This window comes from Chiloscyllium punctatum, chromosome 12 (assembly GCF_047496795.1).
Source record: "Chiloscyllium punctatum isolate Juve2018m chromosome 12, sChiPun1.3, whole genome shotgun sequence".
Classification (NCBI taxonomy): domain Eukaryota; kingdom Metazoa; phylum Chordata; class Chondrichthyes; order Orectolobiformes; family Hemiscylliidae; genus Chiloscyllium; species Chiloscyllium punctatum.
The window spans coordinates 28,142,032-28,286,210 of NC_092750.1; the positions used below are offsets into that span (position 1 = coordinate 28,142,032).

General features: G+C 40.8%; 3 protein-coding genes across 4 annotated transcripts; 1 reads left to right on the forward strand and 2 right to left on the reverse strand.

Annotated features, from left to right (window-relative positions):
- Positions 1-224: 224 nt before the first annotated feature.
- LOC140483732 (haloacid dehalogenase-like hydrolase domain-containing 5) lies at positions 225-53,827 on the forward strand. Its single transcript, XM_072582203.1, has 8 exons — positions 225-474; positions 21,902-22,099; positions 27,373-27,485; positions 36,699-36,792; positions 41,517-41,550; positions 43,088-43,262; positions 49,989-50,177; positions 51,981-53,827. Exons 1-8 carry the CDS (start codon positions 367-369, stop codon positions 52,369-52,371), a joined length of 1,302 nt encoding a protein of 433 aa, XP_072438304.1. The 5' UTR covers positions 225-366; the 3' UTR covers positions 52,372-53,827.
- Positions 53,828-57,902: 4,075 nt separating this feature from the next.
- On the reverse strand, positions 57,903-75,879 carry rab43 (RAB43, member RAS oncogene family). Its single transcript, XM_072582204.1, has 3 exons — positions 75,493-75,879; positions 73,149-73,332; positions 57,903-65,144 (listed from the first exon to the last, which is right to left on the reverse strand). Exons 1-3 carry the CDS (start codon positions 75,682-75,684, stop codon positions 64,894-64,896), a joined length of 627 nt encoding a protein of 208 aa, XP_072438305.1. The 5' UTR covers positions 75,685-75,879; the 3' UTR covers positions 57,903-64,893.
- Positions 75,880-116,592: 40,713 nt separating this feature from the next.
- gp9 (glycoprotein IX platelet) lies at positions 116,593-129,469 on the reverse strand. Of its 2 annotated transcripts, XM_072582205.1 has the most exons (3): positions 129,395-129,469; positions 128,542-128,676; positions 116,593-118,044 (listed from the first exon to the last, which is right to left on the reverse strand). In XM_072582205.1, the coding sequence occupies exons 2-3, from the start codon at positions 128,612-128,614 to the stop codon at positions 117,455-117,457; spliced, it is 663 nt and encodes a 220-aa protein (XP_072438306.1). In that variant the 5' UTR covers positions 128,615-128,676; positions 129,395-129,469; the 3' UTR covers positions 116,593-117,454. The 2 variants fall into 2 exon arrangements, with proteins under 2 accessions (XP_072438306.1, XP_072438307.1); XM_072582206.1 differs by lacking the exons at positions 128,542-128,676; positions 129,395-129,469 and adding an exon at positions 122,104-122,161.
- Between the last annotated feature and the right edge of the window lie 14,710 nt (positions 129,470-144,179).

Here is a 144,179-nt window from a genome sequence, read left to right on the forward strand (position 1 = left end):
GCGTTGTTGCTGTTGTGATGTTGAAAGAGGCTTTGTGTCCTCACTCGCCACATGGATGGGAAGGGGTTGCGCTACTGTGTGATGCTGCTGCTGCACCGTGCTGCGCCTGGCCCACATGAGGCGCTGCAAAGTTGGCGGGGCCAGGGAGGGGTTGGGGGGGGGGGGGGGTGGTGTGGACGAACTGGGGTAAGGTGGGGGAGTGGGCGAAAGGGGAACTGTCCATCAGCGGGGGCGGGCGGTGACGTCTGCGGGTAGCATTGATAGCTGGGGCCCCCCGCTCTCCCAGAGCACAATGAGCCGGCGAGCGGTAGCGGCTGGGAGACGGGGGAGCTCCGCGGCTGCAGCGCACAAAGCGGCGCAAGGACAATGAAGGCGTTGCTGTCTCTCAGCCGGGTCGCTCGCACGGCACTCAGGAGGCTGACAAAGGAGGCGCCGGCCAACTACAGACTGGCAGCAAGCAGAGCGGAATCTCAGGTAACGCTTGGGGGGGGGGGGTGGGAATAGAGGGAGAGAGAGCTGTTAGGGCCACCAGACCAGACCCTCATCCGAACCAGAGAGTGAGGAAATCCAGTGGGGCAGCCTGCACTCATCCCCCATGCAGACCACTTGGTCAATACTGCAGAGACTGCTCATCAAACAATGCAGCACGTTCAGGACAAATATATGCTTAACGTGATACCTTTGACTATCTTTGCTGTTAATTTGCGAACTTCAAATGATCACAATTAGGTTTTGTTTAGAAGAGAACTTCGTGTCCCGGACAGTAGTCAAATGCCTCCAGTCCACTCCAGTTAACCCTTAGGGTATAATTGGGTAAGCAACTTGTAGGAACCTAAATGCTACCTCTAAAGCCGAACTTATTTAACGGTTTGTACCTTACTGTGAATTATTTGCAGAATTATTTCTGGACTATAATAGGATCCCCTTTCCGAGTCTTGTGTGTTCTCCTTTCAAGTAGCTGATTAAAACCTGGCTCATTGGCCAGCGTTTGGTCATTAATTTCGTGGTTCACTGTCAGTTTTTGGCTGAATACCCTGTGAAGCGCGCTCGAATGTTTGCCTACACATTACAACGGGTTGTTAGTTTAGGATTTGTTGTGTTTTTAGTGATTATAGATTTGTATCATCGATTGCCTTAAATAACTGGAAAATGAAATTATGACCCTGGATTCAGAAAGGAAAAACAATAGCATTGCTTTCTTTCTATTCCTTGTAGATGTAAGTAACACATGTCAAATGTTCTTAATATTACCACTTAATATGTTCTTAATATTCCAGCCATATTGCTTTTTTTGATAATTAGAAAGAGCAAATATGGTTGAAATTCGTTATCAAATCAATCTGCCTATTATGGTTTCCACATTGGCCAAATCTAGAGTAAATTCTGGTGTACCTAGGGTCCAATTTCAGTACAACAGTAGTTTTATTTCAAGACTGTGTGCTATTGAATGATATACTGACTGATGCATGTGATATATTGCATTCTGCAGTGATTTTCTAAAAGCTGTAAACATTTCATTTTGTGGAAATTGTGTAACTTACCTATGCACTGAAGAAATATGTGCCTCGTTGGACTAGATCTGCTGTGCTCCTTTATAAAAGGAGCCTTTGTCCATTCTCCGGCCTATAAACTCTAAAATATGCAATTTTAAAATTGCAAGTAATATGCAATTACTTACCATATAATATTAGTTAGTACATTATTATGGTGATCTCTTATAACGTTATTCATGAGTTTAATTTTTGCCTATGAAGATTAGATATCCATTTTACACCCTGGGAAAATTGACCTTTCATGTTAATTAAAACTGATCCCATCGGTTTACTATTGGGTGGATTAGCTTATTGTTCCCTGTCCCTACTCTCTGTTTCTTTCGTATGAATTATTTTTTCCCCTTTTGTACTCCTTCCTCTTCCTCTCTTTACCCTTGCTCTTGCCTCATACTCTCATGACAGTGTCTGTAACATTGACTCTTTTTCTCATTGTTTTACTTTCATGTTTTTGTGTCTTTTCAAATTTCAGTTTCCCTCTGTTGCCACTTTAAATCTAATTTTAAAGAAGCTCTCACATTTGATCATCTACTCTATTTTCCTACTGTTTTGAAACTTAGGTAGGGGTGTCAGAGAAGGAGGGGGCCAATGCAGACAAATGAGACTCATTTATTTTGCAAATGCTGGCCAGCATGGACTAGAGTCATAGAGATGTACAGCATGGAAGCAGACCCTTCAGTCCAAGCCGTCCGTGCCGACCAGATATCCCAACCCAATCTAGACCCACCTGCCAGCATCTGGCCCATATCCCTGCAAACTCTTCCTATTCAAATACCCATCCAAATGCCTCTTAAATGTCACAATTGTACCAGCGACCACCACATCCTCTGGCAGCTCATTCTATACACGTATCACCCTTTGCATGAAAAAGTTGCCTGTAGGTCTCTTTTATATCTTTCCCCACTCACCCTAAACCTATGCCCTCTAGTTCTGGACTCCCCAACCCCAGGGAAAATACTTTGACTATTTATCCTATCCATGCCCCTCATAATTTTGTAAACCTCTATAAGGTCACCCCTTAGCCTCTGAAGCTCCAGGGAAAGCAGCCCCAGCCTGTTCAGCCTCTCTCTATAGCTCAAATCCTCCAACCCTGGCAACATCCTTGTAAATCTTTTCTGAACCCTTTCAAGTTTCACAACATCTTTTCAATAGGAAGGAGACCAGAATTGCATGCAATATTCCAACAGTGGCCTAACCAATGTCCTGTACAGCCGTAACATGACCTCCCAACTCCTGTACTCAATACTCTGACCAATAAAGGAAAGCATACCAAATGCCTTTTTCACTATCCAGCTACCTACGACTCCACTTTTAAGGAGCTATGAACCTGCACTCCAAGGTCTCTTTGTTCAGCAACACTCGCTAGGACCTTACCATTAAGTGTATAAATCCTGCTAGGATTCGCTTTCCCAAAATGCAGTACCTCGCATTTATCTGAATTAAACTCCATCTGCCACCTCTTAGCCCATTGGCCCATCTGGTCCAGATCCTGTTGTAATCTGAGGTAACCCTCTTCGCAGTCCACTATACCTCTAATTTTGGTGTCATCTGCAAACTTACTAACTATACCTCTTATGCTTGCATCCAAATCATTTATATAAATGACAAAAAGTAGAGAACCCAGCATCGATCCTTGTGGCACTCCACTGGTCACAGGCCTCCAGTCTGAAAAACAACCCTCCTCCACCATTCTCTGTTTTCTACCTTTAAGCCAGTTCTGTATCCAAATGGCTAGTTCTCCCTGTATTCCATGAGATCTAACCTTGCTAATCAGTCTCCCATGGGGAACCTTGTCGAACGCCTTACTTAAGTCCATATAGATCACATCTACTGTTCTGCCCTCATCAATCTTCTTTGTTCCTTCTTCAAAAAACTCAATCAAGTTTGTGAGACATGATTTCCCACGCACAAAGCCATGTTGACTGTCCCTAATCAGTCCTTGCCTTTCCAAATACATGTACATCCTGTCCCTCAGGATTCCCTCCAACAACTTGCCCACCACTGAGGTCAGGTTCACCAGTCTATAGTTCCCTGGCTTGTCTTTACCACCCTTCTTAAACAGTAACACCATGTTTGCCAACCTCTAGTCTTCCGGCATCTCACCTGTGACTATCGATGATACAAATATCTCAGCAAGAGGTCCTGCGATCACTTTTCTAGCTTTGCACAGAGTTCTAGGGTACACCTGATCAGATCCTGGGGATTTATTCACCTTTGACCATCTCAAGACATCCAGCACTTGCTCCTCTGTAATCTGGACATTTTGCAAGATGTCACCATATATTTCCCTACAGTCTATATCTTCCATATCCTTTTCCACAGTAAATACTGATGCAAAATATTCATTTAATATCTCTCCCATTTTCTGTGGCTTCACACAAAGGCTGCCTTGCTGATCTTTGAGGGGCCCTATTCTCTCCCTAGTTACCCTTTTTTCCTTAATATATTTGTAAAAACCCTTTGGATTCTCCTTAACTCTATTTGCCAAAGCTATCTCATGTCCCCCTAGTTGGTCCTATGTGTCTGTTTCCATGCTGTATGACTCTGTGACTTACTTGGAATGGATTACCACTGGTGCTTTACATGTAGGAGCACAACTATGTAAGTGGATAAAAATGTGATTGACATATTTTGAAACCTGAGGACTAGTAATTACATGGATTAGCAAGCCAGAGACGAATGCAACTTAATGACCTTGCTATGATCAAGGCTAAGATAATTTTAGCTTCAAAATATGCCTCGTTGCTGTTCGTGAATTGTGCAGTTGCAAACTTTAATGATACAATCACCAAAATGTTAATTGTTTACTTGATTTCTAGTTGTGAAGTGAAACCAGAGAAATATTTTAAAAACTGAATTCTTTCCAGATTTCTGCTGCTTTGGTACGATGTTCTTCAAATAAGCTTTGAAAGGAAGAGTTGGCAGATGAGGTGAAATTGTGTAGTTGCTACGTACAGGCTTCAGTGGTGGCATCAAGCTGAAATCTATTTATTATGTAGTTTGACCTAAGGTAGCCAAGTGACTGTTTTAAAATGTTGGTGGTGAGCAGTCTTCATGGAATCTATTGTTCAGGATATCTGCTTTTTCCTTTGTACAGCCAAGTTGAGAAAAGGTAGAAAATACAACAATTGAGTTCTGATTAGACTCAATGGTGCAACACGTAACATTTAGCTGTCTTGTGATAAACTTTGTAGCCTACAACTGACTGAAAAAAATGCCACTAAGATCTTAGGAGGAAGACACAATATAAGGCTAAATATTTCTCAGCTTTATCAGGGTTGGAGTTTGTCTCTTTGTGCAATGGGCTTTCTTTTGTCATGACAATTTACCAGTTTGTTATCCTTTCAATCTAATTTCTGTCCTAACCCTGAGACTTTGTAAAATGTTTTAATTTTTGCTTTGTTAATTTAGGCCATGGAAAAGCTTGCAGTAAATTTTCTAAACATGCTGAGATAGCTTTCAGCTGTGTGAACATTGCCCATTAGAAATCACACTCTATGAGTGACCTAGTGCAAATCCTAATTCGATGTTCAGGTAACAACAATCTCTTCCCATCCCTACCCCCAACACATACACACACACACGTAGTGATAATATAAAACAATGGTGAAGGTACAGTGTAGGTTTTTTAACATGTTACCAAAGGTGAGAAGGTTACAATTGTGAAGATAGACTAGAGAAATTGAGCCTTATTCAATGGAGCTGAAATGACTGAGTTGAATAGATTTTTACAATCTTCCAGATTATGTTGGGATCAGTAGTGACCAATTAATCTCTAATGTATGACAAGTTGTAATAAGAGACCATGAATTTAAGATTAAAAATGTATTAAAGGAAAGTCGAGAAAAAATCTTCACAGAAGGTTGTTAGCTTCATGAGTTTTTTGCCATATACTACTGTTGAAGTGTAATTGATAAACACCTCTACAAAGATAAATAATTGAATGACACAGAGGACATATTGAATTGTACTATTAAATATTGAGGTGGGAATATTGAGCAAGTGATCATTTTCTCAAATTTATCTGCTATCCAGCACCTGAATTTGAATTATATCATGAAGATTGTTTTCAAACTTTCATAGGATCTCTACAGTGTGGAAACGGGCCATTTGACCTAACAAGTCTACACTGACCCTACAAAGAGTATCCCACCCAGACCCATTCCCCTACCCTATTATTCTACATTTCCACTGACTAATGCACCTAATCTACACATCCCTGAACACTATGGACAATTTAGCATGGACAACTCACCTAACCTGTACATCTTTGGACTGTGGGAGGAGACCGGAGCACCCAGAGGAAACTAAAGCAGGCGTGAGAATGTGCAAATGCAACCCAGACAGTCACCTGAGGCTGGAATCTAACCTGGGTCCCTGGAGCTGTGAGACAGCAGTTTTAACCACTCAGCCACCATGCCACCTTGAGGAAAATTCCAGAGCCAGGGCCCTGCAGACAGTTTGTTGTTATCTACAACCTCGTTCTGGCAGCTCCTGCGACAGCGTTGGTACCAAACCATAATGGCTTTGCTGTTCCTTTGGATTAGCCAGTTTCGTGGATAGGGGGGACATGCTTCATGGGCAACAACTTGTTCCCCATACCATACCACCTAGGCTTGCATCCTACCACTACTGCGCCTGGAGAGGACACTCCAGCTTCGCCTGCAGGGTTGACACAACAAGGGGGGGGACAGCAGATACTGGTATTAAGTCATCACTAGATTGGCATAGAGTGCAACACCAGGGGTTGCTCCTGATGGTGGGAGAGATTTTTGAATCCCACTGGACAGCTATTGCCCGCCTCAAGCTGGGCAGCCCCCAGCCAGTAAGGTGCTGTTCCACCACAGTCTGCTATCCTTATTGGGTGCATAGAGATTAGGAATTGTCCAATCAGCAGATTGCAATCACCGCACTAAGCAACAAAAGAAAACCGCAAAAGAGTCCAGCTCTAAAACTGGGAAGTTAGAACATCTGGCCAATGATGACTGGCCTCTAGAGAACCTCCAGGACATCAGCGACTCTAGGAAATTAGCTGACATAAATACCAATCTCAAGAGACTCAACATGGAGATAGCTGCCCTTCAGGAAGCAAGGCTGGCAGAGGCAGGCTCACAGAAGGAGAAGGACTGAACATTTTACTAGCTGGGAAAGGGCTCTGAAGAGCCCAGAGAGCACAGGCTCATCTTTACAGTAAACACCACCCTGATGAACACAGTCGAACCAGGTAGCAATGGCTCAGAGCATGTAATGACTCTTCGCCTCAACACCACCACAGGCCCAGTTACCCTTGTCAGTGTGTATGTCCTGACACTGTCCTCCATGGCAGACACAAAGGACGAGTTCTACGACAATCTTGCACTCCTCATTAGCAGCATCCCTAGGAAGGAGCAACTTGTTCTTCTGGGTGACTTCACCTCCAGAGTTGGTGCATACCACAAGTTGTGGCCCTCCTTCCTTGGGCATTTTGATGTGGGCAAAATGAATGAGAATGGACAGCGACTGCTCAAGCTGTGCACTTACCACAATTTGTGCATCACCCAACTCCTACTATGAGACAAAGCCTCAGCCCAAAGTTTCCTAGAGACACCCGCACTCAAAGCATTGGCACCAACTCGATCTGATCCTAGTTCGGTGCATCGCCATCAAACACGTTCTCATGCACACTCTTACTAAAGTGCGGACTGTGACACAGACTACTCATTAGTGTGTTGCAAGATCAGGCTGCAACCTAAGAGATTCCATTGCACTAAGCAACAGGGGAACCCTTGAATCAACGTCAGCAAGATGTCCCAGTCAGACCGTGTGCAACAGTTCTCAGAGGCTTTCGAGAGAGAACCCAGCACCTCACAACACTGAGATTCTGCCACAGAGAAGTGGGAACCTTGTGGGATACCGTGCACTGCACATTCCTGGCTATCTTTGGAAAGCAGACCTGCAAGACACACAACTGGTTTGAGGCTAAGGCATCTGAGATGACCCCTGGCGTTGAAGCCAAGCATGTTGCCCTAGCTGAATACAACCGGTCAGCTAGTGGGAAGAACCTGCAGATTCTCAGGGCTGCCAGGAACAAGATTCAGCAGACTGCAAGGCATTGTGCTAACGAGTACTGGACACTGCTAAGTGAGGAAATTCAGATGGCCACTATAATGGGGAACATTAGGGGAATGTAAGAAGGCATCAAGAAGGCAGTAGGACCAGGTCAGAGCAAGGCAGCCCTCCTCAAATCCTGTACTGGGGAAGTAATCAAAGATAAGGGCCAGCAGATAGAGAGATGAGTTGAACTCTTCTCTAATCTGTACTCCAGAGAGTATACCGTGTCTGCTTCAGCACTTGATGCCATCATGTGCTTGCCGACCATGGACGAGCTAGATGCAGAGCCATCAGTAGAAGAGCTCAGCAAGGCCATTGACAGCCTGGCCTAAGATAATGCCTCAGGTAGCGACGGGATTCCTCCTGATCTGATCAAGTGCTGCAAGACCAGCTTACTGCTCCCAATGTATGAAGTTCTCTGCTAATGCTGGCAAGGAGGAGCTGTACTGCAGGCCATGAGGTATGCCAAGATCATTGCCCTCTACAAGAACAAGGGTGAGAGAAGTGACTGCAACAACTACAGAGGCATCTCTCTCCTCAACACTGTCAACATAGCCTTTGCTCGAGTCAACTTGACTCACCTGCAGAAACTGGCAGAACGTGTATACCCAGAGTCACAGTGTCGCTTCTGAGTTAAAAGATCAACAGCAGACATGACCTTCTCCCTTCACCAACTGCAGAAGAAGTGCAGAGAACAGAAAATGCCCCTGTATATCACTTTCATTGACCTTACCAAGGTGTTTGACCTGGTCAACGTTTTCAAGGTTCCCCTGAAGATTAATTGCCCACCAAAACTGATCGAATCCTTCCATGGGAACATGAAGGGGACAGTGCAGTTCCACAGCAGCTCTTCTGAGCTCTTCGACATCATCCACAGCGGTGTCAAACAACGCTGCGTTCTTGCTCCCACACTCTTTGGAATTTTGATTTTTGCTGTGCTCTTGAAACATGCCTTTGGCACCGCAATGGAAGGGATTTACTTACACACTAGATCAAATGGCAGGCTCTTCAACCTGGCCCGCCTTACAGCCAAGACAAAAGGAAGTGCAGCACTCATCAGGGACATGCTGTTTGCCGATGATGCTGCAGTTGTAACACACACCAATCCGGAACTCCAGTCACTGATAGGTTGCCTCGCTCATGCTTGCAAAGAGTCTGGGCTGACTATCAGTCTAAAGAAGACAGGCATCCTGGGACAGGACATAGAGTCATCACCATCGATGACTATGAACTCAGTGCCGTTCGTCAGTTTACATACCTTGGTTGTACCATCACTGACAACCTCTCCTTGGACACAGATCTATAAGAGGATCGGCAAAGCAGCCTCAACTCTTACTCATGACTCGAGTATGGACAAATCTCAAGCTGACCGTGAAGTCAAAAATGTCAGTCTACAATGCCTGCATCATAAGCACACTGCTGTATGGCAGTGAAATGTGGAATACATATGCCAGACAAGAGAGAAGACTGACCACCTTCCACCTGAAGAGTATCTGCTGTATCCTAGCAAAACCGAGTGTCCAGCGCAGTGGTCCTATCTCTCGCTGGCCTTCCCAGCATGTACACTCTGCTCAGGCAGCGAAGTCTGCACTGGCTGGGCCAAGCCCACCGCATGGAGAATAACTGCATTCCAAAGGACATCCTCTATGGAGTGCTCATATCTGGGAAGAGATCCACAGGGCATCCCCAGCTGCCCTGCAAGGTCATCTGCATGAAGGACATGAAAGTGCTTGATATCGTTATGGAGTCCTGGGAACGGCCTGGAGCTGACTGCATGAGATGGAGAAGCACCCTGAACCAACACCTCAGAACAGGGTAAAAGAAGCTGATGAGTGCTGCAGCAGGCAAGCAAGCATGCAGGAAGGAGTGCAGCAGCTCGAGCAGATCAACAACCACATACAGATGTGACCTCTGCGACCAGGACTGTCACTCCAGCATTAGTCTCTTCAGTCACAAGTGACGTTGCTTCAGGGAAGCAGAAAGCTAGAACAACGAAGATACAACCCACGGTCAGCCATGACCGAAAGAGGCCTCCGTCACCATGCCACCAAGGTATTGAATTATAGCCAATTCAGAGGTCTGAGGAGTTAGTGAAGAAGTCTTCCTTTTGTAAATGGTGTTAAACTTTGCAAATGCTGAATTACTGGAAGAAAACCAATTTTTATTTTGATTTGGTCAATCCTGTGGCAGTATTGTCAGAATAAAATTCTCTGAATTGTTGGGCTCCTGAAGGGATTTGGATTTGACCTTTCCCAGCAATGAATTTGCTGAATGGCAAAACTAGATTTGCGAAGAAAGATTAAAATGTTGCTTAAACTTACATGATGTGTGTTTGCATCCAATTATCCAAGAAGTAACTAATTATCAAAAACGTAGCTCTGTCTGGTTCTTGTATTCTGTGTTCGTTGTATGTCACAATCAATTTCTCTGATCATCAGCATGTAAAATCAGAGGTTAATCCATTCTGACTGGTGTCACAATACACAACCGTAAGAAAACAGTAAGCATGTCAAGTCACATCAATTCATGTGCCTGACTGCCTCTTTTGCAATGCAGACAGTTTTCTACATTAGAATATTGTGCATGGCGGTATTGTTATGCTTCATTATTTATCACATTATTCATTTCTGTTGAAATTATTTAATATTTTGCAACTAAATAACTGTCAACGAAAACTAATTAGATTTATAATCATTCAGTTCTCCTGAGCAAAGATAATGTGCTGAATATTATGCTAAAAATATCAACATTGTAAATTTTAAATCAAGGCATTTCTATTGTGATGGAGTGCCATGGTATTGCTGCTCATTGCTTTCCAGATGGCAGCAGCAACTTGCTGGGAATAAAAGCACTGAGGGCAAATGATTAAGATGTGGCTTACTGAAAGGGTAGTTGTTGGCTTAGAAGCATCGATTACGGGATTGAAAATGGGCACACACCACTGTGCCTCTGAAATACATCCAGAATTGCTAGATCAAGGAATGGGGTATTGGTGCAACTGAACAAAATAGAGGTATCTTATCAAAATTTAAGATGAAAGGAACTTGCAAGGAATGCAGCTAATCACAAATAGTGCTTTTGTAGAAGAGTCAACCAATACCAACTCAATAATTATATCTCCAGCTGGGCACTCCAAGTGTACTCCCAGGCTCCTAACAGAGAGACTCTGAGAAAATATTTTCCAGGGGCTTACAGTATTGTAAGCATTAGCATCTTATTCTCTATTGTTTTATTTTTCATGTGCTTTTGTGTTATAAATGTGACCAATTAAATTCAGTCAGATTCTGTTATCTGCTAGGTTGGGATGATCATTTTCATTTTTCCTCTCTGAACTGTTTGAGATGTTTTTACTGCTGAAGATGTATAAGTCCAAGTAGCTGTTGGCTGTTTATTATTTTAAAAAAAAGACACAGAATTTCCATTAGTGACTGGTAGGTGTAAGTGATGTATTAAACAGCTGCTGACTAATTTTTAAATTATAGATATGTCATGCCTTGAAAAAGCATAATGTTACAGTTAAGTATTGGGAATAATAGTTTTACTTTTATAGTGTCATGGACAGATCATAAGGGCTGAACTTTACTAAAAATAAGCAGTGTCAATTTTTGGAAGTTTCAAGGAGCATTTCTCTGTGATCTCTGGTGAGTTATCTCCCATAATTCTCCACTGCTGACCTCATTACATATGCTTCACATTTTTGTGAAACTGCTGCTGTGCTATCTTGCGCTCACCAGTGGCAGGACTTTCTGGGTGTGCCAATGCTGGTGCTGTATTTAAAGCATACCTGTGCACCAAGTCATTGCTGCCAGTCATGAAACATTGATCACAGTACACGTAGTGGCAGGGAAACAAAACAGAATTGCTTCTGAGGGCACAAGCTGGCATGAGTGTCACTTCACTATAAACAGAATGCCACATGCATAAATATGTTAGCACTTTAAAATCACTACCGCTCTGATTTTTATTGTCGCTGCAGCTACAAGAATGAAGCTTCAGAAGCTACCCAACTTTGCATCACTACTCTTTCCCTTATGCGCATTGCAATTAAACATCCTGTCATACTTAGAGTCATAGAGATGTACAGCATGGAAACAGATCCTTCGGTCCAACCTGTCCATGCCAACCAGATATCCCAACCCAATCTAGTCCCAACTGCTAGTACCTGGCCCATATCCTTCCAAACCTTTCCTATTCATATACCCATCCAAATTGTACCAGCCTCCACCACATCCTCTGGCAGCTCATTCCATACCCGTACCACACTCTGTGTGAAAAAAATGCCACTTAGGTCTATTTTATATCTTTCCCCTCTTATGCTAAACCTATGCCCCCTAGTTTTGGACTCCCCATCCCCAGGGAAAAGACGTTGTCTATTTATCCTATCCATGCCCCTCATAATTTTGTAAACCTCTAGTAGGTCACCCCTCAGCCTCCAACGCTCCAGGGAAAACAGCCCCAGCCTGTTCAGCCTCTCTCTATAGCTCAAATCCTCCATCCCTGGCAACATCCTTGTAAACCTTTTCTGAACCCTTTCAAGTTTCACAATATCTTTCCGATAGCAAGGAGACCAGAATTGCACGCAATATTGCAATAGTGGCCTAACCGATGTCCTGTACAGCCGTAACATGACCTCCCAACTCGTACTCAATACTCTGACTAATAAAGGAAAGCATACCAAACGCCTTCTTTACTATCCTATCTACTTGCAACTTCACTTTCAAGGAGCTATGAACCTGCACTCCAAGGACACTTTGTTCAGCAACACTCCCTAGGACCTTACCATTAAGTGTATAAGTCCTGCTAGGATTCACTTTCCCAAAATGCAGTACCTCGCATTTATCTGAATTAAACTCCATCTGCCACTTCTTAGCCCATTGGCCCATCTTGTCCAGATCCTGTTGTAATCTGAGGTAACCCTCTTCGCAGTCCACTATACCTCTAATTTTGGTGTCATCTGCAAACTTACTAACTGTACCTCTTATGCTCGCATCCAAATCATTTATGTAAATGACAAAAAGTAGAGGACCCAGCATCGGTCCTTGTGGCACTCCACTGGTCACAGGCCTCCAGTCTGAAAAACAACCTTCCACCACCTTTGAGCCAGTTCTGTATCCAAATGGCTAGTTCTCCCTGTCTTCCGTGAGATCTAACCTTGCTAATCAGTCTCCCATGGGGAACCTTATCGAGCGCCTTACTGAAGTCCATATAGATCACATCTACTGTTCTGCCCTCATCAATCTTCTTTGTTCCTTCTTCAAAAAACTCAATCAAGTTTGTGAGACATGATTTCCCACGCACAAAGCCATGTTGACTGTCCCTAATCAGTCCTTGCCTTTCCAAATACATGTACATCCTGTCCCTCAGGATTCCCTCCAACAACTTGCCCACCACTGAGGTTAGGCTCACCGGTCTATAGTTCCCTGGCTTGTCTTTACCGCCCTTCTTAAACAGTGGCACCACATTACCCAACCTCCAGTCTTCCGGCACCTCACCTGTGACTATCGATTGTACAAATATCTCAGCAAGAGGCCCAACGATCACTTCTCTAGCTCGCAGAGTTCTAGGGTACACCTGATCAGGTCCTGGGGTTTCAAGACATCCAGCACTTCCTCCTCTGTAATCTAGACATTTTGCAAGATGTCACCATCTATTTCCTTACAGTCTATATCTTCCATATCCTTTTCCACAGTAAATACTGATGCAAAATATTCATTTAGTATCTCCCCCATTTTCTGTGGCTCCACACATAGGCCGCCCTGCTGATCTTTGAGGGGCCCTATTCTCTCCCTAGTTACCCTTTTGTCCTTAATATATTTGTAAAAACCCTTTGGATTCCCCTTAATTCTATTTGCCAAAGCTATCTCATGTCCCCGTTTTGCCCTCCTGATTTCCCTCTTAAGTATACTCCTACTTTCTTTATACTCTTCTAAGGATTCACTCAATCTATCCTGTCTATACCTGATATAAGCTTCCTTCTTTTTCTTAACCAAACCCTCAATTTCTTTAGTCATCCAGCATTCCCTCTACCTACCAGCCTTCCCTTTCACCCTGACAGGAATATACTTTCTCTGGATTCTTGTTATCTCATTTCTGAAGGCTTCCCATTTTCCAGCCGTCCCTTTACCTGCGAACATCTGCCTCCAATCAGCTTTCGAAAGTTCTTGCCTCATACCATCAAAATTGGCCTTTCTGCAATTTAGAACTTCAACTTTTAGATCTGGTCTATCCTTTTCCATCACTATTTTAAAATGAATAGAATTATGGACGCTGGCCCCAAAGTGCTCCCCTACTGACACCTCAATCACCTGCCCTGCCTTATTTCCCAAGAGTAGGTCAAGTTTTGCACCTTCTCTAGTAGGTACATCCACATACTGACTCAGAAAATTGTCTTGTATGCACTTAAGAAATTTCTCTCCTTCTAAACCTTTAACACTATGGCAGTCCCAGTTGATGTTTGGAAAGTTAAAATCCCCTACCATAACTACCCTATTATTCATACAGATAGCTGAGACCTCCTTACAAGTTTGTTTCTCAATTTCCCTCTGACTATTAGAGGGTCTATAATACAATCCCAATAAGGTGATCATCCCTTTCTTATTTCTCAGTTCCACCCAAATAACTTCCCTGGACGTATTTCTGGGAATATCCTCCCTCAGCACAGCTGTAATGCCACTTATCAAAAATGCCACTCCCCCTCCTCTCTTGCCTCCCTTTCTATCCTTCCTGTGGCATTTGTATCCTGGAACATTATGCTGCCAGTCCTGTCCATCCCTGAGCCATGTTTCTGTAATTGCTATGATATCCTAGTCCCATGTTCCTAACCATGCCCTGAGTTCATCTGCCTTTCCTGTTAGGCCCCTTGCATTGAAATAAATGCAGTTTAATTTATTAGTCCCTGCCTGCCTGCCTGCCTCAACCCCCACGCCCAACTCTGCCCCCGCATCCAACTCCGCCCCCACACCTAACTCCACCCACACACCTGACTCCGCCCCCCATACCTAACCCCACCCCCACTCCCAGCTCCAGCCCCACACCAGGTCCTAGGTCCTAGCTCCCAGCCCTGTTGTATTTTCACCTTCCCTCCAGACCTCCCCCTCTCTGAGGATGAAAGATCAGTCCTCAGCAGAAGCCTCACCTTCATCCCCCTACGCTCCCGGATTAACGAGTTCAACACGCGGCGAGACATCGAACAATTCTTCCGCTGCCTTCGCCTCCGTGCCTACTTCTTCAACCAGGATTCTCTCCCACTCTCTGACAACCCCTTCTCCCGCCTCCAACACACTCCATCCACCTGGACACCCGTGCTGGCCTCTTACCACCCTCGATCTCTTCATAGCCAACTGCTGCCGCGACATTAACCACCTCAACCTGTCCACCCCTCTTACCCACTCCAACCTCTCACCCTCGCAACATGCAGCCCTCCACTCCCTCCGCTCTAACCCCAACTCACTATCAAACTGGCAGACAAGGGAGGTGCGGTGGTAGTTTGGCGCACCGATCTTTACATTGCTGAGGCTAAATGCCAGCTCGCGGACACATGCCCCCTTGACCATGACTCCACCTCCCTTCACCAAACCATCATCTTCCAGACCATCCATAACCTCATCACCTCAGGGGATTCCCCCATCCACTGCCTCCAACCTCATAATCCCACAACCCCGCACCGCCCGTTTCTACCTCCTGCCCAAAATCCACAAACCTGACTGCCCCGGCCGACCCATTGTCTCAGCCATTCCTGATGAAGGGCTTATGCCCGAAATGTCGATTCTCCTGCTCCTTGGATGCTGCCTGACCTGCTGCGCTTTTCCAGCAACACATTTTTCTGCCTTGACTGTTTGACTCACTTCTGGTTCTCAACTGTATCAGTCTCAAATTGATCTCTTTCCTCACTATCTCCCTGGGTCCCACCCCCCCACCGTACTTGTTTAAATCCTCCCAAGCAGTTCTAGCAAATTTCCCTGCCAGTATATTAGTCCCCTTCCAATTTAGTGCAATCCATCCTTCTTGTACAGGTCACTTCTACCCCAAAAGAGATTCTAATGATCCAAAAATGTGAATCCTTCTCCCATACACCAGCTCCTCAGCCATGCATTCATCTGCTCTATCCTCCTATTCCTGCCCTCACTAGCTCGTAGCACTGGGAGTAATCCAGATATTACTACCCTTGAGGACCTCCTTTTTAAATTTCTGCCTAACTCTCGTAATCTCCCTTCAGTATCTCAACCTTTTCCCTTCCTATATTAAATATGAGCTTCACATATTACATACAAGTTGTTGAATTATGAACATGTGTCTTCAAAAGACATATTGGGCATACTAGTTTTAATTTTATAGTGTCACAGACAGAATTTAAGGGCTGAGTTTACCTAAAATTTGACTAATTGTAATTTTTGGGGAGTTTTGTTGAGGATTACTTTCCTTGATCTTTAGCTTCACACATTGTCAACCTTTCAGTAGTTGTTGACATTAGTTTTCCTGTTGTTTAATCAAAGTCAAAAGAAAGCACAAGTAGGAAAAACTGTAAATGTCTCTTGAGAACAGACAGGGATAGCTGACAGTTTAAGCAATAAACAAATGTACAGTCAATGAATGATGACTGTACCCAACTCACAACTATTGGATCTGGGTGTCAACTAAGTCCTGTTTGGCTTTTTGTGCCTAATGCTGTGTTTTTCCATCATGGAGAAGATGATGTTCCTACTGCACAATGTCCTTATCCTTCTTTTCAGAAGGCTGTTGCTGCTCTCCCAGCAGTTCAATGACCACCACATCCCCTCCATTGCCAGCTTTTAGAATAACTGTGTAAAGTTCTGGTCACCACATTACCTAAAGGATGTAGACGCTTTGGAGAGGGTGCGGAGAAGGTTTGCGAGGATGTTGCCTGGTATGAAGAGAGATGGACTAGGTTAGGATTGTTTTCATTAGAAAAAGGGAGATTGAGGGTGGACCTGATTAAGGTCTACAAAATCATGAAGGGTATAGACAGGGTGGATAGAGATAAGCTTTTTCCTAGGGCGAGGGATTGAATGAATGTGTGACCTCTTGTTAAGGTGAGAGGTGAAAGTTTAAAGTGGATACACGCGGAAAGTACTTTTCACAGAGGGTGGTAGGTGCCTGGAATGTGTTGCCAGCAAAGGTAATAGAGGCGGGCACGGTAGATTCATTTAAGGTGCATCTGGACAGATGCATGAGTAGGTGGGGAGCAGAGGGATACAGATGCTTAGGAAGTGGACGATAGGTTTATACAGTGGATTTGGATCAGCTAGGTTTGGAGGGTCGAAGGGCCCGTTACTGTCCTGTAAATTTTCTTTGTTTCTTGTTCTTTGCTCCAGTTATGCAGAGCACATCATGTAAGAACATGGAAGTACATTCTGTACTGTATGGGATGTCTTTAACCTGGTACTGCTGCATGATTAATACAATTGCATCCTGAAAAACCTCACATCACTCACGTAGAATCTGCTCCTTCAGACAGAAAAACACACTCCACCCACTGAGGGTGTTGTGGCAACCATTTTTCATTTCTGTGCACATTTGCAGAGTGGGGGAGGGGATGAAGGTGATAGATCAGGGAGGAGAAGGTGGAATGGATAGGTGGAAAAGGAGATAGGCAGGTAAGACAAGTCCAGACATGTCATGGAGACAGTGCTGAGCTGCAAGTTTGGAACTAGGGTGAGGTGGGGAAGGGGAAATGAGGAAACTGTTGAAGTCCACATTGATGCCCTGGCATTGAAGTGTTCCGAGGCGGAAGATGAGACGTTCTTCCTCCAGGCGTCTGGTGGTGAGGGAACAGCGGTGAAGGAGGTCCAGGACCTCCATGTCCTTGGCAGAGTGGGAGGGGGAGTTGAAATGTTGGGCCACGGGGCGGTGTGGTTGATTGGTGCGGGTGTCCCAGAGATGTTCCCTAAAGCGCTCTGCTAGAAGGCGTCCAGTCTCCCCAATGTAGAGGAGACCGCATCGGGAGCAACAGATACAATAAATGATATTAGTGGACGTGCAGGTAAGACTTTGATGGATGTGGAAGGCTCCTTTAGGGCCTTGAATGTAGGTGAGGGAGGAGGTGTGGACGCAGGTTTTGCAGTTCCTGCGGTGGCAGGAGTAAGTGCCAGGATGGAGGGTTGGTTGTAAGGCGGTGTGGACCTGACCAGGTAGTCACGGAGGGAACGTTACCTCGAGCCTATGTTGATGTCTAGGAATGCCCGAAATTCCCTAGAGAAATACTGCACAAACTTACTGTCCATGAGAATAAAGGGGTCCATTTGCCAGTACTTTGAATCCACTGTACCATCCTTAATCTTAACCATGAGGTACACTGGAGCATGATCAGAGATGGCAATATTACCAATCGCACAGGATGCCACCAGATCCAGGGTTACTGTAGGGGTCAGAAAAAAAATCAATCCTCGTGTGATATCTATGTGGATTGGGGAAAAAATGTGAAATCCCTACCTATAGGGTGGAGACACCTCCAGATGTCCACCAACCCTAATTCCCCACACAAATCCAATAACTGTTTAGTTTGTGCAGAGAGTATCGAGGGACCTTTAGGCGACCTGACTACTGTGGGGTCCATGAGGCAGTTAAAATCTCCCCCTATAATGATGTGCCAAGTCTTGAGACTTATCAGTTTAGAAAAAGCATCTACCAAGAATTTAAGAGGATGAGCTGGGGGACAATAAACATTTAAAATACCATATTCTTCCCCATTTATCAAGGCTTTAAGAATTACAAACCTCCTGTATGTGTCTTTAACACATTCCAACAATTTAAATGAGAGATTTTTCCTAACCAATATAGCTACTTTTGGTATTAAATGATGAAAAATAAACTCGGTCAAAGCCATTCTGCTGTAATTTCAGATGCTCCTTGTCATCCAAATGTGTCTCCTGTACACAGCAATATCCACCTTCTCCTTTCTAAGACTCAAGAATACCTTCTTCCTCTTAATTGGTGAGTGACTTCCCTTGATATTCCAGGTACACCATTTAATCAAATCATTAGCCATAATCTTCTGCAATTACATTTAGATTCCAGAGAGGAGGAACCTGAACCTCAAATGGCTGAGCCTTCGTGTCACATGGTCCACCAAATATAAAAACTACATAAACTAAAACCACTACACTTAACAAACATACAAAATTATTAAAAATAAAAAACAACAAAAACCAGAAAACAAACCAACATATAAAGCGCCAATAGCGCTGAGTAGGGGAACTCACCCCTGCCCGGAGGGGGCAACTACCTGTCCTGAACTGCCCATAAATAGGCATCTAACCATTTCAACCACCTTCACTTCTCCCAGCTAGAGCCGCATCGCAAGCACAAGCTAAAAAGAATAAACACCCCATAGAATATCAATATGAATTTAAAAATTCTTTTATTTAAAAAAAGGGGGAATAAATACACCATCCATCCTTTGGTATGTCCTAACTTAGAAATTTAAAATGTACATCTTAACCACCGCCAGACATAGTTTGAACCAAATTATTATCAATAGAGGTAAAAAAAGGGGGAAAAACAAAGTTCCAACCGTTATTTCCTCCATTTCTTTCACAGAATGATAAATATATACCCAAGCAACAATATTTATACATAATACAATTGTTTAAATTCAGTTAGTATGTCCACAAAGTCTCTTGCCTTCTCCGATGTGTCAAAAAGATGCATGGATCCATCTAGGGTGATCCGAAGCACTGCCGGATATCTCAGGGAGTACTGAATCCCAAGCTCCTTCAGTCTTCTCTTAACACCATCATACGATTTTCTGTTCTGGATCACCGCAGCTGAAAAGTCCTGAAAAATCATGATCTTAGACCCCTCGTACATTAAGGCCTTTGGATCCTTCCCCTGGAATCTGGAAGCCTCCATGACTCTCTCCTTATCCCGGTAATGATGGAACTGCACCAGGAAAGGACGAGGGCCTTGACCCAGACCCGACCTCCGCGCTGCAACCCGGTGAGCCCTCTCTACCTTCAATCCTTTCATGCCAGCCTCCAAGTCAAGGAATTTCAGAAGCCAATCTTCAACAAATTCCGCAGGCCGCTCACCTTCCTCATCCTCAGGCAGACCGATGAACTGAATGTTTTTTTTTCCTGCCCCGGTTTTCAAGATCATCCACTTGGTCACACAAATTACAAACCTGCGTCTTCAGGGCTTGGATCTCATCCTTGAATGAACTGGCATCAGCTTCCACCACTGTGACACTGTGCTCCACCTCATCCATCCTCTTCTCCAGGTCTCCCAGCTGCTGCTCATGCCTCTGCAGCATGAGAGAGACTGGAGCCAGCTTCTCTTCAATCTGTTTCCCCAACATCTCGCGAGATTTCGAGAGCTGGTTCACCAGGTCCTGGAGAGGAATCTTCTCTGAGGCTGCTGCAGGCTGAGCTGCAGACCTGGCCTCGGATGCTCCTCCTCCCTTTTTAGGCATTTCTGAACAGCTGAAAATACAGGCAAGTCAATTTTTAAATGTATCTTGGGGCTCTACAATCTTTCCAATGCCCCAAGAAACTCTGATGACCTGGGTTGGGCAGGTTAAAGGACCGTCCTGCTCCTGCTGCGATGAGAAGTTCTGCAGTGTGATCTTCTCAGATCGCCGCCATCTTAGATCCCCCCACTGCTGGGTAATTATTAAACTGAACATCTGATTCTCCAATAATCCTGTTAACTATCGCCACACACCCCACAACCCCTTCAAAACCTCCTTCCCTTCCCAATGCTGTTGGTCCCAAGATCACCAATTCCTTCCAGTTCCAACACTTATCCTGACTTGACTCTAACTCTCACCATCCCTCCCTCCATCTATCTACTGGACCCTAACACTTCCTTCCCTAAGCATTCCTCCATGTGGCTGGCACTAAACCTGCATAACCACCTGACTCACCTGGCAGCCTACTCCAACACACCTGCCCTGCAGCTACCTGCCACACTAGGTCCTAATATACTCACCTACGATTTCACTAATCTAACAAACATACCTTATCTCAGCCACTGTTAAAGTGGCTTTGGGAGCTTTACACAATTTAACTGCTGATGTACAGCAGCAAGTGCTGTAAAAAGAACATGTCTTCGCCTGTAACACTGCTTCTGCAATGAATGGATTTCTCCCCAGTTTCTTCTAATCACCTCATTTGATTCAGGTCAGAATCTGAATTCTGGCAGAAATAAAAATCACCAGCAGATAAATGGGTAATCTTAAAGAGGATTATTGTTATTGAATCTGTTCTGACAGTAATCAGAAACGCGACTAAAAATACAATGCATCAGTGTTTGGATCTCTCTCAGTAGGCCTGTAGTTTCTTAGATGATGCTGACAGTTGAAATAAAGGTCTTGTAAGCAGATGTTTTTCAGTAAGCTGTGACCTGTCTTGCAGAAGGCTGGTCATCATCTTCTTCTACTATTAAGCCATTTATTCCTGTTTATTACCTTGGCAGCCGGTTCATTGGGTTTTTTGATGGAATTCTGCAAGCAGCTTTGTTATTTTTAAAGTAGACAAGAAAATAGTTTCTTCACCACGTATTTGTGCAAATTCAAAGACCCTTTTGCAAAGGAAGTCGGTGTGCTGATTACACATCTTGCTTTTGTTTGAGGCTTTGAGTCCTTTGTTTTAGACAAGGGACCATCATAATACAATGAAAGATCAGTTATATCTATTTCACATTCATCAACGTGCATTGAGTTTTGATGTACCTTTTTGTCTGTGGTGAAACTGAATGATGAGTCAGCTGATACGCTTTAGTTGTTCATTGACAATTCATCTTTAAACAAAGAATGTATGAATTTTGAGCATGCTGTGAGTGTCCATATATAATTGCGTACTTGTTTGAGAGTTGTGACTGCTGTGAACTCAGAAGCTAAAGGTTATGTGATTTGTAGTGCCCTTGTCTAATAGGTTGTTTAAGTTAAAAATTTTAAAGTATTATTTGAAAGCTGATAATATACTGAGGTGCAACAATGGAAATATGGTTTCTGGTAAATGCATTATGCTTGTAATATTTTATTAATGTAATAAAATAGCATCTCCCAAGGCTCTGTATAAGGACTTGTAAGTTTTAAGCGTTTATATAGACAGTTTTTTTGCTAGGATCAAAAATTGAAGGCATCGACTTGCAGTGACTAATGTGAGTGAATTGTTGTAAAATCTGATGTGGAGAATGGTATCAATTCTGAATAGTAATTAGTTTTTTCACTTGAGCATTTGGTTCTATTGTGTTGCCAAACACATCTAGAAACTAAGTAACTCTTCTTTCTGTTGAATTTTCAGCCTTACTTTGGCCTCCTTGTTGACATTGATGGAGTGTTGGTGCGAGGAAAAACCCCCATACCAGCTGCCAGGAAAGCTTTCAAGAAGCTGGTGAATGTTAAAGGAGAATTTTTAATGCCTGTGGTGTTTGTCACAAATTCAGGAAACTGTGTTCGACAAGTAAAAGCCGACCAATTAACTCGTGTACTGGGAGTGCCTGTGAGTGTCTACATCAGTGTATTTATAACAGTGTTTTATTTGGTGGAATTAACCATTTAAGTTAGAACTTGCAGCACCATTAGTGACCAAGTTGCATATAAACATAAAGGTTGCAGTGCACTAATGCAAGTAGCCTTATTTTCCACACTCAATGTTTGCTGCTTGGCTGTATTGCCCCAGTAACTCTAGTTGTTAACTTGTATCTGGTCCCATAATGCTAAGGTTGTTCCACTTCTATCTGTAATATCGAGAAGTTATAGGACCAGATACGAGTTAACAACCAGAGTTACTGGGGAAATACAGCCAAGCAGCTGCAACCCTAGAGGGAATCAGGAAGTGCAGGAGGGAACTTAAGAAAGCAATTAGAAGAGAAAAAACGGGGCATGAGAAATGACTTGTGATCAGGATTATGGAGATACTTTATAAACACATTAAAGGGAAGAAGTTGACCAGGGTCCATATAGGATCAAGGAGGCAACCTGTGTATGAAGCTGAAGAATATTGGAAGAGTGTTAAATGGATAGTTCTGTTCAGTCTTTACTCCGGAAAAGGAGAATATAGGTATGGAATTCAGGAAAAGGGGCTATGAGGAACTTGCACAGTTTGACATAAGAAATGGGGAGGCACTGGAGGCTCCGTCAGGCTTACAGACAAATTCCCTGGCCTGGATTAGTTACATCACAGGCTACAGTGGGAGGCGAGACAGGAAATTGCAGGGGCTCTAACACAAATTTTTAATTCTTCTCTGGCCACAGGGAAAGTGTCAGAGGACTGGAGGATGGCTAATGTAGTTCCACTTTTTAAGAAGGGTAATAGAGATGAACCAGGAAATTATAGGCCAGTGAGACTCATTGTCAGTGATTGGGAAATTATTGGAGAAAATTCTGAAGGAGCGAATTAAATTCAACTTGGAAAGGTATGGGTTAATTAGGGATAGTTAGTATGGCTTTGTCAGAAGGCTGTCATGTCAAACAAATTTGTTAGAATTTTTTGAAAATATGATCAAGTGTGATGTTGAGGGAAGCTCAGTTGATATAGTTTATATAGATTTCAGCAAAGCTTTTGACAAGGTACCACAAGAGAGGCTGATTGATCGAGAAGGTTAAAGCACATGGAATTGAGAGAAACTTGGCAAGATGGATCAGAAACTGGTTCAGTAATAGAGCACAAAAGGTAGTGGTAGAAAACTGTTTGACTGGAGGCTACTGTTCAGTGGTGTACCACAAGGATCAGAACTGGGAACCCAAATATGAGGGGAATGTTAAGTAAATTTCCTGTCGGCATAAAGATTGGTAGAGAGATTAATAATGAAGGTGGTTATAGGTCACGGGATGACGCAGATGAGTTGGTCATATGGTCAAATCAGTAGCAGATGGAATTTAACTCTGATAAGTGCGAGGTGGTGCATTTTGGAAGAACAAAATGAGGGAGTATTTAATGAATGGCAGGACACCAGGTAACTTAGAGAAATAGAAGGATCTTGGGGTAATTATTGACAGATCCCTGAAGTCAGCAAAGCATGTGAACAAGATAGTTAAGGAGGCAAATGAGACACTTGCCTTCATCAGTCATGGCAGAGCATAACAGCAAGGAAGTAATGCTGGAGTTGTACAGAGCGTTGATCAGGCCACAGCTGGAGTACTGAGTGCAGTTGTGGTCTCCTAACTGCAGGAAGGATGGGATAGCACTAGAGGGATTACAGAGGAGGTTCACCAGGATGTTGCCTGGGATGGAGAAATTGAGCTCTAAGGATAGACTAGGTAGGCTTGGATTGTTTTCTCTAGAACATAGAAAACTGAAGGAGAATATGATTGAGGTGTATAAGATTGTGAGGATGGATAGAGAGCAGCTGCTCCCCATGGTTGAAGGGTCAATCACTAGAGCGCATAGTTTTAGGGTAAGGGGCAGGAGATTCAGAGGGATTTTGAGAGAAAATGTCTTTTTAACTTAGCGGATGATGGGAATCTGGAATGCACTACCTGGGAAGGTAGCGGAGGCCGGAAACCTTACAACCTTTAAACAAACAATATTTGAATGAGTACTTCAGATAATACAATGTTTAAGGATATTGGACAAATGCATGAATGTGGGATTAGCGCACTTTTAATGATAATTATGTTAGCACAGACTCGATGGGCCAAAGGGACTTTGTGCCATGTGAATCAATGAATATAAGAATGGGTGTAGGATATGTGATATAATGTCATAGAGCATGTAGTTGAATATCAGAAGCTAGTTTCCAGTGAGTAAGCTGAGACTAGAGAATGATATTTACAATTTGATGTTCTCAGCAGATTTAAAGTTAACGTGTGATTAAGGGTAATGCCCATTGACTGTATTTCACAAAGCAACAGTGTAATAACATTTGCAGCTGCTATTCAGTTCTACCTGCTAGTTTCATTTGAGATGGTTTAGGGAAGTTGATTATTTATTTAACTTTGTTCCTCACTTTAACAGCAGTGTTCAATACAGCAGTGTGCAGTACAGTACAGAAGTACAGGGACTTCCTTCCAAATAGAAATTGTAAAAATGAGAGCACAACATTTGGACAATAGTCTGGCAAGATATTTGTGACAAATAAATTATAAAGGCAGATTGAAGAATTGAGTTTTGATTTGAAAAGGCAATATTGATAATGTTTTTGATTTTCACAGTCAGAGCTATTTCCTAGTTGGTTGTGACAGCTGGTAGGATGGAGACTTAAGTGAGGAGAAGGTGAATTTCATAGCATGTAAGTCATTAGAAAAGTAACTTGATAGAACATTAAACCTGGTCCTGAGGATAGTCTTCCAATTTGATTCAGTTTCTAGTGCTGGCTACTGTGTATGAACTGGATAAACGTTTTTATTTAGCTAGTGGCTAAAGTTTCTTCAATACTTTATAAACTTTGCACAGGAATATCTCAGTTTTGAGCATAATCCTGAAGAAGGGCTTATGCCCGAAACATCGATTCTCCTGCTCCTTGGATGCTGCCTGACCTGCTGCGTTTTTCCAGCAACACATTTTCAGCTCTGATCTCCAGCATCTGCAGTCCTCACTTTCTCCACAGGAATATCTCCCACCATTTCCATGGATTAAATTAGATTAGATTAAATAGATTCATAGATTAAATTAGTTTCCTTCATGTCTCATTAGAATGATGCTCCTGCTTCTGTTGTCCAACTGAGTAGCTTTTTGTTTTGCTTTTATTACTCTTCTGTCCACTCACACTCTCATTTTTGTTTCTCCCTCTTTCATGTATTTTTGATCCTTCTGCATTTCTTCTGATATTTCTAAATGTGCAGGTATTCTAGAGGTTGAAAGGGACTACAAAAACAAGATTGTGGATTTCAGTAATTAACAAGTTAACATTTTTCAGAGCAGAGGGAAGATGACCATCTATTTGGAAGTTTATGTTTACATTTATGTTGTATTTAGAGCATACAATAATTATCTATTCAGTGTAAGCATCATGCACATCACATTCTACTGAGTCTGCCTATTAGACAAATAGTAGTAAAACCTATGAAGAACTGCAGTGGAAATAAAAGCATAAGAATAACTTAAAGTTCAATTTCAGGGTATTATTTAGACTTACCAAAAGTAAGTAGTAAGGAATGGAGCTGATTTGAATTTTGTTCTTTGTAAAGTATGTGTTTCTTGAATAATGACATGATACACTGTTATATAAAGTAATCCAGAACATTGGGCTACTATTCTGGCGATATGCATGCAAATCCCACCATGAAATAATAATGAAATTTGAACTAAATAAAATTCTGGAATAAAGATAGCCTCATTGTGACTATGTAACCATCGTCAATTATTGTATACACCCAACCGGTTCATTAGTATCCTTTCAGGAAGAAAATCTGCTGTCCTTACCCAGCCTGGCCTATACGTGATTCCAGATCCACAACAATGTTCTTCAGCTTTTAATGCCCTTTGAGTAATTAAGGATGGGCAATAGATGCTGATCTACCAGCAATACCCACATCTCACGAATCAATTTAAAAAGTGGCAGCTCGTTAGGTGCATGTTGCTCTCCTGCAGTGTAGTTCTTCAGGATGGTAATGTGGCTCTCTTTATAGTAAAAAACACTAATTTTCTCTTTTTGAGAGAGTGCATCATACTGTGATCAGAATTAGTATGTTAAAAATAGGGGAAGTAATGGGTCTGGAACTTTATAAACAGGATTAGCATTTATGTAAAATGGGAAGCAGCATGAAGTGCGGTAATGGGCGGCATTGGGGGTGAACATGATGGCAAAACACTCTTCCTGTTCCAATTATGATTTTAGTCAGAAAGATATGATTTGATCTTGTTATTTGGGTTAAGTAAGTTCCATTTGAGAATTTGTATTACCCAGAGGATGTGGGAATGTGAAACTCATTGCCAAGGGTGATAGAGGCAGAAATGTTCATAATATTTAAGAATTATTTGCAAGGCCAAGACGTTTGAAGCTGTGGGCTTAGTGCTGGAAAATGGGATTAAAATAATTAAGTGTTTGCTTTTAATTGGTGCCTACTTGATAGGCTGAAGGGCCTTTTTCTGATCTATAGAACTGCACGACTGATTATTGAGTACATGGAGTAAAACTTTGAAAAGAGTAACTTTTTTTAAGCATGACATCATGTATTCCTGTCCTAAGTACAATGTTTTTGGAGCAGAACTGTTCAGAGATTGCATAAAAATTGTGAACGGCACATGTGTATGTTAAACATTGACTTTATGGAAAATTACAGTGCTAACTGTTTAGTGCACTGTTCAGTAGTCACATTTCTCATATATTTGGAACCCAAAATTAACATCAACAGATCAACTTGGAATTATATTTGAGGCCAAACTGATAAGCTAAAAGAAATTTCCCTAGCCAGCTGCAAAGGAGATGCCCTTTGGAAAATACTTTGGATAGCAGGCTCAAAGCAGAATTCCTTGTGAAATGCCTTAAAATTGGTTAGGTCTCAAGGATATTCAATGCTGAGGGTGAAAGTTATCTCCCTGGTACAATAGAAAGTGTTTTTCTAAGGTTGAGATTAAGATCCATTGTTAGAACAGTGAAGTAAATAGTCCAATAGCAATAGGTAATGATTGTATATCATTCAGAATAAATCTGAGAGGATCTTGATGTTGCATGAATATTTGAAGTCAGGAATGAATTTTATAATTCATTCATGCATGTGAAAGATCATCATAAAATGTTTCTACAAAATAAATGTTTTGTTTCAAATTTGACTGTTAGCCATGAATAAACTACTTGTACTAATATACTACTTTTTAAAATATCTGAACAGATTTCTCAGGATCAAGTTTTGATGTCTCACAGCCCATTGCGAATGTTTAAACGTTACCATGATAAATGTGTACTGGTCTCTGGGCAAGGCCCAGTCATGGAGATTGCTAAAAGGTATCCTTTTAGGTGTTTATACTGGAATTTTATTAAAAAGTATTTATCTATGTCTGTGTGCACTCTATATTTTTAGAGATTTAATGTTTTATCAAACTTTGAGTTCATAAATTTAGTGAACATTTAGAAAGCCATGGGCTAACCATGAGAGGTTAGCTGGATTTGTAATCTGAGATTCTACTGGACTGATTTAATTTGTGTTTTTCTCTTACAAAAGACACTTCATATTGAAACGTCCAGTGGGTCTGACATATGCCATCAATTCGGCTATCACTTAAAAGATGTTGCCCAATGTTGCAGCATTTATTAAATGTAGTCATATTAATAGACAGACAATGCAGTAAGTAGATGTTCGTTTGGATTCAGAGAATGTGGTTTTTAAGGTGCTTGTTTTTAATCGATAATTTAACCTGGATACAAGAGCAGTAATGTTGAAGTTTGTTGTTGCAAATTAGGGGCATGTGCAATTCAATTAAAATCCAGAAAAATCTACAACAATAAAATGGGCAAATATTTATAGCTACATATATTTATATGAATTAAAAACAGGAGTAGGCAAACAAAATCATAGCTGATCTGATGGTATCCTCAATTCCACATTGCCACTTTCCTATGATAGCTATAAATTCTTCACAGATAAATGAGTCCATCCACCCCTACCTCAAAAATCTTCAATAACCCTGCCTCCACCATTCTCTTGGGAATAGAATCCAGAAGATTCTCAACCCTTTCTGAAAAAAAAAATCCTCATCTCAGTCTTAAACTATGGCCATTAGCTATAATGTTTGCAGAAGAGCACCCTGTCATTCCTGTCAGGATCCTATAATCTTTCAATAAAGTCAGCTCTCATTCTTCTATGTTTCAATGGAAAAAGGTCCAACCTGTCTAACTTTACCCTCTACTAGAGATGGGAGGAGTTTGCAGCAAGTCAGGATTACTGTGGAGCTGATTGGGAGAGGAGATCTGTGTTAGAAGTGCAGTGGTGTGGGAGATAAAAACCAACAGCAGACAGAGACCGATCAACCTGTTTCTCCATGTCAGAGTTGAAGTGTGACATGTCAGAAAAACACATAGCTGACTGGTGAGTATTTCTTCCCTGTCTCTTTTGGCCAACTGGTTTAAAGCAGGAGACACTATTACAGCTCAAGAGTACAGTTAAAATACTTAATAATTAAATAGAGAAGAGGTGGCTGGACAGGTGATGAGGAAGAAGGATTCTTGAAGGTTATAAACTAACAACAATTAACCAAGGATATTAAAGATTTTATCAAATCAAAAGAAAAATATACAATGTAGCAAACATTAGTGGTAAACCAGAGGATTGGGAAAGTTTGAAAGCTAACAAAAGATTACTGAAACAATAATAGAGGGAGAAAATAAACATTAGAGCAAACTAGCAAGTAATATAAAAACAGCCAGTAAACTAACTTAAGTATCTGAAAAGAAAGAGAGAGGACAAAGTGCCCTTGGTGAAAGAGGCTGAGGAAATAATAATGTGGAACCAGGAAATAGATGAGGAGTTGGACAAATATGTAGAGGGGGTTAATAGCATTCTGAAAAATACTAAATAACAAAGGGATTAAAAGTGGGGAGAGAAAATTACTTAATAATTATCACAAAGGAAGAACAATACTGAGGAAACCAATAGAGTGATACAACACAGAAACAGACCCTTCGCTCCAACTTGTGCATGCCGACTAAGTTTCCAAAACTAAACGTGTCCCACTTGTCTGTGTTTAGCCCATATCCCTCTAAACCTTTCCTATCCAAATATCTTTGTAAATGTTGTAACTGTACTCATATCTACCACTTCCTCTGGCAGTATATTCCACATATGAACCACTCTCTGTGAAAATGTTGCCCCTCATACCCCTTTTAAATCTTTCTCCTCTACCCTTACAAAATGCCCCCTAGTTTTGAATTCACATACTTTTGAATTTACCCTCACTAGGGAACATATCTTTGCTATTCAGCTTATATATGCTCCTCGTGATTTTAAACCTGTACAAAGTCACACATCAACCTCCTATGCTTTAATGAAAAAAGTCCTAACCTATCCTTGTAATTCAAACCCTCCAATCATGGCAACAACCTGGGAAATCATTTCTAAATTCTCTCCATTTTAATTTGGCGGAGCAACCAGAACTGTACATAGTACTCCAAAAGTAGCCTTACCAATGTCTTGTACAACCTCAACATGACATCCAAACTCCTATATTCAATAGTCTGAGCAATGAAGGCAAGCATGCTAAATGCCACCTTAACCACACTGTCTACCTATGATGCAACTTGAAAAGGACTTTGTACCTAAACACCCAAGTCTCTCTGTTTAACAACATTGCCCAGGACCCTAACATTAACTCGTCCCCTTGTTAGTTTTACCAAAATATAATACCTTGCATTTATCTAAATTAAACTCAATCTGCCACTTCTCAGCCCATCAGCCAAATTGATCAAGATCTCTTTGTAATCTTAGATAACCTTCTTCACTGTTGACTATACCACCAATTTTGGTGTCATTCTCAAACTTACAACCATGTTTGCTAAATACCCATCCAAATCATTTATATAAATTACAAACAAAAGGGGACCCAGCACTGATCGCCGCAGAACAGGTCACAGGTCTTTAGTCTGAAAAACAATCCTCCATTTCATGTGGCTAGAGGAGCTAACAAGTAGGATAGATAAAGTGAACCAGTAGATGTAATAACCTTGGATTTCCAAATGTTGTTTGATAAGGCACCACAGATAAGGCTACTCAATAATGTAAGAGATAACGTGTGAGAGTTAATATTGTAGCATGGATAAAGGATTGGTAAGATACTAGGAGACAGAGTTGAAGTAAAGGGGACATTTCCAACAAGTCAACATGTAATGAGTGGAGTATCACAGGCTTCAGTACTGGGGCCACAATTATTTACAATGTATATTAATAACTTGGATGATGGAGATGAATGTTATTAACACCAAGTTTGCAAATGATGCAAACATATGTGGGAAGGCAAATAGTGAGTATTACACAAGGGGTTTATAAAATTAAAAAAAGTTGCTAAAGCTATACAAGGTACAAGTCAGACCATGCTTGAAATACTGTGCTGAGAGTGTGGTGCTGGAAAAGCACAGCAGGTCAGGCAGCATCCGAGGAGCAGGAGAACCAATATTTTGGGCATAAGCCCTTCATCGTGAATGAGCTTATTCCTGATGAAGGGCTTATGCCTGAAACTTCAGTTCTGTTCCTCCTTGGATGTTGCCTGACCTGCTGTGCTTTTCCAGCACCACACTCTCTACTCTGATCTCTAGCATCAGCAGCCATCACTTTCTCCATGCTTGAAATACTGTAAACCATTGTGGTCCCTTTATCTTAGGAAAGATATACTGGCATTGGAGGCAGTCCAGAGAAGATTCTCTAGGTTGATTCTGTATGTGGAGGATCTTATGAGGAGACATTGAGTAGGTTGGACCTGTAATCATTAGAATTTAGAAGAATGAGGCGAGACGCTGTTGAAACATACACAGTTCATAGGCTTGACAGTGTAGATGCCAAAAGGTAGGTTCTCCTTGACTAATGTCTTCAGGAGGCACAGAATGTAACGTATCCAAATTAGCTGACAATACAAAATTAGGTCAAAGGAATGTGATGAGGACATAAGAAATCTGTAAGGGGATATTGGTGGGTTGGGTGAGTGGAGAAAAACATGGCAGATGGAATTTAATGTAGGAAAGTATGAGGTCATGCACTTTGGAAGAATTGTAAGGTGCACTGTTATGCCCAAAAAAGTGCAGAAGAGAGATCTGGGTGATCTTGTGCATGAAACACAAAATGTTAGTACTCATGTGCCCCGAATAAGAATTTTGGCCTTCACTGCCAGGGTATTTTAGTTTAAATCTGGAAGTCATGTTACAATTGTGCAGGCTGTTGGTGAAGCTGCACTGAACTGTGTATAGTTTTGGTTGTAGTATTTAAGGATGTACTGTCATTGGAAGCAGTTTAAAAGAGATTTACTTGGCTGTTTCCTGGGATGGAGGGGTTGACTTATTGAAATGGCTCAACAGTTAGGCCTTTATTCATTATTGTTTCGAAGAATGAGGGGTGAACTCATTGCAACGTGCAAGATTCTGAGGGTGTCAGCAGGGTAGATGTTTCCCCTATTGGTGGAATCTCAAACCAGGGAATATTATTACTGAATAAAGAGACAATCATTTAAAACCAAGATGCCAAAGAATTAATAGTCCCAGAGAGTAGTGAGTGTCTAGAATTCTCTACCCCAGAGAACTGTGGAGGCTAAATCACCTGAAAGTATTTAAAGAGGAGATTGACAAGATTTTGAAATATTGAAGAAATGAGGGCATGAAAGAGGAATTGAGGCCTTGGCCAGATCAGTCATGATCTTAAGAGATGGCAGGACCAGGCTTAAGAGACTGATTGTCTTAATGCTGCTCCTAATTCTTATGATCTTCTAAGCTCTGCCCAACTTGCATATCAGTTGAGTGAACATCGTTGAACTGTCTCTAATACTTCCTTTCTATAAAGAAACCAAAACTGTAAACAGTTCTCTAGATGTGGTCTATTTTGGCGATACAACTGTACCAAAACTTCCCTATTTTTAGATTCCATTCCTGTGCAATATAAGACAATGTTCCATTTGCCTTCCTAATCCTTTGCTGTACCTGCATACTAACCTTTTGTGATTAGTGTACTAGGACAGCCTCACTAATGCTCCTCTCTCTATTTAAATAATATGCTGCTATTCTATTTCTCCTGTCAGTGTGGAGAAGTTTACGTTTTCCCATATTTTTCTCTATTTGTCAAATGTTTGTTCTCTCACCTCACCTGTTTATTACTTTTGCAGACTCTTTTATGTCGCCTTTACAACATACTTTTCTATTGATTTTTGTATCATCAGCAAATGTAACAACCATAGATTTGGTCCTTTTATTGAAGTCATTTAGTATAAGTTGTAAATAATTTGATACGTCATCACTAATGACTGTGATATGCCACTTCCCCATTTCTGAAACCACCTATTTCTGCACACTCTGCTTCCTTTTAGTGAACCAATTTTTTTACAATATATTTATGTTGCCTCCACACCATGACCTGTTATTTTGTAGTAATCTTTGATATGGCATCTTGTCAAATACCGATCAGTGTAGAGATCCTTTAACAATTGAATGGAACTATCCCTTTCAATGGTAAGATATAGATAAATACAGTTATGATCTATGCCTATCAGTCATTAAATGGAATGAGTGGAAAAGTCTTTCTTCCTCTCCGCCCAAGTATCCCACCTTTCACTCACTGTTTCATAGCTTTCTTCTTCACATAGCTTCAATCCTTGCAGTTACTTCAGTCTTGTACCACATGTCAAAATGGTCAAGAAATGAAAGTGTGTGATACTTTTTACCTAATACCAGGACCAGTAACTCAACAATGCATTGGACGTGAGATGTTTGTGAATTCCCACGACAAGCTGGCAAACTGTTTGCTACTTACAGTCTGGGGAACTAACATTAAAGTTAGCTTATTAGCAGCCTAGCTACCTTGTTTCGTACTCATTTTTGTTAGCTTGCATGAATACATTTCGGTTTTCAATGGAATAATGTGTAAAGTGTTAATTTTACTGATTGGTAAATCAAGTTCCAAGTGAGATGATGGCCCATTTGTATTATCACTGGACTGTTAATCCAGAGTCACCGGTAACATCCAGGGGACCCAGGTTTGAAACCCACCACAGCAGATGGTGAATTTTGAATTCAATAAAAAGATCTGCAATTAAGAGTTGAGTGATGACTACGTGACTAATGATGTCAATTGTCAGGAAAAACCCATCTGGTTCACTAATGTCCTTTAGGGAAAGGAAACTGCTATCCTTAGCTGGTCTGGCCTATATGTGACGCCAGACCCACAGCAACATGTTTTGACTCGTAACTTCCCTCTGGGTTGGGCAATAAATGCTGGCCTAGCCAGCGATGCCATTATCACATGAATAAATTTAGAAAAAACTCTAGGTTATGACTAGAGGAGTGAAAGAGGCAGTTTGATTATTTTATTTGGAATGTTAGAACATAGAACTTAGAAAAGTACAGCACAGAACAGACCCTTTGGCCCACGATGTTGTGCCGAGGTTTAATCCTAATGTAAAATTTAGTAACTTAACCTACGCACCCTCAACTCACTGCTATCCATGTGCATGTCCAGCAGTCACTTAAATGTCCCCAATGATTCTGCTTCCACCACCACAGCTGGCAATGCATTCCATGCATTCACTAATCTCTGCATAAAGAACCTACCTCTGCTGTCTCCTTTATACCTTTCTCCTAATATCTTCAAACTATGACTCCTTGTACCAGTTAATCCTGCCCTGGGGAAAAGTCTCTGGCGATTGACTCTATCTATTCCTCTCATTATTTTGTACACCTCGATCAGGTCTCCTCTCTTCCTCCTTCTCTCCAGAGAGAAAAGTCTGAGCTTATTCAACCTTTCTTCATAAGGTAAGCCCTCCAGTCCAGGCAGCATCCTGGTAAACCTTCTTTGCACCCTCTCCAAAGCCTCTGTATCTTTCCTATAGTAGGGTGACCAGACTGGACACAATATTCCAAATGTGGTCTCACCAGGGACTTGTAGAGCTGCAGAAAAACCTTGCAGCTCTTAAACTCGATCCCCCTGTTAATGAAAGCCAAAACACCATATGCTTTCTTAACAACCCTACGCACTTGGGTGGCAACTTTAAGGGATCTATGTACTTGCATACCCAGGTCCCTCTGTTCCTCCACACTGCCAAGAATCCTGTCTTTAATCCTATAGTCAGCATTTGAGTTCGACCTTCCAAAATGCATCACTTCGCATTTATCCAGGTTGAACTCCATCTGCCATTTCTCAGCCCAGCTTTGCATCCTGTCTATGTCGCGCTGCAGCCTGCAGTAGCCCTCAATGCTATCAACGACACTTCCAATCTTTGTGTCATCTGCAAATTTACTAACCTATCCCTCAACCTCCTCATCCAAGTCATTTATGTTATTAGAACTTTGGTCACTTTTTAAGTATTAAGTATTAATGAAACAGAGGCTATAAAGTAATTTTAAAATGCAGTTGCATCTTTCGTTGAAAAGTAAAGATATTGAAGAATATTAACCAAGGGCAGATTTGAATAAAGGATTTGAATAGCTCACTCTTGTCAAAGTGCTCATACAGATGCTTTGAGCAGAATAATTCAGTCGATTATTTAACTTCTATGCTTCTGTTTAAACACTTATATTCCAAAATAATGTGATCCTTTTTGATTTTGGATTTTTTTTTCTTGATTTTGTTATCACCTTTGTACCTTTCAGATAGTATTTTAACATCTGTGTTGGGAATACATTGTCAGAAATTATATATCAAAATCTAGTTACAAACTTCCTCGTTATCAACATCAAACATTTTTAATGATTGACATTTTCAGTCATTGATCTTAGCGATCCCACATTTCATATCACATCTGTCTAAAATGACACATGCGTTGCACCAATTTCAATTAGTTCTGCTTTTTACTTGGATGCATTTCTGTTGCGGAGTGTATGTTATCTGTACAGTTTCCTCACATTAAGTTCAATTTGCAGACATCTTAGTGTCCAAGCTAGATATTCAGCAAGCAGACCATTCCTGCTTGGCTTCTAGTAGTGTTCTTGAAAGTAGGGAGGGAATGTAACAAGAAAACAATGTCTGCACATTTTCATAACAAGAAGTAGCAAATGATATTGACATGTGAATTCTCTGGCCAGCCCATCACTAACCACATCCCTCCTCTCAGCAACTTGCATTTATATTGATTTTGACATAATAAAACACCCTAAGCTGTCAGAAAAGCTGCTTAAAGAATTGTTAAGATCAAAGTCTAGCAGGGCAAGGTTTAAAGTTTGTGAGAAGATTTGTAGCGCGGGTGCTCGTTGTTGTGGTTCTGTTTGCCGAGCTGGGAATTTGTGTTGCAGATGTTTCGTCCCCTGTCTAGGTGACATCCTCAGTGCTTGGGAGCCTCCTGTGAAGCGCTTCTGTGATCATTCCTCCGGCATTTGTAGTGGTTTAAATCTGCCGCCTCCGGTTGTCAGTTCCAGCTGTCCGCTGCAGTGGTTGGTATATTGGGTCCAGGTCGATGTGCTTATCGACCTGGACCCAATATACCGACCACTGCAGCGGACAGCTGGAACTGACAACCGGAAGCGGCAGATTCAAACCACTATAAGTGCCGGAGGAATGATCACAGAAGCGCTTCACAGGAGGCTCCCAAGCACTGAGGATGTCATCTAGACAGGGGACGAAATGTCTGCAACACAAATTCCCAGCTCAATGAACAGAACCACAACAAGGGCAAAGTTTTTTAGGAACATATTAGATGTGAACAAGGTTGAGAGGTGTGGAGAAGGGAAGAAGATTTAAAGTTGAGGTAGCAGAAGACATGGCCATCAATGGTGGTGCAATAAAGAATTGGAGGAGGGTGAAGATTTCAGAGGCTCATAAGACTGGAAGGGGTAATAGAGAGAGAGAGAATATAAGTTTTCTGCTTTTGTGATTTTTTTATTATTTGTTCAGCACTTGTAATGGATGAACACAGTGACATGATGATTTTGGAACTTTTATTACTTTGTTTTCTTTCAGATCCATAACAGTGTAACTTTTTCCATCTTACCCACATGTGAAGTTCTTGCTCGTTTAAGTTGAGTAATTTAGGATTCTAAACTGTTGTTTGGTGAAAACTAGGATGGGGGTGAGAGTTGCCTCCTGTAATACCTTGTGCTGAACTTCCCTTTACTTCCACCAACCAGTTTCTTCTGATTCAATCCCATAACTTTGTCCCTTCTCATGACTTCGTACTCTTCTCATTGTCTGTTCCTGTGGGATTCACCTGCTACCGAGATCCTCTAAATCTTTTTTCAGTACCTCCTCCCAATTAAATTTAAGTTCTATCTATCTTTGTGAGATAGGCTGACAGTGGTTTTTGATTATCTATTCTTAAAACCATATTTTTCCCCTGTCCATAAAATCAACAAATCCTGACAGGAATTAGTGATATTTTGTTTTGCATTTGTTTTTGCTTAAGTAAAACTTGCTTTGGATTCTTTACTTCTCTCTCTACAGTTGAATTATATTAAAAGTTCTGACATTTTCTATTTAAGAATTCTCTGAGCTATTTATAATTTCCTTTTATTAAAAACTACTGATTCTTAACTTTGTGTCAGCATTGGGTTTACCAAGATTATTACCATAGAAATGTTGCGAGAGGCATTTCCCTTGTTGGACACGATGGATCATGATAGGAAACCTGCATTATCGGTGAGTATTAGCTTTACTTAAATATCTTGGCTTTCATTTTTCTCTTTCTTTCTAATTTCCTTGAATTTCTTTTCCAGTTTTATTGAAAGCAATTTAGTGCACATTCCTCTGTGTTAACCAAATTTGTTAGACTTGCCAATGAATCACTTTTTAATAGTGTTGCCAGAAATGTATTGGTGCCTTTTTCCTTTTGTGTCATCGCTTTCAAGCGGTTAAACACTTGGTAACTGGTAAAAGATTTAGCAGTTTTAGTGTATTATTGTGTAGTAGTTATTCCTTATTGTGCAATTCCTTATACATTTAATCTTCTATGCATCTATCTGCTTGAAGTTACAAAATGGATATGGAGTTGAGTGAATTCCAAAACTGTGTAAATTATAGTGACACTTCTTTTGGTAGGTATTTATCATAAGACATTATAATGTATAAAGCAACACTTAGCTGTTAAAGCTTTATTTCACAGCACAATTTAGAGCCTTTGAATGCAGTGCATATATTTTGATCACAGTAATTTCGTAACTCATTAATCGTAATGGAATAACAAAATGGTCTAAGAATTTAAATTGTAACCAACTCAAAATTTTAGGTTTACTCACAAAAATAGTGTTTAGCAAGATCAGTGGATCAATCACAGACTGAAAATAAGTTGTTTAATTTTTGTATGTGAAGTATTGTAGGAACCAATGCATATACAGATCCGGTGTACATTTTGCAACTAAACTTTCGTTAGCCTTCTTACCAAGTCTTCACAAAATTGCAATTGAAAGAAAAAGCAGTGGGAAGAATAAACCTTTGGTTTTGATGAACAAGATTTCCATATTGTAGCAAAATCTTGAAATTGATACTGAAATTTCTGTTGACTGTAGTCGCTATTATTTTGGTTTTATTATGTTATTATACAGTGGTTTTCTCAGATTCAGATGGAAAATAAGCTGACCAATTGAAACCCCAACATGTGATCTTTGTTGAAATGTGTACATATGATTCCTCAGAGATGTGCTTGCTGTGATCCCCTGTAATCAAATAGTCTTCCATTGTTCACTGGACACTCCAACAGGAATAATTAAACAAGACAGTAAAGATTGATCATTGTCCGTATAGCTATGCTTCTGTATGAGCTAACATGAGCTTTGTTACAAATAACATAGCAAACCAGCTAATATTCAGGTGGATAGAATGGATCCCATGGCACTCACTGGAAAAATATGAGGAAATTCTCCTGACCAGCTTAACAATATTCAATCAACTATGCCAAAATAAAACTGATTAACTATAATTCCCTTACTTGTTGAGAGGGAAGTTGCTAGATCCAAACCGGTCTTTGCATTCACCTGTGAAACAAATGACAATAGTATTTTTTTTAAAAAAAGAATTCATCATTCCTAGCACATTGGTTTGGATCATCTGAAGTATTGAAAGGCACTGAATCAAAGCAAGTTTTATTAGTTTTTCCCTCATTGTGCATCAATAGCCATTGGTAGATTATCTATACTTTACTTATTTCTGGCTAATTTCCTTTTGAGCCAGTAGTGTCATTAGTTACTACAACATTTTTCTCTACATGCTTCCTCGCAAATCTACTGAATAAAAATAATCTGTAAGAACTGTAGGCAATTTTTCTCCTTTTTTCCTCTCTTCAAATATAGGCTCTGTCTCTTTCTCTAATTGTTTGGTGGTGACATAAAAGGTCAGGCAGCCAATTGCTGTCTGTCTGTCTGTGATAGTCACTGATTTGTAGCAAAACCTGTAATCTGGTTACAACACTTTTTTTTTCTCCCCTCTTCCCAATGGCAACATGAAACACATCAGCAAATCTTAATTAATTCTCAATCTTTCACCTTACATGTAAATGGACAGTTTCCAGTACAGCTATAACCTGATTGCTTCAACAGCCTTCTGGAAATATACAGACTTAGAGTTTATTCATTGTAAACACAAAGACTGCAGCCATTGTTTCCAAGCATAAATACCTTGCATATTTTCCCAGTAAAACAATCAAAGCCTTTCTTTGATTTCTAATAATCAATAACCTTATAAATCATTTAGTTGAAATACCAGTCCACTGGTGCCAAATGTCTCTGTACCTTTGTAATTGCCTTTATCTAATTTAAAGCCCTTGTTTTAGATCCAAGGTTCTCCCTGAAACTGAATGTGAAATTAATTCTGCTATGATCACTCTTCCCTAAAGGATCCTTTTGCTATGAGATCCTTAATTATTCGTGTCTCACTATACATTTGCCAGGTGTAAAATAACCTATTCCCTGGTTCATTTCAATATGTATTCTTTTGAGAAATTGTTACGCATATACTCTATTAATTCATCTTCAAGGTCATTATTACCAATTTAATTTGCCTAACCTATAGGAAAACCAAAGACACCCATTGTTATTGCAGTACCTCTCTTTTAAGGCCTGTTATTGATTGATTGATTGATGTTCTATCCTACAGTGTAGTTACTGTTGCAGGGTCCATGTACTCACCAGTTCTTTCCCTTGCTAGTTCTTATTTCTACCCACACCGTTTTGACATCTTGATCTTCTGAGCTTAGGCCAATATTCACAATTGATCATATTCTTTAATAGAACTAAGTGCTTCCTTTTATTTTCTTCCTATCTTTCTAAAGCATTTTAATTTCCACTCCTGGTCACCTTGCAACCATGTCTCTGTAATGGCTAATATTACCATAGCTATTAATTTCAATTTATGCTGTTCATCTTCTTATGAGTGCTGCATTCATCACTGATCCTTCCAAAGTGCACAAGTGTGGCTGTGCAGCTATTTGGAATGTTCCACGCATTCTAATGAACAGGCCAAGCACAACAAAAAGGTTGATGGGGGCAGGGTGAGGCTGAGTATCACGTCCCAACTGTGAAAGTTCAAGAAGCTTGAGAAAGAGCAGAGGAAAATATGTAGTTGTTATCAGAGGAATTTCAAATATACGAGAGAAGGGATCTGATTGGAGGAGAAACAAGCGTGTGAAAAGTGAACCTCTGGACAAGCAAATATTTTCAAATGGAAGGAGGAACAGATATGTCCTGAAGTGAGAAAGCTACGAAGCAAGTGGGAAGACAAGCTCTCTGAAGCCAACAATCAGAAGTAGTAAATCAGAGTGAGTGAATGTGAAAGTAGAGATAGATGGGAAGGTGAGAGGAAAATGAAAAATAGAATCACAGCCCTACAGTAATTTGGAATGAACTATGCATGATATACAAAGGTCATTGAAATTGTTTGGATCTTTCTATAGGTTTTTTGATTCGACTTGTGGTGCACAAGTAGGGAAAAAAAAAGATTGGGAAAAAAAATTAAAGAATCTTTGTCACACATTCAGATAAAGAAACTTTAATTCTGTCCTTTTGCTATTTTACTTACTCTGACCCTGAACCTATTTAGTCTGTCATATTGTTTGTGGCTTTCCAGAGATTATTATCTTTTTTTTAAAGATACTGCATTTTAATTTATCTTCCAACTGCTCATACCCCCTAGACAGAATCTGTCCTGTTTATGTCATTGGCACTAATGTAGACTATGGAAATTGCTCGTTGGATGCTGCCTGAACTGCTGTGCTCTTCCAGCACCACTAATCCAGTATATGGAAATTGGATCCTTCCCCTCCAGTCTGAGGGATGCCCTTACGACAGGCATATGACACAACCATCGGGACTTGCACTCTTATCTCATTAACTCTTGTCTCATTGTTCCCTATTACTTCAACTTTCCTGTTTACTCACCTTATTTGAATTACCTTTCATGATGGTGCTGTGGTCAGTTTGCTAATCCTCCCTGCAGTCCCTGCTCTCATCCCACACAGAGCAAGAAGCTTGAACGTTCTGTGCTACAGGTGCTCCAGAGCTACTTTCTGGGTTTCCATACATGCTTCACTTACAACCGCATTCCTGACCAGTAGCCAAATCTGAAGCATGTAATAAAAGGAATGTGGTAGCGTCCTGAAACAAAGTGCTCAGGCAACTTTCTTTCTTTGTCTCTGATTAGTTGCAATGGCCAAAGCTCAGATTCAAGCTTACTAACTTGGGAGTGAAAGTTTTTCAAGCTGAAGACCTTTATCTCAGATGAGATTTATTTAGATCCTACTGATGTACACTAGTGCCCACCTGCTGCAGTGACAACACATGTGCCTGTCATTTTTATCATGTATTTTATTTCATTAATTAGTTTCACGTTTAGAAATATCACCCAATAATTATTTCTAGCATATCCAATGGTTTGAACAGGTATGCGATAAATTTAATAAAGTACTTATACTGTCAGGGTACTAATTAAACTACTGTCACTGTTTAGAGAAAATTTTAGTAAAACTGACCAACCGATCACCCCCATTTACTTAATTAATGCCTGTATTCCTCAGTTCCAACACCTATTTAGACCACTCCTTTTTCAGACTTCCCAAGTTAAGCCAGCACTGTGTTTAGCAGTATTCCATTGAGCTGGACTTCGTGATTGTAATTCAAAATAATTAATATTGCTTCACAGTTAATGTTTTTGAGGGAATTAAGTCATTTTAACAAAGTTGCTTTGTTGCATAACTAATATCACTCAAAGTTGTTTAATTAAAATTAAGAATGGACTGTCTGTTTTGTAACTGCAATACGTTGTACATTATAATTGACTGCTGAAAATGTCTCCTGAAAAAATTGTTTGTGTTATCTTTGTCCTGAACTAACATGAGATTAATTAACCTCTTGACTCTAGAATGTTTTATTTTTCAGCCATCTCTGCCTGTGAAGTTTCCTAATATTGAAGGTAACTCAAATGTATCTGATGTCTGACATATGCCTTGCTTGCATTAAATGTCTATTCTGACTGCAGCACTATTGTAAAGTTTAACTTTGCTCTGACAATGCAAGTAAAGTCCTAATATGGCATCAGAGCCTAACTTGACACCGAAATGAAACTGAATTCAACTCTCTGGAGAACAGTCAAACTCCTGAATCAGTTTGGGTCTTGGCACTTAATTGATAATCTAAGTTTAGAATTGCTTTGCAGCAATGCTGAACTTGAGTTGAATGCACCCATAAAGTTGCAAGTCTATTGTGTCCATATGGAAGAAGTAATTTAAGAAGCAGTTCTGAAATACAATTGGCTCTTGCTTTTATTAATTTCACCTTTTATTATCATGGGGCGAATTCCACATAACAATACTCAGTCAACGCAGTTGCCACCACATGTGTTAAAAGACTGATTTTTAAATGATATTGTGTTAAAGTTGATGGACAAAAATGTTTTTAAACTTACAAATCTATGGATTTTTCTTGTATTAGTGAGCAGAAGTTATTGGTCATCTGGCATTTTCTGCCAGAAACTTGTGGGAGAAGGGTCAAGGACATACCCTCCATGTTCAATAAATTTAGTATAAATGCCAACTATATCAATGCTAATTCTGCTCTAACAGCAAAGTTAGTGGGAATGTTGATAGTACCATAGAGGTTTTAGTGAATATATAAGTCTTGGAACTCTTCCAAACCACTCACCATTCTGACTTGGAAATATATTTCCATTCCTTCAGTGGTACTGGGTCAAAATTCTGGAACTCTATCCCCTAATGGCATTGTGCATCTATTTGAATAAAATGGACGGCAGTGGTTCAAAAAGGCAACTCACCATCACCTTCTCAAGGGCATCTTGGGATGGGCAATAATTACTGGCCCCAACCAGTGACACCCACATACCATGAATAAATGAAAAACAATTTTTTTGTCTTGCTCCCATGGTTGACTAGTTAATTGGCTGCTTCAGTTTCTGTTCTGAAATTCTTTGGTGGTTCTTTTCAGCTTTCTTACTTTTCATGTTAAGATATAACTAAAAGCTTTTTGTTTTAAAATTATATATTTGTATCTTTGTGCTGATCTTTTAAGGTAAATCATTACAGATTCAAATTTTGATATTAGATGCGGGAGAGAAGGTATTCATTTCACATTCTTGAACTTTAGCTATCTGCCAGTATTCCATTTCATAAGTGTTGCGTCGAGATGTTGGTTCTCCCCCTAGTGGCTAATAGATGAGCATGAGCAACAGTCAGAAATGCACATCTATGTCTTCATAACGTTTTGACTTGTTACCCTCTTCAACGTGTTGCACAGGTGCCTTTGTTTTGTGTGATTATAGCCTGAGTTTGATCTGCAGTGGATAATGATTTTATGTTACTGACATACATTGTTCACAGCAGAAATCTCAAAGAGCTGAGCCCTTTTCTTAAAGCATTTTCTTAAATGTTACTCTGAGTGTTTTCCTGTGCTGCCATATGTCTTAATTAAAGGTATTTTCTTCTTCCTTTCTACAGCCATTATCCTGTTTTGTGAGCCTATCCAGTGGGAAACACATCTTCAGTTGATTATCGATGTTCTCTTGACTGCTGGAAACCCAGAAAACATTCCTCAGAAGTTGCAGTACCCTCACATTCCTGTTGTGGCTTGCAATACCGATTTGCTGTGGGTAGCAGAGAGCAAATCACCAAGGTATGATAAGGCATCCATAGAACATAGAACAGTACAGCACAGTACAGGCCCTTCAGCCCTCGATGTTGTGCCGGCCTTTTATCCTACTCTAAGATCAGACTAACCTACATACCCTTAATTGTACTATTTCCATGTGCCTATCCAAGATTCAATTAAATGTCTCTAATGTATCTGACTCTACTACCACTGCTGGCAGTGCACTCCACGCACACATCACTCTGAGTAAAGAACCTACCTCTGACATTTCCCCTAAACCTTCCTCCAATTACCTTACAATTATGTCCACTCGTGTTAGACATTTCCACCATGGGAACAAGTCTCTGGCTATCCATTCTATCTATGCCTCTCAACATCTTGTACACCCCTAACAAGTCACCTCTCATCCTTCTTCGCTCCAATGAGAAAAGCCCAAGTTCCCTCAACCTTCCTTCATAAGACATGCCCTCCAGTCCAGGCAACAACCTGGTAAATCTCCTCTACACCCTCTCTAAAGCTTCCACATCTTTCCTATAATGAGGCGACCAGAACTGAATACAATATTACAAGTGTGGTCTAACCAGGTGTGGTCTAACAAGTGTGGCTCTATTGAGCTGCAGATTAACCTCGCGGCTCTTAAATTCAATCCCCCTACTAACGAAAGCAAACACACCATATCCCTTCTTAACAACACTATCAACCTGGGTGGCAACTTTGAGGGATCTATAATCCCAAGATCCCTCTATTCCTCCACACTGCCAAGAATTCTGCCTTTAACCCAGTATTCTGCATTCAAATTCGACTTTCCAAAGTGAACAATTTCACATTTTTTCCAGGTTGAATTCCATCTGCCACTTAACAGCCTACTTCTTTATCCTGTAAATAGGCCTCCACACTATCCACAACTCCACCAACATTCATGTCATTGACAAACTTACTAACCCACCCTTCCACTTCCTCATCCAAGTCATTAACAGAGTCATAGAGATGTACAGCATGGAGATAGACCCTTCGGTCCAACCCGTCCATGCCGACGAGTTATCCCAACCCAATCTAGTCCTACCTGCCAGCACCTGGCCCATATCCCTCCAAACCCTTCCTATTCATATACCCGTCCAATGCCTTTTAAATGTTACAATTGTACCAGCCTCCACCACTTCCTCTGGCAGCTCATTCCATACACGTACCACCCTCTGCATGAAAAGTTTGCCTTTTAGGTCTCTTTTATGTCTTTCCCCTCTCATCCTAAACCTATATCCTCTAGTTCTGGACACCCCCAATCCAGGGTAAAAACAATGACTGCCAATGCTGGAAACCATATTCTGGAGTGGTGCTGGAAAAGCACAGCAGTTCAGGCAGCATCTGAGGAGCAGTAAAATCAACGTTTCGGACAAAAGCCCTTCAACAGGAATACCCAGGGAAAAGACTTTGTCTATTTATCCTATCCATGCCTCTCATAATTTTGTAAACCTCTATAAGGTCACCCCTCAGCCTCCGACGCTCCAGGGAAAACAGCCCCAGCTTGTTCAACCTCTCCCTATAACTCAAATCCTCCAACCCTGGCAACATCCTTGTAAATCTTTTCTGAACCCTTTCAAGTTTCACGACATCTTTCCGATAGGAAGGAGACCAGAATTGCATGCAATATTCCAACAGTGGCCTAACCAATGTCTTGTACAGTCACAACATGACCTCCCAACTCCTGTACTCAATACTCTGACCGATAAAGGAAAGCATACCAAACGCCTTCTTCACTATCCTATCTACCTGCGACTCCACTTTCAAGGAGCTAGGAACTTGCACTCCAAGGTCTCTTTGTTCAGTAACACTCCCTTATACCGTTAAGTGTATACGTCCTGCTAAGATTTGTTTTTCCAAAATGCAGCATTGTGCATTTATCTGAATTAAACTCAATCTGCCACTTCTCAGCCCATTGGCCCATCTGATCAAGATCCTGTTGTAATCTGAGATAATTTCTTCGCTGTCCATTACACCTGCAATTTTGGTGTCATCTATTATAAAAATCACAAAGAGTGGAGGTCCCAAAACCGATCCCTGTGGAACACCATTGAATTGAATTGAATTTATTGTCACATGTACTGAGGCACAGTGAAAAGCTTTGTCTTGCGAGCAATGCAGGCAGATCACATAGTTAAGTAGCATAGATAAGTAGCATTGGTCATCGAACTTCATAGAGACATAGAGATGTACAGTACAGAAACAGACCCTTGGGTCCAACTCATTCATACCGACCAGATATCCTAACCTAATCTAGTCCCATTTGCCAGCACTTGGCCCATATCCCTCTAATCTCTTCCTATTCATATACCCATCCAGATTCCTTTCAAATGTTGTAATTTTATCAGCCTCCACCACCATTCTATACACGCATCACTATCTGTGTGAAAAAGTTGCTCCTATACTTTTCATCAACCACCACCCTCTGTCTTCTATGGGCCAGCCAAATCTGTATCCAGACAGACAGGTTTTCCTGTATGCCATGCCTGTTTACTTTCTGAATAAGCCTACCATGGGGAACCTTATCAAACACCATGCTAAAATTCATGTACACCACATCCATAGCTCTACTTTCATCAATGTGTTTTGTCACATCCTCAAAGAATTCAGTAAGTTTTGTGAGGCATGACCTGCCCATCACAAAGCCATGCTAATAATCTCTAATCAAACTATGGTTTTCCAAGTTATCATAAATTCTGACTGTCAGAATCCTCTCCAATACTTTGTAAACCACTGACATAAGACTGACTGGTCTGAAATTCCCAGGATTATCCCTATTCCCTTTCTTGAACAAGGGAATAACATTTGCTACCCTCCAATCATCTGGCACTACTACAGTGGACAGTGAGGATGCAAAGATCATCACCAAAGCTGCAGTAATCTCTTCCCTCATTTCCTGTAGTAACCTAGGCCTAGGGGATTTATCTGTTGTTTGTTTTTCAAGCTTTTTGGCACATTCTCCTTCCTAACATCAGTCTTTCATGCTGTCCTCAGAAATGTCAAGATCCCTCTCAATACTGAAGAAAGTATTCATTAAGGATCTCCCCTACTTCCTCCGACTCCAGGTGTAAGTTCCCTTCACTATCCCTGATTGGCCCTATCCTCACTCTGGCCATCCTCTTGTTCCTCACATAAGTGTAGAACACCTTAGGTCAATTTTAACTGCTTAGTTTAAACCCTAAGGCGTGACACAATTAGACTCAACTACAGGAGGACCTAATTTAGAATAATTCTGAGGTCAAGCCATGACTTGGAAAGCAGATTGCAGAATGGTCTTGCTGTCTAATAGATCAGGGATGGCCAAATTTTTTTGCATGGAGGGGTAAATATCCTATTTCATCTCTTCCTTGTGGGGGCGAGAGTTGTCAGTGAGAAAATTACAGAGATATACAAGTTAATAATGATAACCTACAATTTAAACAAATTCAAAAGAAATAAATTGATCAATTAAATGAGTTATTCATAAATTCATTAAAATGTGTCATGCAACAAAGCTTAATAACAAAGCCAATTTTTGCACTTTTGTTTGAGAAGCTGAGCTCGAGACAGAAACAGAATCAAAGTCCAATTCTGGATGACCGGGGAAAGTGGTGGCAAGTCGAGCCAAGCTAAGGAGTTAGATGTAACTAATGCTAACTTTACGTTGCCTCAAATAGGGCGCACTCCCAGCTCCTCTGCAGAGTTATAGAGACATAGAGATGTACAGCATGGAAACAGACCCTTCGTTCCAACCTGGAAAAACACAGCAGGCCAGGCAGCATCCGAGGAGCAGGAGAATCGACGTTTCGGGCATAAGCCCTTCTTCAGCATTCCTGAAGAAGGGCTTATGCCCGAAACGTCGATTCTCCTGCTCCTCGGATGCTGCCTGGCCTGCTGTGTTTTTCCAGCACTACATTTTTCAACTCTGGTCTCCAGCATCTGCAGTCCTCACTTTCTCCTTCGGTCCAACCTGTCCATGCTGACCAGATATCCCAACCCAATCTAGTCCCACCTGCCAGCACCCGGCCCATATCCCTCCAAACTCTTCCTCTTCATATACCCATCCAAATGCTTCTTAAATGTTGCAATTGTATCAGCCTCCACCACATCCTCTGGCAGCTCATTCCATACACGTACCAACCTCTGCGTGAAAAGGTTGCCCCTTAGGTCTCTTTTATATCTTTCCCCTCTCACCCTAAACCTATGCCCTCTAGTTCTGGACTCACCGACCTCAGGGAAAAGACATTGCCTATTTACCCTATCCATGCCCCTCATAATCTTGTAAACCTCTATAAGATCACCCCTCAGCCTCCGATACTCCAGGGAAGACAGCCCCAGCCTGTTCAGCCTCTCCCTATTGCTCAAATCCTCCAACCCTGGCAATATCCTTGTAAATCTTTTCAGAACCCTTTCAAGTTTCACAACATCTTTCCAAAAGGAAGGAGACCAGAACTGCACGTAATATTCCAACAGTAGCCTAATCAATGTCCTGTACAGCCACAACATGACCTCCTAACTCCTGTACTCAATACCCTGACCAATAAAGGAAAGCATACCAAATGCCTTCTTCACTATCCTGTCTACCTGCGGACTCCACTTTCAAGGAACTATGAACCTGCACTCCAAGGTCCCTTTGTTCAGCAACACTCCCTAGGACCTTACCATTAAGTGTATAAGTCCTGTTAAGATTTGCTTTCCCAAAATGCAGCACCTGGGTGTCAGACTGACTTGGCTTTCAGCCTGGGGTTTCTTCCTCGTACAGCCTGCTTTCATTTGCTCCCTCGCCACACACTTATCTTTTTCCCTCTTTCTCTTTCATTCCTTTCTTTCTCTACCTCCCCTCTATTACCCTTCTCATTGTGTTTCTTTGGCCCCTTTAATTTCAAGAAAATAATCCATGGAGCTTTGCATGCAAAAGTTTCCACTAGCAAAATCCACGTTCAGACTTGTATTGCCTTCTCCAGTGGTGCAACTCTATTTTCCTTCCCCCCCCACCACAAGCCAATGCATTCTCAGACCTGGCCCTCAGACTCACTGCCACAGCTCCAGGTTAGGAATTGTTTACTTTTCCTCCAAGCACAGACTGGTTCTTTCCCACTTTCCCTGCTGGTAAAACTGTTGTAGAGTACACTCGAGAGAAAGGACCTCTTATTGGATGAGCAGCTCCTTGCACCAACTGATACAAATAAAATATAAATAAAACAAAAATAATTTCAAGAACAAACTTTCTCTGTGCACTATTTTGTCTTAATCATTTAAGGTTATGCAATTATTGATTGAGAATCCTATGAATCATGTAAATCCATCTACCAGTGAAACAGACATCAGGCTGTGTCACATCCTCTGGCCAGCTGTATGTTGGAAGCTCATGATATATATTTTTCCCTAACTGTTGTTCCATTCTGGAAAGATCCCATGTTTGGAGCCTCATCTTGCCAAGTATGCCTTTGTTGTGAATTACATCTTTGTAATACACAATGGAACATTGGTTACAACAGCCGAGCTATTGTACAATAGCTACTGCACAGTTACCTGTCAGTGGGTTCATTTTTCAATTCCTAGATTTTAAAAGTTGATTGAGCAGGGAGAGGGGAAAGAACTGAAAAATATTTGATGGCAGTGAAAAAATTCTGAAGAGTAAACTGCATGATGAAACATTTAATTTCTCTATGATAGACTTTCCATAGTAAAAACTATCAGTATTGAAACAGAAGCAGGAGTTGGAAGTATACTTAAGGCCCTGAGCAAGATGCCACGTGTTTTTCTCCTCTTTCTGTTTCTTGCTCCACCTAAAATAGCAGGTACATTAATGTTTCATATAGAACTTAGATAGCTCTAAAGGTGGGATAGGGTTAAGGAGAGGTTAGTTATATTTATAAGGTAAATGCAACGTCCATATAAGTCAGGGCAGTGCACTTTTGGAACTGATGACAAGTATAGTAAATCCTGAATCAGCTGACTCTATACAAGAAAATAAATCTGGCTATAGATTATGGCTATTGCACTGTGAAGGTATTAGAAATGAAGAGAACCCACTACAGGGAGAATTTTACGGATCACCAATAAGAGGGAGAAAGGAGTCACCCACAAAGTAGGCCACGATGCTGTCATTGGCACGGTCTCAACTTAATGGCCTCACCATGTTTTTGAACATTGGATGGTCAATTTGAGGCATTGAGTTGATTAATTGATGTCTTATTAAGTGGCTCTGAAATAAGCACCAACCTTTCCTATTACTGTTTTAATTTAACAAGCCACCTGGACCCCCATGAATAATAACAAGCTTGAAATGAGCAAAGTGGGGCTGTACAGTACCCCCAAGGGGTCAAAGTTCAATGCAGGCAAGACGGGTTGAATGGTATATTTCTGTGGTAAATATTTGACTTTCTCTATAAAATTCTTTGCTTCTTTATCGCTTTCTCCTTATTAAAACACTGGTTAAAATCTGCCTGTTTGATCACATATTTAGTCTTAATATGGCTTACTTGTGTGACTTTGTTTTGTCCTGATTTGTTTACTGATTGTCCTGTGAAGTACTTAAGATAATTTGCAATTTTAAAGGTGCTGCAAAACTGTTGGTTTTTTTTTGTTTCTTTTTTTCCCCCTTCTGCAATAGTTTACTAACAGGGTGACCAAGTGAAGCAAATTTCTCACAGAACAGAAGTTGAACTCACAGTTGTCAAGCTAGTCAGCAATTGGACGAGAAAGCAATTTCTAACGTGTGATTTTTGACTTTTCCCTCTGGCCTAACAGGTTCGGTCATGGAATATTTGTACTGTGTCTTGAAAACATTTACAAGAAAATCACTGGCAAAGATCTTAAATATGAGCTGTTAGTAGGAAAACCAAATGAAATAACCTATCATTATGCAGAATGTCTCATAAGGGCTCAAGCTGCTGGAAGAGGATGGCGGAAACCTATTCACACACTTTATGCCATTGGGTAAGTGGCTACGTTATGAGGGAAACCACAATTTGACTCAAAATTCTAGAGGCTGAGAAAACCTTTGTTTTTGCTAAATATTTTCCTTACTAAAATATCTTGTAATCTATATCAATACTGCCTCAACCCTTCATATATGTTTGAGCAAATCACAACTCTTGCAACTCGCTGTGTTTTAAAATTTGTCATTTTGCAGCAGGAAGTTAAGGAGTTGGGGAGCACAGCCCTGAATTGATTTTGGGTTTTCAGCTATTTTTCTACCATTGTTTCTTGTATATTCTGCTCATGCTAGTGTAGTAATGTATGCCATTTTTAAACAAAATCATTCATGGGAAGTGTGTGTCGTTGGCTGCGTCAGCATTTAATGTCCATTACTAAATGATGCCATTGAGAAGGTGCGAGTGAGTGGCCTTCTTGAATTGAAGTCCATTTTGGTGCAGGTAGACCCATAATGTCACTGGGGAAGGAGTTCCAGGAGTTTGACCTAGTGAGATTGAAGGAGCAGTGATACATTTTCCAAGTTAAGATGGCACGTGGATTGGGGAGAAATTGCAGGTTGTAGTGTTCCTGCTAGTTGGTAGTGGTCATAAGTTGGAAAGTGCTGTCTAAGGAACCTTGATGTGGAAGCCTGGGTAAATAACCAACTTTTAATCCTGATATTTTTGCCATAGTATCCAAATGAATATTTAATGCCACATTTGGAGATGGAGAAAGGACAAGAAGGAAAGTGAAATGGTCTCAAAATAGGTAAATAATATTGATTACAAATTTCATATAGATTCCAGATCATTAAGAATAGACCTGTCTTTGGTGAACTCTGAATCCTTGTCAGTGAGGAATAGGAAGTGGCATTTAAATTAGAGTGCTAAATGTTTGGTAAGAAATTTGTGCTGCATTTGGGAAAGCAAATCTTAGCAGGGCTTATACACTTAAATGATAAGGTCCTAGGGAGTGTTGCTGAACAAAGAGACCTTGGAGTGCAGGTTCATAGCTCCTTGAAAGTACACCTGCAGGTTGATAGGATAGTCAAGTTGTTTGGTATGCTTTCCTTTATTGGTCAGAGTATTGAGTACAGGAGTTGGGAAGTCATGTTGTGGCTGTACAGGACATTGGTTAGGCCACTTGGAATATTGCATGCAATTCTGGTCTCCTTCCTATCGGAAAGATGTTGTGAAACTTGAAAGAGTTCCGAAAAGATTTACAAGGATGTTGCCAGTGTTGGAGGATTTGAGCTATATGGAAAGGTTGAATAGGGTAGGGCTGATTTCCCTGGAGCGTTGGAGGCTGAGGGGTGACCTTAGAGTCTATAAAATCATGAGGGGCATGAATAGGGTAAATAAAGTCTTTTCCCTGGGGTGGCGGAGTCCAGAAATAAAGGACATAGGTTTAGAGTGAGAGGGGAAAAATATAAAAGAGACCTGAAGGGTAACGTTTTCACATAGAGGGTGGTATGTGTATGGAACGGACTGCCAGAGGAAGTGGTGGAGGCTAGTACGATTGCAATATTTAAAATGCATCTGGATGGGTATATGAATAGGAAGGGTTTGGAGGGAAATGGGCCAGGTGCTGGCAGGTGGGACTAGATTGAGTTGGGATATCTGGTCAGCATGGGCAAGTTGGACCATAGAATCTGTTTCCGTGCTATTACTCTATGACTCTAAAAATTGCAGAAATAAAAGAATTTCACCAATCGAAGTGGAATGCTGGGCGGCAGCAGAAATTAAAAACTCTCTAATTTGTGTTACTGTTGTCTTGCTGATCTCTTATGAACCACATTGAAGATGTTAACTAAATTTTTTTTAGGGATAATCCAATGACTGACATCTACGGTGCTAATCTATACAACCGCTACCTTGAAGAGGCATCTTCTAGAAAAGGCTCATGGTTACAAGCTAAAGCTGCTGCAGGAAAACAAACAGCCACAGTTTCCCAAGATGAGGAAGTGGATGTAATAGCAAGTGAACTGACACCAGGTTCTGCTACTTGCTGCAAGTCTGTGCTGGTTTGCACAGGTGTGTACAGTCCCTCTAAAGGTGCTTTAGTCAGCCCAGAGGAACTTACCACAGGGGCTGTATTTCATGGGCACAGGGACTTCAGGTTTGATGCTGATTTATCTGATCCAGACTATATTGTACCAGATATTGATTCTGCTGTGGAACTAATCTATGAACTGGAAAGATATGTGCCTAAGTAACCTTTTTAAAGGAAGTAAGCCTCTACTTATATGCCAAGCTTACAACTGGACCTAGGAAAAAATGGATTTTAAAAAATTATAAAAGCAAGTTGCCAAGTTCAGTCCAAACAGACACCAAATTGTCTATTATACTGTGTACACCTGTATTTATCAATAACCCCGCCCTAACATAAGTCTCAGTTTGGAATAATTGTGGCAAACTGTTAACTTTTTTTTCTAATGGCCATTCAGTGAGATCAGGTTCTGAGCTGTGTAACTTGCACAGGTACTGATCCCACTACTTTTATGAAAATGTACGATGTGTAATTTTTGAGTCTACTGTATATGCATTTTTTTATTATTTAAAAAATTTCAGCATACTACAGCTATGTGGTTTATTTTCTCTTCACTCCAGCTCTGTCTAAAAAAAGTTTGTGTTTCTGTTCCATCATATTCCTAAATGAACTGTGGCTTCTGGTTTCTACATCTTACAAAATATGAACATGCATGTAACTTAGTTTGATCCGCTACAATTATGAGTTGCAAAGTAGGGAGAATTAACAATCTTTAATGGAACTTCTATTACACTCAAACTTATCCTTGAGACAGGAGTGAGAGAACTATATTTTCAAACCGGTGTATGAAATTGTTTACTGATTTAGCAACATTGCTTCAGTATTATTGAGCTTAATGTTTAAACACTTAAATCATTACTCATAAAATCTCCCCCTCAAATCTGAATCATTCACATTTAGGTGAAGGATTTAGAATGTAAGATGCATATACGTAAAACCAGTAGAACAAACCTCGGTTGGTGTCTGTACAGTTTTCTACTTTTCTCTTTTAATGGTTAGAGAACACAATACAATTTTACAAATCAATTTTAATTATTCTTTTCTAACAGTATAGTCTGCTTTGTTATTAATATTTATATAAAATATAAGGTAGTAAATAGGAGCACAAGTAGGTTATTTGGCCCATTAAGCTGCTCCATCATTCAACCTGAACATGGATGGCTTGGATCCTCTATTTCAGAGTCATACTGTGACTCTCTCTCTATACCACCTGACGCTTTTAGCCTTCAGAAATGTTTATTTTTCTTTCTTAAATATATTCAGTGATTTGGCCTCCACAGCTTTCTATGGTAGAGGCTTCCCACAGGTTCAGCTGAGTGAAGAAATTTTTACTCTTGTCAGTCTTGCTCTGTATCCTGAAACCCCATAACTGTTTGATCTACAGCTCCCAGCTAGGGGAAATCATCATCTCAGAATCCAGTCTGGTCAGCCCTGGGTATTCTCAAGCTTTTACAAAACAGTGTGGAAGTGAGAAGATGGATTTAGTTTAGGAACATTAAATGTTCTGTTAATTTATCTTCTCAGTTGTCTCTTGCACACAACTATACATTTTCAGCCTTACCTTTTCTGGCTGCTTGTAGACATTGGTTTAACAATAAATTAGCTGAATTTGAAAAAATAAAGTGAGTTACATGTCATTTTTAGCATTCTGTTGTCAGAAACTAGATTTTTAAAAATGCGTATCATTCAACTGCAATAGTTGGTTTTAAATATTTTGTATTGTAAAAATTCTGCTTACCCCTGTAATTTTTAATAATGCTGTTTTAAGCACTTCTTCCCCTTTGCCACTGCACTTAGTTTACAAATGAAAGATGGATATTGTGCTCGCACAGAATTGTTGACTGCCAATTATCTATGCGCTTGGCAACAATGAACAGGCTAAGACTATCACTGTTTTTCTTGTCTTTTAGTTACAGTGAAACCACTGTCCCAGACTGTAATACTAACCACAGTTCTGTTCCTGTTTATCTTCTAAAAAATAATTGCCATTGCAATCCCAATTCCTCAAAGACAACAAAGCTGGCCAGTGGTTGCTTGATATTCTAAACATGCTGCATAGAGGCTACTTGACTGACAAAGCACAAAGCAAACAAGCCATTAAGCCTCTTGACTTTCAGCCTGTCAATGGGTGGGAATGCAGGCAGATGGGTGTTAAAAATAGTGCTGTTGGTCTGTATGCCCTGGCTCATTCCTCTCCCAGTCCATTTTCTTATAGGCAGGGTGAACAAACAGCAGGCTTCCAGCAAGCCTCAAGATCACTGGAGGTGAAAAGGAATGTAGCAGTTGTTTGGAGATGGTTAATGGTGTTAGCACTTTAGACAGAACTAGGGGCCTTCTGTGACTGCCTCCTTGCAACAGGAGTTAGAGTTTCCCATCCAAATCCCCATTCCAGTAACCAACTGCAATAGAGACTTGCCTGCAAGTGCCATTTTCAAAATAAAATGTAAAATGTTGGAGTGTGTGCGTCTCCATTTGAAGAATTTACATGACCCCTGCTGCTGATTGCCAAAATAGGATGGAAAGCCTACTATGTGGCTATTAATTTTGCACTCTAGGGAGAAAAAGTGAAGCTAATGCACATTCTGTATATTCTGCAAGTTTCTGTATATCCACTTTTGTACGATGTGTTACGCTGGGTTGGGATTAGGTTTGCACCATCAGGATCAAATATTTGATTATTTACATTTCTTCCATTAGGAACTGGATGATGGATTGGGTAAGACACCTTTTTAACCCCAGCAACTTAGACTCAAATTCAGTCCAGACTAAGGAGATGAAGTTGCTATGTGAAATGTGATTTGATGGGCTCAACACAATCCCTTGCAGATATGATACTGCATTAATATCTGGCTTTAAACTTGATATTGGTAAAGTGACCAAAGTCCACAGATGATTGCTGTAAGACAGAAAAATGCCACTCATGCAGCAAACAGTCCTTTTCAAATTAACCAAAGGTGCATTGAGGCCCTATAACAACATGCTGTTGATTCCATTCCTCAGAAAGCCATGATTTTGAGCACACAAAATTTGGGAGAAAGAGCTGTATTATTTAATCCTTGAATGAAAGCAAAATACTGTAGCTGAAGGAAATCTGAAATAAACTCAAGTTTGAACAAGTCATATCAGACTCAAAATATTAACATATTTCTCTCTCCACACATGCTGCTCAAACTGAGTTTTTCAGCTTTCTTTGTTAATCCTCAAAGATTAATACATTTTGAACATGCAACAAGATTCCAACAAATTTAAAACAAACAATATGACTGTGGGGGAAAATAACAGGTTTTGATTTATATACTGTTAAAACCTGGAATTAAATTTTCACCTGGTCACTTTCCTGTGTTTTCTTTCCTTATATACAGTAATCTTTGAGCAAACAAAAAGGCTTCAATTATAAAATATCTTGCATAACTTAAATCCATCCCAAAGTATTTTGCAGTCAATTAAGTAATTCTTAAGTATAGTCATTGTTGTCATGTGGGTTAAACAAAAACTTTCATAGATTTCATAATGTTAGTGGAAGCCAAACTAGGGTTTTGAGAAGTCTGGGAAATCAAAACAAAATTATTTTTTGTGTGCAGCTCAGTCTTATCAGAACAACTGTGGTGTGCGTTGTCAAACCTTGAAAAGGATGACATTTAATGGTTAATAGCTATTACAATTCAATTTACTGCAGCTGGTTATGCTGTTTCACTATTAGTGTGTTCTAGCAAACAACACATTTCTTTCTCTATATCAGTTTGGCTACATGTAGGTAGGATACCTTCGTTCCAAATGCCAATTAAATCTCTTCTAAAGAAATGTCAGTGCTTTCCCTCTTCTTCTACAATCTCCCATCCCCAGCTTTCTCCAGGTCAGATCACAAAAACAGGCCACAAATAAACATTCAATGTTTAGCTTCATTCTTCTCATTGCTTTAATTACTTTTTGTCATAACTCACTCCCATAGAAGTAAACCTTTGACAATAAACAATTTGACCTTCTAAAAGGATTTGTTGAGGTAGCAGATGACTGACCTCTTAAGTTTGTCATATTCCATTGACCAATGCATCTATGTGACTTGCATCAGGAAAGCCGTAATCTACCATGAGTGCATATCAGATCATTGGTTTTCTGGTAAAAGCAAAATACTGCAGATGTTGAAAATCTGATACAAACACAGAAAAAGTTTTGAGAAAAATCAGCAAATCTGGCAGCATCGTTGGAGACAGAAGCAGAGTTGTGTTAAGGAGTCTTACTGGACCAGAAACATTAACTCTGTTTCTCTCTCCACAGATGCTGTCAGGCTTGTTGAGTTTCTCTAGCAAATTTTATTGTATTTAATTGAATTTTTCATTGTTTTGGAACTAATGATTTTAAATAATAAACTTGGTAGTAATTGAAATTTGGTAAATCATTTCTTGATTAAGTTTAAGAAATGTGATAAAAAAATATATAAGTATTCTGCAGAATCTTAAGTTAGCATTATCTTTTTAAAAAGTGAATCGATCTAATATCTAACCATTTTTCAAACTTTCAATAAAGCCAAAACAAGATTTCTTAAAAATGAAATAATCTGTACAAACTAGTTTAAAAATGTATTAAACTATCTTAGTATTCATTCAAGGCAGTAATGCATAGCATTTTTGAGCTTATAAACTTATTTTTATTTCTGATGTACTGTACACTCATCCCTCCCTATTTGCAAGGGATAGGAGCACAGACTTCCTGCAGATAACCCGAATGTTTATAGACCTTGAAGGACTGCAATGCTTAGTGAGGCAGACGAGACAAGACAATATGGGGATTTAAAAAAAAAGTCTGGGGCCAACCTAGACAGTACATGGATCCATGGATAATGGGCAATATTGTCACATTTTCCCACTCATACCATTGAATATCCTATTGTAACTGCTGCAGAAAACCCTTATATTTTCTAAATCATACAAATGTATTGAAATGACCTTAAACATTTTGAATAATAAAATTTGAAATGTGCTGTTTGCTCGATTGTTCAGAAGTTTGGGGGTGAAGGCTTTTATTTTATGTTACAGTCTAACTACCAAGTCCATGACTCCAGGTGAGTTTATATATTGACACAAATATGTTCACTTTACAGCCTTACTGTCTTCCTATTATTAAATTAGACAGGATACAGAAATTATTTCAGGATGTTGCTGGAATTGGAGGGTGTATGTTATAAGGAGAGACTGGATAAGGTGGGACTTTTCTTACTGGATTTTATAAACCTCCTACACTCATGAGGGACATAATTAATTAATCTGAATAGTAAGGTCCTTTCCCCAGGGGAGGGGAATTCAAACCTAGAGGCAATATTTTTAACGTGAGAGGAGAAAGATTTAAAAAGAAACCTGAAGGGCAACTTTTTCGCATGGAGGGTGGTCAGAGCAGCCTCAACCAACAGCTGGTTGTGAAATGGTTGCCCCAGCTTTCCAATCAGAAACCCTGACTGCATCTCACATTCCTTGGGCAATTAACTGCTTGCAGTGTGTAGTCACAGCAACAGGTGCTGCAGTCATAAGGACAAGAGATGCATCCCCAGATGTGGCAAGCCCCTGGGAAAGATTCTTCTGTGGGCCATAAGGTGCCCAATCAGAAGGGCTTCCCCATCCTTGTACATGCAAGCTGACTCCTCTTTCTGTATTAACAAAATGTTGAGAATTATTGTCCAAGAATGGTACACAAAGACAACACAAAGATACTAAATGCCCTTGATTTATTTTTCACTTCCAAGGTATTTTACAATAACAATAACAGACTTCATATGAATCTGAATCCTTTATTGTCTCAAATCTATTGATCTAGTTACACCAAGTTATTCGTTCTATTTTTTTCCACAAGTAAGCAATACACAATAAGGAACAGCAAGATAAAATGGATATTAAACAGAAGGAAAGAAGAATATACCTGTTTCAAGTGATCTGGCTTAGGCCACAGAGTCTCATACCTCACTGGCCCCTCTCAAGTCATATCAATACCCTAAACATTTTCCAGTTTGAGAATTTATCCAGTTTGAGATCCTTATGGTTCGCTATGAGGCAGTGCATGCTCTTTACTAACTAAAATCATTTCACATTTATTAAAGCCTGTTTGATAGAGGATCAGTTAGCTGTTGATGTTTCTGTTACTCAGTTGTCTTCTGAAAAGTATATCCAAAATCAGCTGACATGTTAACTTGTAGAGAGATAAGATTTAGTTTTAACAATAAACTGAGTTTATTCCTGATCAGCATTTGGAACAGAGCTGTGTAAAATGCAACTTATAATTCTGTAAAATGAAACTCACAACATTATCCAACTGTGTATTTTAGACAGAACTTTTAAAATCCTTTAGAAGAGCAAACCTTGTAATCTTTCCTCATATATTGATGTACTAAAAGTATTGTTCTGACATCAGAAATTATTGCATTGTCCTGAAATAAATTATTTTTACAAGTACTTTGAACGATGTTTTTGGAAACTTTTCCTTACCAATTTTCTTTCCACTCTCCCTTCTCAATGTTGTTGACACTGTCAAAGTACAGCTCCACTAGCACTGCAATTTTTCTCACCCCTATGGACTGTAATTCATGGGTCATAAATATTATGAGCACATCACCGCTAAACTCAATCCAGCATACACCTTTCCAAAATGGGTTTCTGGATGCCAATCAGATGCTTTTCCACTCTATCTGCTTATGAGGTGTTGCAAACAACTGCGGTATTCTGACCCGTATCCAGGTTGAATTAAGCTAATTCAGCATAAACTATCTCTAAAACATCAGATAAAATGCTCAGCTAACCTGCTGTGTAACCTAGCAAGGAACCCCAGGGAATAACTTGAGTTCAAGGGCAGATAAAGGCATAATATCCAAAATATTACACTTATAAAATTAAGCAGATTAAAATCTAATTGAATTTAAATTTTATACAAACCTTTCTCATAACTAAATAAACAATGAAGAACTGTAAAATGTAAATACAGAAGACCAGTTTATATATATCATCTGATTGATTATGATGTGTTTAGCCCTTACATCCATGTTCTTGTTCATCGGTAATAAAGTGCAGAATTGGAATATTTGGTGTGCATTTTGAATAATATAAGAACCAGCTTGCAACCAGGCTTGAGTTACATGCTCATTATGTTTGATTGTTGCCACCTTAATATTCAACCAAGGCATATTTCTTATACAGCTTACAAATTTAAACAGTTTTTAAAACCCATTATGATACATGGACAGGTCATAAAGGAATATATTCTGAAAAGTTATGAACTGAAGTTAGTTAATGCTAACTTTTACCTGATCCATGTTAAAGAATTAAAAGTAACAACTATGTATGCTGAACAACATATAAATCTCATCATTCTAAAAGAAAACCCAAGCGATGATCAGTAAACAGTCAACAGAAAACTCAGACAATTCAACAGAGAAAAAATAAAAAACTTAAGCAGATATAAAGTAGACAAACAAAATGCGTATTGCTGAATGCTACACTGACTATACTGCCTGGAGTTCATTCTAACAACTTGGTCACAAAACATTACATAATTTAGTAACCTGAACTTAAGAATTTATGAACTTGGGTTAAATGGGGAAAAAAACATACTAATTATGACAGTAATGGATGACCAACGTACTGAAGTGTGAATGAGGAGCGTAATAGCCTATAAATAAAGTGTCCAGAACACAAGTTCTTTGAGGTGAGATATTATGGTATTGTCATTAGTGGTAATCAGCTCAATTTGGCAACTAAGCACATCTTTTACAGACTATCTCAATGGACTAATGACTTATATATGTATACATCACTGTCTAAATAACAGTACATTAGCATTATTAATGTGCATTAACTTGCATTGAAAACCTTAACTAACTAGCATTTCCTTTAAACTTTTAAAAGTATTAGAAAATATATCCAAAATCCAGACACTACCAGTCTACAAATGCAAAAGTGATTCCAAAAGGATGACTTTAATGAAGTCCAAGTGCAACATGAATGTATTTTCATTAAATTGTTCTAGTTATCCTATTAAAATGCTCCAGAAATTCAGTATCCATTCAATGTAATACAAATTTATCTGAGTTGGTTTGCAATTTATACTTTCTGAATATATCTTGTGACCATTTGGGTGGTAGATGTCCACTGAGGAACAAGGTGTTTTTTCTACTTTGCACATTCAAGGAGGAATTTTAATTCTTCCCTAATCAACGAAGAAAGAGTGAAACAGCAGTTAAAATTGAGTCAATCTATTTCCAACAAAACTCCATTTTAATGCCATGAATTTTGGCAGTGATTAATTGAGACTCCCATTGAATTCTGGCAAACCATAGCTTCTGGTAGAAACCTAACTCTCCACTGTCATTTGCTATTGGGAAGCTAGCGAGACAAGTGAACAAACTTGTTTGTTTGGCCAGGAGATGCAAGTGTGCTCCACTTGGGCAATTAAGGAATGCTTTGGCCTTTTAAGTTTGATTTTGTCTCCACATGTCAGGTTGTAAAATACCATCCTTCCTCCAACAATTACTTACCCATAAACAACATTCTCTTGTTGCTGGTGAACAACTCTTTTGCTCTCTACCACGTGTCTGACTGTTGTATTTGAGCCAATGGAAGTAAGCAACTAACTAGTAACATTCACATAAGTCTCAGCAGTTAAAACTTTTTTTTAAAAAAAGCAACTACATGTGGTGGTGGTGAGAATCCTAACCACTCCTCTTTGGACTTAAAATCGGTCCATGAAGCACTGTCAGGTCGAACCAGATGAAATAATACTTTATTTTTCTAATTCACTCATGGGATGTGAGTGTCACCAAATGGCCAGCATTTAATGCCTGTCCCTAGTGAGCTACCTTCTTGAACCACTTGTTCATCTGGTGTAGGTACTTTCACTCCCCCCACCTAACCTTACCATTATGATAGGAATTCCAGGGTTATCGACAGTGAAGGAATGACAATATATTTCCAAGCCAGGATGGCCAGTGGCTTGGAGGTGAACTTGCAGTGTCATCCTATGTATCTCTGCCCTTGCTTTTCTCGACAATGGTGGCCATGGAAAGTGCTATTTAAGGAGCCTGGTGAATTTCTGTAGATAGTACACTGCTGGTGAACATGGGTGGTGGAAGGAGTAGATATTTGTGAATGTGGGGACAATAAAGTGAGTGGATTTGGCCTGGATGGTGTGAGCTCCTCGAGTGTTGTTGGAGCTGCACTCATCTGCAAATGGGGAACAGACTGTGCCTTGCAAGTGGTGCTCAGGCTTTGGGGAGACAAGTGGTGAATTACCAACTGCAGAATTCCTAAGTGTAACTTACTTTTGTAGCCATCATATTTATATGGCTAGTTCACTTTTTGATCAATGATAATCCCCAGATAGTTGACAGTGGAGAAGTGGTAACACCGTTAAATGCCATGGGATAATAGTTCAATTCTCTTAGTGGAGATGGCGATTATCTGGGATTTATGTGATGCAAACGTTACTGCTACTTTTCAGCTCATGCTTGGATATTGTTCAGATCGTGCTGCAGTTGGACACAAACTGCTTTTGTATCTGGAGTCATCACCAATGGTGCTGAATATTGTGCTATTATTGGTGAACATTCACTTATGTTCTTATGATAGGGGGATGTCATTGACAAAGTAGCTGAAGATGGTTGGACCTAGGACACTACTCTTAGGCCCTACCCTGAAGAACTCCTGCTGAGATGGCCTGCAGCTGAGATGACTGACCTCCAATAATTCTGTAAAATGTGACTCCAATCAGTGGAGAGATTTCACCCTAATACGCATTGACTCCAATTTTGCTAGGGCCCTTTGATGCTACAGTCGGTCAATTGATACTTTCCCATCAAGGTCACTCTCACCTCACCTCTAGAATTCAGCTCTTTTTTCTACCTTTGAACGAAGACTGTAATGATGCCAGTAACAGAGTAGCTTGTTTAAAATCATCCCATTCAGCCACCCAACATGCTTTAAGGTATTAATCGATATGACGAAAGATTTTCTTCCCCACAAGGATTATGCAGGGATTACTCTTACTGATACTATCATGGACACGTGAATCTGTGGCTGGGAGATTGCTCAGGATGAGGAAATGTATGCCTTTACCTCTTGTTAGCTCCCTCACCAGCTACCACAGTCCCAATCTAATAGCTATGTCCTTTAGGACTCAACCAGCTCAATAAGCAGTTGTGTTGCTGAGTCCCTCCTGGTGGTGAATACCGAAGTCCTCATTCAGAGAATATTCTGTACCCTTGTTTTCTACAAGAGGTGTTCAGCATACAGGAGCACTGATTCATCAACTCAGTGGTTAGCACTGCTGCCTCACAGCACCAGGGACCTGGGTTCAATTCCCACCTGTCTGTGTGGAGTTTGCACATTCTCCCAGTGTCTGCATGGGTTTCTTCCGGGTGCTCTGCTTTCCTTCCACAAGCCAAAGATGTGCAGGTCAGGTGAATTTCCAAGCTAAATTGCCCACAGTTTTAGGTGCGTTAGTCAGGGGTAAATATAGGATAGGGGAATGGGTTTGGGTGGGTTACTCTTCAGAGGGGCGGAGTGGACTTGTTGGGTCGAAGGGCCTGTTTTCACACTGTAGAGAATCTAATCTAATCTAATAAACCATGGGCAGGTTGCATATGGCAAATCAGGAGATTTCCTTGTCCATGTCTGACTAAACATCATGAGACTGAATGGGGTCCTTAATGTTGAGGACACCCAGGGCAGGAGTGGACAGGTGGGACAGGACATACCCAGGGATAGTAATGCTAATATCAGGGACATTTTCTGTAAAGTATGATTCCATAAGTATGACTATGTCAGGCTTGAGATAGCTCTCCTAATTTTGTATTAGCCCTCAGATGTTAGTAAGGAGGACTCTGCCCAAATATAAGCACCACTATTTTAGAAATGTAACCTATATTGGATTCACACTTTCACTTTCCATAAACGAACATTTTGTCTGTTGACTAACCCCCTTAACAAGGAGTTGGCTACAAAATAGGCTGGGGCATTTTCAAGAGGATCACCACTGTATCCATTGGGGATGGGCAATAAATGCTAGCCCAGCCAGTGATGTCCTCATTTCCAAATGACTAAAAGAAAGCGATGACAGAAAGACATTGTGCTAGTAGTTTAGGCTGAAATTGAAAGAACATCGTTAACTAACTGCACAATCACCCTTTTTGAATCATGTATGCAAGTAAAAATAGGAGTAATAACTGACTACATATAATCAACCTGGAATTAATACACTAGATTTTAGTAAAGCAAAATGTGCAAAAGTCTTCCGTATAGATTTACATACTGTAGGCACTATCCCCTTACCTGGTTAGTAAAATAGATGCACTTCGTTCATTATTTCATCCAAAACACAAACGTTTTCTTTAGTCCCCTTCCATAAAATAACATTGTGTTAACTACATCCAACCCTACATCTTGTAAATAAGAATGACCAATATGTTCTGGTTTATTCCATTTTTTTAGCTTGAATATTGAAATGTTGATGTTGATCTAAAATGAGTAATGTCACAAAGTAGTGCTGTTGGTTTCAATGAAATCAATGCTAGCTCTGGGAGCGTGTTAGGTAATACAGTCTATTCTCCAATAATCACTATTACTGAAAAACAACTTCATAACCAGTTTATACTGTTGTTATTCTGGACCCTGCTTTTTCTTTTAAAAAAGTAAAGTGCACAATGCATTTTCTAGGATAGATTTTCCCTGCCAGCATTTTGCAAATGCAGCGCAAATGTCACAATAGTACTGCTTGCTGTCAGATGCTTTGTTCTCACCAAAACAGGCTATGTACTTTGAATCAATAATAAGGCTGGTATTGATCCGAGCTGTAAATTACATGCAGTACCAAACAACCCCCAGAGTTGTAATTATCTGTTGCTAGGCTAACCGATGTATTTTCTGAACTGTCAGCATTTTGACCAATTACCAGTAAGAATCGTCTTATACCTGGAACAGTTGTGGACCACTACAGAAAAGCAATACGGCACATTCACCTTCAAGATTAATTACTACATGTATGCATTTGATTCAAGTTTCAGTTTAAATCATCAACTATTGAAATAAGTCAAATACTCTATACCCCAAAGTCATGTATGAACTCAGATCTTAAACAGCAATACGTAGGACCGCCAGGATTCTAAAAATATATAGTGAGACTAAAAAAAAAAGTGGTTGGAATGCATGAATTTAATTTGTAAGGCAACCATGGATATGCAAAAGAAAACTAGCTAATTATTCATTACTTCCACTCTTCCCCACCATAAAAGTCATTTTTAATCAAAAAAAGCAGTCCTACGTATCATCTCCAATTTCAACTTATTACTTCCATTTTTGAAATGATCATGTCTTCTCTACAAAATACTCTGTTCAGTCATAAATTTAATAAGAAAGGGGTTGTTAGAGAAACAGAGTTCTTCAATATCAGTAGTTAAGGCAATGTGACTACTATGATTCTTATTGGAATGTCAAGGAACCTGGAATGTCAAGATTTCATGACCCGCAAGAACAGGTTTACTGTCATCATTTTCAAATTGGAGGAATGGATACGGTTCACAACAGTCTGCACAGATTCTGTGCACAAACTCACCACAAACATAACTTAGGCCAAGCCAAGTGACTTAAACCACATTTGTGATTGATCAGTCTACCTTAAGACGAGATGATGCAAAAGCTAATAAAATTAACCTGCAAAGTCAGCAACTACATCCCCATCCTTCACCGACATCTTTGCTGTTTAATTTGATACTTTCGCTTGCTTTTTCAGTGAACATAGGCCCAGCATGTCTCAGCATTAGCTCTGTGGCCATTTTTATAAAAGCTTCTTCCACGTTGCTGGAATCTTTGGCAGACGTCTCTAGTACAGATGCCATATCATAGTGAACTGCAAGAGTTTTGGCTTCTTCATATTGAACCTCCCGGGCATGATTCTTATCGGACTTATTGCCTACAATGGTAAACATAAATTTAACATTCACTAAATAGACATGCAGCTGTTCGATTTATTGATGCAGTATATTCAAACTCAAACTTATCAAAAATGTAGACAATATCCAGAAGCTGAGCAACCAGTTTGAGAGCTAAATGTCCGAAACACATTTACCTGTTTATGTCATATCTTTTAATCATTCAGCCACCGAACCAATTTTACTTTGCAGTTTTTGCCTGAATCCTGGCACTGAATTTCAGTCTCAGGAATCTCTGTACAAAATTTTATCTTGCTATTGTGCTAAAATCTTTTATGTTTTATTTTGTATCTGATTTTTGTTCCAAATAAAGAACTTGTACATGGGTAGCATCTTTCACAATCTCAGGACATCCCAAATATTTTTGTGGTGTAGTTAAGATGCATGAAACATGACTGCCAATTGCCACACAACAGTCAAGAAACATATATTGGCTAGATCACTAACTGGAAATAATCTACTTCCCATCTTTGAAAAATTTCTATCCAGAAATTTCTATCCTTGGTTTAATGTCTCAGCTGAAAGACAACACCTCATACATTTCACCATGCTGTCAGTAGAACAATGGACTTTGTACTTATTACACTGTTTTCAATGTGCATAAGTTATTAAAGGTGGCAGGATAAAAGAGAGCTGTTAAAAGATCACACCACATTCTAGGCTTTCTTAATAGGGACATATAGTACAAAAGCAGGGAGGTTATGCTGAACCTACACAGGACACTGGTTAGACCTTAGCTGGAATACTGTGTCCAGTTATGGGCTCTGCACTATATGAAGGCAGTGACTGCGTGGGAGAGAGGCCAGAAGACTTAAGAATGGTTTCGGGGGCAAGAAATTTCAATTATGAAGACAGGTTGAAGAAGCTGGGACTGTTTTTTTTTGGAGAGGAGAAAGCGAAGAAGAGATTTGACAGAAATTTTCAAAAATCACGAGGGATACAGATAGAGTGGATAGGAAAAAACTTCCTGCTTGCAAAATGATCAAGAATCAGAGGGAATAGTTTTAGAGTGTTATGAAAAAGCAGTAAACACAAGATAAGAAAAAATATTTTCACTGAACAAGAGGTTGAGGATTGGAATGCACTACCTTGAAGCACGGTAGAGGCAGGGTCAACTGAGGCATTCAAGAGCATTATTAGACAGAAACAATGTGTAGAATAGTGAGAGAAAGGGAGGTGTTTGGCATTAAATCAAAATGCTCAGAAGGATGATGCGGAAACGATAGGCTGGAAGTCTTCTTTTGGAAATCCTCAAAAATGAATGCAGGTGATTCTCTGCAAAGAAGTTTTAAACATAATAATAGACCAAATCTGAAATAAGATTGTAGAGAAAGTGATTCCTAAGATATAGAATTACTTCAAGATTAGATAACAAATCTGAAGCACAAGTTTACACACTTCTTTATTGTGTTTGAGATAGAGCCAATAATGTGACTACACAGCCAGGAACTGAGAAAAAATTAGAGGAAGTTTCAAAAGCCTCAATAGTTACTCCAATCACAGAACAAATAAGATTTTGATAAAGACAGGTTTAATAAAAGTTAGCAACAAGGTGAATCACAAGAAAATTTCAACAACAAATTATGTAGATTATCTGGGGGGGTGGCTACTGAGATTTGAAAACAGAAATGACTGGAAACTGCACTGTTGTTGGAATAGTTGCAATAAATCAGTCAAAAGTCGACCTCACTCTGGGGAAAAAAAACTAGTGAGACAAAAGTTCTAAAGTAAAATAACAATCCACAGCAGTGGATAAAATCCACTGTACATCAATACAATTCCTAAAACACAAAATGGTGAAAAACATCATACAATGGAAGGTACCACCTGGAAGAGCAAGCTACTATAAAATCCTAACCATTGTAGCAAAAGAAAAAGCCTCACGTTGAGATCAGTGTCCCACAAATAAAACAGAATGTTTCCAATGTAAGAAAATTAGTCACTCTCAAAAATATGCCAAAGTAAAAATCTAAACCTTTATAAAAACCTAAAAGGTATAGTCTTTAAAATCAAGCGATCCATAAAGTGTAGTGGAAAAGATGCCAAAACATTCCTGTGGGATATCAAAGAAATGAATTAAACATTGTGAATCACAGTCATTTGTGTCATGGACATATGAATAATTTCAATTTGGACAGAAGACACACTGCCTGAAAAAGATGTCATTAGCAAAAAATTTTCTGTTGGTTGCAGACAATTACTTTTTACATATCAGGTGGAATTTAATTGAAAGTTAAAAGAATGTTAGAAGCAGCACTCCAGAACAAAGGAAACAGATACGGGAAACTTTGTGGATCTTACATAATCAAGAATTGTCTCTATTAAGCAGAAGAGAGTACATTGTTCTCAATCTCAAGAGATAAAGAATTCAACCATTAAGAGGTGAGATTTTCTTATAAAATTGTATATGTACAGGGTAAATTACAAATAACAACAGATACATTGTCGACAGCAATAGTGGATAGTCCAACACAGTAAGACATGAATTTTACAATGAAATTGAATCATTCTCTTAGAATACTGCAGCACAATAGCCAGCAGCACCAAACTTCAGAGGCCTGTCTCGCACAGATACACGATGAAGACTGCATCCAAATTTATTAACAGAACAACATTCTAATTGCATAGTATGAACATACAAACATACGAATTAGGAACGGAAGTGGGCCATTCAGCCCCTTCAGCCTGCTCCGCCATTCAGTAAGATTATGGCTGATCTAACAGTGACTTCAAATCCACAGTCACCCTTGCTTAGCAAGAATTCACCTTTAAAAATATTCAAGGACTCTGAATTATAGAATCATACAGAGAAAGAGAGGTCCTTTGGCTTATCGGGTTTTCACCAACACGTGAGAAACACCTGACCTGACCCTTGCTTCCATCACCTGTTCTGAAAGAACTCCAAAGACTATCAACCCTCAGAGGAAAAAAAAAGCTCACTGCATCGGTTTTACACAGATGACCCGGATTGTAATCAGTGAACCTCACTTCTAGGTTTGCCAGTAAAGGAAACACCCTCTTCACATCTATGCTGTCAAGATTGCTCAGGATCTTATAAGTATTCATCAAGTTACCTCCTATTTTTTTAAATTCTTGGTGATACAAGCCTAGCCTGTCCAACCTTTCTTCATGAAACAACCCATCCATCCTTTCTTAAGTAAGATGACCAATGCTCTTGACAGTCCTCCAATACAATTCCTAAAACACAAAATGGAGAAAAACATTATACAATGGAGCAGGTCCAGAGGAGGTTCAAGAGAACAATCCCAGGAATGAAAGGCTTAACCTATGAGGAAAGTTTGAGGACCCTGGGACTATACTCAGAGTTTAGAAGGACAAGGGGGGAGTCTGACTGAAACTTTCAGAGTACTGTACGGCCTGGACAGAGTGGACACTGGGAAGATGTTTCCATTGACAGGAGAGACAAGGACCCAAGGGGACAGCCTTATAGTGAAGGGAAGACCTTTTAGAAAAGAGATAAGGAGAAACTTCTTTAGCCAGAGAGTGGTGAAACTGTGAAATTCATTGCCACAGAATGCCAAGGAGGCCAGGTCCTTGAGTATATTTAAAACAGAGATAGATAAATCCTTGCTTGCCAAGGGGATCAACGGTTATGGGGAGAAAGAGGGAAAATGGGGTCGAAAAACCTATCAGCCATGATTGAATGGTGGAGCAGAGTCTATGGGCTGAATGGCCTAATTTCTGCTCCTGTGTCGATGGTCTATGGTCTTCCCTATTTTAGTAATTGCTTGCTTTCAATAAGTGACGTTGCATTAGTTTTCTAATTACTTGCTGTACCTGCAAAGAGGTGACTCATGCACAAAGACACCCACATCCCCTACATCTCAATCTCTCTCCATTTGCATATACTTAAATTCTTCCTGCCAAAATTGCCGACTTCACATTCATTCATATTAACCTACCTCATTTGTTAAGGCTTTACCTAGTCACCTAACCTATGTCTTTTTATAGCCTCGTTTTCTTCACAACTGCCCATCTTTGCGCCAAGTTGGCAACCATACCTTCCATTCCCATCACCCAGTTATTTATATGATTTGTGAACAATTGATGTCCCAGCACCAATCTCTGTGGCACGCCACTCATTACATCCTGCTAATCAAAAAAAAAACCTATTTATGCCTTCTCTGTTCCCTGTTAGCCAACCCATTCTTCCATCAATTCCAACATGCTGTCCCTACACCATGACCTTTAACCTTCTTTGATTTCACCTTATCAAATGCCTAGTTACAGTCATAAAACCATTCTTCAAACACAGAAAACTTTACCATTGTGAATGGCATACCAGTAATTCCAGTCTCAATCCAAGAAGACATTGCAGAAAAACATCAGAACCATATCAGCATAACAAAATGCACTCTTCATAGTCAGTCATCAGTGTGGTGCTTGGGAATTTCAAAGGACATATAAGAAATAATTTCAAATTGTGAGATGTGAAGTACACTGACAGGAACCCCTAATAACATCCAAATTTCCAACCAGGCCATGCAAACGTCTACAAATAAAGGTCAAAGAGTTTGGGCTTGAGATCAAAACAGAGAAGGGATAATTGTCTAGAGAGGTATAAATCAACAGGAATTTTATCTGGTACTCATCCCAGAAGTTACTTTAAGAGAAAATAGAAATCTCATTCCAATATATTTAATGACAACAACATCATCTAGTTAGATAAAACACAGTTCTAAATTAAGAAAGAACAGGAAGAATTCTGGATTAGTGGTGCTGGAAGAGCACAGCAGTTTAGGCAGCATCCAAGGAGCAGCGAAGTCGACGTTTCGGGCAAAAGCCCTTCATCAGTAATAAAGGCAGAGACCCTGAGGCGTGGAGAGATAAGCTAGAGGAGGGTGGGGGTGGGGGTGGGGAGAAAGTAGCATAGAGTATAATAGGTGAGTGGGGGAGGGGATGAAGGTGATAGGTCAGGGAGGAGAGGGTGGAGTGGACAGATGGAAAAAGGAGATAGGCAGGTAGGACATCAGATTTAGGGAGGGGAATCTCGGGGCTGGAGAGGTCCAAGGAATACTTATTGGGCCCAGAAAGGGACTTCAGCTTTATTGGGAACTGTAAATTTATTTTTGGTGGAAATGGCTATCACGAGGGGGCACAATTTTAAGGTGATTGGAGAAAGGTTTAGGGAAGAATTCTACTTACAAATCACTGACTATAAATGGTAAAAGACTCATGGAGCATAAAAACTACACAAACTGAACCTAACCAACTAGCAGCACTTTCAAAAACTATGTCTACAAAAAAAAACCCAACAAACTAAATCAAATACAAAATACGAAAGGCACTTAATGGGTTACTCTACTCCCTGCCCACAGGGGCGCTTATACATCTCACATACACCTCAATAACTCCTTCCAGCTTGAGCTGCACACCAAACTCAAGCAAAAGGGAAGTAAAAACAAAGTAGTATTAACAAAGTTAAAAGTGAGCATTCTACACTTCCCCAACTATACATTAACCCCAATTAACATTGGAAAAAAAATCCAACAACAATTGAAAAGGAAAGAAGTACAAAGAAAAACGAAGAGAGAAAACATTACTGTCCATATCCTTTAGACTGTCCAGTCTATTTTAAAGTATTCAGAAAGGTTTTCACTTTTTCTGTACGTTCATTTGATTCTTCAGATGAGTAAAATGAAGCACTGCTGGATAGCTTACAGAATACTGAAAATCAAGGTTCCTCTTAACGTAATCAAAGTACTTCCTCTTACGAATCATGGCCACAGAAAAGTCCTTGAAGAACATAATCCTGGATCCTTTGTAAATTGAGGCCTGCTGATCCTTCCCCTGCATTCTGGAAGCTTCTATAATTTGCTGCTTGTAGCACTGAAATTGCACTAGAACTGAGCAGGGGCGCTGGTCTGAACTGGGACTGCACACCGCAACCCAGTGAACTCTGTCAACCTTCACCTGGCCTCCCAACCAAGAAATCTCGGCAGCCAGTCTTCAAAAAAATTTGCTGGCTGCGCGTGTTCCATCCCCTCCAGCAATCTGACGATCCGAATATTCTTCCTCCGACCTCTCTTTTCAAGGTCGTCGACCTGCTCAGTTAAGGCCTGGACCTGTTTCTCGAAGGCCTGGATCCATTCCATCAAGGGATCAATCACTGTCTTTAAGCTGCGGTCCGCTGTCAGACCTCCTCCATTCACTTTGCGAGCTCTTCCAGCTTCTGCTCGTGCTTGTGCAGCATGGTCGAGATCAGTTCCAGCCTAGTGCAATTCTCCTTGATTGGCGCCTCGATCATTTCCCGGAACTTCACAAACTCTGCAGCTAAGGTCTGTTGGGTAAGTGATTCCAACAAAGTTACAGAGGAGGCTGTAGCTGTGGCTGTAGTCATGGTCACAGGCGTGCCGCTGCCGTCGGCAAATGTCCCGTGTGTTGGGACTTAATTGAACCTTTACCTTTTGCCATCTTCACTTGCTTAAAAAAAATCTATAACAATTCCACAACTGTTTACCTTTCAAATTTTTCCAAAATAACTTAGGTGGGGAGGGCAAGGCAAAAGCACTATTTCGCCTGAGTTGTGATGCAGAGCTCAGCAGGGCAAACCTTTCAGATCCCCGCCATCTTGGATCCCTGGGATTTTATCTTTTTTAGCAGCCTCCTGTGTGGCATCTTGTCAAAGGCTTTCTGGAAATCCAAACAGATCACATCCACTGGTTCTCCTATGTCAAAGGAACTATGTTGGTACTAACACCACAGGAAATTTAATGTGGTAGATTGGAAGACAAGGCTATAGAAGGTCCTGCAACAAACTGTGGTTCATTTCAGAGCTAATGGTGACTGAGTGCATGGGATTGCAAAACGTGAGCAATTGAAAAGGTAAATATTGGGTGCTCACAACATGTAAGACAATTCAAAAAAGATTGTTAGTTGCTTAGTTAAGTTAAAAAGCTGAGTAGATCTGGCAACAGAACTATTCTGAGAAAGGGTCACTCGACCTGAAACATTAATTCTGATTTCTCTCCTCAGATGTCACCAAACATGCTGAGCTGTTCAGCAATTTCTATTTTTGTTTCTGATTTCCAGCCTCTGCAGTTCTGTTTTTATTTTGCTTAGTTAAGTATTGCTAACATTTTGCTTCCTTTCAAAATGTTGCCTTAATACACATCTCAATAGCACATCATTAAACTTATTTCTGTAGCAAAGATGGAAATTAACAGCATTCTGCCCATTCCAAATGCACTTTACAAATGCATGCTACATTCCCATTTTTCTTCAGGGCACTCAGCATTGCAGGTGAGTTCTTGCTTAACCTTTTAAAAGGATAAAGAAACATAATAACTAGCTTCAACACAGATTCACACATTTAAGCAGTGGGCATTAGGATATCCTCCTTTCCATCACTTTTAAAGATGATGTGCCTGATTTTAATTGTTTCAGATGTATGCAAATAGTTAACAGTGGCTAATTTCAGTAGCAAGAAAGCACAGGTTCACTAGAGGAAATAGAAGGAGGAAGGAAGGAGAGGTTTATCGTTTTCCCAATCTCACAGTTAGGATTATTCTTTTCTTTCTCACCTCCTTAAATCACTCACTCATTCATTTATTTATTGTCATTTGGCAAAAGGCGGTTGCTCAAGCCCAACACATCTGTAGAAAAGTGTGTGTGAAGGACCAAATAGCTAAAATAGCATAACCAAGTTTGGCTGTACTTGCATGGCTGAGGCAGCACCAGGCCAGTTCCATCCTTAAAGCAAGAAACTGAACACATGGTCTCCTCATATACTCATCTCACCAAGCACCATTTAGAATAACTAACAGTTAAAAGGTGCAAGAGATACAAGTATACACTTTCACAAAATAGAAACACTCTGAACGCAACAAACAGTTGTGGAGAAATGCTTCTGTATTATTGCTGTCGCTTTTGATGATACTATCTATGCCCAGCCAAGGTAACAGGTATTAGCATCATTATACACCAATCCACATTTAATTCAAACTTCCTGTAAGCAAACCTACCAATTAATAATTGCACAATGTTTGAACCCGCATACTTCTTCACATCTTCTATCCACCGAGGCACAGATTCAAAAGATCCCCTTTTGCTAATGTCATAAGCAACAATCGCACCATTAGCACTTCGATAATAACTCTGTGTAATTGTCCTAAAACGTTCTTGTCCAGCTGTGTCCCATATCTGCAACTGTAACAAGAAAATAAAAATAAAAATAGAAAAAAGGAAACAACAACATTGTTCAACAATGGTTTAGTGGTTAGTCTGACCACAAAGCAGAATAGACACCCAGTTACATTCTTTAGATCATGTTAAAGGCTGTTGAAACACAAATTTAGGGTGACACAGTGGCTCAGTGGTTAGCACTGCTGCCTCACCACGCCAGGGACCCAGGTTTGATTCCAGCCTCGGACGACTGCCTGTGTGCAGTTTTCACGTTCTTCGTGTCTGCGTGGGCATGCGCCGGTTTCCTTCAACAATCCAAAGATGTGCAGGTTAGGTGAACCAGCCATCTAAATTGTCAGTGTTCAGGGATATGTAGGCTAAGTGCATTAGTCAAGGATAAATATAGGATAGGGAAACGGGTGTGAGTGGGTTACTCTTCGGAGGATCGGTATGGACTTGTTGGGCTGAAGGGCCTGCTTCCACAATGTAGGGATTATAATTCTAAGTGTAATTAAAGATTCGAGAATTTGAACTAGTTTCTTTTCCTTTCACCAGATATGGTTTTTGCTAGCCTTTTTTTTTGTTCAGTGAATGGTTAAGACTACTTCAATGCACACCTGACTGGTCTTCTGTCTTCCACCCTCCATAAAGATTACCTCATCCATTATTCTGCCACCTGTTTCATTGGTGAAAGTCGATCTCATATCATCACCCATGTGCCCATTAACCTATACTGGTTCGCAGTTCATCACCACATTGACTTTTCCTCTTGCATTGAATAAATACAAGTTGCTGTATCACGCAAATGCTAGTCATTAGGTTGCAAACCTGAAGACATCAATAACTGAAACTGTCAAGTCAAAGATAGCTCAAATATCATAGAATGGGAGTTCATACAGTTGTCAGTGTACTGCAGCACATCAACTGAAATGATTTCAAAGCCGTGATTCACACTAGTTTATAATACACTTTGTTTTGATGTCCAAGATGAACTTTATACTGCAACTACTTCCAACTCAAGATAAAACAGCATAATTGAATGACTAAAAAAAATCTGATTTTAAAAAACAAAAAAAAAGGTTAAAAAGAACAGCATTGCTCAAAGAGATGTGAAAACAGATTACCTAACCACTGCCACCCCTCCTTGACAGTTTTGACATATAAAAAAAAACCACATATCTAGATCACAATTTATTTTCAAAGCCAATCTGAAAAGACATATTTGCAATAAATACCTGTTTGCATGCGTAAAATAAGTTGTTTCAAAACAATGTTCCTCTCGTGAGAGACAGCTTGTTCTTTGTAATGTGAATCATTTACTCATTAACCTATGAGTGTTATATCAGTGTGCAACTGACTAAATTTCACTTGTTAGTTTTCCTTCTGCTTAAGGGGCTGTAAGTTTTTTTTAAGGACAGCAGGTGAGCCTTCACCAATGATCGTCTGAGTGATGTAATAATAAATGTGAACAACCGCAAAACCTTAAGATCTATATTCTGTAATATGGCAATCTGCCAAGTTTGTATTTCCTGTTTAAGATTAGCTGCAAAATAAAACCATTTCGTTTCCTGCCACTTTGGGTGCTTCATAGCCTAACGTAAAACGTTTCAATTCCTCTCTTTGAGGCACAAGTTTAAAGGTGGCGCAAACAAGCCAAAGAAATTCAAACTCAAAAGTGCAGGAAAAAAAACTCAGCAGTTCTGGCAACAGCGAGAAACAGTCTTAACTTTTCGAGTTAAGTTTGACTTTTCTTCAGAATCCTTTTCTAAATTAAAAAATAGAATCAGATCTCCAACATCCATTGCATTTTGCTTTTATTAAGGGAGACTTTAATCTGTCAACACCTCAAAGTCCAAACTGACTCATCCTTGACATGTGGGGGGTTTGGATGCAGGACGTGAGAGAGCTTCTGTTTAGTTGGGGTTTTGACAAGACTCGTCGGACAAGTGAAAAGATTGTGCGTGTGTGTTGAACAGTAGGCGCAGGTCCAAGTGGATTAAAAAGGAAAGGCAATAATAGGAAATCCCCTGCCAAGCCCGGGGTCTTGGGATGAGAGAGAGAGAGTGTGTGTGTGTGTGTGTGAGTGAGCTCGCACCTGCTGCCAGTGCATCATAACCAACGGTGCATCAAAGGCTGCAGCAGGAGAGGCTGGAACAGACCGACGGCCCGGGAGCAGAAACTTACTTTCACCCGCTTGCCTTGAATTTCTAAGGTTTTCATTGTGAAGTCCACCCCGATCGTGTTGCCTTGCTTCTCCACGAAAATGCCCGACTTGAACCGCTGCACGACGCAGGTCTTGCCGACGCCGGCGTCTCCAATCAGAACGATCTTGAAGAGGAAATCGTAAGGCTCGTCCGGATCCACAGGCCCCGACATCTTTCTTCAGTTGCCCGGCTCGCCGACGCGCGAAGACTTTCCGGCGCGGGAGCGAGCGGCGGGCTCCGGAGGACAGCAACGACCCGAGTAATCGGCCAGAGCCCGCACGCCGAGGGACATGACGTGGATGTGGAAAGCCCGGAACCGACGGAAAACGTTCCAGAGAGATCCACCGCAAGGACCCTTCCCCCCCCGCCTCTTGCTTTTCCGCCCGCCGCACTGCCTGAGCGCAAACCCCATGCAACTGATAGGGCACTTGCACATGGCTGCCCCAAACGCGCCGGCAGGACCCAGCGCCGAGGCGCACGTGTCTAACCTACCTGTTGCGGGGCACCTCGGTCTTCGATCACGTTCAAACTGCGAGCGAATTCACCGTCTTCTTCAGAGCGAAGAACATAGGAAATAGGTAGGCAAGCAGGAGGCTGGAAGAACACAGCGAGCTCGGCAGCTTCAGGAAGTAGCTGAAAATGTGTTGCTGGAAAAGCGCAGCAAGTCAGGCAGCATCCAAGGAACAGGAGAATCGACGTTTCGGGCGTAAACCCTTCTTCAGGAATGCAGGAAGTAGAGAAGTCGACGTTACGGATGTAACCCTTAGATTAGATTAGAATTTCTACAGTAGGGAAACAGGCCCTTCGGCCCAATAAGTCCCAACAAGACCCTCCGAAGAGCAACCCACTTCAGACCCAATCCCCTACCCTATCTTTACCCCTGACTAATGCACCTAACACAATTTAGCATGGCCGTTCACCAGACGTGCACATTTTTGGATTGTGGGAGAAAACTGGAGAACCTGGAGGAAAGCCACACTTACATGGGGAGAATGTGCAAACTCCACACAGACAGTTGCCCGAGTCTGGAACTGTAAAGCAGCAGTGCTAACCACTGAGTCACCTTGCTGCCCTTCTTCAGCACTGAGGAGCAGGAGTAGGCTGCTTGCCCCCTCGAGTATGCTGTACCATTCAACTCAATCATGGTACATATTCATCCTCAAAGTCATTTTCCCCATGTCTCTTGGTGTCTTAATATCTAGAAATCTATTGATGTCTGTCATGAACAGACACAATGACTGAGCCTCCACAGCTCTTCTAGAGAGAGAATTCCAAACGTTCATGGCATCCGCCAAACTGCTTGTTGTTATTGCTGTTGCTCGTGTTTGACCAAATTGCTTGAATCTGCTTCGGATATCTGTAGCCATCCATGCAGAAAACATAGCCCGCTCTAATCAATATATATTTCTGGTATTCAGGACTGTGCATACCATTACTTCTATGAATTAAACTGACAAATAAAACTGATGCATAAATTGTGAAATTGATTGTTGAAATGCACAGGAAGCTTAATTTTTGAAAAAATTAAAACTGGTAATAAAACAAATTCATATAAAACTTAAACATTGCTCCTTTCAGAGTTTCTGCCAGACCTGCTGAGCAGTTGCTACATCCATTTGCATTTCATTACAAAGAAATTAGATTGTCCGATTGAAAGGTTGGACCTGAACCATTGAGCTGAATTTCATCCCAAGGCTGCGACACAGTTGAAGACATGTCATCAGGAAAGTTGGGGCTGTCTTGATGGTTTCTTGACATGTTCCCATGTCCCTTGATGATAATAACTTCTTCATAGTTTAGGCAAACATCTTAAAAGTGGTTGATAATTAACTGAGAGAGTTAACGAACCACAAAAAGATCGTTGCATGGCGGTTATAGATTTCTAGACAATGCCCAAACAACGTATCAGTCCAACAGTTTAGAATATAGAACATAGAACACTATAGCACAGTACAGGCCCTTGGGCCCTTGATGTTGTGCCGACCTTTTATCTTACTCTAAGATCAAATTAACCTATGTACCCTTCATTTTACCATCATCCATGTGCCTATCCAAGATGTCTGTAATGTAACTGTCTCTACTACCACTGCTAGCAGTGCTTTCCATGCACCCACCATTCTCTGTGTAAAGAAACTACCTCTGACATTTCCCTAAATCTTCCTCTAATCACCTTAAAATTATGCTCCTCGTGATAGCCATTTCCGCTCTTGGAAAAAGTCTCTGGGTATTTACCTATCTGTGCCTTTCATCATCCTCGTACACTTCTATCATGCCACCTCTCATTCTTCTTCACTCCAACGAGAAGAGCCCTAGCTCCCTCAACCTTTCTTCATAAGACATGCTCTCCAGTCCAGGTAGCATCCTGGTAAATCTCCTCTGCACTCTCTCTAAAGCTTCCCCATGTCCTTCCTTTAATGAGGCAACTAGAACTGAACAGAATATTCCAAGTCTGGTCTAACCAGGCCTTTATAGAGCTGCAGCATAACTTCACGGCTCTTAAACTCAGTCTCCATACTCATGAAAACCAACACGTCATACGGCTTCTTAACAAGCTTGTGTGGCAATCTTGAGTGATCTATGAACGTGGACCCCAAGATCCCTCTGTTCCTCCACACTGCCAAGAATCCTGCCTTTAACCGTGTAATCTGCATTCAAATTTGACCGTCCAAAATGAATCACTTCACACTTTTCCAGGTTGAACTCCACCTGCCACTTCTCGGTCCAGTTCTGCATCCTGTCAATGTCCCATTGCAACCTACAACAGCCCTCCACGCTATCCACAACTCCACCAACCTTCATGCAATTGGCAAACTTATTAACCGACACTTCCACTTCCTCATCCAATTTATTTATAATAATCACAAAGAGGAAAGGTCCCAGAACTGATCCCTGTGGAACACCACTGGTTACCAAGCTCCAGGCTGAGTACTTTTCATCTACTACCAAGCTCTGTCTTCTATGGGCCAGACAATTCTATATCCAGACAGCCAAATTTCCCTGTATCCCATTCCTCCTTACTTTATGAATGAGCCTACCAAAAGGAACCTTATCAAATGCTTTTCTAAATAATCATAAATCGTGTCTCTCAGAATCCTCTCCAATAATTTGCCCACCATTAATGTAAGACTGACTGGACTGTAATTCCTAGGGCTATCCCTATTCCCTCTCTTGAACAAGGCAGTAACATTAGCCACCCTCCAATCATTTGGTACTACACCAGTGGACAGTGAGGACACAAAGATCTTCACCAAAGACTCAGCAAGCTCTCCCCTAGTTTCTCATAGTAACATTGGGTCTAGCCCATCCTTATGTTTTTCAAAATTTCCAGCACATCCTCTTTTGACATTAACCTGTTTGAGCATATCAGCCTGTTTTACACTGTCCTCACAAACAACAAAGTCCCTCTCAATAGTGAATTCTGAAGCAAAGTATTCATTAAAGACCTCCCCACATCCTCCGATTCCAGGCACAAGTTCCCTCCACTATCCCTGATTGGCCCTACCCTCATTCTGGCCATCCTCTTAAGACCATAAGACATAGGAGTGGAAGTAAGACCATTCGGCCCATCGAGTCCACTCCGCCATTCAATCATGGCTGATGGGCACTTCAACTCCACTTAACCGCATTCTCCCCGTAGCCCTTAATTCCTTGAGACAACAAGAATCTATCAATCTATGCTTGTTTCTCACACAAGCATAGAATGTGTTGGGATTATCCTTAATCCTATGCACCAAGGCTTTTTTATGCCCTGTTCTTGCTCTCCTAAGTCCATTCTTCAGTTTCTTCCTGGCTAGCTTGTAACCATTTAGATCCCTGTGTGATCATTGCTTCCTCAACATTAAGTAAGCTTCCTTCTTCCTCTTGACTAGATGTTCCACACCTCTTGTCATCCAAGGTTCCATCACCCTACCATCCCTTCCTTGCCTCAGTGGAACAATCCTATCCAGCACTCACAGCAAGTGCTCCCTAAACAACCTCCACATTTCTGTTGTGCATTTCCCTGAGAATATCTGTTCCCAATTTATGCTCCACAATTCCTGCATAATAGTATTGTAATTTCCTCTCCCCCAATGAAATAATTTCTCATGCCATCTGTTCCTATCCCTCCATGATTATAATAAAGGTCAGGAAGTTGTGATCACTATTACTGAAATGCACGCTCACTGAGAGATTTGACACCTGACCTGATTCGTTGCCAAGCACCAAATCCAATATGGCCTCCCCTCTAGTTGGCCTATCTACATATTGAGTCAGGAATCCTTCCTTGGACACACGTGACAAAATCTCCTCCTTCCAAATGTTTCCACTAAGGAGGTTCTAATCAATATTAGGGAAGTTGAAATCATCCATGACAACAACTCTGTTACTTCTGCATCTTTCCAATCTGCTCCTCCATGACTCTGTTGCAATTGGGGGTGTCTATAGAACACTCCCAATAAAGTTGCTGTTCCTTTCCTGCTTTTGACATCTACCCATACTGACTCGTAGAGAACCCCTCCTCAACATCCTGCAGAAAGAATGTTTCTCGGTTGTGCAGTCTAGAACCAGTGACAAGAACTCAGGACAAAATATATGTTATATAGAACTGAGATGAGAAGGCACCTCTTCATTTAGAAGGTGGTAAAGTTTTGGAATTCTGTAGCCCAGACTGCTGTGGAAGCTCAGTTAGTGAGTAATCTCAAGATAGAGAATATATATTTCTAGTTACTCATGATATTGTGAGGGAGAAAGTTGGGTATGACATGAGTTAACATGTAAATACACATGAAGCTCCAGCTGGGATTAGATTGAGACAGGGAGTTTTAGTTAGCATTATAAATAATAATATTTTAAGATTCATTTTTACTTGTTCTTATTCAAGAAAGTAGTCAAGATAAATGAAAGTTATTGAAACTGTACAAATACACACAGATACTGAAGTAGCAGATAGACAGTTTCTGTGAAAATGCAATGTGACTGAACCAGCATGCACCCTGAGGTCTTACATGTGAGGATGATTCAATACTACACAGAGAAAAACAAAGCAATTGGGTGTACTGAAATATGAGAATGAAGCACTGGTTTCAGAGAGCAGATAGAATGGCACCTGGGAAGATAGGTAGTGGTGAGACTCAGGGTTAGAGGTGTATTTTAGAATGTGTGAAAAACAAGGTGTTTGTCTAAAACAGACCATTTTGGAATTTGAGTAATGTACTATCTTTGCAGCCTACAATGTATAAATATCTGATGAATCCTGGTTGAGATTTAGTGTTACCTCAGAATCCTTTCTGGGGTGGACTCTCTCAGCATTGGCTCAATAAATGAGTGTTGACCTGTTTTGAGATTATTTCATGAAATAATCAACCACAGCAATACCTAGAGATATGATGTTTGCATGAGAATATGATTTTGAGGTAGATGATCAACCATGACCAAGAATGGTGGAACAGGCTTGAGGGACTGAATGGCCTATTCCTGCTCTTGTTTTCCTATATGCCATTGACTTCAGAACTGGAGGCCCATCACCTTGCCAGACATGAGATTGTTGTTGAAATACTTCACGCGATGCACTCACATCCTGCTGACTGCACTGTAGTGACTTACTTCCTGACCCACCTCTATACATATCTGCTTTGTCAGTCTATCTGAGCCCTTCCTGCCACTCTCCAGGAACATTCTTCAGGCTGCTGTCACCTCTGACAACCCCTACAGGGAGGAGTTGGCAAATCATAGGACTGCTATTCTACAAGTGCACGCCATTCTGCTGTTCCAATTAATTCCATCCTTGACCATCTCTCACAATGCCAGAATCTGGTCATAGCTGACAGGTGCCCCTTACACCAAACCTGTCATGCCTAGATTCCATCTCCTCAATGAATCTGCCTAATTAGATAGAACAGGCCAGCAGGCCTTCCCGTAAACCTTCTATTTCAAATACTGTACCATTTGATATTTGATAGGTTGGGACCTGGAAATTTTCTTGCTGCTGGGGTCCTGACTCTGGAATTAAAATTCAGCCCACTAACTTCGACCTCAACATTAATTTCTCACACTAACCCTCAATCTCTGATGTCTTTAATACCTGTAAAGCTATCCAACCTTGTCCTGAAGATACTCAAAGGCTGAATATTTATAGTCTTCTGATGAAGAGAATGCAGATTCAGCATCCTTAGAGTGAAGATATGTCTCTCTAACTCAGTCCTAAGTCCCCAGTTCTAGAATAACACCCTATTATGCACCCCTCTATGCTGCTACCCTTCCCCCAGACCACATCAACCTCCAGAGATACATCTTCCTTCATCTACCCTGTCAAGCTTTCTAAGAATGCTGTCTATTTTAATGAAATCGACTTAAATTATTCTAAACTCTAGACAATATAGGTCCAAACTCTCCTCATAGGAAAATTACATCATCTCAGAAATTAGTCTGGTAAACCTTCATTTCACTGACTGTATTAAAAGTTTATCCTTCCTCAGGTAATCAAAACTGGACCAATATTCCATGTGTAGTCCTAGTGAGGATCTATAAAATTGCAGCAAGACATCTTTGCTCCTCTTCTAATAAAGGCCAAAATACCATTTGTCTTCCTACTTGTCTGCTGAACTTTCATGTTAGTTTTCAGTGACTCAAGTGCAAGGATACCCAGGTCCTAGTGGACATCAACACTTCCCAATGTCTCAGGGATAGGGGTAATGTCACTGGACCTGGAATCCAAAGGGCCAGAGTAATACTCAGGGAGATGAGTTCAAATCCCATTGTGGAGGCTGGTGGAATTCAAATTTAACTAATAAATGTAGAGATAAAAGCCAGTCTAATTGATGAGCAAGAAACTATTGGCAATTGTTGGAAAAACCCATCAGGTTCCCTAATATATGTGTATGTATTTCAGCTTCTCACTAACTGATGAAAATCTGTCATTATTTGATGCAGAACAATGTGTTTGATTCTTAAACAGTTCAGCAGACCAATAAGTTATATCAAACTGCTAAAAAGCGTGAAAAAAAGAAAATTAAACAGATTGACCATCTAGGCACTAGATGATCAAGAGCCTGAGAAAGGGGGGAATCCAAGATGGCGGTGATCTAGGAAGGTCGCGTTGCAGAGCTCCGCACCGCATTGCAAGCAAGACGAAGTCCTCACCTGTCCTACCCGGGCCACCGTGATATTCTGGGACTCTGAAAAGGTCATTGAGTTCCAGGAAACTGTTGGAGAGCAACTTACCTTGGTTTTTGTTGTCCAGGGATGCCAAAGAAGGGAAGAGTTACATCCGAGACAGGCCCATGGCCCAGCCTGCAGAACCCTCGGACTCGATTGCTTACCAGGTCTTGGTGAAGGAGCTCAGGAAATCTCATGAGATGTTGGGGAAGCAGATAGAGGAGAAGCTGGCCCCGATCTCTATCATGCTGCAGAAGCATGAACAGCAGCTGGGAGACCTGGAGAAAGGGACGGATGAGGTAGAACACAGAGTCACAGTGGTGGAAGCTGTTAACGGTTCCTCCAAGAATAGGATCGAAGCCCTGGAGACACAGGTCCATAATTTGCTTGACCAGGTAGATGACCTTGAGAATAGGGGCAGGAGAAAAAATATTCGGATCGTTGTTCTGACAGAGGGTAAAGGAGGTGAGTGGCCGGTGGAATTTATTGAGGACTGGATGCCAAAATTCCTTAACTTTGAGGCTGGAATGAGAAGCTTGAAGATTGAGAGGGCTCACCGGGTCAGATCACGGAGGTCAGGTCTGGACCAGCATCCTCATCCTATCTTGATGTGGTTTCATCACTATAGAGATAAGGAGAAAATTGTGGAAGCTTCCAGAATCCAGAGGAAGGATCCAAAGGCCCTAGTTTATGAGGGCTCGAAGATCATGTTCTTATAGGACTTCGGTGATCTGGAAAATAAAATACTATGACGGCATCAAGAGATGACAGAGGGAGATTTTAATTGTTCGTGGATCCTACAGTAAGCAGGTTGCCCAAAGACCCCTGATACCCTCTTACAAACTAAACAGTTAGTGGATCTGTGTGTGGAGTTAGGGTTGGTGGATGTCTGGAGGCAGGGATTTTACATTTTTTTCCAATCCACACAGATGTCACACCAGAATTGATTTATTTCTGACCTCAATGACAACCCTGTACTTGGTGGCATCTTGTACGATTGGTAATATTAGCATCATCGTTCACGCTCCAGTGTACCTGTTGGTTAAGCTTAATAACGCTACAGTGGGCCCAAGGCACTGGTGAATGGATTCCCTTTATCCTTAAAGATAATAAGTTTGTGCAGTACTTCTCTAAGGAATTTAGGGCATTCCGAGACATCAATTCAGGCTCGGTTAGTAGTATGTCCATCCTTTGGGAAACTGCTAAAGCCTATGCCAGGGGGTTAGTTATTTCCTACTTAGCCAGTAGGAAGTGGCAAAAGGGTGAATAGCAGTCTCTCCTCAAAGCATGGTTGAAGGCAGCCAAGAAGGCTTACTTTGACAGGCCCTCGTTGGCCACGCCACAGAGGATTACAGCACTGCGGTCTGCATTGAATTCTGTGCTCATGCAGACAGCAAAGAAGGAGCTTACTTTCGCAAAACAAAGGTTATATGAGCATGATGACAAGCCGGGCAAATACCCAGCATATTTCGCCAGGAAAACGAATGCCCCTCAAGCCATTATGTTGATTAGGGAAGGGTCTGGGAAACTAACATGTGATTCTAAAAAGGTTAATGTGGCATTCCAGAGATTTTACTCTGAATTATACCAAGCTGAGGGTTGTGAGGAGGTGCAGGCCAAGATGGACTCCTTTTTCAAGGATCTGGAGCTCCCGGATGTGACCCCCAAACAAGAGTCTTTTCTCAATGCCTCCTTATCAGACCAAGAGGTGCAGGAGGCTGTGAAGCAGCTTCAGAGTTGAAAGGCACCCGGTCTAGATGGACTTTCCAGCAAATTCAATAAGGAATTTATAAGCATATTGTCAGGCCCGATGCTCAAAATGTTCAATGACTCGTACAGTATTGATTGTCTCCCGTCATCTCTAAGAGAGGCCAATATTTCACTTATGTTTAAAAAAGGGAAGGTCATGGAGGACTGTGCTTCTTACAGGCCCATTTCACTCTTAAATGTGGACTTTAAAATCCTCTCCAAAACTCTTGCTTTAAGGCTGGAGACTGTGTTACCTTTTATTGTTAAAGAGGACCAGACGGACTTTATAAAGGGCCACAGATCCTCCAATAATGTTAAAAGGCTGCTTAATGTAATTCAAGCATGTCAACAACAGTCATTACAGGGATTGGTGATTTCTATAGATGCAGAGAAGGCATTTGACTGAGTTGAGTGGCCGTACCTTTTTTGCACTCTGGAACAGTTTGGCATGGGCGAAGCCTTTATAAGATGGGTACAGGTTCTCCACAGTGACCCTCTCACTGCGGTTATCACCAATGATCAAGCAATGTTAGCAACTTTAGGGGCAGCCAACAGGGCTGTCCCCTTTCGTCATTGCTTTTTACATTGGTGATTGGTGGAGGCCACTTGTAGGGATCCCAATATATTGGCTCCAGAAGTGCGGTCAAAATTACATAAGATTTCATTGTACATGGGCAATGTCATCATGTTTTTGTCAAACCCAGCAGTTTCAGTGCCTCACCTGATAAAATGCATCAGCTCTTTTGGCACCTTTTCAGGGTGTAAGATTAATATTGCAAATTCAGAGGCTATGTTTATGGGTGGTCTTATGAAGGTGCTAGGTCTTGAGGGAGAATCTCAATTCCCAATTAAGTGGTCACGGGGGGGGGAGGGGTTATGTATTTGGGCATATTCATCACTCCAATTCTTGACCAGTTGTTTAAAACTGATTGTGTTCAATTACAAGACAAAATCAAACAAGATCTTCAAAGATGGGAGGTGCTTCTGGTCTCATGGTTAGGTCAGATCGCACTTATTAAGGTGAATATTCTCTCCCGTTTGTTGTACCCTATATGGATGCTCCCCCTGATTAACAATACGCAAACACTCAGGAGACTGAATGGCTGGTTCAGCTCCTTTATTTGGCATCGTAAGCAATTGCTTCAAAGGAGTGGATGTCCCAAACATTAAAAACTATCAACTAAGCTTGCTTTTATCTTACTTGAGTGATTGAGCTTGTGAGAACCTTCTTTCAATATGATTAGATATCGAAACCTCTCAGGCGAAGTGCCTCCGTACTAGCTTGCTGTTTTTGGACAAAATGAAGACAGTTAAGGATTATTGCTATAACCCAATAGTTACCAATACTGTTTATGCATGGAGGTCAATTCAGCAGATGGAAGGCAATATTGGCAAAGCGTCTTTTCTTATACCTGTAGTGAGTATGCCGGGTTTTCAACCTGGGATGATGGATTCAGGATTCAAACATTGGGCAGCCAGGGTGTGTCTTGCATGGGTGATTTATTTGAGGGAGGTGTAATGACGTCTTTTGATCAGTTAGCATGGAAATACATTCTATCAAGCAGGTATCTCTTTTGTTTTTTTCAAGTTATTATTCAAAAAAAGACTAAATTTTTTACTGATCCCTACAAATCCAACATAGATAGGAGGTAGGTCGGCACTTTATATCATCAACTGGGGGGTGGCCCCTCTGATGAATTCAATCTGCTTTGCAGGGGAGGCATGGGAAGATATTTGGGAAAACACAAGGAAGATATCAATTTGCATAGATTCCATGCTTTACTTTTGAAGATTCTCCACAAGGTCCACTTGGCTCTGGATTGTTTGTCAAAATTTAAACCAGGGGAATCTTCAACATGCCCCACATGTAAAGTTGGTACAGGCACTCTTAACCATTGTCTCTGGTCCTGTGGTAGGCTTCAAACATACTGGACCACTGTGGCAGGTGCAGTGGAGGGGGTTTTGGGTGTATGGGTGGAGAAGGACCCGATCTCTCTTTATCTTGGCCTGCCCAGTGTGTTCCCTGCGGATGCGCATAAGAAAAAAATCTTTTCAACATCCTCACGTTCTGCACAAGAAAGAATATCTTCTTAGGTTGGGTGTCTGAAAATCCCCAGGCTTGTCAGGTTGGTGTAAAATTGTTATGGAGCATATCCCCTTGGATCTTCTTACAAGTATGGTACACCACAAAACTAAGAATTTCCATAAGACATCGCGGCCCTTTTTGGAATACCTGGACACAGATTTGTCTGCCTCACTAATAAGGGCTTTTATATAGCCGTAACAATTGTTCTTTACGAGTCCAATATCCAGAGAGGGGGAACTGTGAACGTATGAATATGTGAAAATTAATGCTCTCGACATTGGAGAGTTAATGTTTTGTTTTGCTAAGCTGTATTATTATTATTTATTATTTTGTTGTTAGTTATTATTTATTTAGTTTAATAGATAGTTGGGTTTCTTCATGTCTTTTTATACATATTTACATATTTGTACATGAGGGCGGTTTGGGTTTTTTACATTTTTTTGGCGTTCTTTCTTTGTATTGTTTTGAATTGTATTGTTTTGTATTTGTTGTAATATTTAAAAAAATCTATTTTTCAATATACAAATGTATTAAAAAAGAAACTGAGAAAGCAAAGGAAAATAGCACATGCAAATAAACTGGCAACAAACATTAAAATGGAATGTAAAAATTTCTGTCAGCGTGTGAAAAGGACAAGATTAACAAAGACAAATGTGGGTGCATTACAAATAGAGACCAGAAAAATTATAAGGCAGAACAAGAAAATGGAGAGAAACTAAACAAATGATTTGGTTGTGATATTCCAGTTCCTGAAATGGTGAAAATATTGCAAAGAGTTAATCCGAAAATAAATTCTCACTGTGGGGCTAATTTTTCACAATTATATCCTCTTTCCTTAGATGATAAGCATGTGCATCTCATTAATTACAAATCTTGCTGGAATAAAGTTCCCCTTCCCAATAAATTTCTGCTCACTATATTAATCTGAAAATCAACTGCACATAAAGCTTTTGATGGCGACAAAGCAGCGCCTAAAATGGGAGGAGTAAATAACAGTTTTCTTTGAAAAGAGGACAGGATTCAGAGCTGGAATGTGAAGTCACCCAACGGGGTAGTCCAGGAGTCTAGTGATTTTATAATGACATACATTTGTTTTCTATAAAACCAGAAGACCATAAGAAGTAACATCTCCTAGACCAACATGTCCAGGTGTCCCTGGAGAAGAAGCATGCAGAAGGCCTTTGGCAAGATGCCATACAGGAGGCTGCTGAATGAGATAAGAGCCCAAGGTGGAAGGTATTGGCATGGATAGAAATTGGCTAACTAGCAGAAGGCAGAGCGTAGGGATAAAGGTGTCTCTTTCAAGATGGCAGCCAGTGAGTAGTGAAGTTCTGCAGGGGTCAGTGTTGAGACCACAACTACTCACTTTATACATTAGCAATCTGGATGAAGGAACTGAGAACATTAATGTTAAGTTTGCAGATGACACAATGATAGGTGGAGGGACAGGTAGTGTTGAGAAGATAGGACTGCAGAAGGGCTTGGACAGGCTAGAAGATGGGGTGAAGAAGTGGCAGATGGAATATAATGTGGGAAAGTGTGAGGCTTTGTACTTTGCTAAGAAGAATAGAGGCATAGACAATTTTCTAAATGGGGAACAGCTTTGGAAATCTGAAGTACAAAGTGACTTAGGAATTCTAGTTCAGGATACTCTTAAGGTTAACTTGAAGGTTCTGTTTGCCGTTAGGAGGGCAAATGCAATTTTTACATTCATTTCAAGAGGGCTAGAATACAAGAACAGGGATGCTGAGGCTGTATAAGGCACAGGTCAGACTACATTCAGAATGTTGTGAACAGTTTTGTGCCCCATATCTAATGAAGGATGTACGGGTGTTGGAATAATCCTAGGGATGAAGGGCTTGTTGTATGAGGAGAGGTTGAAAACCCAGGGTCTGTATTCAATGGAGTTTTGAAGGACAAGTACAGAATGTTCTTAAAATTCACAAGTATTGAGAGGACTGAAGAAAGTGGACATGGAGAAGATGTTTCCATAGTAACAGAGACTTGGACCTGAGGGCACAGCCTCCAAGTGGAGGGACCTCTGGAACTGAGATGTGGAGGAAATTTTTCAGCCAGCAGATGGTGAATCTGTGGAACTCGTCGCCACGGAAACCTGTGGATGACAAGTTCTTTGATTGTATTTAAGACAGAGATAGATATGATTTTAATAAGTAAAGGGATCAAGGGTTACAGGGAGAAAGAAGGAGAACAAGGGTGAGAAACATATCAGCAATAGTGGAGAAGATTGATTGAATGAGTGGTCTAATTCTGTTCGTATATCTTATTGTCTGTCATTATACGTCAGCCTTCCTCAGACAGTGAACACTGTGGGATAGACAATAGACAATAGACAATAGGTGCAGGAGTAGGCCATTCTTTATTCCTGATGAAGGGCTTTTGCCTGAAACGTTGATTTCGCTGCTCGTTGGATGCTGCCTGAACTGCTGTGCTCTTCCAGCACCACTAATCCAGTATTTGATTTTCAGCATCTGCAGTCATTGTTTTTACCTTATTCTGCCCTTTGAGCCTGTGCCATCATTCAATATGATCATGGCTGATCATTCTTAATCAGTATCCTGTTCCTGCCTTATCTCCATAACCCTTGATTCCACTGTCCTTGAGAGCTCTATCCAACTCTTTCTTAAATGAATCCAGAGACTGGACCTCTACTGCCCTCTGGGGCAGAGCATTCCACACAGCCACCACACTCTGGGTGAAGAAGTTTCTCCTCATCTCTGTCCTAAATGGTCTACCCCATATTTTTAAGCTGTGTCCTCTGGTTCAGCACTCACCCATCAGCGGAAACATGTTTCCTGCCTCCAGAGTGTCCAATCCTTTAATAATCTTATATGTCTCAATCAGATCCCCTCTCAGTCTTCTAAACTCAAGGGTATACAAGCCCAGTCGCTCCAGTCTTTCAGCGTAAGGTAGTCCCGCCATTCCAGGAATTGACCTCTTGAACCTACACTGCACTCCCTCAATAGCCAGAATGTCTTTCCTCAAATTTGGAGACAAGAACTGCACACAATACTCCAGTTGTGGTCTCACCAGGGCCCTGGGGTATAATATTATCTCCACAGAAATAACATTTTAATTTAAACTTTGTAAATTCACTTTGAAATTTTGACTTCTGCTGTCCCCCTTAGAGTCAAAGAGGCCAATTCCATTTCTGCTTTAATTTGATTCATTGGTTTTATTAAATAAAGTAGAAAGGGGTATAACTGGCAACGATTACCTCACATTCATCTGATTATGACTAATCTTATGAATCTTATTCTGAGTATAAATGCATTGCAGCCTGATGATATTTTTTGAACTCTCAGCTCAACATCAGAGCAAGGCACGTTCACTAAAGACTTTGTCTTCCCAAGTGACCAAGGTATACAGTTTTGTGGCCTGAAAGCCATCATATTATATCAATTATGTCCTCACACATAAGACAAATATTCCTAGGAGAGGGTGCCACTAGCAGGTTTAGGGTGGTGTGGGAAGATGTGACTGGAAACTTCTTGGTTGTTGCTTTATGCCAAGGACATATTGACAAGTTCTTGTTCCAGTTTACATGAGGTGAAGATGACAAATGTGTGTGAGAAGGGATATTGTCAGGTTAGAAAGTAATCCAACAGTAACTAATAGATGCCTTCAAGCTCCTGTGATGGTGGCAGCAAGGAGCTGTCCTTCTAGGAACCACAGCAATGTCGAGTCACATGGAACATATCTGCTTTGAGTGTTGGCCAAGTTCGGACAAAGCTTTGTGACGACATAACCTGGAGCTTCATGAGAAAGGATGTCAGGGCTAAAGCACTCCTTTATCAAGACAATGTACTTTCACTTACTATTCACACAGATCCTCTGGAAGTAAGCATGGTAGAGGTCAAACGAATAGTTCTTACAGCCACAAAAAAACAACAAACACTACTACAGCAATAACAGTAACTGTGATACACTGCCACACATCAGCAGGAGGAGCAGAATAAGAACATCAATGTCAAAGGAGAAATCTTATGTGAAACAGGTTCTAGAGGCTCAGGTGTAATTATCTACAGTGGTGTGAGAGCCATTCTAGGCAGGATGTCCTGAGGCATCATGTCATATGTGTGCCAGCTGGTGGGTGAAGACCGGCTGTCAAGTGGGAAAAGATTTGCTAACCCACAATAGGTCCACAAAAGCAAAATTGGCCAAACTGTACCAAAACACCCAGTATTCCCGAGCAGCTCACAAGCTGAATCATACAGCACGCAGACAAGGCAATACACTTTAAGCTTCCATGGATATGACAGAGCACCACAGATATCTCAAAGCCCCAAGGGCAGTTTCACAACCCAGCAATACCCAAGCCACACAAAGAGCAGGACAGAATACAGGCACCAACAAGGACATGCTCCAGGAACAGGACAATGGAAGCACCTCACCACTTCAGAAGAGACATTAACACCTCCCTGCGAAAATGAATGGAACCATGATACTGTCAGGATGTTGCATTGTATGAAGGAACAGGACATTCATTTGATAAACTGTTTTCCAATTAGCATCCTTGCAACTAAATTACTCTATTTCCAGAAACATTGTAGTTTCCCATTTCTTAATCAGTATCATTGTGCAGCATTACTATAAAACTGGTCTCATCCTCGGCTCTGGGAGGAGAAATCTGACCTACCTGTGCAAACTGTCAGTTCTGTGTCAGCCTAGTCAATTTCTTCTCCAGCGATATTGCTTGCAATAAACTGTCAATTTCACTTTGAGCTGTGTTTTGTGATCTCTAACCTTTTGGGCAAATTTCCCCAACACATGGACAGGGTGGCAATCCCATCCCGGTAGCCCAAAAGTAACAGCTGTCCTTAATTTCTTTGCCAGCTGACTTTTTGGGAGCTATTTGGGACCGCTATGGCATTTCACAATCCTCAACTCATAAGTGCATCTGGAGTCACTAATGGTCTCTTCCCTAGTTTATCTTTCTCCCTTGATACAGGGATTCTCACTGTTTCGTGCAAGGTCAGCTTGCAATTGTTTACACCTACAGAATAACCAGAACACCCTATCATAAACCAGCAGACTTCATTATTACTGTCTTATACTTATCTTAATCAATATGTTCAGCATTTTTATGGGAGAGATGGGGCTTGAACCCAGGCCCCCTGGTTCAGAGGTAGGGACACTAACACCAACATCACAAGAGCTCTCCAACACTCCCTTATAATGTTCAAATCATTTCTGACACTACAGGTAGATAATGTAGGCCTGTATTTTAGATGTCCAGGGACCTGTCACAAGCTTTATATTTAAACCACTCATAGTTACCAGCTTTTTAAAAAAGGCAATCAGCCCATACCAGCACGGTTGCTAGGTGACAAGGGATAACCCCTCCACACCTGGATAATGACACTGCTGAGAAACCCTGAGACTGATGCAGAGAAGAGACACATATATTGCCCTCACTTTCATCAGGGCCATTGTAGAACAGATCATAACCCACCTGAAGGCAAAGTTCTGATACCTGAACAGATCATTTGGTGCCATACAGTACATCCAAGACAGGGTGACCTACATCTTAATGATGTGCTGCATGCTCTTTACATTCTGATTCACTTCAGGGAAGATGTGCTGGTTATCAAGGAGTTGCTAGAGCCAAAGGAAATCTCTGATGAGGAAAATGAGGGTCACGATCCTAGGAAGGGTGAGGAGAAGCAACAAAGACAGGACAGTGGTCCATCCACCCAGGAAGGCCAGAGACAAACTTTTAGCCATCTATTTCCAGGATAACTGAGCTGGGCTGAGACTTTTTCTGTTCTTGTTAATGTTTAATTTGCAAAGTTTGCTGTCAGCACCTGATGCTGTATTTTGCATTCCTCGATGATTAATTAGTTTTTTAATTTGATTTATCTATGCAATAAAATGTTCACTTTTTCTTTCAAACATGGTTCTGACATTTTCTTCACTGTGAAAACTAAAGGACATGTGAAAAGTTCATCCTCAACCAGTATTAGCATTAAAGCAGTTGCAATACTGTGAGCATTTTCACCAACTCACATCTTGCACCAAAGACATATGAGCTGCATCAAAGTGTCCATTCCCTGGTGAATACACTGGGAGGGAGATGGACTCTGGGCACTCATGTTATGGATTATTGTCTGTTCCCCCAAACTGTTCCCTGTTTTTACTGAACATCCTTAACCAGTGATGTGACGATCTCCCTATGTGCGCTACCATGTAGTTCTCAGCCTTGTGTGTCCAGGCATCACTTGAGTTTCAAACCCCAGAGCTCAAGTTTCTGCAGCTGTAAATACTTCCTGCACACATGGTCATCTGGACCACAGAAAGCACTCATGATTAGTCACATGTCACAGGAAGTGTATTCCACATGACTAAGCAGCCCTGCCATGCTTTAACTTAGCAGACTTTTTGTTATAAATGATAGAGTAGAAAGTATAATATATATATACACCCAACAGCTACTCACTAATCATCTACCTCCTTGTGTCAACAACACTTTTTACTTCTGATGACACATTTTGAATTCTGCCTGTGGTGGGAGAGGGACTGATCACAATGAGTATCAGTTATGGAGGGTGGAGAAAAGACATTTTACTGGTGAGAATATAGAAAGCTTGGCTGAAGCTTAGATGAGAATGTGAAATAGTAGCAATTTGACTTTAAATACACTGATTTTCAGATTTATATGATGTTGTTATATGTTGTTCAACATATAGATAGCAGGACTTTATACTGGATGTTAGAAACATAGAAAATTGGAACAGAGTTAAGCCATTCAGCTGTTGGAGCTCAGTCAATGATTCAGTATGATCATGGCTGGCCATCCTTCTCAGGACTCTGCTCCCTCTTTAACCCCATATCATTTGATCCTTTTAGCCTGAAGAACTACATCTAACTCCTTCTTGAAAAAATCAATGTTTTGGCCTCAATCGCTTCCTGTGGCAGACAATTCCACAGGATCACCAATCTCTGAGTGAAGCAATTTCTCCTCAGCTCAGTTCTTGTTTTATAAATGTTTTATCCTGTATAGTTAGACTGTGACCCCTAGTACCATACTCCATCTTCATCAGAAATACCCTTCCTGAGTTTACCCTGAGCAGGCCTATTAGAACTTTACAGATTTCTGTGAGATCACTTTTCATTTTTCCAGGCTCTAATTAATATAGTTCTAATTGAGTCAATCTCTCTTCATATGTCAGTTCCACCATTCTAGGAATCAGTCTGGTAATCATTGCATTCCCTCCATAGCCAGAACTTCCTCCCTCAGAAAGGATACTAAAACTGACACAATGCTCCAGGTGTGGTCTCACCAAGGCCATGTACAATTTTAGCAAAACACCCTTGCTTCTGCACTTGAATCCTTTTGCTATGAAGGCCAATATACCATTTGCTTTCTTCACTGTCTGCTGTACCTGACTTTTGGATTATTGTCTGTTCCCTCTAAACTGTTCCCTGTTTTTACTGAACATCCTTAACCAGTGATAAGGATACCCAGATCTTGTTGCATCTCCCCTTCTTTCAATTTTTCACCATTCAGATAATTATCAGTTTATTTTTGATACCAAAGTGGACAGTGCATAACCTCAAATGTATCCACATTATACTTCATCCCCCATCCATTTGCCCACTCGCACAACTTGTCTAAATGGTTATTATGCTGCTTTACTGCTGTTTTGTATTTGTTGGCATAGGGGTTTAGTTGGAAAAGAATGCGGAAAGTAGTGTGGTCCTTAAAGAATAGGCACCTGTATGGTGACTACAGTACACTTGAGAAGAAAAGTGAGGTGAGGAAAAGGTGAAGGGGTAGCTCTGCTATTAATGATGAATTAGTGCATAGCAAAGGATGGCCTAAGTTTGGGTATCAAGGACGTAGAAGTGGTTTGGGTGAAGATGAAAATGATACAGGCAAGAAGTCATTCATGGGAAAGGAGTAAAGGCCCCCTAACAGTAAAAGTAAAACTGCCATCGTTCCATCCTCTCATTTGAGAGAGAAAGATGACTGGTAATGGCTTAACCTGAGGGTCACCAGTATCAGGAAATGAAAGCAATTGGGAAGGAGGGACGTTCACGGTAACATGAGTCTGTGCAGGAATTAAACCTATGCTGTTGGTATCACTTTATACTGCAAAACAGCCATTCAGCCAACTGAACTAACTGACCCCTAAATAGGATGGAGTATAAGGGAAGAAATAATAGGAAACCAAAAGAACTGCAGATGCTAGAAATCAGAAATAAAAACAGAAAAAAAGGGGAAAACTCAACAGGTCTGGCAGCATTTGAGGAGAGGAATCAGAATTAGCAATATTTCGGGTCCAGTGATCCTTCTTCAGAACATCTTCTTCAGAAATAATAGGAGCTCTTGAGAAAGTTATAGTGATAATCAGGAGGCTCTTTAATTTACATTTAGACTGGAAAAATCAACCTAGATGAGTAGACCATAGACAGTTTTCAGGATAGTTTCTTAGAACTGTACCTTCTGGAGCTGACCAGAGAGAATCTTAGAGTCATAGAGATGTACAGCACAGAAACGGACCCTTCAGTCCGTGCCAACCAGATATCCCAACCCAATCTAGTCCCACCTGCCAGCACTTGGCCCATATCTCTCCAAACCCTTCCTATTCATATACCCATGCAGATGCTTTTTAAATGTTGCAATTGTACAAGCCTCCACCACTTCCTCTGGCAGCTCATTCCATACACATACCACCCTCTGAGTGAAAAAAGTTGCCTCTTAGGAGGCAACTTTCCCCTCTCACCCTAAACCTATGCCCTCTAGTTCTGGACTCCCTAACCCCAGGGAAAAGACTTTGTTTATTTATCCTATCCATGCCCCTCATGACTTTGTAAACCTCTATACGGTCATCCCTCAGCCTCCGATGCTCCATGATGTACAAGACTAGGTATTGTGTAGCATGGCAAGATAAATTTATAATTTCATAGATAAGGCACCTCTACATCACAACAAAATAAAATGATTGAATTTTGCATTCAGTTTGAGGGAGACAGGAAGGCTCCAAGACTGATATTTTCAATTTAAGTAAGGACAATTATGAGAGCATGAAAGCAGACATGGCTTATGAGAATTGGCCAATGAACTTGAGCAGTAGATAAATACAGAAGCAGTAGCAGACATTTAAGGGGATATTCCAGAATGCACTAAATGAACACATTCCATTGAGTAAGAAAGATTTCAAGGGGATAACTGCAGTTAACTGAAAAAGTTAAATATAGTATCAAATATAAAGGGTAAGCACATTATTACGCAGAGATGAGTGGCAAGTCCAAATTGGATAGAAAATAAAGAACAGCAAAAATGACTAAAAGATGAAGAAAGAGGGAAAAATACAGTACAAGAGAAAGCTAGTAAGAAATATAAAACAAATAATAAGAATTTTCAGAGATGCTTAAGGAGAAAAACAGTTAAGAAAGAGAATGTTAGTCCTTTTGAGAGCAAGCCTGGGGAATTAAGGATGGAAAGTTAGGAGATGACAAATGAATTGAACAAGAACTTTGCATCAAAAAATGGAAGTGAGGGCAGAGTAAAAATAAAATTACAATCATCAGGAGTAACATACTGAGTAAATTGATGGAGCTGTGAGATGACAAGTGCCTGGGTCCCTAATGGACTTCATTCCAGGGGTTTAAAAGTGGTTGATGAGATATTTCATTCATTAGTTTTAATTTTCCAAAATTCCTTGGTTTACAGAATGTTTCCATTCAAATGGAAAATTGTGAATGCAACTCCTTTATTCAAAGGAGGAAACTACAGGCCAGTTATCTTAACATCTGACATAGGGAAGATGTTAGAACCTATTATTAAAGTCATAACATCGTACTTAGAAAAGCTTAAGGTAGACTTGTAAAAGAGAAATCATGCAACCAATTTATTGGACTTTTGTAGGATAGTAACATTTGCTGGGGATAAAGGGGAATTGGAGGAAGCATCGTCCTGAGATTTCCAGTTCAATATTCAATAAAGGGCATTGAATAAGGTTCATCTTTAAAACGTTATTGCAGAAAATAAAAGAAAACCAGTGTACGAGATAGTATATTGGCATGAATGAAAGTTTGGCTGTCTTACAGGAAGCAGGGTATTGGTTCAAATTTCTGTTTTGCAAGATGTAACAATTGATGTACCACAGGGATTAATGCTGAAGCCTCAACCTTTTACAATTTATGTAAATGACTTGGATGAAAGACTCAGAGATGGATAGAATGGTTGCTAACTTTGCAGATGAAACAATGACAGGTAGGAGTGTAAATTGTGAAGAGGACATGAGGAGGCTAGAAAGGGGCATAGATAAATTAAGTGAATGGCCAAAGATCTTGCAAACAAAGTATAAAGTTGGAAAATATGAAATTGTTCACTTTGCACCCTGTGAAGTACCTATCATAACATATTCCAAAGGAATTGCCTCAAAAATTGAATTTTCTGCTGGGAATTCCCCTATGCCTAGAACCTTCTGAAAGTCTCCATTTAATTTAGAAACTTAGGAGGGTTTCAATGAAAATAAGTAAATTAGCTATTCAGGAAAAGTTCAACTGTTGAATACATAGTCTCACTCCTCATAGTCTGACCCCATACTTACGTCACACATCAAAACTTACATCTCTCCCAGATCTCTTATTGCGCCCATACTCTGACCTGAAAACTCCCGGAATTTGCAGTCGCCCACATCCTTCTCCGCCAGCTCTGACCCAACAGCCCCAAACTTGAGATGCAGCCTGACACCACCTCACCCCAACCTCTCCGTCCCATCAGCTGACCCCCACCGGACCCGAGTAAACCCTTCCTGAAGAAAGGCTTATGCCCGAAACGTCAATTCTCCTGTTCCTTTGATGCTGCCTGACCTGCTGCGCTTTTCCAGCAACACATTTTTAAGTCCTGATCTCCAGCATCTGCAGTCCTCACTTTCTCCGAGTAAACCTCTGCCATTGACCTGACCCTCTGACATTGTAACCAACCACTCAGACCTGAGGCCAACTCCCCAACTCCTACTGGACCTGATTTCCCACACCTATGCTGACCAATATGAAACACTGTATTACTGTATGTCCACCTTATGTCTTGGCATTCTACTTACCTGGTGCACCACACCCCTTCACATCTGCCATCTCACCTCTGGCACCCTACTGCTTGTGCCAGCTGACAACCTATGCTTCTGGCGCCCTACTTACCTCACACCCCTACTAAGCTGACATCTTATGTCCAATGCATCTGGCATTCTAGCCCTGGCGCCCTACCCCTTACACATCTGGTACCCTACTTTCCCAGCACCCTAATATTGCTCTTACATTATGAACCTACAGTTTGAGGGCAGCTGCCAAGTGGCCGTCAAGACTTTTACATTTTAGAATAGAGGAGCTGACTGCTGTGAAAATGGAGTATGATTTGCCTTTCCTCTTTGACAGTTCTACTCTATGTAAGAACTGTTGGTATGTAAGTATGACTTCACATTTCTGAGTGAGCCCTAAGTGGAATTTTCTTTCAGAACTGCATAGTTATCTGCTTTTATAAAAGTCTCTGTGAGATTGCCAATCCTCGGAAAATCTAGGTCCAAACTTACAACTGGAATGGCACAAAAAGCCAAGTGCGTAATGATCTCCATTCCACTGAACAGAAGATCTGGCCATATGTGGAGGAAGAAAGTGCAGCCCCTGAGGGGTGAATTTTACAGTTCTCTGTGGTGAGTAGGAGTTTGTCTTAGAGGTGTGTGACTTGGTAGTTCTCGCTTCTATCTATCAAACACATGGATCAAAATGTCTTGTGGTCAAATGCTGCCAGTTGGCAGGAAGCCAGTTACCTAGAGAAGGGTGGCCAGCCTTTCTAGTTGAACCTACAGGTTGGGAAGGTTGGACACGCCCACCCATTTAGAGGCATCCTAATCTGTTTTGGTGTCAGCTGCACGTTTATTTCTTTTTTTATCTTGAGGAGTTTCTAATCTCCTGGTTTTATATACTGAATATTTTCTCTTTTCTTCACTAGCTGTGGCTAGCTAGCTCAGAGTCAGTTCTCTGAATTGAGGAGATTCTAATTTCTTGGTTATAGATATGTTTTATTTTTTTTGGTTCCCCCTTACAAAACTGCCACACAGCAGTACTGCTCATATTCAGCTGCACATTTATTAGTGGTTTTCAGATTGAAGTTTCATGTGAAAACCTTTGAATGATTGGAGCAGCAGTCAATAAGTCTGGTGATCGTCATGCCAATAATATCTCATTTAAGACACTAGTCAGTGGCAAAACTCTATTAGACCATGCTTGGCTGTTATTGGTTGAATAAAAATTGTAAGAAAAAGACTAAAATGCTATCTTTTAATTGTCCTTGTTACTTCACAGAGGCTGTAAGCTTATAGTCAAAGTTTGGGAGAAGATTTGTATGGTGAGCTTATATTGTAAGCTTATATGGTGAACAGAGGAGCTGTTGAGGTGTCTTGGCAAAGAATGGCCCCACATAAACATAAAATCTACCTTTTATTTTCAGAAGAGTGATGATATACCAAATGGCAAATAGTATGAATTATTTACTGACTTTGTTGGACCCTTGCATGGAGTAACCCTAACTCTAGATCTTGGTGTAAATCTTTGTTGTTAAGTGAGGCTGGTACAGAACAATCTGATGCAAATCTCTGACCATATTCAATCAATGAGAAGTTCAATCATTTACACTGGGCCACCTACAGTGAATAAGGTGATCGAGACTTTATTCAGATAGTTATCTTGACTGAATATGAATATAAGGCTCTTTAGTGTAATGTGAGTATAAGTTTCAGCCTGTGAGTGTTTTTTTAGCAGTTGAATAAGCACTGGAATAACAAAGTTCCTGTTAGTCTCTTTATTTCTGAAGCACTATGGTAATTTTTTCATGGACCCAGGTTCTAAGTGAGCAGGTGAGTTTGAGTGGACTCTGTGCTTCTGTCAACACTGAAAGAACTAATACAGTACGGCATTGAAACCTGACTCTTCCATAATGACTAAATCACTCACACGGTCACTTGCTAAAATGAAGCTAAGGCATTCTATCCCATAATAACTCTCCAAAACTGTGGAAGGTTATTGACTAATTCTAGAAAGAACATATATTTAGCTGTTTAATTTCCTCAGGCTTGATTTATAATCACAATTAATGATTGTGCCACATCCTCCGCCACAGATATCTATGAATTGTAGTTTTGTTTTAAGGATTCAATGCATGATGATTTCAAAATAGTCAGCTCCAGCTATTTGAATTATGACAAATCAAGGAATAAAAAGCAATGAATTGGTTAGAATCTAATAGTCCACATTGAAGAATTTGAAAATCATTTGCCAATTGTGACGTATCATGTTAGAATGACAGTGGCCCAATGCAGTGGCTGAAAGGTTATGAGCAAGTCCAACTCCACTTACTTTGAATGTGGTGCAAGAAATTAGTTGCCAGAGGTTGTAGCTGCCACCTCTCTGAGACAGGATGTCATCTCCAACAGCTGCTCCCCAATGAGTGAGCAGGTCTTCAGTTTAAGCACTAGGCCACTGAGTGCAGTTGCTGGTGAGTCAGAATCATACAGCATAGAAACAGACCGTTTGGTCCAACTTGTCCATGCCAAACTAAACTAGTCCCATTTGCCTGCACTTGGCCCATATCTCTCTAAAGTTTTCCTATTCATGCACCTGTCCCAATGTCTTCTAAATGTTGTAACTGTATCTGCATCTCTAGCAGTTCATTTCACATATGAACCACCATCAGTGTGAAAAGGTTGCCCCTCAAGTCCCTTTTAAATCTTACCCCCTCATGTTAAAAATATGCTTTCTAGTTTTGATCTCTCTGACACTCAATAAATACCTTAGCAATTCACTTTATTCTTGCCCCTCATGACTTTATATACCTCTAAAAGATTACCTCTCAACCTTTACACCAGTGAGAAAAGTCCCAACCTATCTGCCCTTTCCTTATAATTTAAACCCTCCAGGCCCAGCAACATCCTTGTACACCTTTTCTGAACCCTCTCAAATTTAATAATATCCTTCCTACAGCAGGGCAACCAGATCTGTACACAGTACTCCAAAAGTGGCTCACCGACATCCTGTACAACCACAACATGATATTCAATAGTCTGAGCAATGAAGGGAAACATGCTAAACACCTTCTTAACCACTCTGGTCTACCTGTGATGCAGCTTTCAAAAAACTATGTACATGAACCTCTAGGTCTCTCTGTTCAACAACGCTAATTAGGGTTCTATCATTAACTGTATAACCTGCCCTTGTTTATCCTATCAAAATGCAGCACCTCGCTTTTATCTAAATTAAACTCCATCTACCACTCCTCAGCCCATTGATCCAATTGAGCAACATCCCTTTGTACTCTTAGATAACATTGTTCTCCATCCACCAGTTTTGATGTCATCCGCAAACGTACTAACCATACTTCCTAAATTCTCATCCATATCATTTAAATAAATGACAAACAACAGTAAACCCAACACCAATCTTTGCAACACACTGCTGTTTACAGGCCTCCAATATGAAAAACAACCCTTCACCACCACACTCTGTCTCCTACCATCAAGCCAATTTTGTATCCATTTTGTAACTTTCCTGAATCCCATGTGATCTAATGTAAACAACCAGTCTACCATACGGAACCTTGTAAAAGGCTTTACTAAAGTCAATGTAGACAATGTCTACCATTCTGCCCTCATTTATCTTTTTGATCACGTCTTCAAAAAACTCAAGTTTGTGAGACACAATTTTCACCTTTGGAGGGTCAGTGTGGACTTGTTGGGCTGAAGGGCCTGTTTCCACACTATAGGGAATCAAATCTAATCATGTCCTTCTATTTCAAGGGCCACAATTTCTCTTCTCACATGATCAACAATACACTCCAACGCATCTTCCACACCTCCGCCCTTGAACCCCACCCCATAAGGATAGACCACCCCACATCCCACCAGTCCTCACTTTCTACTCCACCACCAATTTCCAGATACAGTGCATTACTCTCCACCATCTTCGCCACCTACAGTCAGATGCCACCACTGAAAATATATTTCCCTCCTGTGAGAAAAAATACAGACACCAGCCTCCCCATGATGTGGCCACAAAATAGATAACACAAAATTGAGAGTGTGGTTCTGGAAAAGCACAGCAGGCCAGGCAGCATCTAATTCCTGTTGAAGGGCGTATGTCCAAAACATCGATTCTCCTGCTCCTCAGATGCTGCCTGACCTACTGTGCTTTTCTAGCACCACACTCTTGACTCTGATCTTCAGCATCTGAGGTCCTCACTTTCTCCTAGACAACACAAAATGGCTGCACATAGCCACTGAACCTACCCACATTGCCTCAAATTGGCCAAACCAACCGCCCCCGACATCACACATACCTCAGGATATGACTGATCCAGCCCAGACTAGGAGGATATGCATCTTCAGATTAACTGATAATGAGCCTCCCACTCCACAATAGCCCAGCACCTCTGATGTCCTTAGAGCACAGCTGCTCCCACTCGGAGTCAAGCCTTCATAGGAGGCACCAAAAGTACTCCGCTTGCCCCCTCAACAATACGAACACAGTGATACAAGGATGAAACCCACTAACGCCTACACGAGAAAAGGATTGGAATCTCCCGAGTCAATTAAGAAACTCATTGTCAGACACCAGACACTTTAATCTTTTCAATGAATGAACTTTATTTCTCTTTGTTGTACAACTCACACCATTGTCTCATAACTCACCCTTCATTGTTGTAAGGATATAAAACTCCACTGTATTCTCTGTTTGGGGAAGAAGCTATGGTTCCTTCTGAACAGCCTGTCAGTGACTGTTTCAGTGGGGTTAAGTCTCTTCTGCAATATCGCTATTTATTAAATAAATCCTTGTCAGTTCTCGATCCAATCTGTGTGTTTGTGATCCTTGATTAATTGGGCTAGAGTCTCCAACTCTTCTTCACCCCTATCCGTGTTTTGCAGAGACTGTTCCATCCATGACTCCCTCATTAGGTCCACAACCCCCACCAACCCACCCTGTACACCTGGCACCTTGCTCCTGTTGCCGCACGAGGTGTAAAACCTGCACTCACACCTCATCCCTCACTGCCATCCAAAGCCCCAAAGGATTGTTTCCTGCAATTCCACCCATCTTGTTTACTGCATCCATTGCTGTCGATGTGGTCTCCTCTATATCGGGGAGACAGTATGCTAACTTGCAGAGCGATTCAGGGAGCATTTCTGGTACACACGTACCTGACAACCCCAATGTCCTGTGGCCAACCACTTCAACACCCCCTCACACTTCACTGAGAACATGCAAATCCTGGACCTTCTCCATTGCTAAATCAAAGCCAACCACCAATTGGATGAAGAACACCTCATTTTCCACCTCAGGACCCACCAACCACATGGCATCAACATTGACTTCACCAGTTTCCAAAGCTCTCCTATCCCTAACTCATCCCAGATCCAACCGTACAGCTCAGCACTGCCCCCTTGACCTGTCCTACCTGTCCATCTTCCTTTCCACTTATCTGCTGCACCCTCCCCACCTGCATCCATCTATTGCCATTCCACTTATATTCCCTCAAGACCAAACCCCACCCCATTTATCTCTCAGCCCCCTTCCCCTCTACAGTCCTGATGAAGGTCTTATGCCCAAAATGTGGATTCTCCTGCTCCTCAGATGCTGCCTGACCTGCTGTGCTTTTCTAGCACCACACCTCTTGACTTTGATTCTCCAGCATCTGCAGCCCCCACTTTCTCCTACATGCTTACGTCCCAAAAAATGAACAAAAGCAATTCTTCTTATTACTAGTCCCTTGAAACACAGAGGATGGTTGACATGGAGATGTCAAGAGCTTGCCCATGAGGAGGCTACTGGACTACAGATGCCACTTGAAAGATGTTGGCTGACCAGGAGACTCTCCTGCACTTACCTCACACCATAGGCATACTGGAAAGATTTGCAGGCTGAATAACAATTGGTTTGGCTGCATTATGATTACATCTGTCGTGACCATCAAGTCCCAAACTGGTATGTGTACATGAAGATTCTAGCTCAGTAGCAGGGAGTGTTTTCTGTGGAAAAGGACATGGAAGATATAGAATGTAGGGAAACAGATGGTGACATCTTGAAAAATATCCATATTACAGAGGAGGAAGTGCTGGATGTGGATAATCCTCAGGACCTGATCAAGTGTACCCTATGGAAGTGATTACTGGGCCTTTTGTTGAGATATTTATATCATCGATAGTCACAGGTGAGGTGCTGGAAGACTGGAGGTTGGCTAATGTGGTGCCAATGTGTGTTGAAGAAAGGTGGTAAGGAAAAGCCAGGGAATTATTGATCAGTGAGCCTGACGTCGGTGGTGGGCAAGTTGTTGGAGGGAATCCTGAGAGACAGGATGTACATGTATTTGGAAAGGGAAAGGACTGATTAGGGATACTCAACATGGCTTTGTGCATGGGAAATCATGTCTCACAAGTTTGACTGAGTTTTTTGAAGAAGTAACAAAGAGGATTGATGAGGGCAAAGCGGTAGATGTGATCTATATGGACTTTAGTAAGGCGTTTGACAAGGTGCCCCATAGGAGACTGGTTAGTAACGTTAGATCTCATGGAATACAGAGAGAAATAACCATTTGGATACAAAACTGGCTCAAATGTAGAAGACAGAGAGTGGTGGTGGAGGGTTGTTTTTCAGACTGGAGACCTGTGACTAGTGGAATGTCACAAGGATCGGTGATGGGTCCACTACTTTTCATCATTTATATAAATAATTTGGATGTGAGCGTAAGAGGTATAGTTAGAAGTCTGCAGTTGACACCAAAATTGGAGGTGGAATGGACAGCAAAGAAGCTTACCTTGGAATATACCAGTATCTTGATTAGATGAGCCAATGGGCTGAGGAGTGGCAGGTGGAGTTTAATTTAGATAAATGAGAGTTGATGCATTTTGGGAAAGCAAATCTTAGCAGGACTTATACACTTAATGGTAAGGTCCTAAGGAGTCTTGCTGAACAAAGAGGCCTTGGAGTGCAGGTTCATAGCTCCTTGAAAGTAGAGTCGCAGGTACATAGGATAGTGAAGAAGGCGTTTGCTATGCTTTTCTTCATTGGTCAGAGTATTGAGTGTAGGAATTGGGAGGTCATGCTGCGGCTGTACAGGACATTGGTTAGGCCACTTTTGGAATATTGCTTGTAATTTTGGTCTCCTTCCTATCGGAAAGACATTGTGAAATTTGAAAGAGTTCAGAAAAGATTAACAAGGATGTTGCCAGGGTTGGATGATTTGAGCTATAGGGAGAGGTTGAATAGGCTGGGGCTGTTTTCCCTGGAATATCAGAGGTTGAGGGGTGACCTTATAGAGGGTTATAAAATCATGAGGGCCATGGATAGGGTGAACAGACAAGGTCATTTCCCTGGGGTGAGGGAGTCCAGAACTAGAAGGCATGGGTTTAGGGTGAGAGGGGAAAGATATAAAAGAGACTTAAGGATGGTGTGTGTGTGGAATGAGCTGCCAGAGTAAGTGGTGCAAGCTCGTACAATTGAACATTTAAAAGGCATCTTGATGGGTAAATGAATAGGAAGGCTTTAGGGGGATATGGGCTGGGTGTGGGCAGGTAGGACTGGATTGGGTTGGGATATCCGGTCAGCATGGACGAGTTGGACATAAGGGTCTGCTTCCATGCTGTACATCTCTATGACTCTATGACATTACCCATCACAGCTCTAAAAGAAAACACTTCTCTAAAAGAAAATATGCAGATTTCAGATTAAGATATCAGCACATATGTCAACACAATTGTCTCAGTGTAATTTAATGTTATGCTTTGCATGCAGTTTACATAATATCTTGCAAAATTTCCATACTGTCTCAGACAAAAGGTTTCTCTATTAACTCATCATATTGACCATTCAATACCAGACTCAAAGTTCTGACATCTCCCAATTCCTCTTATTCTGTTCACATCTTGTTGCCATTCTTTGCTCTACTGAAGGAGTAAGATCAGATTCTTTATGTTCAAAATTTGGAGTAAACATGTAAATTTTTGATTTGACACTGTTGAATGAATACAACATCAGAAGGAAGAGAAGCAGAAGGAGAAGACAAAGAGCGATGCTTTTGAAGTATACATCACGGCATTGATATTGATTATAGGAATGACAGCTTGAATATTCGTGTCCTCTTAGTTCTGCCACAGACTTCTTACTAACAGAAATAGGTGTGGAACAGGTGACATTAGATTGAACTGTTGTTGGTGGGTTCTGCAGCCACTGTTTGAGGTATGCAATATGGCAATCACAGTTCCAGATGTTGTTATGGAGGCTAATGGCCTTCAGATTCTGCAATTTGTCAAAGGCTCCTGGAGCAACTGTAGTTAGTATGTTGTTGTGTAAATAAAGCTCTGTTGTATTTTCTGGAATAAATGGTAATTCTTGTAGACCTCTGGAACTGCAGTTAATTATCATACCCTGAGAAGCAGATTTACACATGCAGAATTCTGGACATAATTCAGCATTTGAAGACCTCAGGAGAAATAGCATGGCTAATCCTGGGGAAACCAGCATCCTAAAAATAAATAAATCAAAGAGAAAGAATGATGTCAGCAAACAGTATTTACATTAAATAATACAAAGAACTTCATCTATATGTAGATTTCTGAGAAGAACAAATTTGTTATATGTCAAATTATCAAAAATAAACTAAACAATTTGGACTTACCTTCTTCTGATCTTATGCAATACAAAGTCAGTTCCAGTGTTTTGTAATCTACTGTTTATTTCCCTATCAAAGTCACAAATATCATCCTGTTGTGACTGTCACAAAGATAACCTTTCCCTCCTGTCCAGCCTGCAGCATTTGATATCATCATAGAATCCCTACAGAGTGGAAGCAAGCCATTCAGCCTATTGAGGTCACACTGCCCCTCTGAACAGCATCCCACCCAGTTGATCTTCCGTAATTACACCGGCACCACTCCCCACCTCTTCCTCTGCTACATTGATGACTGCATTGGCGCCACCTCGTGCTCCCACGAGGAGGTTGAGCAATTCATCAACTTCACCAACACATTCCACCCTGACCTTAAATTTACCTGGACCATCTCTGAAACCTCCCTCCCCTTCCTGGACCTCTCCATCTCCATTAATGACAACCGACTTGATACTGACATTTTTTACAAACCCACCGACTCCCACAGCTACCTGGATTACACCTCTTCCCACCCTACCTCTTGCAAAAATGCCATCCCGTATTCCCAATTCCTCCGCCTCCGCCGGATCTGTTCCCAGGAGGACCAGTTCCACCACAGAACACACCAGATGGCCTCCTTCTTTAGAGACCGCAAATTCCCTTCCCATGTGGTTAAAGATGCCCTCCAACGCATCTTGTCCACATCCCACACCTCCGCCCTCAGACCCCACCCCTCCAACCGTAACAAGGACAGAACGCCCCTGGTGCTCACCTTCCACCCTACTAACCTTCGCGTAAACCAAATCATCCGCCAACATTTCCGCCACCTCCAAACAGACCCCACTACCAGGGATATATTTCCCTCCCCACCCCTTTCCACCTTCCGCAAAGACCGTTCCCTCCGCGACTACCTGGTAAGGTCCACACCCCCAAACAACCCACCCTCCAATCCTGGCACTTTCCCCTGCCACTGCAGGAACTGTAAAACCTGCGCCCACACCTCCTCCCTCACCTCTATCCAAGGCCCTAAAGGAGCCTTCCACATCCATCAAAGTTTTACTTTCACATCCACTAATATCATTTATTGTATCCGTTGCTCCCGATGCGGTCTCCTCTACATTGGGGAGACTGGGCGCCTCCTAGCAGAGCGCTTTAGGGAACATCTCCGGGACACCCGCACCAATCAACCAAACCGCCCCGTGGCCCAACATTTCAACTCCCCCTCCCACTCTGCCGAGGACATGAAGGTCGTGGGCCTCCTTCACCGCCGCTCCCTCACCACCAGACACCTGGAGGAAGAACGCCTCATCTTCCGCCTCAGAACACTTCAACCCCAGGGCATCAATGTGGACTTCAACAGTTTCCTCATTTCCCCTTCCCCCACCTCACCCTAGTTCTAAACTTCCAGCTCAGTAACTGTCCCCTTGACTTGCCCGGACTTGTCCTACCTGCCTATCTTCTTTTCCACCTATCCACTCCACCCTCTCCTCCTTGACCTATCACCTTCATCCCCTCCCCCACTCACCCATTGTACTCTATGCTACTTTCTCCCCACCCCCACCCTCCTCTAGCTTATCTCTCCATGCTTCAGGCTCACTGCCTTTATTCCTGATGAAGGGCTTTTGCCCGAAACGTCGATTTCGAAGCTACTTGGATGCTGCCTGAACTGCTGTGCTCTTCCAGCACCACTAATCCAGAATCCCACCCAGGCCCACCCTATCCTTGTAATCCTGCATTGCCCATGGCTAACCCATGCAACCTATACATCCCTGGACACTCTGGGCAACTTAGCATGGCCAATCCACCTAATCTGCACACCTTTGGACTGCGGGAGGAAACCTGAGCACTCAGAGGAAACTCACACAGCCATGAGAAGAATGTGTAAACTCCACACTGACAGTCACCCAAGGCAGGAATCGAACCAAGGTCCCTGGCACTATGAAGGACCAGTGCTAATCACTGAGCCATCGTGCCACCATAAACATGGTTTACCATTACATCCTCGTCCAGTATCCTTCTAATATTGTTCACCTTCATTGGAGTACACTTGCTCAGTTCCATTCTTATATATCTGATGACAGTAGAGAATCACTTCTCTTCACTTTCTGGCTTGGTAATCTCTTAAGTCTCCAAGGATTTAGCCTTGACTCCCTGCTATTTCCTTTCTATGTGTTGCACTTTGGCAACATCATCCAAAAGCACTGCGTCATTTTCAATATATCTGCTATGTCACCATCGTCTCTCACAATTTCTCAACTGTATTTAAATTGCCAAACTGCGAGTCTAATATCTAGTTCAAGATGAGCTGAATTTTTCTTCAATAACTATTAGGAAGATCAAAAGCCTTGTCTGTAGTCCTGTTAGAATTTCTGCTCCCTTGCCTCAAATTGTTTCCTCTCCTGATAACTGTCTGAGGCTGAATCAGACTGGTACTGGATTAGTGGTGCTGGAAGAGCACAGCAGTTCAGGCAGCATCCAACGAGCAGCGAAATCGACGTTTTGGGCAAAAGGCCTTCATCAGGAATAAAGGCAGTGAGCCTGAAGCGTGGAGAGATAAGCTAGAGGAGGGTGGGGGTGGGGAGAGAATAGCACAGAGTACAATGGGTGAGTGGGGGAGGAGATGAAGGTGATAGGTCAAGGAGGAGAGGGTGGAGTGGATAGGTGGAAAAGGAGATAGGCAGGTCGGACAAGTCCGGACAAGTCAAGGAGACAGTGCTGAGCTGGAAGTTTGAAACTAGGATGAGGTGGGGGAAGGGGAAATGAGGAAGCTGTTGAAGTCCACATTGATGCCCTGGGGTTGAAGTGTTCCGAGGCGGAAGATGAGGCGTTCTTCCTCCAGGCAGCTGGTGGTGCGGGAGCAGCGGTGGTCCGACCTGCCTATCTCCTTTTCCATCTATCCACTCCACCCTCTCCTCCTTGACCTATCACCTTCATCTCCTCCCCCACTCACCCATTGTACTCTGTGCTACTCTCTCCCCACCCCCACCCTCCTCTAGTTTATCTCTCCACACTTCAGGCTCACTGCCTTTATTCCTGATGAAGGCCTTTTGCTCGAAACGTCGGTTTCGCTGCTCGTTGGATGCTGCCTGAACTGCTGTGCTCTTCCAGCACCACTAATCCAGTATTTGGTTTTCAGCATCTGCAGTCTTTGTTTTTACCTTGAATCAGACTGGTTGCAACCTTGATGACATACTTGACTCTGAGATGTACTTCCAAACACTTACCTAAGCCATCAATAATCTCCATTAGATATCTCATGGTTTCCCAATCTCAATTCATCTGATGCTGGATCCCTCATCCACACTTTGTTGTTTTTAGACTTGATTATTTCAGCACAGTTCTGGCTGGCCTCCCATATTCTTCTATCGGTGAACCTTCAGACGTCCTAAATTCTGATGCCTGTGCTCTAACCTGCACCTGTTCACGAATCACTCATGCTCTCTGACCATTTTTTTGGTTCTCAGTTGAGTAAACACTTGATTTTAAAATGCACTTTCTTATTTAAAAATCCTTTCATGGCCTACCCCTTTGTAACTTTGTAATTACCTTCTGTCAGACCAGCCTCCATGATATCTGTCCTCCTCTAATTCTAGCCTCTTCAGCATCCTTAATCGCGCTGCCATTTCTACGAGTGCCTTCAGCTGACAAAGCTGTAAACTCTGGAATTGCTTCCCTAAAGTTCTTTACCTCTAAAGATTTCTTTCCTTCCTTAAAAGGCTCCTTAAAAGCTACCTCCTCTCCTCTAATCCCTTCTTCAGTGACTTGGTGTCAAGTTTTCTACATAACGTTCTTACGAAGTGCCTTTGGGACATTTTTTTAGTTTGAATGTGCCGTACAAATACACATTATTGTTGTCAATAGAAGGTGATACTTGTCACATAGTAGAGCTCCATAGTCAGTGTATTTCTCAATAAGCTAAATCCCGTTCATTGATTCCGAGGTTTTCTAGTTTGGAAGTGACAATTATGGACAAATTGAATTAACATAGACATTAAATGAGCTACTGCATGTCAGCAGTAACCATCTGTATTATTTACTGCCAATTATACTTTGGGTATAAGGCATAAGGACAAGAAATTAGATTGGGCAGCACCCATTTTTCAAGTAAGAGACAAATGCTGAACAATTCTGCATGGAGTACACTCTCACCATGTGTTAGGACTGTGTGGCAAACCAAAAAGATCAGGGTACCTGCTTTAAACTGAAGCTAGACCTATTGCCTGTGCAAAATGGGGTTATAATATTTTTAATCAACCTGTTTAGGCATGTTTTGCCACACTTTCATGACAGGTAGGATTTGAACCCAGCCTTTTGGTCTAGTGGTAGGGATGCTACCACCGCATTATAAGATCTTTAATCAGCTTTAATACTTATTTTGTGGCCCTTTCCAAAACTGGTTCATTTGTACCTTCCAAACAATATTTTCAGGAGAACAGCAGCCAATACGATTGCAAGAGGCTGCCACCAAAAGAGTAAGTTAAAAATATGTTTGGAAGACTTAGAGTGATAGAATCATAGGGATGTGCAGCATGGAAACAGTCCAACTCATCCATGCCGACCAGATATCCAACTTAATCTAGCCCTATTTGCCAGCATTTGTCCCATATCCCTCTAAACGCTTCCTGTTCATATACTCAGACAGATGCCTTTTAAATGATGTAATTGTACCAGCCTCCACCACTTCTTCTGGCAGCTCATTCCATACATGCATCACCCTTTGTGTGAAAACGTTGCCCCTAAGGTCCCTTTTAAATTTATCCCCTCTCACCCTAAACCCACCCCAAGGAAAACATCTTATCTATTTACCCTATCCATGCCTTTTATGATTTTATATACCTCTGTAAGGTCACCCCTCAGCTTCTCCTTATAGCGCAAACCCTCCAACCCTGGTAACTTTCTTTGCTTTGCTGTTTTTCCTTAAGGATAATATATCCAAATTAGTGAACGTGCTATTTGTTTATTCTCTTTTTGCCAGCTCTGATATCCACTTACATCCAAAATTGTGTTTGACAATTCAGAATTTGGGGAATGGGGTGAAGCTGCAATTATTTTGAACCTTGACCATTTTTGAATCTTCTGGACTGTTCAGAGTGGATAAATAAAGGTAGTGGAAATTGTCTTCTTCACCTGTAAGTACTTTATAAATTAGATCTGTCTATCCATGAATTACTTTTCTAACTGGGTGTTGAAAACTGGAAATCCGTATCAAACAATGTTATTACTGTATGTGGCTTTTTTTAACATACCAAAAAGAAATTCCAATATTTGAAAAGTTGCAATTGCTCATCTCAAACCATAAATGTCCTTAGCAGCAACATTTGTTGCTTGGTGTACTGTCTTATTTGCTTACCTCAACGAAAACTAATTATTGTTTTTTCTACCACTCCCACAGAGATCACTGAACTTAGTACAGACCAATTTCGCTGTGAGACTTCCCAGCTATCTGGTAGCTTGCTTACTTGATAAGTTTGCTGAGTCACTGAGGCAACAGTTAGCATTTTCTCAATCCACATAGGTAAAGAAATACTAATTTAATGGAAACTAACTAACTATTAACTTTTCTAGTAACAGATGTTGAAAAGTATGAAAATGGCAATATTTGACAGAAGGCCAGGGTTTCCTTTACCTTCCTTGGTAAAACTATCTGGCAGTGAGCTGTGCTGGCAAAGTGAGTGATGCAAGGGATGAGATTATTACACAGACAGATGTTTATGAGTTGCCTATTGGACTTTGCAGTTATTCTGCATGATGGATGAGGCAAAAAAACCCCAAATGTTGAAGGCTATTCAGGTCGAGGAATTGAACCCAGAACCTCACACTTGCCAGACAAAGGCAACCCTGAATTTCCAAGTCTTAATTTTCTAGCAGTTCAACATATTCTTTAGTAAATAGATGTATAATCTATAATGTAAATGGGCTAAACTAGCTATTTAATGTCAACATCAAATTAAACTTTCTCTTTCAAAACCTAAATTAGAGAAATGATAATCCATAAATGACAATTTCAACAATAGCTCAACCTTCAGAAAATTAATATAACCTACCTTTATATTTTATTTAAACTTGTGAAGTTTTCGAAATACTATGCTGCATGTTTCAGAAGCAGAAGAACTGGCATCTCCCCAACAGTCGACACCCGCTTCTCAGTGGTATTTCCAGATCAGCACAAAGCAGTAGGTTTAATTAGCTGTGCACAGTCATATGTCTACGTGACCAGATACAAATAACTAAGAGTTACTCTAATGACAGTTGGATTTTTTTTTAATCACTAATACGATTAGGCAGCTGCGATACTTCAACATGTGGTTATGCTAAGCACGTCACATGATGGAGGGGAAACCAAATGTTTTGAGAAGATAACAATTACTTAACTAACACGCTAAACAACCCCCAAGTTTTAAGAAATAGTTTGAACCGCAGTTACATTTTATTATCAGGATTAAAATATGAGGGCTAACATGTTTGTTTTTCTATCATTGATATAAAAGACAACAAAAAACTTTAAAAGTGCCTAAATTATAGGTTGGCCAAGTACTCTGCTTATCTAGTAATAAGTATACATATGAACTTGTCATGCAGAGGTTGAAAAGAAATTAGAACAAGCAGCAAAAAGCTATGATGGATTTCAAGCAGGAACAGAGAGATACATGATTCTTAGACTTTACACATAACATAAGGAACACCTTCACAGAGAAATCTATTCTTAAAATCAACATATTGTTACTTATTCCGAGAAATATGGTAGACTGTTTTCCTTATTCACTTTATCATTCTCAAGTTAATCCTTATCCACACATTGTCATGTGCAGTTGGAATTGCTGTGGATGTAGTTAATCATATATAGTTTTGAAGATCCTATCCGTTAGAATCCTTGGTTGGTTTGCCAGTGAAGATATTGTGCTCAAGAATCCTCTTGAATAATGGTTTTCTCTTGTTTCAAACCACTCGCAACAAAAATCATCCTCTAGAGTTGACACAAGTACAACTTGAGCCAAAATTTAGATTCAGGAATTTCACTCGAGTGTTTAGATTTTTGAGATTGTCAGTGGATCCATTTTTTAAAGAAAGGTTAATAAGGATGACTTAGTCAAAACCACAATGGTGAAACGTAATAATATACTGTCTTAAAAACATACAAAAGGAGAAATTTAAACTCCTATGACACAGCAGAATTAAAATTAAGTTGGTAGATTTACAGCCCCTTTTCTGCTCCATCGGTTTTCCTCTCATAACCTTCCACTGGCTAGTTCAGGCTCCAGGCAGAATCAGCCAGGTGTTTCAGGAATCCATAAAAATTGTGATCAGTCATGAGAACATGATTCTCTCTATGAGGGGGAGTGAGGAATCTGATGTTGGCCACCCCTTCTCCTGGCTGGGCCTAGTCCTGGACTGTCATCTCCTTGAATGAGATCAAGGGAGGGATAGAGTGAGCTAGATGTGTTAAGCCCATCTGGTAGTACTGGTGCACAAGGTGGTGAGGTGCTCAGAGGGACTGAGCAGGCAACGCAGAGTTGGCTATGCAGAGTTGGCATTGTCAGAGTCATAGAGTTATAGAGTTATACAGCACAGAAACAGACTGTTCAGTTCAACCATTCCATGACAAACATAATCCCAAACTAAACTAGTCCCACCTGCCTGCTCCTGGCCCATATCCCTCCAAACCTTTCCTATTCATGTACTTGTCGAACATCTTTTAAATGTTGTAATTGTACCTACATCCATCACTTCCTCAGGATGTTCATTCCACATGTGAACCACTCTCTATCTAACCAATTTGCCTGGTTAGGGGGTCTGAGAGTGAGTGAAGGAAGATGTTGCAGTAAACAGTAAGATTGGTACAGCATGAGCCTTGGAGGGAGGTGGCTGTGTGAGTGAGTAGAGAGGGAGGAGAGTGTGCAAGAGATAGAGTGAGTGTGATATAGCAGAGAGAAGAGTGTGGCACTCATGCTGGTGGAACAGATGAGACCGCTGAGCTATTTTCAAATTCATTTTGTGGGATGTGGGTGTCACTGGCTTGTCCAACATCTATCACCCGTCCCTAGGTTGCGAAGGTTGTACTGAGCTACCTTTTTGAACTGCTGCAGTCTGCCTGCCATGGGTTGACCCACAATGTGCTTAGGGAGGGAATTCCAGCAACAGTAAAGGAATGGTAATATACTTCCAAGTCAGGATGGTGAGTGACTTGGAGGGGAATTTGAAGGGGTGGTGGTTAGATTGCCTCTTATTGGTAATGGTCATAGCTTGACATTTGTGTGGCATGAATGTTACTTGTCACTTGTTAGATGAAGTTTGGATATTGTCAAGATCTTGTTGCATTTGGACACAGACTGCATGAATGTCTGAGGAGTTGCAAATGGTAGTGAACATTGTGCAATCATTGGTAAAAATCACCACTCTTTCTTTAAGATGGAGGGAAGGTCATTGATGAAGCAGCTAAAGATAGTTGGGGCTTAGATACTACCCTGAGGAACTCCTGCAATACAGTCCCATACTGTAGGGATACTGTGATTCTCTGATAGAAAAATGTCCTCTTTACCTCTATTGTGAAAGTGTAATAAATCATTACTTACATCATTAATCATACATCATTAACAATAAATCATTACTTACGGATTATGTAAAGGTTGTTACTACTGGACAAGTCAGATCCCAGAATGAAATCTGGCTTGATAGGTCATATTCTGTCTTTGTGAAAAAAAACATGGTAATCTTTCACTGAAAGAAGAGCACAACAGGCTGTTGCTTTGGATTTAATGATAAAACAGAAACTAATTGCACAAGAGAAAAATAACATTAAACAAGCCAAGATGTCTGCACATAAGCTTTAAAAGATTTCAAACATTTAGCAAACCAAAAGCCGATTCCCCAAAACCATCACTTTACAGTTATCAAAATCCAGAGAAAGGTTATTTCTCTATATATTTGTAGATTGACTTACTGTTTCTTTCTAGTCCTGGGCCTATGAACTAGAGACTTTTCTTTGGCCACACAACTGAAATCTTAGGCTTTCTCAGCTTTGAATAGCCAATGTTGATTTCTAGCCAAACACTCCTAAACTGGAAGCTTTCACAAACTGAAACCCTTACTTACAGGTAATTTATTCACTTGACAGCTCTAGGAGAACCTATTCTTATATTTGATTTCAGTCAGGACTCAAAACAACATTGGACATTTCTGATAGTGAAGACACCTTAAAAGAGTACAGGCCAAACTATGGACAATGGGCAAACAATTGCACAGGAGGGAACACCATTGCTCCAGTATTGTCAATGTTAATGCATGTGGTGGCCACTGCTGGGTTCTGCAGAAAGGATTGACTATGGGTCCCTAGATAGAAATGAGTACGGGGAGAATTGAGTCATGGCAGGTGGTCAGAAACAAGGAGGATAAGGGGGGAGCAGATCCAAAAACAAGAGAAGAGAGCTGATGTTCTGTGGACCACCCTCTTCCTGATGTTGCACAGTTTGATCACGCGCATACTGCCTGTGAGTGAAGGACACGCAGAGTAGGGTGTTGGCAAAAGCAACCAGTGGTAGTCCTTAAGATCCTCAATTGATCTGTGGGGAGGAAGACCCCTCTAACCTTGAACTTGTCCAGGGGAAGGTGGGAAGGCAGCAGAAACACCAAACCATTCACCCCTGAATCAAACAGTTTTCTTGCCTCCAAACACATCTTGGGGAGGGCATTAAAGTTTGTCCATTGAGGAACTTCAATTGCCCAAATAGTGATCTTTATTATAGTAGAGTAAAGCCTGTAGTGTGTTCAGCAAAACCTTCTTGACCAATCTGTCCTTGCTTCAAGTAGATAGAAATATTGCTGGAATCTGGTGCTGAGAACTGAGGTAGAAGTGACAGACCTCAGAATTGCACTATGCCATTTGGATCCTTTCCTTCCCACCCCAAGTTCCTTTCCAGCCCAGAAGAGATGCACTTAGGTCTGATAGCAGCAGGCAACATCATCCTTGGGATTCACTTTCAAGTGTATGTTGGGATGTGCTTGGATAAGAACGACCATTGTGTCATAAAGTTAAATTAGTAATGGAGAAGTGAAAAGAACAATCTAAAGTAAGTGTCTAAATTGGAAGAAGACTAAGAGATGAGAGAGGATCTAACCAGGATAAAAGGAACTAACGATTGACAAGGAAAGCTGTAATGAAACAATGATTGACATTTAGAGAGGGTATGTTACACTTACAGGCTGGTTACATTCCAACAAGGCCAGGATTCTTTGGTTGTTGATGGAAATTGAGAATTGGATGAAACATTTACTGGCTATAGTAAATGGAATGAACAGTTTTATTGTATCATTACAAAGATGTCTTTTCTAAAGAGACAACATGAGCCATCATTATTTCATTGTTTAAATAAAAGGTGTGATTAACAGTTAATAGAGCAAGAAACAATCCAATACATTCTTTTGTTTACAAATGACAGGCATTTGGAAAAAAACTGGTATTATAAAACCTTTATTTCTTCACAGCTGTAATACAATGGTATTTTTCTATTAACATGACATCAACAGCAGTGACATATTAATTTCAAAACATTCAGGTGACATTTAACGATATCAAAAATTCCTGTAAATAGTGAAAAAGCATGCAATGTTTATTTGACATTCATTATTTTCCTTTTTTTTTCAGTTCTGCTCAGTCACATACCATTTTTTGAACATTCAATATATATAAAACCAACTCCAATGCTACATTAAAATCATGAGTGTGAATCTATATTACACACTACAACCTGGGAGTACATTTTTAAATTGTAAGATGAATTTTAATACGTAGGAAAAGGATGATTGAGAAAGAGCATAAATAGATCAGTGAAATTGGAAGTGCTTTGAGTTTATGCAGTTTGCAGATTATGTAACATAGTCTGTGATCACAGAACTAGAGAACTTTACAATGTGACTGGAGAGTCATACAGATCTGGATTTTATGGATCAGCAAAAGTGACTAATATTGTGTCAATAAACAATTTGTTACTCATGCTATCAGGCAGAGACCTAACAAAAAGTGAAGAAAATCTAAAAATAATTGGGGGTGGGAGAGTAAGGGTGCGGTGTTCACTTTGCGCAATGGTGTAATACAAGTGATAGTAATCTATTTTACAACTCTCATGGTTCTTAATTTCCGTTGAGTTGAGAATTACCTCTTCCACTTTTGCAATATTTAATTGTCAAAAGACTGGTTTTATGTCTCTTGGATTTATGGGGGTCTTTCAGTAATGGTACTGCTTAGAAAGGAATATGAGGGAAAACATTGAAGGAATGCACTGATAATCAAATTTGTTTATTCAAAGATTTTTCTATTACTCTTTAATCTACTTTGAGACTTTCTGACAGAAAGTAAGAACCTGTCATAAAAGCCCAGAAGTTCAAGTGCTTTGCAATGTAAATTATACACAGCAACAAAATAAGAACAAGCAAAAGTGCACTAGCCAGCCAAATATCTCTATAAAGAAACGACTTACACTGGATCGATTCATGGTTAGTACAGGCAGCATACTCATTCCCTGTTAGTTTCAATATTTGTTTACCATTAAGTAAAACAGGAGTTGAACAAAGAACTGATGCATTAGCATTGAGTTGATGGTCTTCCAGCCAGTGTTTGAGATATGTGATATGGCAATCACAATTCCAAGGGTTGTTTGACAGATTGACCTTCCTCAGTTTCTGAAGATTGTCAAACATGCCTGGAGCAACTGTGGTTAAATCATTATTTTGTAGGTAAAGTTCAACTGTGTTTTCAGGGAGAACAGGAACTTCCTTCAGGTGCTTTGAGCTGCAGTCAACTTTGAGGCCCAGGTCATTGAGAGTGGCGCATTGGCAGGATATTGGACACAATTTTACACTTGGCAAATTGAGCAAGAAAAGGAATGCGAACCCACCAGAGAGCAACATTTGTGCTGTGGTAAAATAAAAAGAAAATATTAATAAACAAAAACAGATAATTAGCATTCACTTATTTTTTCCTTCTATCTACTTCTGGAAGACATTGATTCCCTTATTGGGAAATATTCCCATCAGAAGCAGTAACCTTCATAATGAGGGCAGAATTGCATCACAGTCACAGTTTGATTGGAAGTGAGATCAGAATCAAAATTGAAAGTAGAGCCTTGGTAAGCTCACTGAAGGGTTCGCAACTCCAAATGGACTTGAAATGGGAGATACCAATGAAATAATGGTGGGTAGCCAATCTAACCAATTAATGAACCAACTGGGGTAGGTTCCTGGGATTTCTCTGATGTTAGAATTGGTCTCCTAGCTGAGACTGGTGTCTGTCAGGGCACCTGGAGGCAATCCACTTGTGGCAGGTCACTCTGAGGCATCATGCTCAATCCCACCCATTACAGAACCAGTGAGATGAGAAAGCCACAGTCACAAGTGATCCTGTGAAGGGGATTCCCTTCTACAGTTGTGACTGTGGTCAACCTTATAATTCAATTTTAAGAAGGCTTTGAGACTACCTTCATGTTGCAAAATCCTTCCTGTTCCTGGCATGCTCTTGCTATGGCTAGCTGTCATGATGGAGTTGCTAGCCATCCAGCACGTCTGGTCCTTCAGTTGGGTGTCCCAGCTAAGGAATCCATCTTCTGTCCTTAATTAGATACTGAACATGGACATGGTCTCTCCATTGGCTGTCTCCATCAGATTTTGAAGATGTGTGGCCAGCCAACATGTTTTTATTCATTCATGAGATGTGGGCATTGCTGACGGAGCTAGGAAACCTTACTCATTCTTAATTGTTTTTGAAAAGCTACTGGTGAGCTGTTTTCTTGAACTGCTACAGTTCATTTGCTGTAGTTATACCCACTTTGCTGTTAGGGACAGAACTTCAGGGTCTTGACTGAAAAGAATAATGGTATCCGAGTAAAGATGTTAAGTGTCTTGATGTGGAACTTTCAGGTTAGAGTGTTTCAATCTATGTGTTATTCTTGCGCTTCTAGATTGTCTGGTCCCATTCAAATCTTAGACAACATGAGATTGATAGTGGGAGTTTCAGTGATAGTAAGGCCATTGGAGGTGCAACAATTAGAATCTCTCTTGTTGGATATGGTCATTGCCCAGTTGTTGGGTGATGTGTATATTACTTGCTACTCATCAGTTCAAATTTGAATGTTGTCCAGTTCTTGTTGCATTTAGACACAGGCTGTTTCAGTATCTGAGGAGTCATAAACAATGCTGTACATTCTGCAATCATTTGAGAACCTTCTGCCTTTATGATGGAGGGAAGATCATTGATGAAGCAGCTAAAGATTGTTGGGCCGAGAACACACTACCCTGAGGAACTCTTGCAGAGATGTTCTGGAGCTGAGATATCAGCCTTACAACAATCATAGCCATCTTCTTTTGTGTCAGCTATGACTCCTAACAGTGCAGAGCTTTCCCCCAATTCCTATTGACTCCGGTTTTGCATGGGCCCTTGATGTCGCAGTCTGTTAAATGTCAAAGGCAGTCACCCTCATTTCCCAGCTTCAGTTCAGCTTTTTCACCGTGTTTGGACCGAGATTGTAATGAGGTCATGAGCTGAGTAGACCGTCACACCCAAACAAAGCATCAGTGAGCAGTTATTATTAAGTATGTGATGTTTGATGGGACCGTCCATCACATTTTTGCTTAATATTGAGATTAGACAGATGAAGTCATAATTGGTCGGGTTCAATTTGTCCCACTTTTTATGGACAGAACATATCTGGACAGTTTTCCACATTGTTGGGTAAATGTCATGTGTTCTAGCTGAATTGTATCAGCTTGACTAAGGACATTGCTAGTTGTGGAATACAGTCATCAGTACTATTGCCATAATGTTGTCAGGATCAATGGACTTTGAAATACCCATTGCCTTTAGCTATTTCTCGACATTGCATGGAGTGAACTGAATTGGCTGAAGACTGGCATCTGTGATGCTGGAGACTTCAGGTGGAGGCTAAGACAGATAGATCTCTCAGTATTCCTGGCTAGAGATAAATGCAAATGCTTTAATCTTGTCAGTTGCACTGATGTGTTAAGATCCTCAATCATGTGAATTAGGGTATTTGTGGAGCTGCCTGCTCTAGTGAGTGTTTAATGGTCCATGACTTATCATGACTGGATGTGGTAGAAAAAAATGCCAGGTTTGTGTAATCGCTGAGCTCATTTTATCGCTGTTTGGCACACAAGTCTTCCTGTGATGTATCTTCACAAGGTTGACACTTCACTTTAGGTAAGCCTCACATTGTCCCACATATGCCCCTCTGCATCCTTCACTGAAAATGTTGTCCAGTGACAAACAGGGTCAGGGCTTGTTTTTGGCCACAATTAAAGAAACATTTAAAAACTTGTAAAAATCCCCATTAGTATCTGTGAATTGTGAGACTACAAGCATTCAGAGTAATGAAACTGCTCTCCTTCCCAAACAACAAGCAAAACCTGGTGCACAATGTATGTAAATAATTGTCTTGAAAGAGGGAGCAAATGAGGACCTCAGATGCTGAGGATTAGAGTCGAGAGTGTCGTGCTGGAAAAGCACAGCAAGTCAGGCAGCATCCGAGGTGTCCTGATGAAGGGCATATGCCCGAAACGTCAATTCTCCTGGTCTATGGATGCTGCCTGACCTGCTATGCTTTTCCAGCACCACATTCTCAACCTTGAAACAGGGAGCACCAATTAGTTACTGAGGTCTCAGGTGTGCTTGGCTCACGTTAAGCAAACATTTGAGGTTAGCTTTTTATAATTATGCACCATTGTATTAAAATATATATATAGAGAAAACTATTAGAGTACTAAATTGCAGCATCTCTAGAAATGCCTGCTACATTTATGCAAGATGAATGTCTCTTACTATTATGTTACTATTGTAATAAAGGACTAATTCTTTTTTCATTGTCCTGTTTTTTGATGTAATTATCCAGTATGGTTTGAGTGCATACTGTTTATACTTCCAATTCAATTTGCACAATTTTGTTAGTGCTAGGAGATGGGTAACAAATAATGACTATGACTTACTCTTCATAATATTGACAGCTGTGAAATAAATGACAGTAACTTATAGATTAGATTCCCTACAGTGCAGAAACATGCCCATCAACCCGCCAAAGAGTAACCCACCCAGACTCATTTCCCTCTGACTAATGCACCTAGAACTATGGGCAATTTACCTAACCTGCACACCTTTGGACAATGGGAGGAAACCGGAGCACCCGGAGGAAACCCACGCAGACACGGGAGAATGTGCAAACTCCACGCAAACAGTCGCCTGAGGCTGGAATCGGACCTGGGAGCCTGGTGTTGTGAGGCAGCAGTGCTAACCGTTTCTGATTAGTTGAATTACTTGCTAGAAAGTTGTTGCAGAGTAAAATACATTGTAAGGGAAAGCAAAGGACTATAACAAGACTTGAAGTTCTTCAGATTGAGCACTTGTGATAGGTTCTATGTTTCTTTAAACAGACCACATTTTGTAAAGCATAGTGATGAAAGGGAAACACTGCTCTATGTCTATTGTTTACAGGACTCGAACTAGTAGTTGACTGAATTTCAAAGAAATTTGCGACACAATTTTAATAGAAATATACTCAGAAATACAGATGGCTTAGTATTTTAATGAATGGCACACCACAATTTTACAAATGAAGAATAATTATTTGGACGTGGTTCTGGAGGTTTTCCTGCTGTTTTATGCGGATGAATGATCACTTCCAGAAAGGAACAGGAGAGAAACTGAGAAAGTCTGAGGCAAAAACATCTTCCTGGAAGAATAAGAAATTTTGCTTCTCAATTTGTTTGAAGGAGTGTACCATTTGCCCCTGCTCCTATTTTTCATGTTTAGGTTCAATAAACAAAATTAACTTTCAAGCTACATATTTACCATCTACCAAATCTTTTTCTTTTAATGAAACAAATCTCAGTTCACTAACAGCCTATTCATAACTATGTTAGGAATTTAAATAAGTTCACAATCACCATCCATATTAAATTTTATCTCTTACCTTTTTTATTTGACTTGATTGTCAATGAAGTCTCAAGACTGAGTAGCAAGTGAAGAAAGCAGACAAAGGACTGTTTGTCTCAAAGTGAGTAAACAAGACATTTATCCACTTTTCCAGAAACCAGAGCGGAAATTACTTTGTAAACTTTCACATATCATCCCAGGTCATATTTCCTGTTTCATATCTATACATATGTGTTTCAAAACTCCAATGAATCATTTGAAACCTTGTTCTGAGCAATTTTATTTGAATAAAGGAGGCTAAAGGCAATTTATAATTAACATTTACTTGCTATAAATGGTTCTCCATGCTTCTGATAAAGAATGAATTTGATATGCAGTGTGACAAGGCAAGCATATTAAATGAACTAAAATAAAAGAAATACTTGGAGTAATTGTACAAATGTTTCTAGGGTGGAGATGGCCTCCTACTTGTCTTTTCCCCTGCCTTGTTTGGAATAGGGATCCTTTCTTTGTCCACACTCAACGTTTTAAATTTGTATTTGTTTATCCATTTCTTCAATATTTGCTGATGTGGTACAGGGGTGAAAGCCAATTCATAGTTGCTTGTGAAAATGTGGCTTTGGACCATTCTCTTGAATAATGCTTATTTAAAAAGAGTCATATGAACGACAGCAAACAGAACTTATGATCAAAACTGAGAATATCTCCAAAAAATGCATAGGGCAATTTTGTGAGTAAAGTGCAAAGAGATATAGAGAGATTAAGGAAGGAGCAACAGGTGGCAGGCATGGCATAATGTGGGGAAATGTGAGGTTATTGACTTTGATCCAGTCTCAATGACAGTGAGTTTGAAGTCAGAATTTTGTTTGGAATTGTTAGAGACTAATGGCATGGGAAATGTGGAGGATATGGTTTTGTGTGGGGCTATACAGGTGGTACTGAGGACCATGCTGGGGCATAGGAAAATATGAGGGGACATGGGGTGGGATCAGAGAGTGTGATGGGGCACTGGGAGGTATCAAGAAATGCTTTTATTCTTTACCAACAGGCTGCTGACAACAGGATTGAACAATGTCTGTCTATTGGGTGTACAATTAAAGATGTCTGGAGTTGTGTATTAATGATATTCACTTCTTGACAAGTCAATATTCAAATTTATAATGCAAAATAGATTCGAAGTTAAGTGGATTAAAATAAAAGGCTTAAGGTATATAGGTATAGAACAAGTAGCTGTGATTAGAACCGTCTTCCCATGTGGGAGATAAATACTGAAATTGACAAATGGGAAGAAATATTTTGATCCCTTTTGTATCTTCTTTTTATGATTGGTCCACTTCAATTCCAATTGACATCACAAATAAGTATATACCTATGAACCCAAACCTAGCAAAGCAAGTCTAGAAATATTGGCTCCATTAGTGACATTGAAGGTATTTACAAATTTGACCTTTTCTGCCACTGAATCAACAACCAGATCTCTGAGATAAATCTTCCAAAATACAGTGCTCAATTGCATCTTAAGGGTCAAAGATACCTTGCTTGGCCAGGTTATTTCATTCATCAATTTTACCAAGGCAAATAGACAGAAAAGCTCTACATTTTAGTGAACTCTGCAATTGCACCTCCTCTTAATTTATGCCCATCTCTTTCCAAAATCCTTATGAAGCTCACTAAACAAATAGCCTGCCTTTCCTCCTGCCTTCTGGAAGGATGGCGACTCTTGCTGGAAAGCTATTAGCTCTTGGCTAGTTCCTGGTATTTTAAATTAAGAGCCTTGCGCTGAGGTGTTCTCAGTGTGGGCTGCACCATGTTCTAGGAACACCATAAATTTACTTAAGTGAGATGACTTTACATTATAGATGGAAACCGGCTCCACTAGAGCAGGGAGGTTTCTTGGCGTGCAGTCAGTGCTTCTGGTAAAATGTATCCAGGAATGCATAAGTACGATATCCTGTATTCACTCTGTTAAAAATGTAGCTGGGTGTATGTTGCTCTTTTAAGAAAGCAGGACAGGAACCCAGAGGCAGGAGCTAGAGGGACAGTCTAAGACTGTGGAGCTGAAAAGATTCACAATAAAGTATTCCCTGGTCGAGTTCACCCTCCATTTACCTTATGTTCTACTTATGGTTCTAGTGAACCACAACCATAATAATTCCTTCCACTATTGCTGAAATAACTGCACCGAGGCTGGTATCTCATCACCAAGTCACCATTTATTTACTTGTGCACAATACACTGACTGTGACCAGCCAACTCAGAGTCAGCCCCTGAAGTCAGAAGACTCTCTGAATCCCCTGTCTATATCTCTCAGCTAGGGCTCCCTGATTGGCCCAGGTTAACAACCCCAATCAGGGATCTCATAGTCAATAACATCCAGCTAGTTCCAATCACTACAATTACCATCCTTGAAATTCTGTCTCTAGCTTTTATCAGAGCTTGCTCTATTCTTTCAGTATTTAAGCTATTACTTTTAATGCAAATGTTTGCATTGGTTGTGTAATGGAACCCTCAGCAACAGGTAGTGATGGCAGCAGTGGTTGAATGGACCCACGAAAGGGTGGCTTTGGGGGAAGGAAGGCTGATACAGTCATAGTGTCATCGAGATGTACAGCACGGAAACAGATCCTTCGGTCCAACCAGTCCATGCCGACCAGACATCCTAACCCAATCTAGTCCCACCTGCCAGAACCCGGCCCATATCCCTCCAAACCCTTCCTATTCATATACCCATCTAAATGGCTTTTAAATGTTGCAATTGTACCAACTCCATCACTTCGTCTGGCAGCCATTCCATACACATACCACTCTCTGCGTGAAAAAGTTTCCCCTTAGGTTTCTTTTATATCTTTCCCATCTCACCCTAAACCTATGCCCTCTAGTTCTGGACTCCCCCGCCCCAGGGAAACGACTTTGTCTATTTATCCTATCCATGTCCCTCATAGTTTTGTAAACTTCTATCTAGTCACCCCTCAGCCTCCGACGCTCCAGGGAAAACAGCCCCAGCCTGTGCAGCCATTCTGTTTAGCTCAAATCCTCCAACCCTGGCAACATCCTTTGAAATCTTTCCTGAACTCTTTCAAGTTTCACAACATCTTTCCATTAGGAGGGAGACCAGAATTGCACACAATATTCCAACAGTGGCCTAACCAATGTCCTGTATAGCTGCAATATGACCTCCCAACTCCTATACTCAATACTCTGACCAAGAAAGGAAAGCATACCAAACGTCTTCTTCACTATCCTATCTACCTGTGATTCCACTTTCAAGGAGCTATGAACCTGCACTCCAAGGTGTCTTTGTTCAGCAACATTCCTTAGGATCTTATCATTAAGTGTATAAGTCCTGCTAAGACTTGCTTTCCCAAAATGCAGCACCTCACATTAATCTGAATTAAACTCCATTTACCATTTCTCAGCCCAATGGCCCATCTGATCAAGATCCCATTGTAATCTGAGGTTACCTTGTTTGCTACCCACTACACCTCCAATTTTGGTGTCATCTGCAAACCTACTAACTATACCTCTTATGCTCACATCCAAATCATTTATATAAATGATGAAAAGTAGTGGACCCAGCACCGATCCTTGTGGCACTCCACTGGTTACAGGCCTCCAGTCTGAAAAACAACCTTGAAATTCTGTCTCTAGCTTTTATTAGAGCTTGCTCTATTCTTTCAGTATTTAAGCCAGTTTTGAACCAGTTCTGCATCCAAATGGCTAGTTTTCTCTATATTCCATGAGATCTTAACCTTGCTAACCAGTCTCCCATGGGGTACCTTGTCAAACGCCTTACTGAAGTCCATATAGATCACATCTACTGCTCTGCCCTCTTCAATTCTCTTTGTTACTTCTTCAAAAAACCCAATCAAGTTTGTGAGACATGATTTCCCATGCACAAAGCCATGTTGACTATCCCTAATCAGTCCTTGTCTTTCCAAATACATGTATATCCTGTCTCTCAGGATTTCCTCCAACAACTTGCCTACCACCGACGTCAGGCTCACTGGTCTATAGTTCCCTGGCTTGTCTTTACCACCTTTCTTAAACAGTGGCACCACGTTAGCCAACCTCCAGTCTTCCGGCACCTCACCTGTGACTATCGATTATACAAGTATCTCAGTAAGAGGCCCAGCAATCACTTCTCTAGCTTCCCATAGAGTTCTAGGGTATACCTGGTCAGGACCTGGGGATTTATCCAATTTTATGTGTTTCAAGACATCCAGCACTTCCTCCTCTGTAATATGGACATTTTTCAAGATGTCACCATCTATTTCCCTACAGTCTATATCTTCCATGTCCTTTTCCACAGTAAATACTGATGCAAAATACTCATTTAGTAGTTCCCCCGTCTCCTGCGGCTCCACACAAAGGCTGCTTTGCTGACCTTTGAAGGGCCCTGTTGTCTCCCTAGTTACCCTTTTTTCCTTGATGTATTTGTAAAAACCCTTTGGATTCTCCTTAATTCTATTTGCCAAAGCTATCTCATGTCCCCTTTTTGCCCTCCTGATTTCCCTCTTAAGTACACTCCTACTACTTTTATACTCTTCTAAGGATTCACTCGATCTATCCTATCATATGCTTTCTTCTTTTCTTTAACCAAGCCCTCAATTTCTTTAGTCGTCCAGCATTCCCTATACCTACCAGCCTTTCCTTTCACCCTAACAGGAATATACTTTTTCTGGATTCTCATCTCATTTCTGAAGGCTTCCCACTTACCAGTCATCCCTTTACCTGCGAACATTTGTCCCCAATCCGCTTTTGAAAGTTCTTGCCTAATACCGTCAAAATTGGCCTTTATAATCTTCACCATTAGCTATATTGTCTATTTTGATGCCATGTGCAAACTCACTAATCATATCTCCTATATTCACACCCAAATCCTTTATATAAATGACAAAAAGCAGCGGACCCAGCACTGATCCTTGTGGCACACTGCCTCCAGTACAAAAAGCAATCCTCTACCATCACCCTCTGTCTCCTACCTTCAAATCAATTTTGTATCCCTTTGGTAGCTCCCTTGGATATCATGTGATCTAACCTTACTAACCAATCTATCATGTAGAATCTTGTTGAATGCTTTATGAGGGATGGAGTTAAGGAGGTTAATAGTAAAAAATCACTGTTATCTTTCTTTGAAGTTCTAATGAAGAATCATACTGGACTCAAAATGTTAACTCTGTTTCTTTTTCCTTGATACTGCCAGACCTGCAGTGTTTCTCCAGCACTTTCTATGTTTGCTGGATATATCTCAACTCTTACCATTTGCCCAGATTAGTGCTGCAAGAAGAAAATACTGCCACTAATATGGACACCAATATTCTAGCCATTATGGTGCAATTGTTTAGAAATAGTCACTCTGTGCTTTGTGTAGTTTTCAAGACAAGTTTCAAGCAGGAAAGTATGTAATGGAATCTTCAGCGGTAGGTGGCAATGTTGAGGGGTGACACTAAGCAAGGGAGCTTGAGCAGTTGTGCCTGGACTTCCACCAGCATGTCATGAGGCAGGGCAGCTGGAGCATTCGGTGGTCCACTCTGGAAAAAGGTATGCTTCTGGGGAAGGAGGGCTAATGTGAAGAAGGAGCAAACAAGCAAAGAATTCCTCAATAGGATGTAAACTACAGGTTTCATTCCATGCAAATACTTCCTTATTTGCTCTTAATGTTTGTGAAGACTCAATGTCACTGGATTAACGATGCTTTGCTTCATGATCTTTGAACCGTGTTTTTGTTCAAATCTCAAGTTACAGTTTGCCACTTGCAGGCATTTCTCCAGGAAATGTTTAAAGCCTTGACAGATTGCTGCTCCTGATATCACACCCATTTTGCCCCATTGTGTATGCCTAAAATGTCATGTGCAATGAGGTCTCTAATTAAAATCTAAATGAGTTGGCCTCTCACAAATACGTCAATGTTGGTTCACTCTGTGCAGCACAAATATACAACATGCTTGCAGGCTGCAGTCCTGACCACAGTATATCAAGGCTACATTATGACCCCTTACAATTATTGGAATATGAAGCTCCTGAATTTAGAGAAGATAAGTCAATGAGTTGGAATATGTGTTTCTCTCAATGTTCAAGAAGGGCATTAATAAGGAAATAAATTATCTAAATTTAAAGATCATAAATAATTGAAAGGGAACACAAATTATATAATGAGAATTTAGGTAGTTTTAATGATTGAGCAGATGAATATAAAGTTCTATTCTCTATTGTTATAAAATCATACATACTGGGCCTTAAAATATTAAACTGAACAGAGAAAAGAAGATCATTTAAATTAGTTTCGTCTTATAAAGCAAGGGAAGTATCCTCATAGACTATTTATCTCTGGATTTTAGAAGATACGTAATGAACCATTGACAGCATATAAGAAATGACTTTAACTGCCAGCAGTGAATGGTAGGGTGACAGGTATGATAAAAATAATAATAAAAAGTAACTAAAAATATGAGAGTAAAAGGTTTAAATTCCTTACTGCAGCTTGTCAGTTCTGGGAAGGCATAAAATTTTCCTGTTCCAATGCTGAGTGCCAACTCCCAAGCAGGCATCACACTGCCTTTCAGCAGGCTGAATGTTTTCACTCGATCCACGTACACACTCCTCACTCATCCTATGAGAAAATAGAATGTGACATTTCTTGTATCATTTTGTTAGTATCTTTAGGGAGACTTGGTTAGAACGTCTATTGTTCAGTCTATATGCAACCAGGTTGCATATGCTAGGTTTGCAAAATTTAATGGTGCCCACCTGGTTAAGACAAGTAACTGATGTTCCCTTGTAAAAATCAACGTGCAAAATGGCAATGGGCAGGATTCAGAGTGACAGTGTGCTGTTGGAACTTTCTTCTTATTAAATTTATATATTCCCAGAATGCCATATAATTCATTTCTATATTGCAGTCAGGGTGCTGAGCAATGGTATATCAGTTCACTAGTGACACAGAGTGCTGTAAGATACACACTTAATAAAGCTTCAGCATTTGAAACTAAAAGTGTGAATATTTCAAACTTCTGGAACCTCAAGATATGATGGTAACAGCAGCATTTTCAATTAGCATTTAAGATAAATCGGCTTTATATTTAGCGCATATATATTCATTCACATAATGTGTGTGTCACTGACTGGATCATTTATTGTCCATTAACTCATTTTAATATTGGCTTGAATTCATTTATTAAAGATATATAAGCTTCATTGGAAGAACGAAATAGAAACGCCTGCAAAATGTCTGGTCTATAAATTCAGCTACACAGCACCCATTTTTCAAGTGAAATCTCTGACATGATGGGTAACGAGTGTATTGTAAATCTGATTGTAAATGTACCCACCTGATATGTTGGTACTGAAAAACAGGCATCTATGTTTAGGTCCCACATCTGAAACATATGTTAGGTCCTTTGCACTTGTGTCTAAAGGCCCGAACATCAGTTTGAGGCTTTCACTTATAGATTGGTTTGTATTGGAACAGCTGACATCAATGCTGGCTGCAAGCAATCAAACTACCTTTGAACTGTTTGCTGCCAACATGTTTTTTTAAAAATTTCAATTATCAGAATGGGGAGCAGAGAGGAACAATTTCCATGAATATTAAATCTGACTTTGTAGATGGGAAAATGGCAACAGGATACAAGGAAGTGCAATGCTTCATTGTAGCACCAAGGGGTCACTGTGGTTTTATCATTTCACATTAATACACTGCAAAGTAAAAGATGTTTAATGTAGCAGCTGATAAATCGTGTTTGGTTTCAAAAACAGACATAAAAATATACCTTTTACCAACCAATGATCTGTTCAACAAGCAGAAAAGTAAATCTATTGAGCAAAATCAAACTTCTTTTGATATAAGGCATGAAAGGTATTATTAAAAGGACTCTAATGAAAAAAATGTGTTTGGCAAATCCCTTTCTATATGGGGAGGGAGTTGTGTTATACTTGTGTTATTGCAATCACAGGTGACAGTATATTGTATTTGGCAGTATTTAAGCCTGTATCATGAACTTGTAAAGAAAAATGCTGGAAAATACCTATTTATGAAGATTAACTGTACTCTAACTCTATTAATCTTGATGAATCAGAATATTTATAAAGTCATAGAGATGTACAGCATGGAATCAGACCTTTCAATCCAACTCTTCCATGCTGACCAGATATCTTAAATTAATCTAGTCCCAATTGCTAGCACTTGGCTCATGTCCCTCTAAACCATTCCAATTCATATACCCATCCAAATGCCTTTAAAATTTTGTAATTTTACTAGCCTCCACCACTTCGTCCATACGCTTATTCCACATGCACACCGTTCTTGGTGTGAAAACATTACCCCTTAGGTTGCTTTTAAATCTTTCCCCTCTCACCCTAAAACTATGTCCTCTAGTTCTGGACTCCCCACCCCAGGGAAAAGACCTTGTCTATTTACCTCATCCGTGTCCCTCATGATTTTATAAGCCTCTCAGCATCACCCCTCAGCATCTGACACACCAGGGGAAACACCCCAGCCAATTCAGCCTCTTCCTTCAGCTCAAATGCTTATGAGTTATGGCAAATTATTTCCACAAATTTGGGATATTCCTAGATTTTGGAGAACTTGGAAGATGGCTAGGAATCTGACATTGCCAGGATATTCCCTTTGTGTGTAATATTCCTTTCAGGGTCAGGGAGCATACTAGCTCTGGATGTAATGGAGAGGCAGGGTTTGGGGATGCTGGGGTGGATGTGAAAGGATTTATGATAACTTTATCTCTAGTTCTCCAAATAAGCTGTGCCTTCGGGTTGCACATTTAAGTAAGTAAAAATAGTCTTATTTCCAAATGGTCCTTTTAAAACTTCTGCCAAATGGTCCTTTTAAAGATTTTGCCTGAAAAGGCTGACTAATACACAATGTATGCTGTAGTTAGTCAGCAGCCAATTTCATAAAGGCGATCACATTGGCCAATAGTCCCTCAATTAACCTTTTTCACCTAATCAACTTGGTAGATGTTATTACACATCTCTGTAGCAGGTGGCATATGAACCCAGGTCTCTGCGATCCAGGGACAGAGACATTACCATTGCACCACCAAGAGGGCTTTCTAGTTCCTCAATTTAACTACTGTCTTAGTAGTTTCAGGTGGATACCCGAGTTACTTAGATGAGTGTCTTAATTAGTATTATATTATGCAATGTGTACCAGCAGAGCAGAGGTTGAGTGTGTGTGTGCATTATGTATTGGATTCTTCCTCAACTGTTTTCTACCTGAAAAATATTGCCTTGATGAAAGTATTTTGTTACTAATAATAATTTATTTCTATGAACAAACAAAATTTATCTCATCACATGCACAAAGGCTAATCTTTTAAACAGGTTACAAGTTTTTAGAATCGTAGAATCTTATAGCACAGAAGATGACCATTTGGCCCATCATGCCTGTGCAACTTTGAAAGGGCTTTCCAATCTCACTTCCTGCCCTTTCTCAAAGCCTTTGCTTACTGAATGTAAGAACAATTTCTTTGCCCTCACAAATAGTTCAGAAGAGAGAGTTTCTTTTAACTGATTGCATAGTCAAAATGAAAAATTAAAAATATGTAATCTATTCCATAAACAATTCTTTAGATTAATTTTACTAATCGTAAACTGTAAGAATTAAATTGTAGGTGAACAATCACAGAGGTTGCCTATTTGAAACACTTTAATAATTAAAGCAGCATTAGTTTAAATTATTTGCTTGAAATAAAGCTCTGAGGAGCTTCTGATCAATTTATCTTATAACTGTTTGCAAAATCTATGGAAATGATGAAACTCTCATTGTAGGTCCAATATATATATATGTATATATATGTATGTGTGTGTGTATATATATATATATATATATATACGTATATATGCATATATAAATGTAGTTCAAAGCACACTCTGTTAGATAGGACTATCCAATTGAGACATTAGCTTTTGGAGATACCTTAGGCCTTGAAATATAAACTTAATGAAGGAATAAAACACACAAGAGCTGCTTTGATCAACAAATTTGATTTTGATACTTTGAAATATGTATTTTGAACTTCTAATTTCCTATAAAATAGTATGTGAAATGTTAAAAATGCCAGTAACTGAAATAAAGCAACTTAATTTCTTTCAAAAAACAGATTTGAACATATACACCATCTCTAAAATTCACTCCCTTTACCACGACAGTGACAACAGTGCATGTCATCTAAAAGATGCATTGCAGCATCTCAATAAGGCTTCCTCTGCAGCATCTTCCAAACCCGTAGTCTCTACCATTTAGAAAGCCAAGGGCAGTAGATATATGGGAACATCACCTCCTGCAGGTTTCCCTGTAAGCTTGGCACAATCCTGACTCAGAAATATATTGCTGAGGAGATTCAAGATGGCAGTGACCCAGCAAGTCTGAGTCTGTAGTGCTCTGCCTAAGACTTGGGCAAAGTGGGGCACCTACCTTCACCACACCTTTTAATTCATTTAAAACTGCTTTTGCCAGCATACTTAGTCATTTTGCATCTCACTTGAACAGTTGGTGTTGTTCTTAAAATGACTAAGGGCAAAAATTCCAGAAGTTTGCAACAGGCAGGGACCCCTTCCCCACCCCCTCCAGCAGCAGCAGAGACGCCCGCGGTCGCCTCAGGGGACTTACCTGCAGAGGCGAGCCTGATCTCCGTGATCAACAAGCTGCAGGAGAGGATCGATGCCTTCATCGAAGAATCCAGGACCAGGTGGCAGAAGCACAACCGAGAAATTGAAAAACTCGGACAACGTGTCGGAGGGGCAGAGCAAAAGGCTGCTCGGAAGCTGCTGCCGAATCAGCCATGGGCTGGATCGGGGCTCTCGAGCAGCAAGTCTGGACCTTGGAAGAGCACATCCATGACCTCGATAATCGGGTTCATTGAAAAAATATTCGGTTGCTGGGCCTTCCCGAACGGGAAGAGGAAGGCCGGCTTGCAGTTTTTTTGGAGCAATGGTTCCCTCAAATATTAAAGTTGGAGTTGGGATCTGGCCAGGTATGGATGGAGTGGGCCCACCCGGTTGCTGTGTGCAGGCCCAGATCGGGCCAGCGCCCCCACCTGGTTCTGTTCCGTCTCTAATGCTATAAAGAGAAGCAGATGCTCCTGGAAGCCTCCAGAGTCCTGGGGAATGGTCCCAGGCTATGATGCACAAGGGTTCCAGGATAATGTTATTCCAGGATTTTTCAACAGCCATGGTCTGCAAGAGGAGGGCATCCGATGAGGCGAAGAAGCGTCTAGGAAATCTAAATATCCAATATTCCTTGTGTTACCCAGCAACACTGCGCTTCAGCCACAATGGATCCGTATACAACTTTGGATCACCGGAGAAGGCCAAAGAATCTTTGGACTCTCTTAAATAGACTGTAAGATTCAAACTGTATGGATAATGATTTTACTTTGCCCCCCACCCTCCCTGGTTTAGCCTTTCTTTCCTTCTTCATCCCTTTTTTGTTCATTACCTTCTCCGGGGGGCAGGGAAGGGGGCTTATTATGTGATTTCTTTTTTTACAGGCCGTGCAGTTTATTTGATTTGTGTGGGAGGGGGGGTTTGTTTTGTCCTACCTTTTTTTTAGAGCGGGGTTCTCTTTTTCTGTCATCTTACCGTGTTTTCTAATAATTGCTGGATTGTAATTTTGTAGTTTTATATATTTATATTTTGTGTTATGCTTGCTAAACACACCTAGGTGTTGGTGTGGGGGTGGGGTGGGGGGGGGGGGGAGTCACTCACTTTTAACTTTGGTTTTATAGAACATTTGAATTTGTCTACTCCATTTTATAATGCTTGGGTCGAGGGTGGGGTACTTGTTAGGAGAGGTTATGGTGGGGTTATTGATAGGTAGTTACACCCCCTGGGAGCAAGGGGTGAAATCTCCTTTCAAATGTGTTTTGTATTTTTGTTTTACTTAGGAATAGTTTTTAATTGTATTGGTGTAAATGTCTTAAAGAATTTTTGCTTTTGTGAATTTTCCATGGTCTTTACTCAGGGTGTTTTAGGTGGGGCTCTTCCTCCTGGGGGATGTCGGGCTGGCCTGGACAATCGTGGCTAGCTATTCACTTGGGTGAATAGTCAAGGGGAAGTCAAGGGGAGTAATTTACCAATCAAAAGGAAGAAGATATTATCAAACCTCAAAAAAGGGTTGATATAGCTCTTTTACAGGAGACACAGCTACTTGACAAAGAGCACTTAAAATTACAACAGAGTGGATTTAACCAGGCCTTTTTCTCATCTGTTAGCTCAAAAAGTAGGGGAGTAGTCATTCTCATTCGGAAGAATCTTCCTTTTAAATCTTAAGCCAGATAAAAGATGAATCTGGATGGTATATACTGATCAAAGCCCTAATAAATGGAGAGGACTATGGGATTTTGAATCTTTATTGCCACCCCCCCCCCCCACACACCCCTTCAAATTTGTAACAGAAGTGTTCTCCAAGTTGATGGCTTTTGGAGCCCGCCATACAATTATAGGAGGAGATTTTAATTGTATTATGGACTCAGAGACAGATAGGATATCCAAGAGTACTATGGGTATATTTCTTAGATCCAGACAATTGGTGGATCTGAATAAGGAGCTAGGGCTAGTAGATGTGTGGAGATGTCTTACCCCAGGACAGAGACTTTACTTTCTACTCTAACCCACACAAGTGTCATACTAGAATTGACATGTTTTTTGCTCCCTTGACCCTTTTGAATTACATATTGTCCTGCAAAATAGGTAATATAGCAATCTCTGATCATGCCGCAGTATATATGGAAATTATGACTAGGGACGATGGGATAGGCCCCCGCCATTGGCATATGGATTGCTCCTTAATGAAGGATAACAAATTTATAAAATATTTTTCTCAAGAATTCAAAACCTTTTTGGAAATTACTTCAGGCACGGCCAGTAACCCGTCGACGATGTGGGAGACCATTAAGGCTTATGCGCGAGGTTTGATCATCTCATATTCTGCGACCCAGCAACGACAAAAGGGAGAACAACAGCGCCTACTTGAGGCTCGCTTGAAGGCAGCTGAGATAGCATATGTTGATAGACTCTCTATTACTAAGCTACAAAGGATCACAGCCCTTAGGACAGCCTTGAATACTGCACTTACCCAAACAGCAAAGAGGGAAATATTATTTGCAAAGCAAAAAATATGGTGACAAGCCTGGCAGATACCTAGCATATCTTGCTAGGAAAAAAAAGGCCCCTCAAGTTATCACATCCATTAGGGAAAGTGCTGATACTCTGACTTGTGATCATAAAAGGATCAATACACCCTTTAGAAAGTTCTATTTTGAACTGTATAAATCACAGGACTGTGAGGAGAGAACTAAGAAGATGGAGTCCTTCTTTAAAAACTTGGCCTTTCCAGATTTAACCTCAGAGCAGGTGTCAATCCTGAATGCTCCCCGGCAACCCAGGAAGTACTCGATGCAATTAAACAGCTTCAGAGTGGCAAAGCACCTGGACCAGACAAATTCCAGATTGAGCTTTGTAAAGAATTCATAGGGGAACTGGTTGGTCCACTTATAGACATGTATAATTACTCACATAGTCAGGGCTGCCTCCCGCCTTCATTGAGAAAAGTAAATATTTCTCTCATTCTATAAAAAAGGAAAGGCCCCAGAAGATTGCTCATCATATAGACCAATATCCTTGCTAAATATAGATTTTAAAATCTTTTCTAAAACGTTAGCATTAAGATTGGAGAGGGTATTGCCATATATCATAATAGAGGACCAGACGGGGTTTATCAAGGGCTGTAGATCATCTAACAACATTAGAAGGGCCTCAAATATGATACAGGCCTGTCAACAGGAAAGAATACTGGGATTGTTGTCTCCTTGGATGCAGAGAAGACATCTGACCAAGTTGAATGGTCATATCTATTTTACAGGAGAAAGTGAGGACTGCAGATGCTGGAGATCAGAGCTGAAAATGTGTTGCTGGAAAAGCACAGCAGGTCAGGAAGCATCCAAGGAACAGGAGAATTGATGTTTCGGGCATAAGCCATTCCTGAAGAAGGGCATATCTATTTTGCACACTGGAAAGGTTTGGTGTTGGAGAGGTATTTTCTAAATGGGTCTCAATATTATACAATGACCCCAAAGCAGCCATGATTACCAATGTTTTAGGTTCGGATAGCTTCAGTGTGGGTAGGGGCTGTCATCAGGGATGTCCTCTCTCATCGTTATTCATGCTAATAATTGAACCACTAACGGAAGCTATACGAACCGACTCTAACATAGTGGCTCCGAGGGTTGGTTTGGGTAAACATAAAATCATTCTCTATGTAGATGATGTCCTCCTTTTCTTAAGTAATCCTTTGATATCTGTGCCACACTTAATTCAAGTAATTAATCTATTTAGTATGTTCTCAGGCTAGAAAATCAATTTTATTAAATCGGAGGCCATGCCATTGGGTGGTCTTGTTAGTATATCCAATTTATCATGCCGGTGCTCACTGGAGCGTTTTCTATACTTAGGCATTTTTATCACCCCAGTATTTGGTCAGCTGTATAAAGCCAATTTTGTGCACCTATTAGAGAAAATAAGGCAGGACCTTCAACGCTGGGGAGATCTCCCAATATCCTGGTTAGGCAGAGTAGTTCTAGTTAATATGAATATTCTGCCTCGTCTCTTATATTCTATGAGAATGCTCCCTTTGGTATTGCCGAGACTGCTGTTACGTAAACTCACAGCTGGCCTGGTTCCTTTAAATGGAATCATAGATGGCCCTTTATCAAATTAGAAAAGCTGCAGCTTCCACAAGCAAGGGGAGGACTGGATTTTCCAGACTTTAGGAGGTATCAGTTGAGCTCTCTATTAGGCTATGTAGCTGATTGGGTCTCTTGTGACCCACAATCAATTTGGTTAGACATTGAGATCTCCCAAGCAAAGTGTCCTCTCATCAATCTTTTATTTTTAGATAAGATGAGAGCTATTATGTATTATTGTAAAAACCCTATTGCATTAAATACAATTAAAGCCTGGAGGATAATGCGACAAGATGAGGGTAACTTACAAAGAAACCTCTTCTAATACTCCTATAGTGGGAGCATGGGGTTTTCAGCCAGGGCTGACAGACACTACATTTAAAACCTGGAGGTCTAGAGGTATCTCTTGCGTAGGGGACCTGTTTGGTGGTCTCCAATGTAGGATTTGTTTGTGTTTCAGCAGGTCCTACCAAAATACAGCATCATGGACATTTCACTACTTCTCAATCCAGCAGGAAAGATCCTGATACCTCTATTAAATTCTGCCTACTCTGTTCAAACCAGGAAATATAAAGCAAAAACTGTAAATTAGATTTAATTTAAAATGATTGGGAAATTCAAATAACATGAGTGGCATGGTGGCTCACTGGTTAGCACTGCTGCCTCCCAGTGCAAGGAACCCAGGTTTGATTCCAGCCTTGGGTGACTGTGTGGAATTTGCACATCCTCCCTGTGTCTGCATTGGTTTCCTTCCACAGCCCAAAGGTGTGTAAGTTTAATAGATTGTCTACAGATGTGCAGGCTAGGTGGGTTAGCCATGGTAAATGCAGGATTTTGGGTGGCTGGGATGCTATTTGGAGGGTTGATACAGATTCAATTGTCCAAATGGCCACTATCTCACTGTAGGTATTCCATGATGAAGATAGAGAGTAAAAAAAGAGATAGACAGAAAAACGAAAAGAAATGTAAAAATCTGTGATTTGTTTTGCAGGAATAATACTCCACATCTATTAAAGTATATTTTCAAGGCAAGGAAAGTTATTGAGCAATAATTATCATGTATGGTTCCATTAAATCTTAATTACTTTGAGATGTGCCATCCCTAAACTTTTTCAACTTTTTAAAATGTGGATCCAATGGGCAAGTAAGCAAGTTCATGTCATTATGATCATATGATGCCCACAGGCATACACCCTGTGAAGAAGCAATAGAAGATATCTCTGACAGCAATATCTGCATTTTCACACCAAATTGCAGCTGGGCATACTCCAGAAGCTTCCGCCAGATTTCTTCAACCATAATTGTGCCCTTTGATAATGTGTCTGTTATTGTCATTGCAAAGTACAGGTCATGGTAATAATGTTGATATGTAAAGTTTCTGGAAATAAAAAAATGTACTCTATAATAATTTCCTAATATATTAACTTTTACATTCATTTATTATTTTGAAAGAGTCCAGTTAAGGAGAGTTGTTATAATGGTGGCAACTCTTCTTTAAAATTATAATCTTCTGAAGAGGTTTTCAAAAAAGACAAATGCAGCTTAAAACTGGCATAGATTATAGAATTAGTTAACAATTGGCTAACCTCTGCAAGAAAGCAATAGAACTTCTTGCACCATTTAATTCTTAGGGTGGGAGCTCTCCAGGCATTGAATAACATGAGAAATATTGAGAAACTTTTGAGAATTGTGTGAGGTCCCTTCATTAACATTGAGACAAAAACTTGCCTTTTTCAACCACGTCCTCAACAATCGAGATAAGAATCTTGCTACTAAGTGGAGCGAGGCACATGAACAATGATTATTGCTCAATATCACCCTCATTAGTACATAGTCTCACCTTGTTAATGGGCAGGTTTCCATTCTAACTGAATAGAAAGTAAAGACCAATAATTCCCGATATGAAAGTCTGAGCAGTTACAAATTGGCCACTTGCCACTCGCGACCACTATCTTGGACACTCAGTACCAACGTCTCAGGGCATTCTTTAGGGCAATGGCTGCACGCACCCCATGTCCAAGGACATTGGTAGCTGACAAGTGCCAGCTTCACTCCATCATTATGACATATCTCCGATCTACATACAGCATGCCTCTGCACTCTAATATTGCAAATTCAAGTTCACTGGCACCCCTCATTGGAATGTTACTGTCAGAGTATTGTGTTTGCAGCGACATATACCCAGCTCATGAATTGGACCAGATTGGATCTCAGGGCTACTTACCCATTCGCTTAATGCACACTCATTTTGCGCCTACTTCGATACAGCATTGATCCCTTGCCTTGTTTTCCCTTTTTGCATTTTACACGCCCCAGCCAGACCTTAAAAACTCGCGATATTTCTGTTCTGGCTTGCAGTTTACCTCAGACAGAAAGTCAGGCACATTGTCATGGCTTGCAGCAGTCATTAATCAAGGGTGTGGACTTATTCCTGTGTGCCACTATCCTGTCTCAAAGTCACATCTGCAGCATGTTCCAGCAGTTTACGTGGCAAGTGCATTCTATGTGCATCAACCCAGTCACGCCCAGAGGAGCTCCTGTCTCTCAGAGGGTTCCTGTGCAGTACACTATCATTCCAGGGTGTGGACATGGTCAGTTGATCACTCAGGGCAGTCACAGTCAGGATTGTCTCCTTGTAGAGAGTGCAGAGTTCAATGTTGGGCACACCATCACTCATCTTTGTTTCCTCCTGAAATGAGAGAAAAGGAGAGATTGAGTGAGCCAAAAGTGGCTATCTGAGCTATTGGGGCAGACACAGATTGAGGAAAGGCATCCTGATTGATTAAGGGGCACAGTGCCCAGATGGGTTAGTTGTGTGGGGAAGATTGGGTAGGTGAGGGTGAGTGAGTGAAGGTGTTACAAGTGACAGTGAGAGTGGCAGACCATAATTGAACCTTTGCTGGAAGTGGGTGCAGTAGACAATAGAGGGAGTGTGTGGTTGCAGAGACAAGATGTGGCACTTACACTGACAGGTCAGAGAAAGTCAATGACCTTCCTGTGGCATTACTGTGTATTGACTTGCATGGTTGAGACTGCATTGGCCCAGGTAGCAACCTCAAACTAGGTTGGGAGGGTCTCATTTTGTGGCATCCTTTGCCAATCCTTGGGGAAGCAGACACCCTCCTCTGTACCACCCTGTCCACAAAGAAGGATGCCAATTTCCCTTTAGAACATAGAACATAGAAAAGTACAGCACAGAACAGGCCCTTTGGCCCATGATATTGTGCCAAGATTTAATCCTAATGCCAAATATAGTAACTTAACCTACGCACCCCTCAACTCACTGCTATCCATGTGCATGTCCAGCAGTCTCTTAAATGTCCCCAATGACTCTGCTTCCACCACCACAGCTGGCAACGCATTCCATGCATTCACTATTCTCTGCGTAAAGAACCTACCTCTGACGTCTCCTTTATACCTTCCTCCTAATATCTTCAAACTATGACTTCTCATATCAGTCAATTCTGACCTGGGGAAAAGTCTCTGGCTATTGATTCTATCTATTCCTCTCATTATTTTGTACACCTCGATCAGGTCTCCTCTCTTCCTCCTTCTCCAGAGAGAAAAGTCCGAGTTTATTTAACCTTTCTTCATAAGGTAAGTCCTCCAGTCCAGGCAGCATCCTGGTAAACCTTCTTTGCACCCTCTCCAAAGCCTCTGTATCTTTCGTATAGTATGGCGACCAGAACTGGACACAATATTCCAAGTGTGGTCTCACCAGGGACTTGTAGAGCTGCAGCAAAACCTCACGGCTGTTAAACTTGATCCCCCGGTTAATGAAAGCCAAAACACCATATGCTTTCTTAACAACCCTACCTACTTGGGTGGCAACTTTGAGGGATCTATGTACTTGTACACCCAGATCCCTCTGTTCCTCCACATTATCAAGAATCCTGTCTTTAATCCTATATTCAGCATTTGAGTTTAACCTTCCAAAATGCATCACTTCGCATTTATCCAGGTTGAACTCCATCTGCCATTTCTCAGCCCAGCTCTGCATCCTGTTCATGTCACGCTGCCGCCTGCAGTAGCCCTCTATACTATTGACGACACCTCCAACCTTAGTGTCATCTGCAAATTTATTAACCCACCCCCTCAATCTCCTCATCCAAGTCATTTATAAAAACTATAAAGAGCAGAGGTCCAAGAACAGAGCCCTGCGGGATCCCACTCCAGGCAGAATATTTCCCATCTACAACCACTCTCTGCCTTCTGTCAGCCAGCCAATTCTGAATCCAGTTAGCCAAATCTCTCTGTATCCCATACTTCCTGACTTTATGAATAAGCCTACCATGGGGAACCCTATCAAATGCCTTGCTGAAGTCCATATGCCTTGCTGAAGTCTATAACTGCAACATTTGGGGCAAACATTAAGAATTGTGTAGGGCAGCTCCAGATGGACAGCACTTAACTGGGTACACAACAGTCTTTTAAAGGAGATGCCAGAGCCAGGGGTCCCATAGGTGGAAAGTATTTCAGACTATTGAGAGGGTGAATTGGGCTAACGTTGGGTGAGAGGGGTGCCACTGGGGCATAGTGGTAGTTAACAAAATGAGTTTGGGATGATCAAATGAGAAAACTTGCTAGGCCTCACAGAGAGAAGTCCTTCATAAAACTCAATGAAAATGGCACAAACTGGAGGGACTCAGATTGTCTGTTGAAGCAGAGTTTGCACATTCCTGTTTCAACAGAAAACCACATTTATAAATCCTCCATAAGCTGTTGCATTTTGCAAGGTTTTGATAGTGCATTCATCGTACACAATTGCCTGACAATTCAGTGGCAAAAATATCAAAATTGCTATTATAATTGACAAAGTTTAAAAATGAGTCAAGCCCTGGAATTGGAATTTCTAGGATGAGATTTAGATTTAAGGCAGGCATTTTGATTGTTTCTTGCAGTTCAAAGTATGGTGATGTAAGGTCTCATGAGATTGCAGGCATCAGTGATTGTGTTGCCATGGTTGCAGTAAGTAGGATATAAAGGAGGTTCCTTTAGGGGATCTGCTTGGTTCCTTTCTGTATACCAGAGAGTTTGTCATTGGTGGATTAACCCATCAGCCACTGAATGCCCTTCAATACTTTTAAAATATTATATTTTTTTAATCAAATAACAAACGAAAATGCACATATCATAGATAAATTAAAAAAATTAATTATAACAATTTGTGATTGCATGATTTAAAAATATGTATTTAAGTGTTTAAACTGCATCCCAAACAATCAAAACTCTGACAGAGGATAGGCAAAAAGAGTTCAGATCTCATACTTGGTGTGAATATAAGATGGAGCATGGTGAGACTCACCATCAAGTAAAAATTACAGGTTGATCAAATGCCACATCTTAACTGTTCTGTTGCGATGCTCTTTTTTATCTCTTCCGTTCTATTTCTGTCTGCATTTCCCTCTACTGACTTCCTCCTCTCACTCATTTCCTCCTCAAAGCATTAGATGCTTATTTTTACAAGCACTGTCGTCACTCTGCAGCAACGAAGTGAATGAATTTATGGGCTTAATCTTCTGCGACGTGGCAGCCATATTATGTCTGCCATCTACTCGTTTTTACTTTCCCACCTCAGACCTTCCCATTTTTTCAATTGAACATCTGATTCAGGGATGTTGAGATACGTGGAGCACACATGACCAAGGAATCTTATAGCAGTGCGCAGGATCCACCTGATTGGCCAAATTAATATCCCCATTCTACAGTATCAACTGCTGTATTTCAGGCTTTAGCAATCCTATACATGTACCGTAACAAGCTTCAGAAAGAAGACAAGTGCGAAGGCAAGTTCGTGATGGAATGAGTCACAGATGGATGAGAGGGTATGTTGGCTGTAGGTGAGACAGTAGGGCGGCATGTAGGTGAGTTGGAGGTAGGGTGCCAGTTAAGTGGCTGAGCGGATAGTGTGGCAGATAGGTAAAGGGCTACACTGGTAGGTCATTGGGTAAAGGATTCTATGGGAGGTAGATGCATAAGAATGAATTGGAGGTCATGGTGAGGTCAGGTCAGGGAGGTAGCAATTTGGTAGGAATTGTCAGTTTGCTGAGTTGGCAGGTTGAGGTGAGGGTATCAGGTCGGGGGACATTGGATTACATCAGGCTCCTTGTTTTGGGGAGCTGTGGGTTGGGATTGGATTGGGTGGTGTCAGGTTAATGGAGGGACTAGAGTCAGTTGGAGTCAGGTTGTGGAGACTCACGATGCTGGAGGGGGTCAGTTGTGTTTGGCTTGTGTTGAGTCAGAGGGTTGTTGGATCAATGTTGGGTTATCAGCTAACATATTAGTGTGATGTCCAGCTTGAGCGGGGGTGGGGTGTCATCTTGGAAATTTGTCTGCTTAGGGTGTATCAGGGAGGGGAATTGAGTTAAGTTGTGAACGTGTCATGTCGGGGGTGGTTAGGACATTGGGGTATTAGGCCAAGAATGATAGGGTTTGGGTCAGATTTGACATATGCTTTGGGGTGTGTTGAATGAGGAAGTGGTCAGGGAAAGGGCAGGTCAGGTTTTGGAGGGCATAATAGAAGTATCAATGAAGATATGAGTTTGAATTTTGTAGTTATTAAGGAGCTACTGCAGGTTTTAATCTTTTAACTGTTCAGGTAATTGAGTTGGAATCCTTTGAAATCTTCAACTCTAACTCAGAGTTATAGTCTTTTACAGAGGATCCTAGGCTCAGGGTAATTGTTCATTTGGAAATATAAACTTCCTGGGCAGTTCCTGATTGTCAGTGTGTCAAGACTACTGAGTGGCCCCAAATTGCACCTCGCATAGTAGATTGCTGCAATGTTTATTTTTCCAATTGGAAGACCTAAGCCTCTGTTTTATCATTCCTGTGGACTTCCAGAAGGGAACATTGGAAAGCAATCACAGGAAGAGTGCTGACTGGGAATCCCCTTGAGTGCACTCGAGGTCTAATTTGGTGCTTTCAGCTCAACAGACTAATGAAAATCGAGGCATTTCTTGGTGCATGACAAAGCTACAAGTAGTCTTCCTCAGTTTGTGGTGCATTTTTTAAGTAAAGCCTTATGTTGCCTAAGATTTACTCAATAAAAAGGTGTCTTTGCAGTGCCGTGGGTAGTGGCTTTTCCTCTGAGCCAGAAGCTCTGAGTTCAAATTCCACTGCAGACTGATGACCATGGACATGGTCAAATAAGTTGATCATTAACCTGCAACTCCTTCCAATACACTCTATAGCAGATGGTCATTTGTAATGGTGTTCCTCAAGCTATAGATTTTGGTAACAGATGACCTCTGGTGATCTTTTCTGGGAAAAATTAGCCACAGAAGCACATGGAAAATAAAACATAGAACAGTACAGTGCACTACAGACCCTTTGGCCCTCGATGTTGTACTAGCCTTTTATCCTACTCTAAGATCAGACTAACTTACATTTATCCGCAACCTTTAGTTTTATC

Excerpts from the sequence above, each read along its gene's own strand:
- gp9 (XM_072582205.1), bottom strand. The coding sequence starts at position 128,614 with ATGCCTGCTTGGGAGTTGGCACTCAGCATTGGAACAGGAAAATTTTAT. Across the intron at positions 118,045-128,541 it reads CCCAGAACTGACAAGCTGCA|CACAAATGTTGCTCTCTGGT; the intron begins GTAAGGAATTTA and ends ATTTTACCACAG.
- LOC140483732 (XM_072582203.1), top strand. The coding sequence starts at position 367 with ATGAAGGCGTTGCTGTCTCTCAGCCGGGTCGCTCGCACGGCACTCAGG. Across the intron at positions 36,793-41,516 it reads ATAGGAAACCTGCATTATCG|CCATCTCTGCCTGTGAAGTT; the intron begins GTGAGTATTAGC and ends TTTATTTTTCAG. Across the intron at positions 41,551-43,087 it reads GAAGTTTCCTAATATTGAAG|CCATTATCCTGTTTTGTGAG; the intron begins GTAACTCAAATG and ends TCCTTTCTACAG.
- rab43 (XM_072582204.1), bottom strand. The coding sequence starts at position 75,684 with ATGTCGGGGCCTGTGGATCCGGACGAGCCTTACGATTTCCTCTTCAAG. Across the intron at positions 73,333-75,492 it reads TTCAAGGCAAGCGGGTGAAA|TTGCAGATATGGGACACAGC; the intron begins GTAAGTTTCTGC and ends TTCTTGTTACAG. Across the intron at positions 65,145-73,148 it reads CATTGTGCAATTATTAATTG|GCAATAAGTCCGATAAGAAT; the intron begins GTAGGTTTGCTT and ends TTACCATTGTAG.